The 121,896-nt window shown below is 45.1% G+C and overlaps 7 protein-coding genes across 12 annotated transcripts; 3 read left to right on the top strand and 4 right to left on the bottom strand.

Annotated features, from left to right (window-relative positions):
* Nucleotides 1-1,619: 1,619 nt before the first annotated feature.
* wdr46 (WD repeat domain 46) lies at nt 1,620-8,717 on the top strand. The gene is made up of 14 exons (XM_041855843.2): nt 1,620-1,722; nt 2,244-2,405; nt 2,509-2,589; nt 2,733-2,845; nt 2,941-3,028; nt 3,892-3,953; nt 4,125-4,229; nt 4,325-4,475; nt 4,720-4,955; nt 5,168-5,321; nt 6,873-7,020; nt 7,153-7,343; nt 7,457-7,570; nt 7,707-8,717. The coding sequence occupies exons 1-14, from the start codon at nt 1,621-1,623 to the stop codon at nt 7,824-7,826; spliced, it is 1,827 nt and encodes a 608-aa protein (XP_041711777.1). The 5' UTR covers nt 1,620; the 3' UTR covers nt 7,827-8,717.
* A 3,847-nt stretch (nt 8,718-12,564) lies between these two features.
* Nucleotides 12,565-16,802, bottom strand: b3galt4 (UDP-Gal:betaGlcNAc beta 1,3-galactosyltransferase, polypeptide 4). Of its 2 annotated transcripts, XR_005996271.1 has the most exons (3): nt 16,558-16,802; nt 15,523-15,747; nt 12,565-13,215 (listed from the first exon to the last, which is right to left on the bottom strand). XR_005996271.1 is itself a non-coding variant. In XM_041855844.1 (2 exons), the coding sequence occupies exon 2, from the start codon at nt 15,473-15,475 to the stop codon at nt 14,354-14,356; it is 1,122 nt and encodes a 373-aa protein (XP_041711778.1). In that variant the 5' UTR covers nt 15,476-15,747; nt 16,558-16,802; the 3' UTR covers nt 13,688-14,353. The 2 variants fall into 2 exon arrangements, 1 of the variants encoding a protein (XP_041711778.1); XM_041855844.1 differs by lacking the exon at nt 12,565-13,215 and having other exon boundaries at nt 13,688-15,747.
* A 4,773-nt stretch (nt 16,803-21,575) lies between these two features.
* Nucleotides 21,576-43,385, top strand: nr2c2 (nuclear receptor subfamily 2, group C, member 2). 4 transcript variants are annotated; one of them, XM_041855847.2, is made up of 15 exons: nt 21,576-21,798; nt 23,305-23,393; nt 24,132-24,230; nt 24,484-24,684; nt 24,837-24,942; nt 25,028-25,207; nt 26,681-26,828; nt 26,990-27,080; nt 27,214-27,359; nt 27,442-27,619; nt 27,761-27,882; nt 38,776-38,915; nt 39,101-39,238; nt 40,367-40,472; nt 40,616-43,385. In XM_041855847.2, exons 2-15 carry the CDS (start codon nt 23,334-23,336, stop codon nt 40,788-40,790), a joined length of 1,890 nt encoding a protein of 629 aa, XP_041711781.1. In that variant the 5' UTR covers nt 21,576-21,798; nt 23,305-23,333; the 3' UTR covers nt 40,791-43,385. The 4 variants fall into 4 exon arrangements, with proteins under 4 accessions (XP_041711781.1, XP_041711782.1, XP_041711779.1 ...); XM_041855848.2 differs by having other exon boundaries at nt 23,219-23,393; nt 40,376-40,472; XM_041855845.2 differs by having other exon boundaries at nt 21,577-21,798; nt 23,219-23,393.
* Nucleotides 43,386-45,220: 1,835 nt separating this feature from the next.
* mrps25 (mitochondrial ribosomal protein S25) lies at nt 45,221-49,511 on the top strand. The gene is made up of 4 exons (XM_041855850.2): nt 45,221-45,450; nt 47,725-47,831; nt 48,071-48,158; nt 49,105-49,511. Exons 1-4 carry the CDS (start codon nt 45,317-45,319, stop codon nt 49,292-49,294), a joined length of 519 nt encoding a protein of 172 aa, XP_041711784.1. The 5' UTR covers nt 45,221-45,316; the 3' UTR covers nt 49,295-49,511.
* Nucleotides 49,512-51,892: 2,381 nt separating this feature from the next.
* LOC121545382 (rabenosyn-5) lies at nt 51,893-59,651 on the bottom strand. Of its 2 annotated transcripts, none has more exons than XM_041855851.1 (13): nt 59,521-59,651; nt 58,483-58,781; nt 58,221-58,355; nt 57,875-57,975; nt 57,691-57,736; nt 57,365-57,526; nt 56,941-57,212; nt 56,779-56,849; nt 56,570-56,656; nt 55,247-55,349; nt 54,937-55,041; nt 54,510-54,773; nt 51,893-53,029 (listed from the first exon to the last, which is right to left on the bottom strand). In XM_041855851.1, the coding sequence occupies exons 2-13, from the start codon at nt 58,643-58,645 to the stop codon at nt 52,214-52,216; spliced, it is 2,325 nt and encodes a 774-aa protein (XP_041711785.1). In that variant the 5' UTR covers nt 58,646-58,781; nt 59,521-59,651; the 3' UTR covers nt 51,893-52,213. The 2 variants fall into 2 exon arrangements, with proteins under 2 accessions (XP_041711785.1, XP_041711786.1); XM_041855852.1 differs by having other exon boundaries at nt 57,404-57,526.
* Nucleotides 59,652-61,329: 1,678 nt separating this feature from the next.
* On the bottom strand, nt 61,330-63,440 carry LOC121545384 (ninjurin-1-like). Its single transcript, XM_041855854.1, has 3 exons — nt 63,097-63,440; nt 61,968-62,211; nt 61,330-61,829 (listed from the first exon to the last, which is right to left on the bottom strand). The coding sequence occupies exons 1-3, from the start codon at nt 63,157-63,159 to the stop codon at nt 61,633-61,635; spliced, it is 504 nt and encodes a 167-aa protein (XP_041711788.1). The 5' UTR covers nt 63,160-63,440; the 3' UTR covers nt 61,330-61,632.
* Nucleotides 63,441-67,943: 4,503 nt separating this feature from the next.
* Nucleotides 67,944-70,595, bottom strand: LOC121545383 (pro-thyrotropin-releasing hormone-A). The gene is made up of 4 exons (XM_041855853.1): nt 70,465-70,595; nt 70,007-70,203; nt 68,691-69,274; nt 67,944-68,338 (listed from the first exon to the last, which is right to left on the bottom strand). Exons 2-3 carry the CDS (start codon nt 70,191-70,193, stop codon nt 68,694-68,696), a joined length of 768 nt encoding a protein of 255 aa, XP_041711787.1. The 5' UTR covers nt 70,194-70,203; nt 70,465-70,595; the 3' UTR covers nt 67,944-68,338; nt 68,691-68,693.
* Between the last annotated feature and the right edge of the window lie 51,301 nt (nt 70,596-121,896).

The raw sequence follows: 121,896 nt of genomic DNA, 5'->3' as shown, positions 1-121,896 counted from the left end.
AGTGATAGACATTTTGCCTGAAAACAGAATTTGAAAGTAATTTCTAGAAAAGGTAAACACAGCTATCTGTATGGCTTTGTAAAAATGAACAACCATATTCTGGCCAGAGAAAGAGAACCTTTCTTTGGTGTGATCCAGGATGGTCATTAAGATCAATTTCCAAAAGATGATTTTTTTATTCCTCTTTTTAGTCAACTTTAGAACGTGTTCATACACTTATGAGCACCACTGTACAGTACACATAGTATATAAAATAAGCTAGATTACACCACTGGCCATATATAATGAGAATAATGTAATTTCAAACACAAATGCAGTCTCCTTTCATGCATACATTTTCAAATAAAGCTCTGCTTTGAGAAAGATCGAATGATATTGTTTAATCTTACCTTATGGCCTGCACACTGCTTGTGAAGCTGTCGAGGGCACGTTTGATAAAGACAGCATCGATGTCCTTCTTCTGTAGCTTCTGGTACAGAATGTCGACGTGGGGCATGATTTTGTGAAAAAGCCGCAGGAAAAAAATAAAATCTTCATCATGTAGCATCCTCACGTAGCCAGATGCCTCTCTCACAGTGGGCTGGTCAAATGAACCCAATGAACCCGTCCGAATGGCTTCAAAACATTCTATGAGGTCGTCTCGATTCTCGTAGACAGTGTTCACGACTCTGCTTAGTAGAAACCTGTTGAATTATTAAATTTGGTCTGGGAGGTCCTAATTGTTTCGTTGACAATTTATCTTGATTTGTTCGCCGACAAAAAGGAACTTCTTTCAAAGAGACAAGTTTTACTGAGTTGCACTGAAGGCTAGCCATTTTCACAGTAGTAGTGAATTGATTGATGAGGCTACCCGCTCTTTTCTTAGTTACGTTCATGGTTACGTTACGTATGACGAAAGCGCGTAAGTGCAAGCCCTCAGAAACCCATAGAGATTGTATTGAAAGCTCTGATATTTGAAAAAAATTGATTTTACATTAGAGGCTATGAGAGACTTCTGGGCGATTTTCAACCTGACTGAAATCGCCCCAAAACGGGCGGGGACATTTGAAGCACGACTTTAGCCTGATTGGACATTTAGTGGCAGATCAGACGTCTAGATTAGAACACTGATAACTACTGTTGCCGTGATATAATTGATTAGAAAAAAAATCCCTTCCTTTTCCCGTTTGGCAGTGCGTCGCCCATATCGCCCTAATGAACACACCGCCCCTGGCTATGGTGATAAATGGCACAGCCAAGATGGAGAGAAGGTCCAGGAAGATATAAATCATTATGGAAGCGGCGGAGCGGTTCCTGGTGCTGAAAGATTTCTCGCGAAGGAGTTACATGGAATATTGTCACAAGCCGTACCACCCTCTCAGGCCCTAGAGCCTAAGAAGGGAGATATGGAGAATTGAAAGAAGGAAGAAGTGGGATTTTTTAGTTTGTTGTCAATGTATAATTTTATTTGGGTGGATTAAGTTAGTTTACCTATCATGTATGGATTTTCTTTTTACCTTGTTTTGGTTTCAACCCGTCCAGTTGGTGCCGGCAATACAACTTTTGGGGTTGTAGTCCGCCATAAAACCCACAGAAGAAGAAGTTAAACCTCACCAAAGAAGAAGAAGTCAGCTGGTTCGTATGACGTACCGGTTTTCACCGGAAGTTAAAAAGTACACAATAAAGATGGCGGCGTCCAGCGAGACAACGTTGAAAAAACCACACGTGGGGAAAAAGAGAAAGGTAAAGTTATCATAACACGTTTACAAATAGATTACGTATACCCGATCAGCTAATGTAGCTATATTCTACTCGGTCCTACTTTTTTTGAGCCTACAACGGTGATTAAAGGATACACACTGATTGTAGCCCTGATCTAGCCAATTTTCTCAACGCTTTCAGTAACGTTACACTGCGAACGATTCAGTGACTGCAACATTTTCTCAAAACTCGATGCTTGCTAGCCAGTTTGTTGATACGTTTTCAGTTTTCATTTGTTTGGGATAGAGTATACTACTGAACTCCCGCTACTTTTAGCTAGCTACACTGTCTTCTTGAGGGCTAACGTTAGTAACGTAAGCGTCGATGCCGTGTCTGTCTAGCTACCACTGAAACTGTTGAAAAGGCATCTGAAAAAGTTAATTCACTGTAACATGTAACTTTTTTTTGTAATATGTATAATGGGCAGCATGCAAAAATCCAGCCTGCTCCAATTAATGTGTTGTTATTTGACTTGATGATTGATATCTCTGTTCTGCAATCAGCCTCCAAAGAGATACTGGGAGGGCACAGAGGAAGACGGGAAGAATGATGGAAAGAAACAGAAAGAAGGGGACAACAACAAACAGACTCCGCAACAGAAGAAGACCAGGACAAAGGAAGGAGGAAAGAGGGGTGGAATAGGAGAAAAGAAGGTCATATCAGGGGTAAGTGGCCAGTCAATCTGCAGCACTTTAGATTCTAGATTTTTTTTCTCACCCTATCCTTTTAAGAATGCATTTTTCGTTAATGTTTAATTAAATCCCACAGAAATCAGATCCATTCCCAGGCTCAGCACCTGTCCCTGAAGAGAAGTTGAGAAAGTTCAAGAGAGGAGACAAGGGAGAACTGGTGAGACATGTTTGAATACACATTCACCAAGACAGTCTGCCTGAATAATGTCAATTACGTAACTGTCAAAATATACCATTGTTTTGTACATGTACTGTAGCTTTAGTAAGTTGTAAGGTTTTCTCCCATCCCTCTCTCCCCAGCCCCCTCGGCCACAGTACAAGCTCAGAGCTGTGGTCGTTCGTTCAGAGGCTGCCTCAGACCTGGCCCAGAAGCAGAATGCACGATATGACCTTATGCTCCCAGAGGATGCTGGGTAATGTCAATACATTTGTAGGGCCAAGTTTAGTAGGATAAATCTCTGTCCCCCCATTGTCTCTGTGTTAACTGTCTGTTTCTCTCTGGTCTTAGGTTCCTGGAGGGAGACGAGGATGAGGACACATGCACCATCTCACAGGATGACATCGCTGATGCTGTGGATATTACCGCCGGGGCAAAGGTGAGTCACTGAAGGGACAATTGCTAGGTTTCCATCCAATTGGCGTCAGATTTTCATGCAAATATGCAAATTTTCCCACCTGTGCTGTTTCCACTAAACTGACTTGTGGATCAAAATCAGTGTGTGATGACGTAGTGCACACAAAATTTACTTTTTGGCTTATGTTTTCATGTACTGAATAAAAGTCTACATTTCAATGTGTTTCCATCGCATTTTCAACTCTACTAATAGTTTTGTCACAAAAATTTGCGTTAAATAGCAAATGTGCTTATCTGGTCTTGGCACATGCGCTCTAGCCAACAGCTCGGAGATACGGTGTGGGTAGGCTAGTCTACATGTTGAGATTATTATGGATATAGCGAGAATATTCTTATTTGTGAAACTGCAGTCAAGCATTGATCATCATGTCACCAGAATATGACCCTTGATATTTATTGGAAAGCAGCATCAAGCTCATCACCATGCACTTTCATCACCCTGTGAAGTTCATCATAATTTATTTCATCTGTAGCCTATTAAACTGCATGGTTTCCCGAGTCGTAGTGGGAGGACCACACACCAGTTTACTTCGATATGATGGCTATTATATAAATATTTGCACATAAAGCTGTTTTCAACACCATTTCTCACATAATGAATTTTACAGACGCAAAAACATCCCACCTTGTCAAACAAACAAATTATCTTTCTGCATTTTAAAAATTGTACCATCACAGCTGTCGTGATTTTTTTCTTATACGTTATGACTTTACTCACTTATGTGATTTGTGTGTCAGGTAGGGTACTGTGACAGCATATCCATGCAAATGGACCAATAAATCAAGTATTATTGTTTAACTCTGTCACACTCTCTCCCTTTACAGTACTTTAACCTGACCCTGTCTCAGTTTGGGCCTTACCGACTGGATTACAGCAAGACTGGGCGGTCAGTTTCATGTTCTGTTTGTGTTGAGTGTGTTCTGTGCAAGCAGGCCAGATATTTTGTTTGTGCTTTTATTGTTAGACCTGGATTTGCTGGGTAAATTCATTGTGATTGTGTGTTTTGGTCCTGAGAAGAAGTCTGATGTTTTGAATGTGTGTGTTCCCTCTATTCCAGCCACCTACTGCTTGGTGGCAGGAGAGGTCATGTGACCAGCCTGGACTGGCAGTCCAAACAGCTGATGTGTGAGATGAATGTGATGGAGACAGTCAACGACGTAAAGTGAGTACACACACACTCATTTACATTCACTTTTAGGCATAATTTCCTCTCCTCCCATTGAATCATCCTAATCTGTACTGTTCTGTGTCCACTAGGTGGCTCCACAGTGAGGCCTTGTTTGCAGTGGCTCAGAAGAAGTGGCTGTATATCTATGACAACAAGGGCATCGAGCTCCACTGCATCCGCAAGTTCAACGATGTTCTCCGCATGCAGTTTCTCCCCTACCACTTCCTGCTGGCTACAGCGGTGTGTGAACTTATACTAACGTTGTAATATGTGTGTTTGTGTTAGATATGTCAGGGGAATCAATTGTGTATTGAGTGCAATGTGAATTAAGACGTAGGCAAGCTCTGGGGGTTACACAAGTCTTCAGGTCTCAGGTTAATTGTCTCAGGTTACTCAACACAACAGGCGAGTGTAGTCCAGTGAACCACCACCAAGACTCACCTGTGAACTCATCCTGTTCCCCTCTACCCCCCTCCTCCTCCAGAGTGCGACAGGCTTCCTGCAGTACCTGGACGTGTCGGTGGGTAAGGAGGTGGCGGCCATCTGCACCAAGGCTGGCCGGCTGGACGTGATGGCCCATAACCCCCACAACGCCATCATCCACCTAGGCCACTCCAACGGTACTGTCACCCTCTGGACGCCAAACCAGAGAGAGCCGCTCGTCAAGATGCTCTGCCACCAGGGAGGCGTGCGTTCGGTCGCCGTTGACAAGACTGGCACGTGAGTCCCAGTCAAAAACATTATATAGTTCTGGTTTTGTTATGAGTGGTTTTGGTCTCTCAGCCATTGAAAGGTGGTTATGTTATGCAATGTAGCTGTTGTATTCAATATGATATCCACATTTGGGTCAGTGTTTTGTGACTGGTCTTTGCTGGTGTACTTCCCTAAAATGTCCAGCAGAGGGCTCTCCTGTAACACTCTTCTGTCTGCAGGTACATGGTGACCTCGGGCATGGACAAGAAGCTGAAGGTGTATGACATTAGATCATACCGGCCCCTGCAGTCCTACTTCCTACCTGCGGGAGCTTCCTGTCTGTCTCTAAGTCAGAGGGGCCTGCTGTCCGCCGCCACGGGAGACATAGTCCAGGTCATACATCCTGCTTATAATTTTGCTTATGTTTTTGTGCCATGCCTTTTGGTCTTCAAGATTAACTTGACAATGTTTCCTGACTCTGCTATTCCATAGTTCCATTCCACTAAGCCATGGTAACGCCTCAGAACTATATTGAACTATCTGGTCTACTGAATCTAGAACCAAGCATACTAATGGCATTGGCAGAACTGGAACCGGAACCCAAATACTCATTAAGAGTGAGAGAATGGATTGCTCTGGGGCAGCAACATGGCGCCCAGCTACAACGCTGTCCAAACTCTCTGTACATTTCCTGACCCCGTAATTTTTTAAAACTCAATATTCATTAAAGGAAAAATCCACCCAAAACCACTCATTACTTTACTTTATGGTGTTAAATAACACTAATATGTGAACAATATTTTTTTGTGAACAAATGTATCGTTTTGGCATTATAATAAGGTTGTTAGCAACATACATTTTAGTCATTTTAGCAGACGCTCTTATCCAGAGCGACTTACAGTTAGTGAGTGCATACATTTTTTTTTTTTTCATACTGGTCCCCCGTGGGAAACGAACCCACAACCCTGGCGTTGCAAACGCCATGCTCTACCAACTGAGCTACACGGGACTGAACATGGAAAATCATTGTGGAAATCTGAAGCTCAATTTGACTACAAAATCCACAATGAAATGCACTCTATGGGCTGGCTAGCTAGAAAACATAGCTACACACAAAATACCAAAGACAATCAGCATCAGCATGTAACGTAGCTAGTTATCAAGGAGTGAATAGGAGTCTAATGGGCGCTAGCTCAAAAACCCAACAATAGCACGAATTCTGTCAACACGAAGTACAACATTACACATATTTTCAGAGGTTTGAGATAATGAACTTGCTATCTGTAGTATCGTATAACTTTGGAATCGTGACATTACGTGCTTGTGAGGAAAATCGGAATGTTTCTCGACATATACACTGACTTTGAGAAGGGATTGCGTGACGATTAATTTAGCAACCGCGTGACGCAGCATGACAACGTGAACGCGATTGGTCGACAGTCTGATGGGTGGGTAGTTATACGTTCCAACATTCATTGGATTCGTATCTCCTTTCTATAATATCTCTGGCAACTGCACCATGGACTAGAGGCAGACAAATAGGAAACGTGTGCTAGACCCTCCGTTAAATAAAAATTTCTCGAGGTAGGAATATCGCAAAAATATGATTAATGGCTCATTCGAGAGAAGACATCCTCCCGAGCTATGATATCGGCCAGTATTGAAATCTCACATGTATGATAGACGTTTTCCCGATCTAAAAGTATAATTCCTACTTCCAGTATAGTGAGAGTGACTTTATCACAGCGCTACATCATACCGGTCGGATTTCTGCCTGCTTGAACGCCAATAACTCAGATTAACATGAAATTACCCAAGGAATTGATAGAACATCACTGAGATGCACAAAAACAATAAAACTTTCCAAATGGTTATATAATGACTGAGTCTGTGTTTCTCTGTTGATTATCTCTGTGGTCACGGTGTCTGCTTGTCTGTGTGTAGGTGTACAGAGATGTGTGGGGCACCCCAGTGACCAAGCCCTACATGGCCCACAGGGCAAAGGGCTCAGTGTGGGGGGTGCACTTCTGCCCCTTTGAGGACGTCCTAGGGGTAGGCCATGGAGAGGGCTTCACTAGCATGGTCGTACCAGGTCAGAATGATATTCTGATTCAAATTCAATCCATATTCTCCTTCCTGTGTGGCGTGTCCAATTGATCTAAATTCTGAATGACCCCAACCCTGGTGTACAGTCTCTAACTCTATGCTCTCCCTCCGCCATTAGGTGCTGGCGAGCCCAACTTTGACGGTCTGGATGCCAACCCGTACCGCAGTGCCAAGCAGAGGCAGGAGTGGGAGGTCAAAGCCCTGCTAGAGAAGATCCAGCCAGAGCTGATTGGCCTGGACCCCAGCCAGCTCAGCCAGGTGGACCACTCCACCTGGGAACAGAGACATGAGGACAGGGTCCAAGCACTGGTCAGTACCACCAAGGGATGGAAGCAGTTTATCAGAGGGATTTTGCATTTTGAGAATTAATCATGCATTGATGTGGTGAGACTGAATGTTGTGTGTGTATGGTTTGATTTCAGGGCTTCGACCCGCTGGCCAAGGAGAAGTTCACGCCAAGGTTAAAGACCAAAGGTCGGAGTTCAAGTGGAAAAGTGGAAAAGCGCAAGAAGCAAGTGGCACACGAGGACCAGAGGGTACGTTCTATTACTACTGAGATGATATGGAATTATGTCTTAATTATTTAATCTTTGGATATTTTACTAATTATGTGCATCTCCTTTGGTCTTCTTTCTGCTTCCTACCCGCTCTTGGTGGCTTTCCTCCACTCAGGATGTGATCAGGCAAACAGTGGAAGACAGGATGAAGATAGATAAAGAGAGGAAGGAGAAAAAGAAGAAAGAGGCGGCAGCAGCTGGTCAGAAGTCTGCTCTGGACAGATTCAGGAAGTAGGACAGAGGGACCAGTGTGTGTGTAGACGCCCCTGCGGCCCTCTGTGGGAATCAACGTTGACCTTTCAGATAAAGGGCACATTCTGAGTATGGGACACGTTCCTCCGAAGCCCAGCCAGCAGGCTCCAACAGCCACTGCAGACACACAGAACATGCATACCAAACTGTATGAGATGACTTGGAACTGCATCATAATCGGTGCCCTGAGCTCATTCTGTGTGACATTTATAAACTGTCAGTGTATTTCAAATCAAATTTTATTGGTCACACACATATTTAGCATATGTTATTGCGGGTGTAGAGAAATGCTGTCAGTGTGTTTATGTCTATTCTAAGTCAGTTGGAAAGTATATCACTAAAATGACAGATTTTTCAAGAAGTATTTTGACCTTCATTCTCTATTGTGACCATTATGATGGGTGTTTTCAGCACAGTTTAATACTGTTACTTGTCAAATGTTTTATATAAAAAAACGCATGTCATTTGTGAAATAAAAAAACATTTGTTCACAAAACAAGTATTTGTGGTGTACTGATCAAACTTTTTCCATCAGTGGCAAAGGATTCTATCTCTACAATAATGTTTTGTTTAACTTGAATGTAATGCTACAGACGTGGAAGTCAAAAGTAGGATGAAATGTCCTCTATCCCTGTTGCTCTCTTTCGGTCTGCTGGAAAGCAAAAACCAACATCAGTTCTATCTACACAAACATTACTACAACTTTGACTACTACCAGCATGTCATATCAGTGCGGCATACTAGCACACCTTTACCAATATGCTTTTTTTTTAGAAACGACTTGACAAAAAGCATACTTATCAATAATACGGTATTTCGATTCTTCCACAATCTTTGACAACATTGGAATAAAATGTGAACATGAGCATTCTTATTACTCTGATGGTTTTTATTTTTTACTTTTCCACACCAACTTTCTCATACGGGTTTACTAAAACATGTATGTATAAAGAGGGGGACTGAGCCCTGTCGAGTACATCATTTGGGAAGAGGCATCGTCTCAGAATGATGGGTGCTATAGTTGTGCTGGTGTTGCTGTTCTGTCTGGAGCACAGGCTCCGGGTGAGAATGAAGCTACAACAACAATCCAAGTTGACCGAATCTGGAATGAGCTGAGAGACTTGAGGCACAACCAGGGAATCACAGTGGCGGAACAGAGAGTATAGCTGAGGAACATGGAGGCCAGACTGTGGGACATGGAAGGTGGAGGAGCTGAAGAGAAACAATGCAGCACATGGAGGCCTGACAGAGTGCAAGTGAAAGCCAGGTGGTGGAGCTGAGTGCCGCTAAGACCGTACTGCAGTGCCACAAGATGGAGGAACTAGAGAGAGAATGCAGCCTTGAAGGCCAGACTGGGTGACAGTGAGAATGTGGAGGAGCTGAAGAAAGAGAAAACAGGCTTAGAGGCCAGAGTGACAGACAGTGAGAGCCAGGTGGAAGAGCTGAAGAGAGAACACAGACAGACCACACGTAGCATTCTCTGCTGGCTTGGGTGACAACGTTGTAAGCCCCTTCAACATTGAGACATCATTGGTCTGCAGCAGAGTCTTCACCGACATAGGCACAGCCTACAACCCAACTACAGGTATCGTCACAGCACCAGTGAGAGGAGTCTATTACCTCAGTTTCACCGCCTGCGATCGGCGTGCTTCTGGTGTAATGGGTGTGAGGTTGTATAAGAATGACCAGTCAATGATTTGGAATGGATCAACCATAATGGGAGTAATGAGTTTGTGTCTAATGCCATGGCTTTGGAGCTGGAGAAGGGGGATGTGGTCTACCTGCGTCTCGCTGAAGGCCAGGGGCTCACTGATAATCAAGACAACCACAACACCATTACTGTCTTCCTACTCCTCCCTATGTGCAGTGGTATAAAGTACTTAAGTAAAAACACTTTAAAGTACTACTTAAGATGTTTTTTGAGGTATCTGTACTTTACTATTTATATTTGTGAATACTTTTACTTAACTACATTCCTAAAGAAAATAATTCACTTTTTACTCCATACATAAAAAATGCCGCCATCTGGTTTGCTTAATATAAGGAATGATTTGTACTTTTACTTTTACTTTTGATAATACTTAGGTATATTTTAGCAATTGCATTTACTTTTGATAATTCAGTATATTTAAAACCACATTCTTTTAGACTTTTACTCAAGTAGTATTTTACTGTTTGACTTTCACTTTTACTTGAGTAATTTTTTATAAAGGTATCTTTACTTTTACTCAAGTATGAAAATTGGGTACTTTTTCCACCACTGCCTATGTGAGGGTAACACCACCTCTGAATAATACAATTGCAATAGAATTAAGCATGAAATGTCTGCATCTCTTTGGGGTTTTGTCAACATTTCTCAGCAGACGGGTAACAAGTGTGGTTTACCTCCCGCAATAATGTTTTTATCAATGCTCATTGACATTGGTTGATTAATTGCATGCATGTCTTGCTTCAAGACTTTAGGTGTCAACGCCTGCTTTTCAGCTGACCACTTATAATCAACAGTGTTTGTTGTCACAAATGACAGAGAATATTACTAGAACTGGTTAAGCATATAATCGGTAGAATAAGTTACCTGTCCCCTGGTTGCTAGGCAACCATGAGGGAAGGTTATACCTGAGAATGGACTTTGTTTTGCTTAATTTTCTTTCCGGCTCACTGTTTGCATTCCTCTCGTCATCGCCTATGTTCATCTTACCGCAAGCCTCTACTCACACCCAGCTGTAATTGTCCTATCCTTATCTTATTCTGATGTAAAAGTTTCAGAGGGGGCAAAGTCAGCTGTTAAAGATTGTGAGAGGGTGTGTGTGTGTGTGAGAGAGAGAGAGCGAGTTGAGTGAGTCAATGGGAAAGACAAATAGAGAGTGAGTAGGAGAGAGTGACTGTTTGTTATTGCAGTTCCAAAGATATTCAGTCTGAGAAAGGGTTTGATCGAGTGCTTTATTAGTGATCAATCCATTCTTGCACACACACATTTTCTAAGTACATTCACACATCATTCATACTAATACATCTTCACAGAATACAGTACTCAATATTCATTCTAGGTGAGGGAGGAGGAAGAACATACATGGCTACCCGGATCTGTCTTTGTTCAAACAATGCGAATTACAATGTTTCAGTTCACTTCTGACCACGTTAGTATTGAAAAGGTTATTGGAAACACTCCCCAAAAATACATCTGAAAAGAAATTCCAAGAGATGTCTCTTTGTCTACAACATACAGTGCCATCGGAAAGTATTCAGACAACCTTCACTTTTTCCACATTTTGTTAGGTTACAGTCTTATTCTAAAATTGATTTTAAAAAGATTTTGCTCATCAATCTACACACAATAATGACAAAGCAAAAACTGGTTTTTAGAAATGTTTGCTAATTTATTACAAATAAAAAACAGAAATATCACATTTACATAAGTATTCAGACCCTTTACTCAGTACTTTGTTGAAGCACCTTTGGCAGCGATTACAGCCTCAAGTCTTCTTGGATATGACGCTAGAAGCTTGGCACACCTGTATTTGGGGAGTTTCTCCCATTATTCTCTGCAGAACCTCTCAAGCTCTGTCAGGTTGGATGGGGAGCGTAGCTGCACAGCTATTTTCAGGTCTCTCCAGAGATGTTCGATTGGGTTCAAGTCCGGGCTCTGGCTGGGACACTCAAGGAAATTCAGAGACTTGTCCCGAAGCCACTCCTGCGTTGTCTTGGCTGTGTGCTTAGGGTCGTTGCCCTGTTGGAAGGTGAACCTTCACCCCAGTCTGAGGACCTGAGCGCTCTGGAGCAGGTTTTCATCAAGGATCTCTCTGTACTTTGCTCCGTTCATCTTTGCCTCGATCTTGACTAGTCTCCCAGTCCCTGCCGCTGAGAAACATCCCCACAGCATGATGCTGCCACCAACATGCTTCACCGTAGGGATGGTGCCAGGTTTCCTCCAGACGTGACGCTTGGCATTCAGGCCAAAGAGTTAAATCTTGGTTTCATCAGACTAGAGAATCTTGTTTCTCATGGTCTGAGAGTCTTTAGCTGCCTTTTGGCAAACTCCAAGCAGGCTGTCTTGTGCCTTTTACTGAGGCGTGGCTTTTGTCTGGCCACTCTACCATAAAGGCTTGATTGGTGGAATGCTGCAGAGATGGTTGTCCTTCTGGAAGGTTCTCCCATCTCCACAGAGGTACTCTGGAGCTCTGTCAGGGTGACCATCGGGTTCTTGGTCACCTCCCTGACCAAGGCTTCTCTCCTCCGATTGCTCAGTTTGACCGGGCGGCCAGCTCTAGGAAGAGTCTTGGTGGTTCCAAACTTCTTCCATTTAAGAATGATGAAGGCCACTGTGTTCTTGGGTACCTTCAATGCTGCAGAAATGTTTTTGTACCCTTCTCTAGATCTGTGCCTCGACACAAGGCCTGATTGGTGGAATGCTGCAGAGATGGTTGTCCTTCTGGAAGGTTCTCCCATCTCCACAGAGCAACTCTAGAGCTCTGTCAGAGTGAATTTACCACAGGTGGACTCCAATCAAGTTGTAGAAACATCTCAAGGATGATCAATGGAAACAGGATGAGCCTGAGCTCAATTTTGAGTCTCATAGCAAATGGTCTGAATACTTATGTAAATAAGGTATCTGTTTTTTGTATTTAATACATTTGCAAACATTTCTAAAAACCAGTTTTCGCTTTGTCATTATGGGGTATTGTGAGTTGATTGCTGAGGATAAAAAAAAAAAAAATAATTTAGAATAAGTCTGTAACGTAACAAAATGTGGAAAAGTCAAGGGGTCTGAATACTTTCCGAAGGCACTCATAAATAATTTTGTAAACTGCATTTGAATTTGTATTGGATCTCCTCGGCTACGTTTACACAGGCAGCCCAATTCTGAACTTTCTTTCTCACTAATTGTTTTTTTGACTAATCAGATCAGCTCTGAAAAAGATCTGACGTGAAAATATATGATACGTTTGGTCAAAAGACCAATTAGTGGAAAAAATATCTGAATTAGGCTGCCTGTGTCAACACAGCCCTCTTGACTACAGAAAAGCCCTCTGCAGCAGCGGACTGAATCCCTCTCTGGGTCAGACAAATCATTACCCTCCCAGTCCAGAAAAATCTATGCATGTCCTTCATTCACACTCTACTTGCTAAACATTACAGTTAGATAAGTTAATGGAGCGGGGATATAAATACTGCATCTGTGTGTTTGTGTGTGTGTGTGTTTGCCTATGGCAGTCCATCTCATCTGGTCTCCTTCATGTCTGGAGTGCTGCTGACTGACCGTAGCGGTTGAAGCACCAGGGAAGACGGGCTGACTGTGTGCTGCGGTGCTTATCAGCGTCCTCCCTTTGCCTCTGTTTCTTCCTTTGTTCCTTCCTTCAAGTTTATCTATAGAACTGCACAGATTAAAGCAAATCATCTATACAGAATTCAGTGCAGATGAAGGACAGGAGTCGAGGAGAGGAAACCAGGAGAGGAAACCACTTCAGAATATTGAGGTGTATCCCAAATCTTCTCTGGTCTACCCAAGCCTACGTCTTTATCTGTCTGCTGTCTCTGCATTATTTATTAACATTTATGTCTCATATCTTGTTTTGATTGACATTTCAGCTGAATACATAATACAGAAAGCGTTTGATACTACTGGAGTGATCTGGAGTGTGTGAGGGGTGGGGGAAGAGAGAAACTATCATTTATACCATATTATTATTATTATTATTATTATTTTGTACCTTTATTTAACTAGGCAAATCAGTTAAGAACAAATTCTTATTTACAATGACGGCCTACACCGGCCAAACCCGGACGACGCTGGGCCAATTATGCGCCGCCCTATGGGACTCCCAATCACGGCCGGTTGTGATACAGCCTGGAATCGAACCAGGGGGTCTGTAGTGACGCCTCAAGCACTAAGATGCAGTGCCTTAGACCGCTGTGCCACACTTATTAAAGTGGAAGCACGAGTTAGTTGCATTTTGGCGACTTCATGCATCTTTAGTGCTAATTTTTCCTAACTGAGGTGAAAGCAACTTGAGTCTACTTAGGCAGTTAGTAATCTTACATAGTATATAGGCTCTCTCCAGTATAGCTACGAAGTCCTTTTGCAGGTTGTTTCAGTCTTACAGTAAGCTGATTACTGTATGCTTGTCTTGAAATGTGCAATCATTAGTAGAACGTTAGTTCCATTATGCATTGATAACATTACTCTAAATTCTTACGCTAATGGCAAATATCCTGTAGGTTATGTGTTTCCTGGTCAGTAATATTTACATATCTACAGTATGTGTCTGTTCTAACAGTCGTAAATATATCTTCACACTAATTCCCTTCAACTACTGATTCTTATCCCTTCAGCTTTGACAAAATGCCAGCATTATAACATAACATAAAATACATTCAAGTATTCCTAAAAAGCTATAAAAATAAAAGCACATTTTCATAGTGCAGAGTGATTCCTTATCATAGCCAATTAAATAGAGCGCTTGTGCTATTCACAGTATTGAAATCCTGGCAGAGGCACAGCAACACCCCCCCTCACAGCCCCTGCTCCACCCCCAGAAAGGTCCCCAGCATGGCCCGGACTTTACAGACCCCCAGGGAGGCGCGCAGGCCCAGCCAGGAGCAGGGGGGAGGAGAGCGGATGTCAGCCCAAAACCGGAGCATCTCTCTGGGGGAGATGTGGTGGATGGACACCATGGCCTGGTAGCAGCAACGCCCATAGGGTACTGCGGGCCCGCCAGAGAACAGCGGGCAGTGGGAGGGCAGCACTCCAGCCGCACGGGCACACAAACCCACAAACACGTCCTCGGGGGGCAGAGGGGTGGGCAGAGGTGAGGCAGCAGCCGTCAGGGAGATCTTGAGCAGGGCGGAGCGAGAGAGGATGTAGGCAGTGCCACTGCAGTAGTCGGGGAAGACAGAGGCAGGGTACGCCCCTCTCGGGAGGTAGTGCTTACTGTCTGGGTCTCGGTCTGGAGCCACGTGGAGGTGGACCCGGCCAAGGTACAGGTCCCCATGCTCGTAGGTGTTGGTCACGGTGCTCCTGTTCAGGTAGCGCAGCAGGGCCCCGGGGTTGAACAGGACGTCATCGTCCACCTTGGCCAGGAAGTGGGCCTGGGGGCAGAAGCGTCGGGCCCAGCTCAGCATGGAGAGGGATTTCAGGGTCAGGTTGGAGTAGGAGTCCCAGAAGCGCCCTTGGATCAGGTCCCCTCGTTCCCGGGCCTCCTCTATCAGCAGCTTGGCTAGCCCGGGGTCAGAGGCCACCCCGACCATGAACAAGGTCATGACCCTATGACCCCTGACCTCCACCTCCCCACCCCACGTGTCCCGGATGGCCTGGCGGGCCCTCTGATTGGCTGGGGCGGAGGTCACCATGGCAATGAGGTAGGGCTTGGCACGCTGGCAGACGAGAGGGCTGGGCATAAGGAGATACTCCTCGGGTCTGGTTGGGGGGACACTCTGTGGGGGTATGATCCCCCCCTGCGCCTCTACCATTGTGTTCATGTTCATGGAGGTGGCCCATGACTCAATGGAGTCCACGAAGAGCAGAGCTAGCAGGGCAGCACTGACTATCAGCACACAGAGAGCAGGCACCACCCCGAACCGGCCCCCCCGCTTCCCAAAGCGGGGCTTACACACCCATAGCCCCCGCCCCACCATGACCGCCAACCTCCACACTGCCGCACTCAGGCAGCTCCACAACTCACCCCTTCTCTCTTTATCCTCCGGTCTTCTTTCACTCCAGCTCTATAACTTATCTTTCCTCGTTTTACTTCCTGCTGTCTCTAGGATGGCTTTCTCGAACCTCAGTTGGTTGGCAGCGGATAACTCTCCAGGTTGTTGGTGTGTGTTTCAGGGATGCTGTCACTTTGCAGGTGGCGCGAGTGGGCCATTCAGTGCTGCATCACTGTATCCAGAGCGGGACCGGGAAGCTGCGCGTTATAGAGGCAAATAGAATCGGGTTAACACACACTCATTGCCTGGAGCTGTCAATGGCTGTATTTCCCACAACACTGTGCATGCGTCAAAGGGTTGTCGTTATTCTCCGCGCAAATGAAACCGAAATAGAGAAAGTATTTCCTAATGGAGGACCCTGGCAAAGCTTCTGAATGAGCTGTATGCTTTGTCACTTAGACCGATCCTTTAAAAAATGTACGAGGTGTAGCAGTTGATTCTTGCCATATAAATAGCCTGATCATAAATATCACACTAACACATAGGCTACACGTATAGGCTACACATACAACTACACATCCACCACCAACCGAGACATCGTGCAGTCTGTTAATGATTTACCTAATCTTAAAAACTTCACCCAACCACTTACAGGGAAAACAATAAGACTTAGACTACAGAACTTCCCCTCCGTATAAAAATGCATTTTAACAGTATACCATGATTTGGTACTGATAGGCTACTGGATACTAGCCTCCAGTCGTCATGCGCGTTTTGGCAACAAGAGCGTTACGCACGCAACAATGAAATATACTACATTTATTTGACTGTTTTAAAATGTAAATATGAAGTTATTATTTCAAGACACCCCAATCCTGATCTTATATTAGGCTACAAAGAAATTGAGACATATCGGATGCCTATTAATTATCATCATTCTGTAGCAATCAACTGTAAGCTACAGCGAATTTGGGAATTTGAAAAGCGCTATATGAATATATATGATTGTATTATTATTATTATAAATGCTGCCCACTCTATAAAATAAAAACGCAATAACATCAAACCTTGAATCCAATGAAGACGACTGTGTCAACACATCCTGTCCATGGTTCTGTTACCCTCCGCAATATTGTGTAGCTTCAAATTTTCCCCACTGAGCATAATGCAGTAACAATGTCGTCGCGTCCGGATGCAGGCTGTACCATGCACTTAATGTTGAAGATAGACTGATAAGGTCACTTCATGCAAATGTGCGTATTTCAGATAGACTGCTTGTGGTCGTGCGTGTCTCTTTTAAATGTAGGACTATTCGTAGGCTATAGGCTTAGTTGGGAAGATATTAGAATAACATAGATTTAGAATATATTATTGCGTTTGACAATTATTCTGTTCTTGATAGTTGTATGACATCTTGTGGACATGTTTGGAAATGTAGCCTATCTTGTCAAGTATCTTTGACCCTTCTGAGCGTTATAACACAGTGAGCGTTATGTTAGGCTACTTGTATGCTTATAAATATTGCTTTTTGATTACCATCAGAAGAGACTTATGTTTGATCATAATGTAGCCTATATTTCTTCATGAGCCCTACTACACCGTTTCCCAAACTTGGTCCTCGAGACCCCAAGGGGTGCACACACGTTTTGGTTTTTACCCTAACACTACAAAGCTGATTCAAATTATCAAAGCTTGATAATTAGTTCATTATGTGAATCAGCTGTGTAGTACTTGGGCAAAAAACAAAACGTGCACCCCTTGGGGTCCCGAGATTGGGAAACCCTGCCCCGCTACATTGTAGTACTAATCAGTGCTAAAGGTGTGTATGTGACATAAGCTTTTACAAAAAGAGATGGTCTGCATCCCACATGACACCCTATAGGCCTACCTATTGGCTCGCTATATAGGGAATTGGGACTTGAATGGGGTCATTTTTTGATCTACATTGATGGGATTGATGAAGTTACAATATCCAAACCCATGTAGGCACTGTGCAATTGAACGAGTGACAGTGATATTCCAAACCCTGTGGCTGCAGGCACCTCCATGCGTCTTCTCCTAACCGCTCCCCTTCATCTGCTGGACAGGTTTAAGGGAAAGGGAAAGGGGGATACCTAGTCAGTTGTACAACTGAATACATTCCACTGAAATGTGTCTTCCGCAAGTAACCCAACCCCTCTGAATCAGAGAGGTGCAGGGGGCTACCTTAATCGACATCCACGTCATCGGCGCCCGGGGAACAGTGGGTTAACTGCCTTGCTCAGGGGCAAAACAAATGATTTTTACATTGTCAGCTCTGGGAATCGCTCCAGCAACCTTTCGGTTACTGGCCCAACCCTCCGATCCAGCAACCTTTCGGTTACTGGCCCAACCCTCTTACCTGCCAGCCAGCCACCATATTGCCTTTACCTAGCATGTGCTTTTAGATTATAGTAGGTTAATAAAACGCCTTAAATTACAGTCAGATTACACAGTTCACACAGTGTAACAGTAGAATAACAGGTATGTGTGGGCAGAGAGACCACCAACCTGTTTTTGAGAATACATATTCAGAAAACACAATAAAAACAAAGTGCCATGAATGATGTTCTGCCATATTCTTCGGACACACATTTTTATTTCAACAACAATATAAGCAATGAAGCCTGGAAAAGCAATGTAAAGCCAGCTGAAATATATATATGCACCGCACATGAACTAGGGCCTATAACAAGAACCATATAGGGTGAATTCGGAATAAGTTGGACACTTTTAGCATTTCCGTCTTCTGTAACCTCATGATACATTTCTGAAATCCTCAAGATGTTTCATAATCACCCACACACACACACAAAAAAATGATATCATATTCACAGAAGGCATGACCCACCCATTTGTTTACACTGAGTCAAAACCATATTTTCAGTTTGCATTTGGTAGACTGGGACAGCAGGTTAGATAAACTGGGACACCATTATTATAGTCCTAATTGTACCCCAATGACAATTCAATTCAATTTTGTGTGATTGGGAAACATCTGAGGATTTCAGAAATGTATCATGTTGGGCTAATATGTTGGAAAGATGTCTGAAGAGATTACAGAAGACGGAAATGCAAAAAGTGTCCCACTTTTTCTGAATTCACTCAAATAACAGTACTACAAGAAAACATTTACAGGATATAGTACAACAAGAACCAGAGCCCTGCCTAACCTAAGTACAGAGGGTCCCTAGTGTAAACTGGATCTCTTTCCTTATGGAGAAGCCTATAAGACTGTCCCACGTTAGCTACTCCATGCTGTCCTACTTTAGCTAGCTATGGTTGGTAAAGCAGAAAAAAAACACTGAATTACAAAATTGAAACATAATATTGGCAACTTTTTATGTATTTTAATGCACCAGTACATAGTATGCCCATTTACATCACAATTTGGCACAGTGCATCATTTATGACAGTTTTATAACCTTAACATCAAAACAGAAAAAAAGCTATGTCACTGATCTTACCGTGTGCTTCGCAGGGTGAGCTTCCTGTTTGAAGCTTGCTCTGCCCTACTCTATGATGTTACACCAATGAATTGATGTGATTTTGATCATGTGGTTTCTCTGCAAGGGCTTAGTAACAATAGTTTAGATTTCCTCCTGTCAGACCAATAAATAAACGCCTCAGGATTCAGAGATGGGCAGTATTTCTGTTACATGTACAGTGGGGAAAAAAAGTATTTAGTCAGCCACCAATTGTGCAAGTTCTCCCACTTAAAAAGATGAGAGAGGCCTGTAATTTTCATCATAGGTACACGTCAACTATGACAGACAAAATGAGAAAAAAATATCCAGAAAATCACATTGTAGGATTTTTAATGAATTTATTTGCAAATTATGGTGGAAAATAAGTATTTGGTCAATAACAAAAGTTTCTCAATACTTTGTTATATACCCTTTGTTGGCAATGATACAGGTCAAACGTTTTCTGTAAGTCTTCACAAGGTTTTCACACACTGTTGCTGGTATTTTGGCCCATTCCTCCATGCAGATCTCCTCTAGAGCAGTGATGTTTTGGGGCTGTCGCTGGCAACACAGACTTTCAACTCCCTCCAAAGATTTTCTATGGGGTTGAGATCTGGAGACTGGCTAGGCCACTCCAGGACCTTGAAATGCTTCTTACGAAGCCACTCCTTCGTTGCCCGGGCGGTGTGTTTGGGATCATTGTCATGCTGAAAGACCCAGCCACGTTTCATCTTCAATGCCCTTGCTGATGGAAGGAGGTTTTCACTCAAAATCTCACGAAACATGGCCCCATTCATTCTTTCCTTTACACGGATCAGTCGTCCTGGTCCCTTTGCAGAAAAACAGCCCCAAAGCATGATGTTTCCACCCCCATGCTTCACAGTAGGTATGGTGTTCTTTGGATGCAACTCAGCATTCTTTGTCCTCCAAACACGACGAGTTGAGTTTTTACCAAAAAGTTATATTTTGGTTTCATCTGACAATATGACATTCTCCCAATCCTCTTCTGGATCATCCAAATGCACTCTAGCAAACTTCAGACGGGCCTGGATATGTACTGGCTTAAGCAAGGGGACACGTCTGGCACTGCAGGATTTGAATCCCTGGCGGCGTAGTGTGTTACTGATGGTAGGCTTTGTTACTTTGGTCCCAGCTCTCTGCAGGTCATTCACTAGGTCCCCCCGTGTGGTTCTGGGATTTTTGCTCACCGTTCTTGTGATCATTTTGACCCCACGGGGTGAGATCTTGCGTGGAGCCCCAGATCGAGGGAGATTATCAGTGGTCTTGTATGTCTTCCATTTCCTAATAATTGCTCCCACAGTTGATTTCTTCAAACCAAGCTGCTTACCTATTGCAGATTCAGTCTTCCCAGCCTGGTGCAGGTCTACAATTTTGTTTCTGGTGTCCTTTGACAGCTCTTTGGTCTTGGCCATAGTGGAGTTTGGAGTGTGACTGTTTGAGGTTGTGGACAGGTGTCTTTTATACTGATAACAAGTTCAAACAGGTGCCATTAATACAGGTAACGAGTGGAGGACAGATGAGCCTCTTAAAGAAGAAGTTACAGGTCTGTGAGAGCCAGAAATCTTGCTTGTTTGTAGGTGACCAAATACTTATTTTCCACAATAATTTGCAAATAAATTCATAAAAAATTCTACAATGTGATTTTCTGGATTCTTTTTTCTCAATTTGTCTGCCATAGTTGACGTGTACCTATGATGAAAATTACAGGCCTCTCTCATCTTTTTAAGTGGGAGAACTTGCACAATTGGTGGCTGACTAAATACTTTTTCCCCCCACTGTATTTGAAATATGCATTTAAATTACTTCTGAGTGTTTTGTCATTTGTATTATACTGGGCTGAACTACACTCCAATGTATTTTGCAACAAGATACTTTCAAGAGCTGTAATTTGTATTTTCAAAAAGATGGACAATTGCAAAGCATGCTGAGTATTATTCTAATGAGCTCAGCCCCTAAAGAAGGTTTTGTCTAGAATGGATACAGCTTTTGGCAAAATTGACTTTTCATAGCAGGTTTAGGAGAACTATACAGCAGGTTAGGATAATTCATGTAGCAGGTTAGGAGAATTAGGTTAGACATGACCCCTAGACATGTTAATTTTCACACACATTTACATTTTGGTCATTTAGCACACACTCTTATCCAGAGTGACTTACAGTCAAATCAAATCAAATCAAATCAAATTTTATTGGTCACATGCGCCGAATACAACAAGTGCAGACATTACAGTGAAATGCTTACTCAACTAAAGATAAACAACTGTAGATAAACAACAACATATCACAGTCATAGCAAGTAAAACGTTTCTGTAACCATTACTGAGAATGTTGTTGATGTGGGGGCCGGCTACTTGCAAATGTATTTTATATGATGTCCCACTCTATCTGAATTCACCCTAGGTGCAATTATTAGTCTTATTACAGTCAGATTCAATAAATTGTTAGATTTACACACCATATAGGTTAGATTTACACACCATAATCACCTCTCACCTTATTCTAAGGAATATTATATTATAAAGAATGTATGCAAGGATTAGGCCTATAATATTGACAACAAAATCTACCAATCAGCTCCCCTTTGAAGAAGGCAGACAGGCTGACGTCAGCCTGTCTGGCTAGCGCCGCGCTGTGCGCTAGGAGGGAGAAAAGCGCAGGGCGCGCGAGGAGGAAGAAGAAAAAACTCAAAGCATGCTGGCAGAACGGGGTCACGAACTATGACCTTTTACAGAAGAAAAACAAAAACAAATATTTTTTTTAAAATAGAAGACCCAGACCTAAATCTGCAATCTTTGATCCGGGGGTAAGTCTTCATCCAAAATATTTAAGCGGTTTAAAGCTAGTGAAGGCACAGTCGAGACAAAAAAAAACCAGGATATTTTGTTGTAGTCTGCTGCTGTGCTGTTCGAGGGACAGCTCTAGCCGGTGGTGGGCTTGGGTCTGCATGGTTGTCAATCTTGGGCAGTGCTGTCATCTCTCATCTTATTTCAACGTTTAATGTATTACTTCTAGCAATTAAAATATCCATTCAGTGACAACGCCTTTGAAAAGCCTGTCCCCTGCGTCAAACCTTTGATATAAATGGATATATAAACGTGCCAAAATAAAGCTCTAAGGCCGAGGACAAAAGATGAGCTGTAGCTGTCAGTGCAGCCAAGTAGCTAGAATGCTAGCTAGCTAGCCGGCTAGTACAACCGCGCAGATGAACCCGACCCTTTTACCTTTGCCATCTCGAGAACAAGGAATTTTGTTTTGAGGGGTGCACGCGTAAGCATATGCGGGCGCTTCGATTTTTCATGTCAGGTTTTTGTTATTGAAATAATATGTTAAATAACGGGTATCTCATCGATATAAACATACATATTTTTACATTTAATGAATGGCTGCCTGCCGTATTGTTGGCGAATTGCCAGGTTCTCCATTTTGTCCGTTTGAATGTCGGAAGAAATTCGTTTTTGATAGACTCGTCGTTTGGCTAGTGAGCTAACGAACCCATGGCCTTCCCCCATCCTTTAGCCAATGACAGTCCTCACCGCGGTTGAAATCAAAGCCTTTTCTTCCTATAATGTGACACACACACAGAGAGCGATATAAAGAAAGAAAGATACAGACTCTCAGTCTCCCAAACACACACAATATGATTGGTAAAATCTAGAACTGGAAAGTGTGGGGTGTACTGTCTGAGGTGTAATTTCAACCTTGTGAAGTGTACACTTACACCCTTATGCCCTCCACTCCTTAATCAAATCACTGAAAAAGATGCAGTAGGTTCTCTCTCAGAGGACAGATCGGTCATGAGTGTACATCTCTGAAGGAGAGGGCTTTGCATGAGAAGAGGTTATCACATATCCCTACGAGAAAAGGGAACATGAAAATAGAATACCCGGGAAATGGGCAAGATGATACCAACGGTAGCTCTGGCAGGGCATAACCCTCGCCTGGCATATCACTGGGATACTGAGCAGCAAGGGGCCTGAAATCCACACCATGTAATCAAAGATGAGAAAGAATGAGGGAGATGGCCTTGGTGCTGAATTGCATGAAGTCAAGGGGATAATTCTATGTTAAAAGCACTTATTCGTCTTAAAGTTGCTATATTTTGTGGCTGTAGCCGCACACTCTTGTTAAGATGCAAATGTAATGTACGAAGCAAATGAAGTACTACCTGAACATGGTCAATGACAATGCTCACGTTTGTTTTCTGTTTGAAAACGTTTGCTTAGGGTTGATCTTATTGAACGTAACCCTGCCTGCTGATATAAGAGAGGTTGCACACTGCAGTTGACAGATGTCTTTGGCCTCGCTCCAGACAGGCCCCTCTAATGACCTTACATCACCATGATGACCAATGTGGAGGTGCTTGCTCAGCAGATAGTGGCCTCTGAGCAGGTGGCGGAGGTGAGTGACGTGTGTGTGTGTGTGTGTGTGTGTGTGGTTGTGTTATTATGGGAGAGGATGTGTTTGTGTACTCTACGAAGGTAAATTGTGCTTGCATGTTGGTTTTCTGTGTGTGTGTGTGGTTATTATGTTATTATGGAAGAGGATATGTTTGTGTGCTTTAAGGAGGTAAATTCTGTTTGCATGCTGGTTTTCTGTGTGTGACTGTGTCTGTACTGTGTATGTGAAAGGGCACCCTGACCCTAACCCATCCCATGCTTCCTTTTCAAAGATGATTCACTTTGTGAGACAAAGGCAATACACTGCCAGAGAGGGAAGCAAAACACCCCTGTTTTTGTCTGGTTCAATGAAAGTCATTGAACTAAGTAGACCAGACACTGCTGCTATTGCGTTTGTGTCTATGGGAGACAGACCCAGTTAAGTAGACCGGAACTGACCATTTTCAATGGTAAACGGCCTGATTGAACTATCTTAATTTATCCACCATCTTTTACGATGCTGCTCTGTGTGGCATGGCAGGTTACTTCTGTCTCCTTGGTTGCCGTGGAGACAGAGGCCACTCTTAACCTTCAGAGGAGAGGGGTCACTCTGAGGGCACAGTCAAGCCCCTCCCTCTGTCTAGCTGCTGCTGGCTGCTGGCTTCCCTGCTGCTCACACATGTATTGTGTGTTTGTGTGTGCTGTGTTGCACATAAATCTTAGGTTCTGACTGTTAATGTGTTTGTATTGTGTGTTTCAGGTGCAGACCTCTCCCGCTGACTTGTCAGTGATGAGTGGCTCTCCACAGCGTTTCCAGATCATCTCTAACGAGCCCTCAGCCACACCGCAACACATTCAGGTAACAATACCCTACATTATTGACATGCTACTGCTTGAAGTCACTGCCACCTATTGATAGCCTACACACACTGCACCCTAGTGAAAATGTATAATATACACAGATTCCAAATCCCACTAACAACAAAATATTGTTTTAAAAACTATTTGGATACAACTTAAATAATTGTAAATTCTTAAATTAAAGGGATAGCAGTTGTTTGGATGGATAGATGTGGGATTATGACCCCTCCCTCCCCCTCCCTCCCTCTCAGATTGTAACGGACCAGCAGACGGGTCAGAAGATCCAGATAGTCACGACCATGGATCCCTTCAGCGGGCCCAAGCAGCAGTTCATCCTGGCGGCGGCTGATGGCTCTGGAACGGGCAAAGTCATCCTGACCTCCCCAGAGAACCAGGGCACCAAGCAGATCATTTTCACAACCGCAGACAGCCTGGTACCCGGCAGGATACAGGTACGGAAGTAGCCATAATACCACCATTCTAAATCACAGTCAGATACAGGTACGGAATTCACCATAACACCACAAATCTAAACCACAGCATTAGATGACACACTGTGTAACCTTTGACCCCTCAGTGACCTCTACTCCTCCTGGTGTTCTAGATTGTGACAGATGCAGCGTCGGTGGAGCAGTTATTGGGGAAGGCAGGGGACGTGGGCCGGCCTCAACCTGTAGAGTATTGCGTGGTGTGTGGAGACAAGGCTTCAGGTACGCACACACACTGCACACACACACACTCACAGGCCATTGGCCCATTCATATCACTAACCCATTCTCTCTGTTCTGTGTCCAGGGCGTCACTATGGGGCTGTCAGCTGTGAAGGCTGTAAAGGCTTCTTCAAGAGGAGTGTGAGAAAGAACCTGACTTACAGTTGCCGCAGCAACCAGGACTGTGTTGTCAACAAGCACCACCGTAACCGCTGTCAGTTCTGCCGGCTGAGGAAATGCCTGGACATGGGCATGAAGATGGAGTGTGAGTCACACCAGCGAACGCACATGAAGATTGGTTGAATTTTTTTCTCCTGTCGCAGGCAGATTTTTGTCGGATAGGATGGTCGAGGGGCCAGACATAATTATAATAATTTGTACACTGCAAATTAGTGCTGAGCGATTAATCTAAAGTTAGGTTAATTTTTCGGGTTTTAAACAACTAATTGACCGACGTCTGTTCAATTATTTGAATTCCATTTCGTTAGTTTTTTTTACTGTGAGCTCGATGTGCAGTTTCTGTAGAGATAAATCAGATGAAGCCTGAACTGTGTGATGTAGTAGGGAGTTGTAGTTTCCAACAGGTCAATATTCTACATAGTTTAGTGCAGAAAACGTGGTAATAAACTACAATGACCATAATCCTTTGCGCACCCGCTTAAACTTGTCCGGTCTGTGCGGAGCAGACACAAGAGACTGAGAGAAAAGAGAATGCAATCGAAAGGGATAGAAAGCAGTTGCTTCGCGAGTCTGAAAATAAAAGATCTAAAGTGATTGATAGTTGGTATTCAGCAGTCATAAAAGTATGCCTTATTGACTTTGAAGAACTACTAAAATAGTGTTTTTGTCAGACAGCATAGGCAGCAGCTCTATAGAGATGAGATTATGACTTGGAATGAAATAGTAAAGTCATCAAATAAAACAAATATTTTATTAAAGTAATATATGATGGTTAATAATAATAATTATATACAGTTATGGGCAGTCACTACCATCATGGGACTTTTATTAATAGTTTTATTCAGTGTTGTTACAGCATTCAACAATAGTGCATTTAATGTGTAAAAAAATTACCGAAACCGAAAACCGTGAATATTTTTGTACAAATTTAACCGAAACCTAACCGACTTCAAAAAGCACTAATCGCTCGACACTACTGCAAATTGACCACAACTAAGCCCAAAAAGAGATTGTATTTGAAAAGAACAATCATTTCATACCTTGATTACATTTACATTTACATTTTAGTCATTTAGCAGACGCTCTTATCCAGAGCGACTTACAGTTAGTGCATACATTATTATTTTATTATTTTTTTCATACCCCCCCATGGGAATCGAACCCACAACCCTGGCGTTGCAAACGCCATGCTCTACCAACTGAGCTACATCCCTGCTGGCCATTCCCTCCCCTACCCTGGACAACGCTGGGCCAATTACATGCCACTGGGCACACACTGGTTGAATCAACGTTGTTACCAGGTCATTTCAATGAAATGACCTGGAACCAACATGGAATAGAAGTTGAACTGACATCTATGCCCAGTGGGATATGTCTCTTTTTATATTTGTGGGAATACTTGGTTGGGAACAGATTTTCTAAATTAAACGCAATTTTTATAGATATTTTTGTTGCTAAGAACTTTTGGGGTCCAGCAAAAAAATCACGCTGCCTGTTGCCGACCCCTGCTGTAGGATTTTAGTGTTGTTGATGGTGTTTCTGTCCTGTGTGCTCTCAGCCGTGCAGAGTGAAAGGAAGCCCATTGACCTGCCCAGAGAGAGGCCTGTTAACTGTGCTGCGTCCACAGAGAAGATCTACATCAGGAAGAACCTGATGAGCCCACTCATCGCCACGCCAACCTTCATCACTGACAGTGACGGCTCCAGGTCAGAGACTGAGATTGCTACTTTGTCTCCTTACTTGATCATGTGATTTTGAATTGTCCCGTGGGTTAGAATCTCTGCTCTGATTGGTGCTTTGGGTTAGTCTTCGGGCTCTGATTGGTCCTGTGGGTTAGACTTTGGTCTCTGACTGGTGTTGTGTGCAGATCCAGTCTGCTAGACACAGGGATGCTGGTGAACATCCAGCAGCCTCTGATCCAGGCTGACGGGACACTACTGCTGGCCACAGACACCAAGGTACAAACTCAGTTATTCCTCAACATTCTCAGTGTAATCCCTGTCCTGACATGCTGTGAGTTGGACTGGTCATTGGAATCAGAGTGTGTTGTTATTCTCATCACTGGCTCACTGGATGTGCCCCCCTCGCCAGTCTGAGTCGGGGCAGGGGGACTTGGGGACACTTGCCAGCGTGGTGACGTCTCTGGCCAACCTGACCGACTCCCTCAGTGAGTCCCTGAACAACAGTGATACCTCAGATGACCAGCAGGAGGAGCAGTCTGCTAGCGAGATAACACGGTACGCATGCAGTGGCTCTGTGAGAATAAGTCTGTGTGTGTGTGCGTGTGTAATTGCTCCTGTATTGTGTATGTGTCTTCAGTGCCTTTGACACCCTGGCCAAAGCCCTGAACCCATCCGAGTCGGGGGGGGGGCAGAACCTGGCGGAGGGAGGGGTGTGTGTGGGCGGAGCCACCATCCAAGTGATCAGCCAAGACCAGGTGACCCCCCTCATTGAGGTGGAGGGCCCGCTGCTCACAGACACACACGTCAGCTTCAAGGTGGGGGATCTAAACTTGAAACTTAAAATGTATTCACATTTTGCTGGTGTTCAACCATTTATTTTTGTATGCACGTCACCTTTGTGTTTTCAATAACCTGACATCTCTCTATTTATTTCGGTCCCTCTGTACCGCCTATAGCTGACCATGCCCAGCCCCATGCCAGAGTATCTGAATGTGCACTACATCTGTGAGTCAGCGTCCCGCCTCCTCTTCCTCTCCATGCACTGGGCAAGCTCCATCCCTGCATTCTCCGCTCTCGGGTAAGAACACTCTTATCAAAGTGTTATTACGCTTTTAGTATTGATGTGTGTGTGACTTGAACTGTCTGTGTGTGTGTGTGTGTGTGTGTGTGTGTGCATCATCATGTGTGTGTGTGTGTGCTGAGGGGTTGAAGCTACAAACCCAAGCCTATGGGTTCGTAGCTTCAACCCCGCAACACACACACACACACACACACACACACACACACACCCCCAATTGATTAATGGACTGCTGAATGTATATTTTATTATCTTGCTTTGTTTGCTCTTTTCCATATTATGTACAGTGGGGAAAAAAAGTCTTTATTCAGCCACCAATTGTGCAAGTTCTCCCACTTAAAAAGATGAGAGAGGCCTGTAATTTTCATCATAGGTACACGTCAACTATGACAGACAAAATGAGAAAAAAAATCCAGAAAATCACATTGTAGGATTTTTAATGAATTTATTTGCAAATCATGGTGGAAAATAAGTATTTGGTCAATAACAAAAGTTTCTCAATACTTTGTTATATACCCTTTGTTGGCAATGACACAGGTCAAACGTTTTCTGTAAGTCTTCACAAGGTTTTCACACACTGTTGCTGGTATTTTGGCCCATTCCTCCATGCAGATCTCCTCTAGAGCAGTGATGTTTTGGGGCTGTCGCTGGGCAACACGGACTTTCAACTCCCTCCAAAGATTTTCTATGGGGTTGAGATCTGGAGACTGGCTAGGCCACTCCAGGACCTTGAAATGCTTCTACGAAGCCACTCCTTCGTTGCCCGGGCGGTGTGTTTGGGATCATTGTCATGCTGAAAGACCCAGCCACGTTTCATCTTCAGTGCCCTTGCTGATGGAAGGAGGTTTTCACTCAAAATCTCACGATACATGGCCCCATTCATTCTTTCCTTTACACGGATCAGTCGTCCTGGTCCCTTTGCAGAAAAACAGCCCCAAAGCATGATGTTTCCACCCCCATGCTTCACAGTAGGTATGGTGTTCTTTGGATGCAACTCAGCATTCTTTGTCCTCCAAACACGACGAGTTGAGTTTTTACCAAAAAGTTCTATTTTGGTTTCATCTGACCATATGACATTCTCCCAATCCTCTTCTGGATCATCCAAATGCACTCTAGCAAACTTCAGATGGGCCTGGACATGTACTGGCTTAAGCAGGGGGACACATCTGGCACTGCAGGATTTGAGTCCCTGGCGGCGTAGTGTGTTACTGATGGTAGGCTTTGTTACTTTGATCCCAGCTCTCTGCAGGTCATTCACTAGGTCCCCCCCGTGTGGTTCTGGGATTTTTGCTCACCGTTCTTGTGATCATTTTGACCCCACGGGGTGAGATCTTGCGTGGAGCCCCAGATCGAGGGAGATTATCAGTGGTCTTGTATGTCTTCCATTTCCTAATAATTGCTCCCACAGTTGATTTCTTCAAACCAAGCTGCTTACCTATTGCAGATTAAGTCTTCCCAGCCTGGTGCAGGTCTACAATTTTGTTTCTGGTGTCCTTTGACAGCTCTTTGGTCTTGGCCATAGTGGAGTTTGGAGTGTGACTGTTTGAGGTTGTGGACAGGTGTCTTTTATACTGATAACAAGTTCAAACAGGTGCCATTAATACAGGTAACGAGTGGAGGACAGAGGAGCCTCTTAAAGAAGAAGTTACAGGTCTGTGAGAGCCAGAAATCTTGCTTGTTTGTAGGTGACCAAATACTTATTTTCCACCATAATTTGCAAATAAATTCATTAAAAATCCTACAATGTGATTTTCTGGATTTTTTTTCCTCAATTTGTCTGTCATAGTTGACGTGTACCTATGATGAAAATTACAGGCCTCTCTCATCTTTTTAAGTGGGAGAACTTGCACAATTGGTGGCTGACTAAATACTTTTTTCCCCCACTGTATATCTCTGATAACCCAGGAAATGGCTAAAAATAGCCCATATTAATAAATGTAGCCTTAGAAATAAGGTTCATGAAATCAATAACTTGCTAACGTCAGATAACATTAATATATTAGCCATTTCTGAGACTCACTTAGATCATTCATTTCATGATACAGCAGTAGCAATACAAGGATATAACATCTATAGAAGAGACAGAAATGCTTATGGGGGAGGTGTTGCTGTATACACTACCGTTCAAAAGTTTGGGGTCACTTAGAAATGTCCTTGTTTTCGAAAGAAAAGCAATTTTTTTGTCCATTAAAATAACATAAAATTGATCAAAAATACAGCGTAGACATTGTTAATGTTGTAAATGGCTATTGTAGCTGAAAACAACAGATTTTTTATGGAATATCTACATAGGCGTACAGAGGCCCATTATCAGCAACCATCAGTCCTGTGTTCCAATGGCACGTTGTGTTTGCTAATCCAAGTTTATCATTTTAAAAGGCTAATTGATCATTAGAAAACCCTTTTGCAATTATGTTAGCACAGCTCCGGGATGCTGACCTTCTAGGCAGAGTTGCAAAGAAAAAGCCATATCTCAGACCGGCCAATAAAAATAAAAGATTTAGATGGGCAGTCTGAGATATGGCTTTTTCTTTGCAACTCTGCCTAGAAGGTCAGCATCCCGGAGTCGCCTCTTCACTGTTGACATTGAGACTGGTGTTTTGCGGGTACTATTTAATGAAGCTGCCAGTTGAGGACCTGTGAGGCGCCTGTTTCTCAAACTAAACACTGTAATGTATTTGTCCTCTTGCTCTGTTGTGCACCGGGGCCTCCCACTCCTCTTTCTATTCTGGTTAGAGCCAGTTTGCGCTGTTCTGTGAAGGGAGTAGTACACAGCGTTGTACGAGATCTTCAGTTTCTTGGCAATTTCTCGCATGGAATATCCATCATTTCTCAGAATAAGAATATACTGACGAGTTTCAGAAGAAAGTTATTTATTTCTGGCCATTTTGAGCCCGTAATCGAACCCACAATTGCTAATGCTCCAGATACTCAACTAGCCTCAAGAAGGCCAGTTTTATTGCTTCTTTAATCTTCACAACAGTTTTCAGCTGTGCTAACATAATTGCAAAAGGGTTTTCTAATGATCAATTAGCTTTTTAAAATGATAAACTTGGATTAGCAAACACAACATGCCATTGGAACACAGGACTGATTGTTGCTGATAATGGGCCTCTGTACGCCTATGTAGATATTCCATTACAAATCAGCCGTTTCCAGCTACAATAGCCATTTACAACATTAACAATGTCTACACTGTATTTTTGATCAATTTGATGTTATTTTCATGGACAAAAAAAGTGCTTTTCTTTCGAAAAAACAAGGAAATGTTTAAGTGACCCCAAACTTTTGAACGGTAGTGTATATTCAGAGCTATATCCCAGTAATGCTTAGAGAGGATGTTATGTCAAGTGTTGTAGTTGTAGGTTCCCTTGGCACATCTAAAGCATTTTCTTTTGGGGTGTTGCTATAGGCCACCAAGTGCTAACAGTCAGTATCTAAATAATATGTGTGAAATGCTTGATAGTGTGTGTGATGTAAACAGAGAGGTCTACTTTCTTGGGGACCTGAATATTGACTGGTTTTTATCAAGCTGTCCACTCAAAGGAAGCTTCTCACTGTAACCAGTGCTTGTAATCTGGTTCAGGTTATTAATCATCAACCTACCAGGGTGTTTACAAACACAACAGGAACAAGATCATCCACATGTATCGATCACATTTTTACTAATACTGTAGAACTTTGTTCTAAAGCTGTATCTGTACCCATTGAATGCAGTGGTCACAATATAGTGGCTACAGTGCATTCAGAATGTATTCAGACCCCTTGACTTTTTCCACATATGTTACAGCCTTATTCTAAAATGGATTAAATAGTTTTTTTTCTTCATCAATCTACACACAATACCCCATAATGATGAAGCAAAAACAGGTTTTTAGAAAACTGAAATATCACATTTACATAAGTATTCAGACCCTTTACTCAGTACTTTGTTGAAGCACCTTTGGCAGCGATTACAGCCACGAGTCTTCTTGGGTATAACGCTACAAGCTTGGCACACCTGTATTTGAGGAGTTTCTCCCATTCTTCTCTGTAGATCGTCACAAGCTCTGTCAGGTTTGATGGGGAGCGTCGCTGCACAGCTATTTTCAGGTATCTCCAGAGATGTTTGATCGGGTTCAAGTCTGGCTCTGGCTGGGCCACTCAAGGACATTCAGAGACTTGTCCTGAACCCACTCCTGCGTTGTCTTGGCTGTGTGCTCAGTGTTGTTGTCCTGTTGGAAGTTGAACCTTCGCCCCAGTCTGAGGTCCTGAGCTATCTGGAGCAGATTTTCATCAAGGATCTCTCTGTACTTTGCTCTGTTCATCTTTCCCTCAATCCTGGCTAGTATCTCAGTCCCTGCCGCTGAAAAACATCCCCACAGCATGATGCTGCCACCACCATGCTTCACCATAGGGATGGTGCCAGGTTTCCTCCAGACGTGACACTTGGCATTCCGGCCAAAGAGTTCGATCTTGGTTTCATCAGACCAGATAATCTTGTTTCTCATGGTCAGAGTCCTTTAGGTGCCTTTTGGCAAACTCCAAGCAGGCTGTCTTGTGCCTTTTACTGAGGCGTGGCTTTCGTCTGGCCACTCTACCATAAAGGCCTGATTGGTGGAGTGCTGCAGAGATGGTTGTCCTTCTGGAATGTTCTCCCATCTCCACAGAGGAACTCTGGATCTCAGTCAGAGTTACCATTGGGTTCTTGGTCACCTCCCTGACCAAGGCACTTCTCCCCCGATTGCTCAGTTTGGCAGGGCGGCCAGCTCTAGGAATAGTCCATTTGAAAATGATGGAGGCCACTGTGTTCTTGGGGACCTTCAATGCTGCAGAAATGTTTTGGACCCCTTTCCCAGATCTGTGCCAAGACACAATTCTGTCTCGGAGCTCTACGGACAATTCCTTCAACCTCATGGCTTGGTTTTTGCGCTGACATGCACTGTCAAATGTGGGACCTTATATAGACAGGTGTGTGCCTTTCCAAATCATGTCCAATTAATTTAATTTACCACAGGTGGACTCCAATCAAGTTGTAGAAAAATCTCAAGGATGGTCAATGGAAACAGGGATGCACCTGAGCTCAATTTCGAGTCTCATAGCAAAGGGTAGGAATACTTATGTAAATATGTTATTCCTGTTTTTTATTTTTAACAAATTTGCAAACATTTTAAAAAACTTGTTTTCACTTTGTCATTATGGGGTATTGTGTGTAGATTGATGAGAAAAAAATATATTTAATCAATTTTAGAATAAGGCTGTAATGTAACAAAATGTGGAAAAAGCCAAGGGTTCTGAATACTTTCCGAATGCACTGTATATTTACATTTACATAATTTAGCAGACACTCTTATCCAGAGCGACTTACAAATTGGTGCATTCAACTTATGATAGCCAGTGGGACAACCACCTTTTTTTTATGGGGGGTGGGGGAAGAAGGATTACTTTATATTATTCCAGGTATTCCTTAAAGAGGTAGGGTTTCAAGTGTCTCCGGAAGGTGGTCAGTGACTCCGCTGTCCTGGCGTCGTGGGGGAGCTTGTTCCACCATTGGGGTGCCAGAGCAGCATATCCAGGAAAGCCAAAATTCCAAAAACTGGGCCTAAAATAGTGTATCAGAGATCATACAAAAGATTTTGCTGTGACTCTTTTGTGGATGATGTTAAAAATATTTGTTGTTCTGATGTGATTAATAAGGAGCATCCAGACGCTGCACTTGATGAATTTATGAAATTGCTTCTTCCAGTTATTTATAAACATTCACCTGTTAGGAAACTGACTGTTAGAACTGTTAAGGCTCCATGGATTGATGAGGAATTGATAAACTGTATGGTTGAAAGAGATGGGGCAAAATGAGTGGCTAATAAGTCTGGCTGCACATCTGACTGGCTGACTTACTGCAAATTGAGAAATGATATGACTAAACTCAACAAAATGAATATGAAGCCAAGATCAATGCTATAAAGAATGATGGAGTACTTTAAATGAAATTATGGGCAGAAAGACAAATTCTACTCCATCTTTCATCGAATCAGATGTCTTATTCATCATTTGATGTTGCCAATTATTTAAATGATTACTTCATTGGAAAAGTGGGCAAACTTAGGCAGGAAATGCCAACAACGAACAGTGAGCCATAGTATTCATGCATAAAAAATAAATAATGAAAGAAAAGCATTGCAAGTTTAATTTTGTAAAGTTAGTGTGGGAGAGGTGGAAAGATTATTATTATTGATCAAAAATGACAAACCTCCTGGCATTGACAACTTAGATGGAAAGCTACTGAGGATGGTAGCTGACTCTATATCCACTACTATCTGTCATATACAGTGGGTAGAACAAGTATTTGATACACTGCCGATTTTGCAGGTTTTCCTACTTACAAAGCATGTAGAGGTCTGTAATTTTTTGTCATAGGTACACTTCAACTGTGAGAGACGGAATCTAAAACAAAAATCCAGAAAATGTAATTGTATGATTTTTAAGTAATTAATTTGCATTTTATTGCATGATATAAGTATTTGATACATCAGAAAAGCAGAACTTTATATTTGGTACAGAAACCTTTGTTTGCAATTACAGAGATCATACGTTTCCTGTAGGTCTTGGCCAGGTTTGCACACACTGCAGTAGGGATTTTGGCCCACTCCTCCATACAGACCTTCTCCAGATCCTTCAGGTTTCGGGGCTGTCGCTGGGCAATACGGACTTTCAGCTCCCTCCAAAGATGTTCTATTGGGTTCAGGTCTGGAGACTGGCTAGGCCACTCCAGGACCTTGAGATGCTTCTTACGGAGCCACTCCTTAGTTGCCCTGGCTGTGTGTTTCGGGTCGTTGTCATGCTGGAAGACCCAGCCACGACCCATCTTCAATGCTCTTACTGAGGGAAGGAGGTTGTTGGCCAAGATCTCGCAATACATGGCCCCATCCATCCTCCCCTCAATACGGTGCAGTCGTCCTGTCCCCTTTGCAGAAAAGCATCCCCAAAAAATGTTTCCACCTCCATGCTTCACGGTTGGGATGGTGTTCTTGGGCTTGTACTCATCCTTCTTCTTCCTCCAAACACGGCGAGTGGAGTTTAGACCAAAAAGCTCTATTTTTGTCTCATCAGACCACATGACCTTCTCCCATTCCTCCTCTGGATCATCCAGATGGTCATTGGCAAACTTCAGACGGGCCTGGACATGCGCTGGCTTGAGCAGGGGGACATTGCGTGCGCTGCAGGATTTTAATCCATGACGGCGTAGTGTGTTACTAATGGTTTTCTTTGAGACTGTGGTCCCAGCTCTCTTCAGGTCATTGACCAGGTCCTGCCGTGTAGTTCTGGGCTGATCCCTCACCTTCCTCATGATCATTGATGCCCCACGAGGTGAGATCTTGCATGGAGCCCCAGACCGAGGGTGGTTGACCGTCATCTTGAACTTCTTCCATTTTCTAATAATTGTGCCAACAGTTGTTGCCTTCTCACCAAGCTTCTTGCCTATTGTCCTGTAGCCCATCCCAGCCTTGTGCAGGTCTACAATTTTATCCCTGATGACCTTACACAGCTCTCTGGTTTTGGCCATTGTGGAGAGGTTGGAGTCTGTTTGATTGAGTGTGTGGACAGGTGTCTTTTATACAGGTAACGAGTTCAAACAGGTGCAGTTAATACAGGTAATGAGTGGAGAACAGGAGGGCTTCTTAAAGAAAAACTAACAGGTCTGTGAGAGCCGGAATTCTTACTGGTTGGTAGGTGATCAAATACTTATGTCATGCAATAAAATGCAAATTAATTACTTAAAAATCATACAATGTGATTTTCTGGATTTTTGTTTTAGATTCCGTCTCTCACAGTTGAAGTGTACCTATGATAAAAATTACAGACCTCTACATGCTTTGTAAGTAGGAAAACCTGCAAATTCGGCAGTGTATCAAATACTTGTTCTCCCCACTGTATTTAATCTGAGCCTAGAGGAAAGTCTTTGTCCTCAGGCCTGGAGGGAAGCCAAAGTCATTCCGTTACCCAAGAGTGGTAATGCAGCCTTTACTGCTTCTAACAGCAGACCTATAAGCTTGCTGCCAGCTTTTAGCAAACTGTTGGAAAAAATGGTGTTTGACCAAATACAATGCTATTTCTCTGTAACAAATGAACAACAGACGTTCAGCATCCTTATAGAGAAGGGCACTCAACATGTACTGCACTGACACAAATGACTGATTGAAAGAAATTGATTTTGAGAAGATTGTGGGAGCTGTACTTTTAAATTTCAGTGCAGCCTTTGATATTATTGTCCATAACCTGTTGTTGAAAAAACGTATGTGTTATGGCTTTTCAACCTCTGCCATATCTTGGATTCTGAGCTATCTTATCTAATAGAACTCAAAGGGTTTTCTGTAATGGAAGCTTCTCTAATGTCAAACATGTAAAGTGTGGTGTACCGCAGGGCAGCTCTGTAGGCCCTCTACTCTTTTCTATTTTTACCAATGACCTGCCACTGGCATTAAATAAAGCATGTGTGTCCATGTACAGTGGGGAAAAAAAGTATTTAGTCAGCCACCAATTGTGCAAGTTCTCCCACTTAAAAAGATGAGAGAGGCCTGTAATTTCCATCATAGGTACACGTCAACTATGACAGACAAAATGAGAAAAAATCCAGAAAATCACATTGTAGGATTTTTAATGAATTTATTTGCTAATTATGGTGGAAAATAAGTATTTGGTCAATAACAAAAGTTTCTCAATACTTCATCATCATTGTCATGCTGAAAGACCCAGCCACGTTTCATCTTCAATGCCCTTGCTGATGGAAGGAGGTTTTCACTCAAAATCTCACGATACATGGCCCCATTCATTCTTTCCTTTACACGGATCAGTCGTCCTGGTCCCTTTGCAGAAAAACAGCCCCAAAGCATGATGTTTCCACCCCCATGCTTCACAGTAGGTATGGTGTTCTTTGGATGCAACTCAGCATTCTTTGTCTTCCAAACACGATGAGTTGAGTTTTTACCAAAAAGTTATATTTTGGTTTCATCTCACCATATGACATTCTCCCAATCCTCTTCTGGATCATCCAAATGCACTCTAGCAATCTTCAGACGGGCCTGGACATGTACTGGCTTAAGCAGGGGGACACGTCTGGCACTGCAGGATTTGAGTCCCTGGCGGCGTAGTGTGTTACTGATGGTAGGCTTTGTTACTTTGGTCCCAGCTCTCTGCAGGTCATTCACTAGGTCCCCCCGTGTGGTTCTGGGATTTTTGCTCACCGTTCTTGTGATCATTTTGACCCCACGGGGTGAGATCTTGCGTGGAGCCCCAGATCGAGGGGAGATTATCAGTGGTCTTGTATGTCTTCCATTTCCTAATAATTGCTCCCACAGTTGATTTCTTCAAACCAAGCTGCTTACCTATTGCAGATTCAGTCTTCCCAGCCTGGTGCAGGTCTACAATTTTGTTTCTGTTGTCCTTTGACAGCTCTTTGGTCTTGGCCATAGTGGAGTTTGGAGTGTGACTGTTTGAGGTTGTGGACAGGTGTCTTTTATACTGATAACAAGTTCAAACAGGTGCCATTAATACAGGTAACGAGTGGAGGACAGAGGAGCCTCTTAAAGAAGAAGTTACAGGTCTGTGAGAGCCAGAAATCTTGCTTGTTTGTAGGTGACCAAATACTTATTTTCCACCATAATTTGCAAATATATTCATTAAAAATCCTACAATGTGATTTTCTGGAGAATCTCAATCTCAATTTGTCTATCATAGTTGACGTGTACCTATGATGAACATTACAGGCCTCTCTCATCTTTTTAAGTGGGAGAACTTGCACAATTGGTGGCTGACTAAATACTTTTTTGCCCCACTGTATGCTGATGATTAAACCATATACCCATCAGCAACCACAGCTAATTAAGTCACTGAAACCCTTAACAAAGAGTTGCAGTATGTTTTGGAATGGGTGGCCAGTAATAAACTGGTCCTGAACATCTCTAAAACTAAGAGCATTGTATTTGGTACAAATCATTCCCTAAGTTCTAGACCTCAGCTGAATTTGGTAATGAATGGTGTGTCTGTTGAGCAAGTTGAGGAGACTAAATTACTTGGCGTTACCTTAGACTGTAAACTATCATGGTCAAAACATATAGATTCAATGGTTGTAAAGATGGGGAGAGGTCTGTCCGTAATAAAGAGATGCTATGCTTTTTTGACACCACACTCCAAAAAGCAAGTTCTGCAGGCTCTAGTTTTGTCTTATCTTGATTATTGTCCAGTCGTGTGGTCGAGTGCTGCAAGGAAAGACCTAGTTAAGCTGCAGCTGGCCCAGAACAGAGCGGCACGTCTTGCTCTTCATTGTAATCAGAGGGCTGATATAAATGTTATACATGCCAGTCTCTCTTGGCTAAGAGTTGAGGAGAGACTGACTGCATCACTTCTTATTTTTATAAGAAACATTAATGTGTTGAAAATCCCAAATTGTTTGCATAGTCAATTTACACAGCTCTGACACACAACCTTACCCCACCAGACATGCCACCGGGGTCTTTTCACAGTCCGCAAATCCAAAACAAATTCAAGAAAGCGTACAGTATTATATAGAGCCATTATTGCATGGAACTCCGTTCCATCTCATATTGCTCAAATAATCAGCAAACCTGGTTAAAAAAAAACAGATAAAGCAACACCTCACGGCACAACGCCTCTCCACTATTTGACCTAGATAGTTTGTGTGTATGTATTTTTTATTTTTTTTATATGTATGTAGTTTTGTCCCTGAGCTGTTCTTGTCTATTAATGTTCTGTATTATGTCATGTTTCATGTTTTGTGTGGACCCCAGGAAGAGTAGCTGCTGCTTTTGCAACAGCTAATGGGGGATCCTAATTAAATACAAAAATCTCAACCAATCTCGATTTAGTCCTGTAACTGTATGTGTGTGTGTGTCTCAGTCAGGAGAGTAACACCAGCCTGGTACGTGCCTGTTGGAATGAGCTGTTCACTCTGGGGCTGGCTCAGTGTGCTCAGATCATGAGTCTCTCCACCATCCTGGAAGCCATCATCAACCACCTCCAGAACAGCATCCAAGACGGTACACCATCAAACCTCCAGATCTCCATACAAAACAGTGAACGCACTAAATTCACAAAACGCACACCCTGATACAATCAGACACACAGATACAGAAGCTATGGATGCAAAACTCAAACTCCCCACAAACAAGTTCATTTCTAATTATTTATGTGTTGTAAAGTGTTGTTTGCTGTTCCCCTGTAGATAAGGTGTCTGTGGAGAGAGTGAAGCTGGTGATGGAACACATCTGGAAGCTGCAGGAGTTCTGTAACAGCATGGTTAAGATGGAGACAGACAACTATGAGTATGCTTACCTGAAGGCCATAGTGCTCTTCAGCCCTGGTGAGCATGGTCCCATTAACATCATACATTATGTTAGAAATACATCATAAATCACAGGCAATGACTAGAGACTCAAGATTCTCCTGGTCAGGTCACGTGGTCAAGAAATATAAATTCCCTATGAGAAACATCTGACATCAGATAAGAGTCAATTTACTCCGCTAAATTATTTTTGACATATACAGTACATGGGTCGTTCCACGAAATTAGTGCCTTTTGCGTCCCTTTGATATTTTAAGTAGAAATTGTGCACAAATATACAATTTTAAAAGCCTTTCATATTAATTGTAGTGCCCTTTTAATATAGACCACATTTTGTATGAATAAAGACTTTCTAAAGTGCCAAAATTCAGCATTTTGACATGTCCCTCTTTGCGTCCTCTGTGACTTCTAGGAAGATTTTAACCCACTTAATCCCAACATTTCTCATTTTTCACCATCATTGTAAAGCCCTAGTTATTTTTTTGCTTTGACAAAGTCATTTCTGAAGATTATTATTAATTTAATGTGATTAGTGATTCATTTTTCATTTTAAGGTCAACCCTGTTACGTGAACTGAAATCTCATTTTAATATCTGAAACTATTCCTTTAAAAAAAATTGTCAAATCATAGTGTAAAAGCAGGTGAGCGGGTTCTTCTCTTTTTGACCATTTTCTGGTGTTTTGTGGTGGAAAACTGAGCGGGTCGAGCGGGTGAAGCTTGCATTCAATTACCCCTACCTGTTGCACACAACAATCTTCCATTCCCCTATCACAAGGGGATTTATGGCTGATTTAAAATGAAGTCGTCAACCCTGTTACGGTCAACACTGTTACTTTATTTGGCACTTACTATAGTATTATTTTCTCTTTAACCTCTTGAGATGGGAAAATTTGTTTTTTTATTAAGTTGAACATGTGTTCTTTATGACAGAATATAAAAATGTGGTGAAATAAAATGTTTTCTTTTCACCAAGTTACACTAATCAAAAGGCACCTAATTGGTGGAGCAACCCACATAGGGATATATATGTACAGTATATCAACTAGAAGAGTAGATAAGCATAACATGATAATTTGATAACATTTTCTCATATTTATCTCATAGTGTATTGTTAGGAAACAGCTATTGTGTGTCTCACTAATCAGACCATCCAGGCCTGAACAGTTGCAGCCAGATAGTGAAGTTCCAGGAGAAAGCCCAGATGGAGCTGCAGGACTATGTGCAGAAGACCTATCCAGATGACACCTACAGGTATGCTGTATGCCAATCAGGACCTTGATATATCCTAAAACCCTCCCCACAGGTCCCATAAATTCATATGTGAATCTATCTCTTTCTGATTGGATCCATATATCACATGTATTAACTTGTCTCTCTCTGATTGATTCTCCCAGGTTGACTCGTATCCTGATGCGTCTCCCGGCGCTGCGTCTGATGAGCTCCAGCATCACAGAAGAGCTATTCTTCACCGGCCTGATCGGCAACGTGCCCATCGACAGCATCATCCCTTACATCCTCAAGATGGAGACCGCCGACTACAACACCCAGATCACCGGTCCCACAGCGTGACCCCCCGCCAACACCCCTATCCACCCCCAAACCTCTCTTGACTTGTACCACGTACCCCCCCCCTAAAAATGCCCTCATTCTGAAACCACCATATTTTGTCCTGCAAACATTTGTTGTTATTAAAATACTCTTCACAAGATGCAAAGTCATGGAGAAATCCCTTTCGGACCGTGTTGTTCCCAGAATGTCTGCTCATCGTTTGTGGTTATGCATCGTAACCATGAGGACCCCTGGATGAGGGTTTGATTGTTCTCTGAAAGAGATGCATGATGGGACTGTGAGTCTCTTGTCCAGATTCTGTAGTTCAGAGCACGTAACCCCCTGGAGAGGGAGGAGTCCCCGTGGCTGACACGTCACTGTCACCTCTCTACTGCTTCAGCAAAACGCCTCCAATGTACTGTAAAGTTTACCTTTTCGCTCAAGCCTTTCAATATGCTTTTAACTTATGCAAGCCTTACTGTACATTCATGCTCAACAACAAGTATATCGATCGAGTTACCGCTTGCTTCTGCCTCTAATCTCGATAACCTGTATTTAACACTTAGCCGACATAGAGTAAGAATGAGCGACGCTTGCCTGAATGTCGTTACATGAGTAAACTGAGACATGAATTGGTGTAAAGGTTGGTTTTGTTTTTGTACTTTGTACTTTTCACCAGGTATTACAATGTAAAAAAGAAACATTTAAATGTATGAATAGCCTATGTTATGATGCTGGTCCATGCCTCAAGCTCTGTCTGTCCCTGAAATGTTTTGGTTGAAAAGACGACCAATTCCTCTAAATCAGGTACAAGACTTAGTTCACAGTTTAATAGCAGCTAACCTGGATCCTTAATCTACAGAGTATATGACGATGGACAAGCCATTTGTGTACTGAGCCACTCCATTCAGGATAATATTACATGTACTCTCCACATCAGATAAAACATCAAATGTATTATTGGTTTCAAACCGAACAGGAGATCAGTTAGAATGGTTACATTTCATTTTTGGGGTGTTCATTTCACTGCAATTGTTGTGGAACTTTCCCTAAACCTGTCCATATGATGACAGCCTGTTGCTGGGGAGGGTCATCGAGCCTACAGAGAAGTAGTTTAAAACAGTCCTGTTACTATGTCTGCCTAAAGCAAATGCACATTCATTATATGGTTTAGCTTGAACCATTTAGATAATGTGTTGAAGATTTTGTTCGATCAATCACCACATGACCCCGGCTCCAGGTAAAAGTCACCCTTAACCATAGATATAGGATCAGATTATCCTGGTAGTTCTAACCTTTACCATTAGAGAGGTAAAATAAAGTCTAACACTGTACCAGTGGTTAGGGGCAACTTTATGGCCACCATTTTCTTTTGCCGTCATGATAATCAAGCCTTGTGTGACATGATGTCCTGTTCTGAGTGTCCAGTATTTCTCTTTTCTGTTTATTTATTTCAATCCAGCTGGTATTATACAGTGCACTGCATGCAGAAACACTCTGTATACTGTAGTGATCTCAGTCCACTTCCAGTCTTACTTTACAGTGACTGTTTTATTAATATGCATGTATTCACACCATAGGGAAAAAATCTATTTTGAGTTCTCAAGACAAAAATGTGTTTTCCCTCTAACATTAGCATTATTTCTCAATAGTTTCTGTATTGAATGAACATCAAGCAGGTATTTTCCTTTTGTATTCTTGCACAGTATACCGTTCTGTGATATAATAGTTTCCAAAATGTGGGTTGTTGTGAACAAATGTATTTGTTCCATGTTAAGTGTACTTAAAGTACCACACCACACCTCTATAGTACCACATGAAAATATACGGACATTGTCCAACAGCAACAAAACCAGTAACACTAATTTATAACATGTAAAGAAGTCATAAGTAGGTATGTACTCTAAAATTATAGGTGTACTGTTGTAATAGCTGGTTTTAAAACCTGCAAAGACTGTTATTTTGACTATTCTGTGAACTTAGCTCTGTACTACACGTATTATCATTCATATGAGTGCATGTCCTTTTTTAATCAGAGTTTTATAATATTGCAACTTGCCAGTATTTGCCCTGAAGAAAAGGAGCATTGTTATTGGTTTTGTATAGTGCATTGCTCTGCATGCAATTGCTTATGCATTTTAGTAAATGCTGTACGAAAAATGTGGAGTTTTAATGTTGTGGCTTACAAATGTTATCAGCCTGAGCAATTTCAATGCATTAACTACTAAATGCAACAAAAACTGTTTTCTATTGTTTACATATGACCAGGGGGGATATGGACAGTGTTGTTTTTGGTTTGTAAAAGCCTTTGTTTCAAGTCTTTTAAATACAGTACATATAAAAGTGTCAATTTGTATTAATACTAAACATGAGTGTCTTTTCCTGTCGAATGTGAGATTGTATTTGGAGAAAAAAAAAGAAACTAATTCCATGGCCCAAGGAACTTCACCATTCACATACTAACCAATGAGCCTAGTAACGTTATGTTTTCTGAAGGTTATTGTAGGACTACATATATTCTACCTCTTAACTTGACAGTGTAGACAAACAATTTGATTCCTGTATCACATCATTCCCTCTCAGGCCACTGGAACTGCAGTTATCAGTGTAATAAACATATCTTCATATATTTAAAAGGTATGTGCTTTTAATTGTTAAAAAAAAATCTATGGACACTACTCCTATTGTGTAAAAGGACTTTCAGTGCCTCCCTTTGCCCTAATAATACTAATGATGCATACTGACACACTCCCCCCACTGCAAAAGGAAGAATGGACCTCTGTACAAAAGAACGGGAAAATAAGCAAAGTTGGGATGAGAAAGAAGACACCTAGTGTCATGTTCGTTTAAAGAAGGGTCGGACCAAGGCGCAGCGTGATATGCGTACATGTTTATTAACGATAAACACACGACAAAGGAAACGAAACGTGAAGTCCAAAGGTACAACACAACAAACCTTACACGGAACAAGAACCCACAACTAGACAGTGCCAAAAGGCTGCCTAAGTATGATTCCCAATCAGAGACAACGAGCGACAGCTGCCTCTGATTGGGAACCACACCGGCCAACATAGAAATACAAATCCAGAATATTCACACCCTGACCAAACTAGCTAGAGTTCTGTAGGCCAGGGCGTGACACCTAGTGTTGAGAATACCTTATCATATCTGGTGGGAGGCGGGTTTCTGGGAGAATTGGAGCCTGAATTGTCAAATCCGTTGGAAGTATCCAAGATGGTGGAGAGAGGTGTGGGTAAAGTGGAGTCGGTGAGGGTCACGAGGAGTGGGCTGGTCTTGATTTTTTTGTGTTTTTGCTAGAAGTGTGTGTTGTTTATCAGGTGAATTGATGACCATGCTGTGTCATGCTTTGAGCTAAGGGAAAAGCACCTGTCAAGGGAGTAATTGCTGGAATCTCAGAGGAAGTGGGCATCGAGGAGCTGAAGAGTATTCCTGGAGTGGTTGATGCACGGAGGATGAATCGTTGGGTCAATGGCAAGAAAGGGAAGAGCTTGTCTATTCTTTTTTTTTTTTTTATGTGGAGTCCCCCTGTAAGAGCTTTTATTTCCAGGCCGTTGCAGTGTAAACGGTGTAGAATGGTTGGACATGTAGAGTGTCTGCAGGCGGAAGAATCCAAGATGTGGAAGTTGTGGAGAAGAAGCTGTGAAGTGTTGCAACTGTGGTGGAAAGCATATAGCTACATCTTTGGAATGCCTGATGGGGGCGAAAGAGAATGAGGTTGCCAAAGTCAGGACCGTCCAGAGAATTCCACATGCAGAGGCTGTCAAAAGGGTGGAAGGAACGAAAGGTACTCCTATGGACTCCATGGTGTTGGATAGGCCTTCAATGCAGGCTGCATAGTTGGCTTCCCACCAGCAGTATCCAGCGATGTTAAGTGTAAAGAAGGTGGACTTTGTAGATTTTTTTGGCAATGGTGATCAATGGCACGGCTAAAGTGTAGGGAAAGGGATGGACATTATTGTGGATGCGGCAGAGCAGATCCTGGGAGTAAAATATTTCTCAGGGTAGGAGTTACATGAGGCGCTGTCACTAGCAGTGATACCCTCTCAGGCAACAGAGCCCGGGGAGGGAGCTATGGAAGATTGAAAAAATGAGGGATTGGGATATAGCTCACCATATTGAGTTTCCTTTTTAACCCCCGTACAGTTGGTGGCGATAATGCACCATAAACATTGGATGCCAATTGCCGTTAAACACCACTGAAGAAGAAGACAGTAAACGTTGGTTTCCACTAGTTATCACAGCCACAAAGTCAAAATTGGCTATATCGTCAGAATTCATTAAAACAAACATTAGCTTTTGGTCTTAATTTAAGGTCAGGGTTAGGCATAAGTTTAGCAGTGTGTTTAGGGTTAAGGTTAGGTTTAAAATCAAAGTTTAGAAATAGGCGGGGATTATGACTTTGTGGCTGTGGTAACGAGTAACGACCTTAAACTTTACGCAAATATTTTACGTCATCAAGGAGCGCCTCACTGGAGCGCTGCGCGTCCTTTCAATTTCCAAACGAAACGTGGAAATAAAGACTAAAAATGCCTATGAAAGGAAGATTCCCCATTAGACGAACGCTGGAGTATCTCCAGAAAGGAGAAGTAGTATTGAAAAACAGAGTAAAGATTTTGACAGTAAATTACAACACACATGGACAGCTCAGCGACGGAGCAAGGTCAGTTTGATGGACTAGCTAGCTAACCTAGCTGTTGTTGGATAAGCCTTTCAATGCAGAGAGCAATGATATTTCAAAATCACAAGTTTTCTGTGGCATTGTTATAATTATACAGATATGCAATAGAAATTTAACCAGTAGTTGCCGAGTTAACAGTGCGTTCAAGACAACTGGGAACACGGGGAAAAAACGAGCTCCAACTGGGAAAATCGTTTTGAATGGTCATCCCAACTCTGAATTCCAAGTCGGAAACTCGGGCATCTTTCTAGAACTCAGACTTTCCGATATGGAGCGAGATAGTTGCCAAAAGGTTGAACGTACGTATCGTCAGGATCGTAAGAAAAGCCATATGTGAAACATGAAACGTTAACGTTAAATTAGATCTGTAAAAGTACAAGCCTTATATTACGAACATGAATGAACATCTACCCGTTCAAGTCTTACTTTACTCGATTACAGATATTTTTTATACATACAAACTTTTGCCAGTAATGTGGCATCTGCAAAGGACATGAACCGAACATAGCTAGTCTAAGTTAGCTAGTCAATCAAGCAACTCTAGCCCAGAAGTTAGTTGGCGCAGCGGTCTAAGGCACTGCATCACTACAGACCCTGGTTCAATTCCAGGCTGTATCACAATCCGGCCATGATTGGGGCCATGATTGGGAGTTCCATAGGGCGGCGCACAATTTTAGCCCAGCATCGTCCGGGTTTGGCCGGGGTAGGCCGTCATTGTAAATAAGAATTAGTTCTTAACTGACTTGCCTAGTTAAATAAAAAATAAAAGTTGCTTTGCAGCTTCCGGTTTCATTTCCAAAATAAGTCTAGAGCTTGTTTTAGAACTGCATTCAATAACGACGTTATACCAGTAGATGGCGTAGTATAGGCTTGGCCTTCATCAAATGACTTGTGTGAGAATGATAAAGACACATATATACAATAACATCCTGAGCTAAAATTATTGCAAGACAGCAGTACCCAAAATGATAGCCTAAATTGCAATGCCTGCAAGTTGAAGGCCTATTTTTTTTTATTTGGATAGGCCTAAATTAAACATTGAATTATTTAAGTGGTAGGCTAAAGAACTTTGGAGAATTTCAATAAACAAATGGATAACATTTTACATTTACACTTTAGTCATTTAGCAGACGCTCTTATCCAGAGCAACTTACAGTTAGTGAATGCATACTTTTATTTATTTTTTATACTGGCCCCCCGTGGGAAACGAACCCACATCCCCGCCGGCCAAACCCTCCCCTACCTTGGACGACGCTGGACCAATTGTGCGCCGCCCATGGGTCTCCCGGTTGCGGCCGGCTGCGACAGAGCCTGGACTCGAACCAGGATCTCTAGTGGCACTGCTAGCACAACGATGCAGTGCCTTAGACCACTGCGCCACTCGGGGAGATAAGACTGTTGTATTCTCTTTGAGAATAGTTCCTATTGCAACTCAGACAAATGACTAAATGGATGACATACTGACTGACTGAACTGAATGAAGGATTAATTAAATGTTCAAATATGTTGGAATGACGAGTTGCACGCATCATGAATGCTTTACACTTTATTTGGCTAGTAGGCAAATAGGCCTACATTAGGATATAATGACTATGGCTGCATGCCTCTAGAAGGGCATTTTCTGAGGCTGAGGGGTGCTTTTCCAAAGGCGCGTGGTGCTGCATTGAGATCACAAGCTCTTCAACTGGGCAGCAGTGTCGCGATGGAGGGAATAGCCTATATGGAGACTACCTAAGACCACTGCAACAGAGTTATTGTAAAGTGTGGGAATAAGCTTATGCCAGACTTAGCCTACGTTTAACCTCTCCCTTGTTCATTTCAAAGTCCATATGTTGATGACCCGATTCCTATAAATCATGTCAAATTATTTTAAATTCCTATTAACCCCTCCTACAGAGTATGCTTTGGCAAGATTTTGAGTGATGAAATAAATATCTAAAATGTTAGTCCGTAATCGTAACATGCCGTTTGTATGTTAACGGATTACATTTCACGCATGGCTTTTCTTATGATCCTAATGATACGTACGTTCCATATTCCGACCAGAATATCACTGACATCATGATTTGACCTAGTTTCTTTTCGAATTCCCAGTTGTCCTGAAAGCACCAAAACTGTCCATCGAGCGACGAGTTGCTTAGCATTAGCTCGACGCACGTAACGCCCTGGATCAGAGATATAACCCAGTGATCATGATCTATGAGTGAGTTGGTACAGCCTGGTTGGCCATCATGCATCTTTTCTATTTTTCTGCAGAAAATTTGTGTTCTTCAATGTTCCACAAATTCAGTACAAAAATCCTTGGGTTCAAATTATGATGTTCAAGAACATGACCCCATCGCCATTCCTCAAGTTCTACCTAGGTGAGTCCAATTCTGTACTTACTATGATTGATAGAACCTTTATCTATGCCTCTCTATTTGACATGTTTGTGCATCTGTCATTACTGCATAAATACTGTGGTTGTGATTTTATCAAGTCTATTAGGCCTATGTTTTTTTGTTTTGAAGTCTGACATGGTATATCCATAGAATTAGGAATTAGAATACAATAATATAATTAGTAATTTAATAGGATCTATGTGTATATCTCTTCTATATAGATGATGGAGAGCAGGTGTTGGTGGATGTGGAGGGGAAGGACCATAAACAGATCACCCAACATGTCAAGACTATTCTCGGCAAGACCGAGTAAGTACTCGTAGTACCCTAACCTCCGATACCCATTCTCATCACAGCCCACTGCTTGATTTGGTTCTATAACAGGGATTTATTCGTTAGTCGAATTCCGTTGCAAAACGTTTGGTCTGTCGCAAAACGTTTTGCAACGAAACCGTTTACTCTAGGAAGCGAACAGAACGAAAAGGGGAGGGACCTACCTGCATTTGTCCAATAGAAACTCTCGTTTTCATGCAAGACGTTTTCCGTTTGGAGTAAATGTTTTTAATTTGCAAAACATTTTGCAACAGAATCCGACTAATGAATACATCCCAGAAGTGTAGATGTGTAGGCCTCCCTGGGTTGCAGCAGTCTGTTTGGCATGACAACGACAAAGGATTTGGCTAAGCTAAAGCAGAAACAGACTGGTCCTCAGGCTAGATGCCAGTGAATAAGCCATGAGTTAATAAGTCTCTGGTCCTCTGTAGCTCAATTGGTAGAGCATGGCGCTTGTAACGCCAGGGTAGTGGGTTCGATCCCCGGGACCACCCATACGTAAAAATGTATGCACGCATGACTGTAAGTCGCTTTGGATAAAAGCGTCTGCTAAATGGCATATCATATTACAGTAGACTAATGTCAAGAGGAATGTTTCAAGGTCCAATGCAGACATTTTTATCTCAATATCAAATCATTGCTGGGTAACTGAAACTCTATCCCACCGAAACGGGCTGAAATTTCAGGCGATCTTGTCAAACAGCTCTTACACTAAAAGGGCATTATCATAATTTTCACAATTTCACAGAATTATTCCAACCTCAGTGTGGAAATGTATATACAACACAGGAAACTCATGTTTTTGACTGCACTGGCCCTTTAAGGTTAGGTGTTACTCTTGTCTAAGTGTATAATACAATATACTGTTGTTACTGGTTAATTTTGTCTTCCTCTCATCATTGTCTATTCTCTCCCCTTACAGTGAGGTCCTTCAGGCTGAGGCTCTAGCCAGGATGGAGGCTGCTAACCCAGCCAACTTTGGGCCCAAGAAGTACTGTCTGAAGGAGTGTATCTGTGAGGTGGAGGGCCAGGTTCCCTGCCCGGGCACCACGCCGCTGCCTAAGGAGTTGACAGGGAAATACCGTGCGCAGATGGCAGCCGCACAGGACTGAGACTGGACAGCAGGGAGAAGGGATCATGGACTGAACTGTAATATTACTATATCAAATACATTTCACTGGAAATACTGTGGATTTGTTTTTGTACATTCAAAAAGGAAACCAGACAATATTTTGATTTTCGATGTCAGCTGTTGTAAATAATGATAATTTGGAGATTGATGAACTAGAATGTGCTTCTCAGATTAATTAAATCAAGTGTTTGTGTGGAGTTTATGCATAATATTTGCAACACACACACCTTGTAGTGTGGATGAATGAAAATGCCACCATTCCCATTGTTCACATAGGTCATGTCTTTAATTAGTGTTGAGTGATGGAGCCTCAATGGCTGTTTAGATAGGCAGCCCAATTCTGATCTTTTTTTCCACTAATTGGTCTTTTGACCAATCAGATCAGCTCTGAAAAATATCTGTTGTGAAAAGATCTGATGTGATTTGTCAAAAGACCAATTAGTGGGGGGGGGGGGATCAGAATTGAGCTGCCTGTGTAAACACAGCCAGTGACAACTAAAGGTGAACAGTTAATTCACATTTGTCACAAATAAATTATTCATGTCATTCATGTTTCAAAATGTTCTGTTGTGTTTAGCTGCAACACTGTTGAGCATTAGTGGTGCATGATCGATTACAGCAAACACACTACTGCTTTAGTTCAACAAAATAACAAGTACTGTTGTATACTCTGAGGCAAGGGAACCAGTACTTGGATACAACATCAAAGTACTTCAACAGGAAACAGGAGTTTGCCCACAGTATGTGATAATACTAGGTAGCGTTGAATCGGTTTAGTGTTTTATTTCATTACCTCTGAGAAATTAAGAATCCAAAGAAGATAAAATACTTAATCTTACATCTAAAGTTTTGCCAAGACCTTATGGATACAGAGAAGAAGGCTGATGCTGTGACAACTGAGATAGGTTCATTTACCCAGAATGCTCTATTATTCTGTGCCTCAGACCTAAACATTTCCATTGCAACAACGGTGTTGTGTGTTAATGGTAAGTGCTGCTAAGAGAGACTTGGCTGAATCAGTTGCATAATAAATACACTGTAAATACAGGCTGAAGTTAAGTTGGCATATGAGAAAGTAAACTGGATGTTTGCAGGGTGTAGGAGTTGTTCAGAGCAGGACAGATTCTGACCCTGCATCATTAGTGCACTAAAAGAGAAAACAGAGGGTGAGAGAACTAGTGTCCACTGTTGGGAGGAGAAAATAGCACAAGGAGAGACTAGGACAAAATCAGCATTGAAAGACTAGCCTACTTTGGACCACTGCAGAAGTGTCTGTGATATCACACACACATGAATCATGCACACTCACTGACCGCTAATGCATCTATCCTGCGCTTCAACTGAGTCACTCAACGGACATAACCAGCTAACGGCAACAGAAGGAGTCCCTGAAAGCAAAGTAGGATTTTAAAAACCGTTTTCGTTGGTATCGCTCACTATGGCTTAATGTTTTGTTCATCAACATTCTCTTTCTAGCGGTAACTGGACCCCCAGGGATGACAGAGAAAATATGTCTTAGTGGCAATGGGGTTCCACTCCCATACAAACTCAAACATGCATGTGAAGATCTGACAGACAAAATGTAGCAGTAACAGGTTAGTCATGCTTAGTGTCAGGGCTGCATTCAAGTGCCAACGACACACAATTTCATGACACGCTTACTTACAGCTGTCATTGTAAACTGTTCAGAGTGAACGTTTTCGTTCAAGTAGACCATAACATTTCCAAAAACGTTGCGACCTTCAATACAACCCTGTTTCTACATAAGGTATTGAATGGCAGGACTACAGATGATGTCAGGCCTCTGTTACCCAAATATGACCCCTTGGATCCTCTCTCCTGTGGCTGACTGCACAACGGTCGAAGTGATGACTTACTTTACATACTCTGCCCTTGTGCTTCTTCTTACCATACAAATATAATTTAAAAAACAACGGCTCCTAAATGAGACCTTCATAGAGCGTGAGTGTTATTAGTAGGTACGAGAGTGTAAAAATGAATGTAAATGCATCTCGTGGTCGACATCCTTTTAGTGATAGGCTGCATAACCCAGAGCAGGGTCTCAATAGTCTGGTTTTGCTTTCTCTCCTTGTCTCCTCTCCTTGACCCCGCACTTGGTAGGGTGATCAGGATCGGCAAATAAATAATGCTAGGTGCCTTCACCTGTGCAGTTCATTCACATCAGTGCAGATGAAGGAAAGGAGAGGAAGTATAGACTATTGAGATGCGGCCCTGAGTCTAGAGGGCTACTACCCAAGGGGAATGGCGGGGGTGGTTCCTTCACAAAAGTTTTAACCCACCAGGCACTGACCTTACCCAACCCAGAATCAATGAGATCATTGGCCATTTAAAGCTGGAATCCTTAGCAGTGAAACTGCCACGTCCGTTTGCGATATTACAACAAAGACGTTACTTCAAACAACAAACACTCTTTTTTTTTTCTCCTCTGACATCATTGCACATGCGATAGATCCAGTGGAGGCTGGTGGGAGGAGTTATAGGAGGATGGGCTCATTGTAATTGCCGGAATGGAATAAATGGAACGTTATCAAACACATAGAACATATGAAAACCACGTTTGACTCCGTTCTAAATCATTCCATTCCAATGAGCCCATCCTCCTATAGCTACTCCCACCAGCCTCCTCTGGATATAACAGCAGAGTATGTACTTCAAATTGTTTTTATCATGATGATGGATGCTCATCTCCTACATTTGAAAAACAAAAACAATAACAAATGCACCTGGGGCGACCAGTGGCACTCTTTCACCTTTTGCAGATCCCAGCTTTAAAGGGAACTACTGTAGAGTCTCAGGACTGGCCTTCTAGCCCTGGGTGGGAAGCCCTGTTGTAAGTATCAGGTGATGGCATGGAGAATGGGAGGAGGTGGTGTCTCTGTCAGTGTGTCTTACTCTTCTGTTCCTGCAGGGTGCGCTGCAGCTCTCTCAGGTTCTCTGACAGGAGCTCTACCTCGTCCAGCCTCCCGTTGAGCTTGGCATCGAAGATGTACGCCCGAATGTTATCAATCTGCTGCAGCAGCAACTCCTCCTCGATCAGGTCAACATCTGGCATCGCCACCTCATCCTCCCCCTCGAAGGGATTGGTCGAGGCTCCCGGCGGGGTACTCCCAGAAGCCTCTTTAAAAGTGTTACCTTCATCGTTCTCCTCCTCTTCGAAAGGGTTGCCTGTGGCGCCCTCAGCCTGCCCTTGCTCCCCGCCCTCCACTTCCTCCTCAAACGGGTTGTACTCCTTCTTCCCATTAGCCACCTCCTTGTGCTCCGCCTGGATCTCTTCGGAGAACGGGTTGGACGGATCCTCCTCCACAGGGGTGGAGTCTTCCTCCTCAAAGGGGTTGAGGGAGGCGCTGTTCTGTCCCTCTACATCTTCCCCCAGCCTCCTCAGCCGCGGGGGCGACTCCTCAACCTGGTCCGTTAGGGCAGGGAAGGCCCTCATGGACAGGGGGCTCCTCTCTGCTTTAGGGGTCAACTCTTCATCCTCGTCCTCTCCCTCCCTATGGAGGCTCCCTGTATCAGTTAAGTTCAGTGAGCCCTGCCAGGTGTATGTGGCCTGGGTGGATCCTGGGGCTTCGCTCTGAGCCCTGTGCTTTATCTTCCCCCTCTCCCTGTCCTCCAGGCGCTGCAGCTCCTCCTGTTGTAGGCTCTCCTCCTGGGACAGAGCGATGGCCAGGTGGGTCTGCTGCTGGTCGTACTCATCCTGGAGAACACACAGTTCAACAAATCACACCCTAGTCCCTACACAGAGCTCTATTTCGGACCAGAGCCCTGTTAAGGTCCATTGCATTGTAATCGCAGTACATGCAGTGCATTCGGAAAGTATTCAGACCCCTTCCCTTTATCTACATTTTGTTACATTACAGCCTTATTCTAAAATTTATTAAATTGTTTATTTTCCTCATCAAATCTACACACAATACCCCATAATGACAAAGCAAAAACAGGTTTTTAGATTTCTGTGATAAAAAAAAAAAAAATGGAAATATCACATTTACATAAGTATTCAGACCCTTTGCTATGAGACTCGAAATTGAGCTCAGGTGCATTCTGTTTCCATTGATCATCCTTGAGATGTTTCTACAACTTGATTTGGAAAGGCACACACCTGTCTATATAAGGTCCCACAGTTGACAGTGCATGTCAGAGCAAAAACCAAGCCATGAGGTCAAAGGAATTGTCCGTAGAGCCCCGAGACAGGAAAGTGTCGAGGCACAGATCTGGGGAAGGGTCCCAAAACATTTCTGCAGCATTGAAGGTCCCCAAGAACACAGTGGCCTCCATCATTCTTAAATGGAAGAAGTTTGGAACCACCAAGACTCTTCCTAGAGCTGGCCGCCCGGCCAAACTGAACAATCGGGGGAGAAGGGCCTTGGTCAGGGAGGTGACCAAGAACCTGATGGTCACTCTGACAGAGTTCCTCTGTGGAGATGGGAGAACCTTCCAGAAGGACAACCATTTCTGCAGCACTCCACCAATCAGGCCTTTATGGTAGTGGCCAGACGGGGGATGTTTTTCAGCGGCAGGGACTGGGAGACTAGTCAGGATCGAGGGAAAGATGAACAGAGCAAAGTACAGAGGATCATTGATGAAAACCTGCTCCAGAGCGCTCAGGACCTCAGACTTGGGCGAAGGTTCACCTTCCAACAGGACAACGACTCTAAACACACAGCCAAGACAACACAGGAGTGGCTTCTGGACAAGCCTCTGAATGTCCTTGAGTGGCCAAGCCAGAGCCCGGACTTGAACCTGATCGAACATCTCTGGAGAGACCTGAAAAAAGCTGTGCAGCGATGCTCCCCATCCAACCTGACAGGTGTGCCACACTTGTAGTGTCATACCCAAGAAGACTCGAGGCTGTAATCGCTGCCAAAGGTGCTTCAACAAAGTACTGAGTAAAGGGTCTGAATACTTATGTAAATGTGATTTCATTTTTTCATTTGTATAATTTTTTGCAAAGATTTCTAAAACCTGTTTTTGCTTTGTCATTATGGGGTATTGTGTGTAGATTGATGAGGGAAAAAACTAATTAATCAATTTTAGAATAAGGCTGTAACGTAACAAAATGTGGAAAAAGTCAAGGGGTCTGAATAATTTCCGACTGCACTTTATAGCAGAATAAATACTATAAATCAACGCAAATTCTCATGCAACATTTTGTAACATTTTGTAGGTTTCCCCACCTGCAGCTGCCTGAGGTTGTCCTCCAGCATGGCCACCTCGTCATGCCTCTGGGCGGCCTTGGCCTGCCGCAGGAACGACTGGATATTGTCTATCTGCTGCAGCATGGGGTCCTCCAGCTCTCTGCGGGTGTGGAGGGTGTCTGAGGAGGGCAGCCAGCCCCCAGCTTTGGTCATGCGGGCGGCTCTGGGGGCCTGGGAAGGCTCCCCGTTTGTGCTGGCGGCCGGGCGGTTCTTCTCCGATTCCTGCCTTCTCTTCTGGGCCTCCTGGGCAGCATGATAGGAAGGTACGCTTTTAGAGACAGCTTTACTATATAATACACTACTTATGAAAGCAGTTGCTTTTAGCTTTTCTGGTATCAGACATATCAGATCCTTTTTGGAGTATCATTATTGGGTCTTTAGTTTAAATAATAAGCAGCCTCCTCACCAGTCTCTCCTGGGCGAGCCTCTTCTCCTGCTCCTGCTTCCTCTTCTCCTTCAGCTCCTCATACTTGTCCTTAGTGGGCAGAGACATCAGACCCAGCAACTTCTCCTGCAGGAGGGAGGAGGAAGGGCGAGAGAGAGATGGAGAGAAACAGAGAGAAAAGGGTTGAGAAAGAGACAGAGGGAGGTGTTTGAATGTGTTGTGTAATGTGCTATTATTCTGGGGAAAATGACTAATCGTTCACTCTTCACCACACCATTCAGCTTATCCATAGTTGCTCTTTATGTACAGTAGTGTACTCTCTGTGTCTCACCTGGACGAACAGTGTGGCTGTGTATCTGACCATCCTCTGCAGCTGGAGATTCTTTGGATGGGGCTGTGGCTCCTCCTTCATTCCCAGTGTTAAGATCCTCTTACTGACAGGAATACATAGAGAATGTTATAATAATATGATTATTTACCAGAGACTCTTATTCAAAGTACAGTTGGGCCAAAATACACTATATATACAAAAGTATGTCGACACCCCTTCAAATTAGTGGATTCGGCTATTTCAGCCACACCCTTTGCTGACAGGTGTATAAAATCGAGCACACAGCCATGCAATCGCCATAGACAAACATTGGCAGTAGAATGGCCTTACTGAAGAGCTCAGTGACTTTCAACGTGGCACCGTCATAGGATGCCACCTTTCCAACAAGTCAGTTTGTCAAATTTCTGCCCTGCTAGAGCTGCCCCGGTCAACTGTAAGTGCTGTTATTGTGAAGTGGGAACATCTAGGCGCAACAACAGTTCAGCCGCGAAGTGGTAGGCCACACAAACTCACAGAACGGGACCACCGATTACTGAAGCGTGTAGCGCGTAAAAATAATCTGTCCTCGGTTGCAACACTCACTACCGAGTTCCAAACTGTCTCTGGAAGCAACATCATTCAGCATGACAATGCCCCCGTGCACAAAGCGAGGTCCATAAAGAAATGGTTTGTCGAGATCGGTGTGGAAGAACTTGACTGGCCTGCAAAGAGCCCTAAACTCAACCCCATCGAACACCTTTGGGATCAATTGGAACGCCAACTGCGAGCCAGGCCTAATCGCCCAACATCCACGCCCAACCTCATTAATGCTCTTGTGGCTGAATGGAAGCAAGTCCCTGCAACAATGTTCCAACATCTAGTGGAAAGCCTTCCCAGAAGAGTGGAGGCTGTTATAGCAGCAATGGGGGGACCAACTCCATATTAATGCCCATGATTTTGGAAGGAGATGTTCGACGAGCAGGTGTCCACATACTTTCGGTCATGTAGTGTATGATGAAATTGAATATCGTGATATTTGACTGACGATATATTGTGATGTGCAAGACCATACTCTATTTGAACTTTGCAAATCAAAACTGTGTTTTATCAGTTAGGCTGTCTCAATATGTTGAAAATGAAGTCTAAATGAATGAACTAAGCCTTATTTTTTCCCCATACTAAGATTATTTAATGAGAATATTGTAAATAAGCAAAACAAATTGCACCGTCTGGAATTATCTAATCATTAATGGCGCAGAGCGATTATATAGGATATTGCGATATTTAGAGTAGCATATCACCCAACCCTCCATACAGGTAACACACTCTGTATATAGTATGTACCTCAGTGCATCGATCAGTTCGTAGTATTTCTGGACTTCCATTCTCAGTCCACCAGCCGTGTCCAGGTTATAGGTGGTCTCTCCAGCACTGTGAGAAGTTAAAGTTTGACCATGAAGATAAACAACAGAACCACAGCCACATATCGCTCTGGTCAAATGTAGTATCCTATTTAGGGAATGAGGTGTCATTTGAGACAGACTATGTCTTACTTAAGAGACTCAGCCATTCTGATGTACTCTGGAGCCCTCTCGTCCACCTTATCCATGCACAGCCTCAGCCTCTGGGAGGAAGACAGGAGGATGGATGGTGAATGACCGCAAGCTCACTAGACAGTGAACAACAGGGACGTACACAAAATAACAGTGTGTTACCTCGTAGAGCTTGACAATGTCAGGCACGTGGTCCTTCTCCTTCAGTTTCTGCTGTCTCCTCATCAGAGTGTCCATGCAGTGGCAGCAGCAGCGGATCCTCTCATCGTCCTTCTCTTCCAGCATGGAAGTGACACTGCTCAGGCTGCTGATGCTGCCCCTCCTGGAGCCCATCCCGCTGACGCTGCCCCCGCCACCCCCTGTTGGAGGGGACTGGGACTGGCCCGGGCTGCCTGGAACACTCAGGGCCTCCCGTGTCCCACTGGTCAGCTTGTCTGGAGAGGAGAGAACAGGTTGGTGAGTCACTAAGCAGGATCAATGCATTAGCTAACTAATTCTGAGAAACACTGATGTCACTGTTGATTTTCTGGTTAAATATGGGTGGAATATCGCTGTAATATTACTGTATGTGTGTAAGTGTACTCACAAGCCAAAGGCAGGGGCACAAACTCCATGCACTTCTTACACATGATGGAGCCACAGAGACGGCAGTGGTGTCGCCTGTTCCGGAGGTTGAACTTGTTCCCGCAGTCGGGACAGAACGGGACATCAGAGTCGCTCACCCACGACACAACAGACTTCTCAATCGCTAGAGAGAGAGAGGGAGAGAAGCGGCTTTTCAGGATTCACACACAGAAAATGACATTCAAATTCACACAGGGAGGAGCTGTACTCAATAAGAACAAATGTGGGTCCTGTATAATGTGATGGTGAAAAACAAAATATACTGCAATATGACCCCTCTCAACTCACCTCTAATCTTGCCTGCATCTATGTTTAACCTGTCAAAGGATGTCAGCTGAAACACAAGAGAGGATACATGGTGAGTTATGTCCTAACAGTAAGGGTGTGTAACTGCTACTGTATGTGTCAAACCCACATTGACAAACCAAAGGGCAAATGACTTGTGATTGTCTGCAGTAGTTTGTGTGCTCACTTTCTCCAGCCTGATAATGAGCTTGTTGACCTCAATGACGTAGTGGTCGATCCTGGCAGCTCTGTGCTTCTTGAAGAAGTCCAGATGACTTCTGGTGGCACCTACGGGGGAGAAGAGGGGACACCATCAGACTGGATGGAAGCAGTCTCTAAAACTAGAGACCATAACAATGCAACACTCTTAGTTTCAATTCAGGTGAGATGACTCCGTAGCATGCAATGACCAGACCAATACATCTCTTGTGAACTGTGGATTTCTTGTTTGAGCAGCGGATGCGAAGCCCTCTACCACCCCACCACATCTCTCTTCTCCCAGTTTCCCCCCTGCATACTGCTCCCAGTCTCACCCAGCTCCTGAGGCTCCCACATGTAGGGGTCCACTCCGCCATAGTAGAAGGACTCATAGCTGCCTGTCTCTGACTTGTCCTCTCCATCCCTCTTCAGCAGCTTGTCTTTGGCTTTCATAGCCTTTTGGACTAGACCTGCAGCCAACAGGAAGACAGTAGTGATTACTTCAAGGAAGGGTGGAAGGCTACCAGGCTACAACATACTCACTCTTGGGTCATTATTAGCTGACCTAAATGGAAAGACAAGCATTAACAGACTCACTCTTGAGCTGTCCCCTGACATGTCTGTCGTCCCCGGAGTGTTCCTCCTCATAGTGCTCCTGGAGCTGGTAGAATGACTGCAGGTCCTTCAGGCAAAGCGGGCACAGGAAGCCCTCCTTCACCTCCCCTGTGCCCTCGAAGGGGTGCAGGTAGCTGGAGGCCATGTTGATGGGGTTGGGGTGGGGTGGAGGGGGTTGCAGGATGGTAGCTGTGACACCCGGATGTGTCCCCGTCTCATGCCACGCCCAACTGGGTGTGACGCCCACCCCTCATCCGCTCCATTATACGCCAGGAGAAAGCCTGAGACAGAAACTGACAGCTTGAAGGGTTCTGACAATAACATACAGGGGCATATTCATTACGCAGATTATGTTGTAAAACGTTTCTTAAACGGAAGCAAATGGAACGAAATGGGGGAGGGACCTACCTGAATTTGTCCAATAGAAACTCTCGTTTAAGTTGCACTGTTTGGACTAATGATTACACCCTAGCTAAGAAGTTCAGACTGTTGTTTATGGAAGTCATGGCTTACTGAATGACAACCCTAAAAACCTCCAGCAAGACTAGTTAGGTGACATGGACATAACGGTCTTTGATCACTGAACGCTTACTACTCACGTAAATCCTATGCATGGCAAAATGGATACCGTGTTAGAACGAATAAAGTTAGCTAGCTAACAACGAGAGCAGTAGGCTGTGTTTACATCTCTCACCACAAGCCAGTGATGGCTGTACTGGCGACTGGATAGCGACATTACAGTAGCTAGCTTATCTAACGTTACTATGATGGTGATCATCTGTCATACCTTGTACCTGATTGAGGGACAAATTGGCAATCGGGAGGGACATCATTTGAGTAGAACTAGCCAGTCAGATATAGCCAGCCAGCTGGCTCCTGAACAATTCACACAAAAAGCTAGCTAGCTGACTAAGTTAGCAAAAGGCTAACGAGCTAGCTATAGTGCTGACGTCTCGCCAGTACCAAGCGCACACCGTTTCCAATGACACAAACAATCCAAAGACACATTTATGTACTTACAGAACGCAATGTAAGCCTGTTAACCGTGTAGTTTATGAATGAATATTTTGACAGCTCGTTACTAAACTCCAGCTGCAACACTCTCTCCACGGGTGAAAAGTTAGCAGCCCTGTCTAGTCCACTGAGCTATAATAAGAAGGTCTAGTCACATACTGTACTGCGATACCGTCTTTGGTCTAATCATGTGATTAGCATACAGCGGAGACGGGAGGTGAGAATGGACAAAAAGCACGTTGAAGCCAACAGGCACTCTGACCACCTAGGTCTGCGACCGTGCTAATCAAATCAAATAATTGTATTTGCCAAATACAACAGGAGTAGGCATTACAGTGAAATGCTTACTTACAAGCCCTTAACCAACAATGCAGTTTTTAAGAAAAGACAAAAAAAAGTGTTAAGTAAAAAATAAAAAATAGCAAATAATTAAAGAGCAGCAGTAAAATAAGATAACAGTAGGGAGGCTATATTAAGGGGGTACCGGTACAGAGTCTATGTGCGGGGGCACCGGTTAGTCCAGGTAATTGAGGTAATATGTACATGTGGGTAGAGTTAAAGTGACTATGCATAAATAATAAACAGAGTAGCAGCAGCGTAAAGGGGGGGGGGGCATTGCAAATAGTCCGGGTAGCCATGATTAGCTTATGGCTTGGGGATAGAAGCTGTAAAGAAGCCTTTTGGACCTAGACTTGGCGCACCGGTACCGCTTGCCGTGTGGTAGCAGAGAGAACAGTCTATGACTAGGGTGGCTGGAGTCTTTGATCATTTTTAGGGCCTTCCTCTGACACCACCTGGTATAGAGGTCCTGGACGGCAGGAAGCTTGGCCCCAGTGATGTACTGGGCCGTACGCATTACCCTCTGTAGTGCCTTGCGGTCGGAGCCTGAGCAGTTGCCATACCAGGTGGTGATGCAACCAGTAGGATGCTCTCGATGGTGCAGCTGTATAACTTTTTGAGGATCTGAGGACCCATGCTAAATCTTTTCAGTCTCCTGAGGGGGAATAGGCTTTGTCGTGCCCTCTTCACGACTGTCTTGGTGTGTTTCGACCATGATAGTTTGTTGGTGATGTGGACACCAAGGAACTTGAAGCTCTCAACCTGTTCCACTACAGCCCTGTCGATGAGAATGGGGGCTCTTTTTTTTTCCTGTAGTCCACAATCATCTTCTTTGTCTTGATCACGTTGAGGGAGAGGTTGTTATCCTGGCACCACACGGCCAGGTCTCTTCCCGCTCTTCCAGTCCATCATGAATATCTATCCTCACCACTCAGTGTGTGTGTGTGTGTGTGTCTGTCTGTGTGAAGTGAGAATGTCCACCCTGGAGAAGATCTGTGAGGCCTTCAGCCTAGAGACCTGCCACCCATACTTCAGACTGTCGCTCAGCAGCTACCCCTCGCACAAGGTATGGTGCAGTAGGCCTAGACTGTGTCCAGCCTGGTGAACCAGTGTAGAATTGGCACCATACATTACTGTGCATTTGTAGCCATTTTCCCTGTGTGAGTTCCCAGTGGCCCTCCTGCAGAATGGGGTGAAGATGAACATACAAGCCGCCCACAGGTCTCAACCTTCAACCTTTTGCAGTCATACCTGTCAGACCCCATCTGAGACCAGGACTTCTTCAATGCCCGCACAGACAAAGAACTGGTGAGTGGTCGTGACATGGTACACACACACTGCCTTTTCATTCTCACTCCGGCTCTGACCAAGGGAGAGTAGTGTATTCAGTCACAAATAGTTGTTTATTTGGTAACAGCAGTTGTGTTCAGTTGAGAAACAGAATACATATCCCAAACAACGGAACAACAACAACAACACATTTATAAAGGCATATTTACAGGATATAAAAATTAGAAACACAGTGTATAAAATGTCTAAATTCTGCACAGGATTTGGTAACAAAATAACTCTTAAATTCTTACTTTTGAAAGAAATGTGACTGCCGTTATACACTGAGTATACCAGAAATTAGGAACACCTTTCTAATTTTGAGTTGCGTTCAGGTTATGGTCAGGTTGTACAATCCTCTGGTTAGATTGAGGCCAGGTTGTGCTAAGCTTGTGCTCTACAAGCTGCCAGTTGTCTGAAGATGGTCTGAGGTTGGGGTCAGGTTGTGGTCTATAGGCCTCTGGTCTGGTTCTCTTCAGTGGTCAGAAGGAAGGATTGTGGTTCTGGAAGTCCTATTACAGCCCCCTCAAAGCCTAGCGCAGTGATGAAGATGTTGATGACGACTGTGAAGAAAACAAATACTGTTGCTGTGTTGTTCATCATGTTCAGCTTTGAGTGTTTCCTCACATCATTCAGATCATACTTCACTGTAAAGAGAGAGAGAGAGAGTTATTCAACATGTTCACCTTCCTGTTTACAGTTTGCCATTAGTGTGTGTGCGTGCGTGCATGCGTGTTTATGTGTTAGTATGTGTGAATGAGTGACAGAGCAAGTGTAATACTAACCTATAAAGACCAGCAGTAGTCCCACGACAACTTGTAGCGTAATAGACACGGACAGCAGTACTATGAGAGGTTTGTAGAATCTGTACTGTGGCCCCACGTATAGAACAGTCTTTATCTGGGATGAGTTAGCCATGAGTAGAGCCACATCCAGCATACTTTGAGCTACACTCTTCTTAGTGGCATAATGGTTCATGTTAATCATCCGGTACACGTTTCCAGAGGGGTCAAGGCGGTCAAGGTTCGCCTGTGGGTTATAGGGTAGACCATCAGGCTATGAGTCACACTCGTCACTCTTGCACACACGCTCACACACACACACAGATGCAGTGGATGAACTACAGGCAATGCCAGGTGTTATATAACTGCAATACAGATGGGTGCCCATATCTTCTCACAGGGGTGGGGTTGGGAATTGTCAAGTACGGGTAAAGGTAAATACGAGATGTCAGAAGTGGGTGCGACACTCAGAAACACAAAGGGCATTGTCTGCTCTTCGCGGAGGCGAGACATATGGCGAGTAGCCAGACAGTGAAAATATTTCTGTTGTCAAAAAGTTTGAAAGCTTAATGTCTCCACTATAGGCTATGAATGCTCTTTAATAAAGCGAGTAGACTACGAGCAGTAAATTATATTGGATTGTAGATCCGTTATTTTATCAATGACTTGGGGGAATACTTTGTGAATTTTCCATACCAGTAGGAGTTATACAGTTCCGACTGGGCACTGACGTCAGTTCAGCATCTAGTTTTGATTTGTCAACTTACGTGAATTCAACGTGAAATCAACAAAAAAATTCAACATGTCATTGGATTTAGGTGAAAAGTTGGGTGAAAAAAAAGACAGAATACCCTTACATTTATGATTTTTTTTCAAATCCAATCAGTTTTCCACGTTGATTCAACGTCATCACATTGGTTGGACTCCGGGGTAGATAGTAAACATAAATCCGGGACAACCAGTTTTTTGCCCAGAGGGTCATAACTGCAACTGATCTCCTTGTAGCCCAATTCCAGATTTTCAGTCAAAATGTACAACGTCCTATTTAGTTGCTTATGACACAGTTAATAACGCGCTAGGACCCCCCCCCCTCACTGTAACCTGAGGTTTGAGGTTATAATGTTTAACTTACTTCAATGTCGTCTAGTTTGTTGAGAGTAATGTCCTCCCCATTCGCCCTTGCTTCACTGTCCATGCTGGCCGAGACAACTGTGGTTACCGATGAAACCTACACAGGAAAACTAGTTTAGAATAGTTACACACAGTACGATACCGTGCATCTTGCAAGTATCCTAAAGATCAGCTGTCATCTTCGGTTTGCCGTAGCCTTTCTTGTCACTGGTTTCAGGCAGCCAAACTCTTAAAACGTTGAGTGTATTTTCTAGGGTTGTGAGTTTTGCTTATTCAAAACTACCCCTCCCACTGTCTAATCTTACAAACACAGTATACTCAATTTCTCTCTCTCTCGCTCTCTTTCTCTCTCTTAAACACAGACAAACACACACACACACACACACACACACACAGCTCTCGAGTGGGAGGGGTTTTCCCCTCAATGAAGAACATAATACTTGCTCCTCTGGTTTCATTATTTCCATATGCTCTCTCTTTTAGATGGATGACAAACAGGAATGAACAAGATGTCATTTTAGTGATCATTAAACAACATTACCATCAAGCATTTAGTGTGGTGTTAGACAAACAAAAGTAGGATATCAAAACAAAATTCTGATCATGTTTGACATGTGTGTGCACACACGGATGTACACACGCACGGACGGACGTGCGCGCGCACACACACGTCCAGATATCCAGTGAGACAGACATGATGAGTGGTGATGAGAGTTGGGCACAGCTGCTGTGTTGTTAATCACTCCTGTCACTACAGTAGTGAGATGGAGAGTTAGTAATGAAGTACTCAATGGGGGATCCCTCTCTGAGCATGTCACAACAACCAGCAGAGAAATGTGTGTGGAGTTGAATACACTTCCCTTGTGTGATGGATAACGGATGCTATGTAGACCATCCCTCATTCTGAACAGTGCAAGACTAATCTCACGAGAGGTCATTTACAACCATTTTTTTATATATTACTTCAGCCATGTCTGTGAACTGAGACTGCTCTTCTCTGAGTCACGGAGGCTCTAGACCTATCTGCTGCCTTTGATACTGTGAACCATCAGATCCTCCTCTCCACCCTCTCCGAGTTGGGCATCTCCGGTGCGGCTCACTCTTGGATTGCGTCCTACCTGACAAGTCGCTCCTACCAGGTGGCGTGGCGAGAATCTGTCTCCGCACCACGTGCTCTCACCACTGGTGTCCCCCAGGGCTCAGTTCTAGGCCCTCTCCTATTCTCGCTATACACCAAGTCACTTGGCTCTGTCATATCCTCACATGGCCTCTCCTATCATTGCTACGCAGATGACACACAATTAATCTTCTCCTTTCCCCCTTCTGATAACCAGGTGGCGAATCGCATCTCTGCATGTCTGGCAGACATATCAGTGTGGATGACGGATCACCACCTCAAGCTGAACCTCGGCAAGATGGAGCTGCTCTTCCTCCCGGGGAAGGACTGCCCGTTCCATGATCTCGCCATCACGGTTGACAACTCCGTTGTGTCCTCCTTCCAGAGTGCAAAGAGCCTTGACGTGACCCTGGACAACACCCTGTCGTTCTCCGCTAATATCAAGGCGGTGACCCGATCCTGTAGGTTAATGCTCTACAACATTCGGAGAGTACGACCCTGCCTTACACAGGAAGCGGCACAGGTCCTAATCCAGGCAATTGTCATCTCCCGTCTGGATTACTGCAACTCGCTGTTGGCTGGGCTCCCTGCCTGTGCCATTAAACCCCTACAACTCATCCAGAATGCCGCAGCCCGTCTGGTGTTCAACCTTCCCAAGTTCTCTCACGTCACCCTGCTCCTCCGCACACTCCACTGGCTTCCAGTTGAAGCTTGCATCTGCTACAAGAACATGGTGCTTGCATACGGAGAGATGAGGGGAACGGCACCTCCTTACCTTCAGGCTCTGATCAGTCCCTACACCCAAACGAGGGCATTGCGTTCATCCACCTCTGGCCTGCTGGCCCCCCTACCTCTGCGGAAGCACAGTTCCCGCTCAGCCCAGTCAAAACTGTTCGCTGCTCTGGCACCCCAATGGTGGAACAAGCTCACTCACGACGCCAGGACAGCGGAGTCACTCACCACCTTCCGGAGACACTTGAAACCCCACCTCTTTAAGGAATACCTGGGATAGGATAAAGTAATCCTTCTACCCCCCCTTACCCCACAACCCCCCCCAAAAAACAAACAAAAAAACAACATATTGTAAAGTGGTTATCCCACTGGCTATAAGGTGAATGCACAAATTTGGATAAGAGTGTCTGCTAAATGAAGTAAATGTAAAATGTAAATGTATAAATGTGATTGAAAATCTGTTGGAGGAGTTGTGTATTATGTGTCATCACTGTTGCTTTATGGTGATCGGTTGTCTAATTCAGCTAGTTGGAGTGCTTTTAGAGTAACAACATGAGACAAAAAAAGTTAGCTCATGGACGGATTGAGATTGATGTGTGAGAGAGAGAGAGAGAGAGAGAGAGAGAGAGAGAGAGAGAGAGAGAGAGAGAGAGAGAGAGAGAGAGAGAGAGAGAGAGAGAGAGAGAGAGAGAGAGAGAGAGAGAGAGAGAGAGAGAGAGAGAGAGAGAGAGAGAGAGAGAGAGAGAGAGAGAGAGAGAGCGAGAGAGAGAGAGAGAGAGAGAGAGAGAGAGAGAGAGAGAGAATCACTCAATATTTAGCCACACTGTTAAAAGAGAGGGTTTTAAAAACAACAAACAAGTGGCAGCTCCATCATGTAAGGTATTATTGCCCTGGAAATGTCTTTGTAAGCAAACCCCATCTCTCTCCCACACAACATGACCTTATCTCCATTAGTCTTCAAGGCATTTCAGGGAGAATAGAGGATATGAGGAAGGGAAACAGTGACACATAAACTGTTCAGTGTATAGGGAAGAAGACAGCTATAAAGCAACTCCTTTCACTTCCTCTTACCGCCCAGACACCAACAACCTAGGCTACTTTCACAGTTATTCTCTCTTTCCCGCTTTGTAAACCTCTCTCTCCCTCTTTCTCTCTCATTCAGTAGGCCTATTTCTGTCAGTTAACAGATGGCATCTGTTGCTCAGCAGCCTGACTGTTCAAAGTCAAAGTGACTTGATATAGCAACTAGCTCTGGGGTAATCTGACTGGAGTGGGAAATATGTGTGGGTCGTGATGAGTTGTTCACTACATAACCAAACATATGTGGATATCTGCTCGTCGAACATGTCATTCCAAAATCGTGAGCATTCATATGGAGTTGGTCCTCCCTTTGCTGCAATAACAGCCTCCACTCTTCTGGGAAGGCTTTCCACTAGATGTTGGAACATTGCTGTGGGGACTTGCTTCCATTCAGCCATGAGCATTAATGAGGTCGGGCACTGATGTTGGGCGATTAGGACTGGCTCGCAGTCGGCGTTCCAATTCATCCCAAAGGTGCTCGATGGGTTGAGGTCAGGGCTCTGTGCATGCCAGTCAAGTTCTTCCACACCGATCTTGACAAACCATTTCTGTATGGACCTAGCTTTGTGCACAGGGAAATTGTCATGCTGAAACAAGAAATGACCTTCCCCAAACTGTTGACACAAAGTTGGAAGCAAAGAATCGTCTAGAATGACATTGTATGCTGTAGCGTTAAGATTTCCCTTCACTGGTACTAAGGGGCCTAGCCCGAACCATGAAAAACAGCCCCAGACCATTATTCCTCCTCCACCAAACTTTACAGTTGACACTATGCATTTGGGCAGGTAGTGTTCTCCTGGCATCCACCAAACCTAGATTAGTCCGTCGGACTGCCAGATGGTGATCACTCCAGAAAATGCGTTACCACTGCTCCAGAGTCCAATGGCGGCGAGCTTTACACCACTCCAGCCGGCATTGTGCATGGTGATCGTAGGCTTGTTTGGGGCTGCTCGGCCATGCAAAACCATTTCATGAAGCTCCCTCTGATGCTTCCAGAGGCAGTTTGGAACTCAGTAGTGAGTGTTGCAACCGAAGACAGGTGATTTTTACGCGCTAACGCTTCAGCACTCGGCAGTCCTGTTCTGTGAGCTTGTGTGGCCTACCACTTCGCAGCTGAGCCATTGTTGCTCCTAGATGTTTCCACTTCACAATAGCAGCACTTACAGTTGACCGGGGCAGCTCTAGCAGGGCAGAAATTTGACTAACTGACTTGTTGGAAAGGTGGCTTCCCATGATGGTGCCACCTTGAAAGTCACTGAGCTCTTCAGTAAGGCCATTCTATTACCAATGTTTGTCTATGGAGATTGCATGGCTGTGTGCTCGATTTTATACACCTGTCAGCAAGGGGTGTGGCTGAAATAGACGAATCCACTCATTTGAAGGTGTGCCACATACTTTTGTATATACAGTGTATCTATTGATTTTAAGTTGTCTGTCAGCATTTGCCTGTAGTTCTGGCCAGGGTCAATTGGTCAATACACAGGTAGTTTCAATAAACAGACATATAAGCCTACCCTATTCTTAGTGCGTTTCCCAATGATTGTGCTTGGCAAAACGTACATGCACCATTGATCTAACAGCATGCGGGTAAAGGTGTTGGTAAGGTATTGATGGAATGAGGCCAATTAAATGGGAGGACAGCATAACTGGCACGCAGACGGTCTGCTATCAATTGACTTTCATTAATTAGTGCGCAGAACGATTGCGCTGTAATTGCTTTGTTAGTGCAACCACATTGGTCTCCATATTTTCGCGGAAGGCTAGCTCACTACATCTGAAAACCCTCGGGGAGGGTTAAAATATTTAATTAACCTATTTCATGTCAATTGATAGGCTAAGGATAGAAGCTTTCTCTGAATTTCAAACGAAAAGCATACTGTAGTAGACCAAAGCTCAGTCATCTGTACCAATGCGTTTTATTGTATAACAGAGTTGTATATTCATAATAAGCTTTAAGGCAAAAGTAACAGAAAATGCACAACAATTAATCAGTTGTTATACCATGCAAGAATATTCAAGTAGAAAAATAATCAAGAGACCCACTATATTATTTTGCAGGGGTATATCCACTTGTATTTTACATCTGCAACGCATTAGGCCTAAATCATAAAACAAACTACAGGTCAATTTGTCCTATATAACACATTTGTTTTATATAACTCTGAAACTTACACTTAGCCTATTCAATTCAAGGTCAGACAGAAGAGAGCAGATTCCGAGCCTGCGTCCTCAGTTGGATACAGACAGACTGCCTGCAGAGCCAAAAGCTAATCCCGTCGCTTTAGTCTTTATTTCTTCCCCACATGGGCTTCATCTGGAAAATAATACATGTTTGAGCATCTCATTACAAGAATATAGGGCCAGCAACCAACACAGCTGTTCATTAACTTAAAATCCCTTTGAGTGTTACTAATTCTGACAATCAGCGTGCGTAATTACCAACAAGCTTCCCCAAAACATAATATCTAATTTAAACGTTTCGATCATGATGCTTTCTGAGCATGTTTTCTGAATATTCGTCATAAAAGTAGCTTTCCAAAGACACAGTAGGCTACCCGTGATAGAGGGGTCCATATTATATTCATAATAAATCATGATAAATTATAAATTATATAAATATAAACATTTTATTCTTCACATCATAGTAATTCACACACAGCACCCACTTGTCACTCCTGTTCCGTCAAATCCTCGACAGGTGCGGATCTTTTGCCTGGGTGCTGTCTCTTCTCCGCGCGACTCTTGTTCACGTTGTCTAATAGCTCGAGCAACAGGTTGGCCTTACTGCAGCTAGGGTCCAGCAAGTCACAGGGACTGTTGGCGCCCAAATCCGGGCTCGTGTCATCCAAGTAGCGTTTGCCGGGGTGTTGGCGCTTCTCCAACTCCTTGAGGTCCCCTGCGTCTGACTCGTCGTCCACCTCTCGCCTGCCGGGATGCTGGCGCTTGCTGTACATCATGTATCGCTTGCCCGGGTGCTGACGTTTGGAGAGTTCACTTAGAAATGCGGGGTTCTCTGTAATCTGCTCCAGCATTAAGCGCTTGCCTGGATGTTGTCTTCTCTGGAGCTCCACAAAAGAGTCAATTTTGTCTTCGCGTTTTCCCGGGTGCTGTCTTTTCTGGACCTCGCCATAGTCTTCGTCCTCGTCCTCCTCTCGCTTCCCAGGGTGTTGCCTTTTCTCCAGCTCCACCTGGTACCTCTTACCGGGATGCTGCCGCTTCACCAGCCACTCTGGCTGAGAGGTCAATCCCTCTGTAAAAACAAATAATACATTATTAGTTTAGGGACAGCGGAAAATATCAATCTACCGCCAATTGTTATGCCATGCGTACATGTATTTCCAATTGAACACACAACGTTTTAATGGCATTTACTTGTGAAAGTTATGTTATCTAAAATATATATTTTCTATGTAAAACTTTTTTTCTGTGCATATGTTTTCTGTTTTCATTCTTCCACCATTAAACTGTGTGCTTTGGTGCCAGGATAAACTGTGAGAAAATATTGCAGATTGCCCTCTCCAAATTGATTTTCATCCGAACAAATAACAAAATCTATTAATTTATTCACGTTAATCTTGTACAAAACATTAATAAAACATCTTGGAAATGGTGGGTTATTTCTTTATAAATACCATGCAATCGAAATAATGTAGTTTATCTGTCTTTGTGAAACTATACAATGGAAATAATTTTTCTTCGCGCAAAGTTACTATAAAACAGGCATAAAAAGGCATGACTTGAATGTGTGTGTTCAGTGGGCGGCAGGTAGCCTAGCGGTTAGAGCGTGGTTGGGCAAGAAATCGAAAGGTCGGCCGACCTTGTAAAACAACACATTTCACTGCACCATTTGGTGTATGTGACAATAAAACATATTGTGTTCAATTCTTTGCTCTGCAATTCATTGTAAAGCACCACAGCTCTCTTGTCAAACGCAGCCACTTTGCCAAAACATGAAATCGATCCAAAAGCAGCTATTAAGCACCGTTCCCGCCATCCTCAATCTTTTTGAGAATGGACCGGAGCAGTAGTCTCTCCGCTCTCTGTAGGATGATATCGTCTATAGTCTGCCGGTCCCCGGTCTCCTCCCCGGCGGGGATGCCCTGTCCTCGAGCCAACGTCAGGTTGCAGACCGCTAGAGATGCCAGAGTGATCAGGCAGGCGGACTTCATGGTGACTTGGCTATTCATTCGAAAACAAGAGAATATATCATTATTAGTGGACATATACTACTTTCAAAGCATGCAGGCTGCATAATAATTCATTGACTTGGCGCTGCATAACTAATTTTGAGTTTTCTATCTGTTTTACGCACATAATACGTTTCAATATTGGTGCATAAAACTGGAAAATTATTTTTGGAATAGATATTTACAACAACAACAAAAAACAATTGGAGCACGTCCATGTACAAAAAGACGAATTGAAGTGACCCAAACTTACCTTAGATTTGTTTTCTGGCTAGTGTCACTCACAGCACCTCCAATAACCTTAATTTGCAGCAAACCAACACGAAAGGTTGTTCTTTGCCTCTTGCAGCGCTTGGTGACCCGTTGAGGCCAAGTTTAGAGGTATGTGCAGATACAACGCGTCCAGCCATTTATAGTCAGCGGTTACCATCGTCACGCCAACCATGCTGTAGTAATTTCATAGGATTCCTTTCATAGGATTCCAGTGATGTCACAAATTCGTGCGCAATTGGATTAAAGTCAGTTCTAACCTCTAGAGGACGATGTCGGGTTATTCTCTTGGGCGCTAGCTGGGCCGACCACCCGAATCTGAGGGAGTGAAATGGCACTTGATGATGATGACTGCGAGAGAGGATTAATTCATAAATCTTCTAATCATATTTGAGTGTGGTAATTTGGCAGAACACCGATTTAAATTCATTCACTTATTTAGATAGTGTGGCTTTCCTTACTAGTCGTTTGTTAAGATTATAGGCCTACACTAAATATCAATGATGAAAATGTTTGGATTCATTCATAAGCCTACTAGCTACAGCCCCTATATCTGTATTTTCTTTCCAATCATAGACATTCATTTGTGCGTCATTGTTGGAAATGGCGTTGTTGTGCGCCATCTCCATGTCATTATTTTCCTAAATTCTCATCGTATTTAAACCTTTGATAATATAGCTCCTGTGAGTCAATAAGAAGAAAAGCGCATTAAGAATAGATGGCCCAGAAGGCTCTATATCAGCCCCTCGCGGTCACAGGTGTGAGACATGGTGTCTCTCATGCGCCAAGTGAGCCCACCACGAGGGACAGGCCTCAAGCGCGCATTTATTAATGGTCTCGTGGTCCCGCCCGCACCTGATGGAATCATTGAGGAGCGCAAACAATATTATCCTAATTTGCGAAGCGGCTGGACTGGGATCATTATGCACTGTCTGTTCAAACAGCTAACACACAGCTCAGATACCCATACAGTGCCTTCAGAAAGTATTCATACCCCTTGACTTATTCCACATTTTGTTGTGTTACAGCATGTAATCAAAATAGATTAAACTGAGTTTTTCTCAACCATCTACACACAATACCCCATAATGACAAAGTGAAGACATGTTTTTCGAAATATTAGCAAATTTATTGAAAATGAAATACAGAAATATCTCATTTACAAATGTATTCACACCCCTGACTCAATACTGTGAAGAAGCACCTTTGGCAGCGATTACAGCTGTGACTCTTTCTGGGTAAGTCTCATAGAGCTTTCCACACCTGCAATATTTGCCCATTATTCTTTTCAAAATTCTTCAAGCTCTGTCAAATTGGTTGTTGATCATTGCTAGACAACCATTTTCAGGTCTTGCCTTAGATTTTCAAGTAAATTTAAGCTAAAACTGTAACTCGGCTACTCATGAACATTCACTGTCTTCTTGGTAAACAACACCAGAATATATTTGGCCTTGTGTTTTAGGTTATTGTCCTGCTGAAAGGTGAATTCATCTCCCAGTATCTGGTGGAAAGCAGACTGAACCAGGTTTTCCTCTGTGCTTAGCTCCATTCCATTTCTTTTTTATCCTAAAAAACTCTCCAGTCCTTAACAATTACAAGCATATCCATAACATGATGCAGCCCCCGCTATGCTTGAAAATATGGAAAGTGGTACTCAGTATTGTGTTGTATTGGATTTGCCCCAAATATAACACTTTGTATTCAGGACAAAAAGTTAATATACTGTAAATCAGTATATTGCCACTCACTTCTTTCCTGCTGGAATAGTGATATTATCCCCACGGTGTAGGCGACTGTGGGTAGGAGTTTTGGTTTATGTAGTAATCCATATTCTGTTTGACCTTTATCCATGACAGTATCTATAATGTTGAGCAGACATTCAGACACACTCCCTCATGATTCACAGGTCAGACAGACATCCGGTAAATGTCCAGCCAAACTGCTATGTGATAAACTACAACAGGGTGTGTTAGATGAAAATGATCCAGTTAAATGAGCATTCTGTAGCTTTTCTTTCCTTTGAAACTAAATTTAAACCTATCAGGACGCTGTTCGTCCTTGTTCTCTTCTTCCTCTTTTATTTTCCAGGCCCTACTTGCAAAGACACACTGTTGGCCGGATATTAGGGTCGGACAGTATCCAGAGTTTCATATTGTCATACCGTCCTTCTCTCATCTGGGATTTACGGTATTACCGACTTAGTACACAAGAAGGAATTGTCCAACAGGTTTTTAATTGTAAGCTTATTTACTTGATTAGCGTTGCATTTTTGTTGTATTCTGATGAAAATGAAGCTATTTTCTGCCGAATGTTGCACTGATGTATTTTCTGTGAAGGAAAACTATAGTTGCACGTCCCTGATCACCTATTGAAGCAAAAAACACTGTTGACTTTCAATATAAAACGCATCCCCTGTCAATACATACGCCCAAACCTAACGGAAATATAAGCTATGAAGTGCACTTTCAATGCATAGAACAAGATCTTGCTGATTTCTAGCCAAACCTACACACCTTACGTAAGAGATATACTGTAGCTCATCTAGTTAAATCACACCAGGGACATTCTGCAGAATTGAAGTCAGGTCCTTCTGTAAAACATCACTCGGGGCCGGGACCGGGGTCTAACCACCCCCCACTTGATTCAGAGAACAGACATTTAAAGCGGGTGTCCAGACTGGGGGTGATTACTTGCTAAAGTACTCTTCTGTGGAGGGACACGGCTAGAGACACGAGCACAATTAACACCAGAGAATGTTTGACCTGTGAGGCCTCCGCTTCTGCAGTCGTCTCCACACCTCAAACTGTAATCACAGTGTGTAAAGACATAGGCCTACATGCTGCACGGGGACCAATTAATTATGCACCCAGCACAGCAGATGAGAAACCGTGTGTTTGTTGGTTTTTCTAGCCTACGGATGGCCAGTGCTCGCTAACGCTGTAAGACGTTGAAAGTGGAGTTGTGATTTGATTCATTCTGTGCCCATTTGAAGCCTGTGTAAAAGCAGATGAGGGAGAGCTTCTAATGAGTAACATACTGTACATGGAGAGGACGTGTTCTAATAGGATAGAATTAGAATCTAGAAAACTCTGTGTCGCATCTGACCCACCTGTGGAGTAGGATAAGAATATGCACTTGTCTTTTCCTATACTTTGCAGATAACTACTTTGTTGAGGGAAAATGTACTTGTTACGATTGTGATATGTTGTCTCACCTAGCTATCTTAAGATGAATGCATTAATGTAAGTCGCTCTGGATAAGAGCGTCTGCTAAATGACTAAAATGTAGTTATAGCACTCTTTCTGTCTATCAATTCTATGATTCAGATATTTAAATGTATGCATTGAAAAAAATACTCAAGAACTCACTGATAGGGGACACATGTTCCCCTGATGTTACTATAGGTCTAGTCTGCTCTTCCCTCATGTTACGTGCACTTGCTGGGAGTTAAAGTTGTGGGTAGTTCACATTTTAAACAGCCATACCTTTTGGCAGTTGCAGTTTCTTTCATGACACTGTTCTGGAGGCGCTCTGTCCCTAATGGAGTTCCCTTGTGCAATGCTTATAGGCACTAGACTATAATTAAGGCAAGCGCTTCCTTCCTTCACCTCTCGTCAATAAGACCAAATATAAAGGAGGCTGGAGGAGGGTTATTAAAAGTGGGGAATCATAACAATTAGAGAGCAGGTCTATGGTATTTGCTGGTGAAGAGGACATCTTAAATATACCCTTTGCAATGATGCTTGTCTAACTCAACATCCACTGTTTACTTTCCACTGTCCTTGTTATTAATTTTTTTCAGTCGTGAGGAAGTTTATAAAGTTTTGGTTTCCACTTGCAGATCTGATAAGCATTCATCTAGATGAAGTAGGAAGTTGGACACAATCAAGGGAAATAATTGTACTTAATTAATCCTTGAGGCTGCATCCTACAGCCCCCAGACTGCTAACAGCTTCAGTAATGGCTAGAGTTTGTGCTTGTTTTTGAGCGTTTTCTCCCATGGAGAACGAGAAACAGAAATAGAATGGCACCAGTGGTTGTTTGGAATTTTCTCTCAACACTCAGGAGGAGAAGGAGAAGTTTTGCGAAAGTGAACCCAACAGAGCAAGGGAAACACATCAAAAGATAGGTGAGTCAGAAAGAGAGGCGGCAAGTGTCCCCAAAGTTCCCGAAGCCTAACTTGTGGGTGTAAGTGAGAGAACAGTGACGCAGAGGTGGAATCCAAGTAAGAGGGAGAGTGCGAGAGCAAGAGGGAAAGAGAGAGAAAGAGAGAGAAATAGAGGGGAAATAACACAGAAGCCTAACTGAAGCAGTCAGAGGAAAGAAATACTGACCAGACAGCTGCCAGGGACAGAAGGCTACTAGCTGCTGAGAGACAGACAGGATGGAAGCAGACAGATTCAAATAGAAAGTAAAATAAATAAACAAACAAACAAACAGAAGAGCTGGTGTGTGGATGGAGTGACAATGTGACAACCACCTCTAACCTGGCATTGACACTGCCCTGACAGGGGTCACTGTGGCTGGGTGTGAGTGACAGGTACAGGCCCTGGTCATGGAGGTGGCTGGGTGGTTGGGGGACTGGTGATTAGGCAGTATCTGGACACTGAAGTCAGATGGGGTCTGGAAGGCTGGTTGTTCTCTGTTGCTCTTCAGGCTCGGAGTCAAACCCAAGACACCCACTGCATACTAACTATGGACTGATGGGCTAATAGAGGGTAATGGCCATTAACTGTTAAAGCCAAAGGTTGTGAGAAATACCTTATTATATCCCTATTTTGCTTTTATAAGCGGCGAAATGTTGTGTTTTAATTACAGGTTTTGTATTTTACATTGCGATGGGGTTGAACAGATCTTAGAAAAAAGGGTTCCAAAGGGTTCTTCAGCTGTCCCCATAGGAAAACCCTTTTTGGTTCCAGGTAGACCCCTTTTTGGTTCCAGGTAGAACCCTTGATGGAAAGGGTTCTTCATAGAACCCAAAAGGGGTCTACCTGGAAACAAAAGGATTCTACCTGGAACCAAAAAGGGTTCTTCAAAGGGTTCTCATATGGGGAAAGCCGAATAACCCTTTTAGGTTCTAGATAGCACCTTTTCTTCTAAGAGTGTACTCAATCTACTGCCCGTGTTTCATTATTATATAGTTAATAATGCAATATGATTGTTTAATGTAATATCTATGTTTTAAAAGGAAATGCTAATTGGGGGTAGGGTATTAAAGTATAACTCTCTCAGGTGCATGTAGTGCCTCGTGAAGCCTAAGTGAGTTACAATGAGCACATGTTCAGCCTCATTGACTTCCTCTCACTAGTCAATGCAGCCCACAGATCCATCCATCAGCTGCAGGCAGCTCACTCCTGTCTAATGCAATGGGGGCTGGACACACGAGAGACCAGTTCTACCCCACTCCAAGAAATGTTACATGTACCAAAATACATGTAAATGAATTAGTCTTATACACTGAACAAAAATATAAATGCAACATGTAAAGTGTTTCATGAGCTGAAATAAAAGATCCCAGAAATGTTCAATACGTAAAAAATGTTTATTTCTCTCAAATTTTGTGCACAAATTTGTTTACATCCCTGTTAGTGAGCATTTCTACTTTGCCAATATAATCCATCCACCTGAGACGTGTGGCATATCAAGAAGCTGATTAAACAGCATGATCATTACACAGGTGCACCTTGTGCTGGGGACAATAAAAGGCCACTCTAAAATGTGCAGTTTTGTCACACAACACAATGCCACAGATGTCTCAAGTTTTGATGGAGTGTGCAATTGGCATGCTGACTGCAGGAAAGTCCACCAGAGCTGTTGGCAGATAATGTAATGTTCATTCCTTTATCATAAGCCGCCTCCAACGTCGTTTTAGAGATTTGGCAGAACACCAAACCGGCCTCACAACCTCAGACCACGCCAGCCCAGGACCTCCACATCCTGCTTCTTCACCTGCAGGAACGTCTGAGACCAGCCACCCGGACAGCTGATGAAACTGAGGTGTATTTATGTCTGTAATAAAGCCCTTTTGTGGGGAAAAACTCATTCTGATTGGCTGGGCCTGGCTCCCCAGTGGGTGGGCCTATGCCCAGTCATGTGAAATCCATATATTAGGGCCTAATGAATTTATTTCAATTGACTGATTTCCTTATAAGAACTGTAACTCAGTAAAATCGTTGAAATTGTTGCATGTTGCGTTTATATTTTTGTTCAGTATACATTACCTTCTTACACTAGATGGCTCACCTTCATCATGTAGAGAAGCTCTGAGATGATAGATCTCTGAGAGGACCTCATAGGGCTGGGCTTGTCTGTCAAAGGCAGTAACTGGTGTGTCTCTCTCCTGCAGGGCGAGAGGACAGGCGTGCGTCACAAAGTACGGGCTCTGGGACAGGACGCATGGGGAGAACTGTGAGGGAATCAGCGGGGTATCCCTAGGCTGTGCTCCTAAACTTCCTCACTGGAACAAGGTGTTTATTTCACAAAGATGTTTTATCCTGATCTTTAAAAAATCTTAGCCCTATATTTAGGTGCTACTTTGGGGAATTGTGTTTTGTGCCCACATGTTAGGCTCTTCGCCAGGTTGTTGCTGGGAGGCCAAAGTCACTACTCTGACGTCTTTCGCTGTTTTTCTCTCTCCAGTAGAATTCATCTCTTTTAGTAAACTGATGGAGAGAATTGTGTTTGACCAAATACAATGCTATTTTTCAGAGAACAAGTTAACTACTGACTTTCAGCATGCATACAGTGGGGAAAAAAAGTATTTAGTCAGCCACCAATTGTGCAAGTTCTCCCACTTAAAAAGATGGGAGAGGCCTGTAATTTTCATCATAGGTACACGTCAACTATGACAGACAAATTGAGAAAAGAAAATCCAGAAAATCACATTGTAGGATTTTTAATGAATTTATTTGCAAATTATGGTGGAAAATAAGTATTTGGTCAATAACAAAAGTTTCTCAATACTTTGTTATATACCCTTTGTTGGCAATGACACAGGTCAAATGTTTTCTGTAAGTCTTCACAAGGTTTTCACACACTGTTGCTGGTATTTTGGCCCATTCCTCCATGCAGATCTCCTCTAGAGCAGTGATGTTTTGGGGCTGTCGCTGGGCAACACAGACTTTCAACTCCCCTCCAAAGATTTTCTATGGGGTTGAGATCTGGAGACTGGCTAGGCCACTCCAGGACCTTGAAATGCTTCTTACGAAGCCACTCCTTCGTTGCCCGGGCAGTGTGTTTGGGATCATTGTCATGCTGAAAGACCCAGCCACGTTTCATCTTCAATGCCCTTGCTGATGGAAGGAGGTTTTCACTCAAAATCTCACGATACATGGCCCCATTCATTCTTTCCTTTACACGGATCAGTCGTCCTGGTCCCTTTGCAGAAAAACAGCAAACAGATGTTTCCACCCCCATGCTTCACAGTAGGTATGGTGTTCTTTGGATGCAACTCAGCATTCTTTGTCCTCCAAACACGACGAGTTGAGTTTTTACCAAAAAGTTCTATTTTGGTTTCATCTGACCATATGACATTCTCCCAATCCTCTTCTGGATCATCCAAATGCACTCTAGCAAACTTCAGACGGGCCTGGACATGTACTGGCTTGAGCAGGGGGACACGTCTTGCACTGCAGGATTTGAGTCCCTGGCGGCGTAGTGTGTTACTGATGGTAGGCTTTGTTACTTTGGTCCCAGCTCTCTGCAGGTCATTCACTAGGTCCCCCCCGTGTGGTTCTGGGATTTTTGCTCACCGTTCTTGTGATCATTTTGACCCCACGGGGTGAGATCTTGCGTGGAGCCCCAGATCGAGGGAGATTATCAGTGGTCTTGTATGTCTTCCATTTCCTAATAATTGCTCCCACAGTTGATTTCTTCAAACCAAGCTGCTTACCTATTGCAGATTCAGTCTTCCCAGCCTGGTACAGGTCTACAATTTTGTTTCTGGTGTCCTTTGACAGCTCTTTGGTCTTGGCCATAGTGGAGTTTGGAGTGTGACTGTTTGAGGTTGTGGACAGGTGTCTTTTATACTGATAATACGTTCAAACAGGTGCCATTAATACAGGTAACGAGTGGAGGACAGAGGAGCCTCTTAAAGAAGAAGTTACAGGTCTGTGAGAGCCAGAAATCTTGCTTGTTTGTAGGTGACCAAATACTTATTTTCCACCATAATTTGCAAATAAATTCATTAAAAATCCTACAATGTGATTTTCTGGAGAAAAAAAATCTCAATTTGTCTGTCATAGTTGACGTGTACCTATGATGAAAATTACAGGCCTCTCTCATCTTTTTAAGTGGGAGAACTTGCACAATTGGTGGCTGACTAAATACTTTATTCCCCCACTGTATATAGAAGGGCACTCAACTTGTACTGCACTGACTCAGATGACAGATGATTGGTTAAAATAAATAGATAATAAGATGATAGTTGGAGCTGTATTGTTAGATTTCAGTGCAGTCTTTGATGTTATTGATCATAAATTGTTATTGAAGAAACTCACTTGCTATGGCTTTACATCACCTGCCATCTTGTGGTTGGATAGTTATTTATCCAATAGAACCCAAAGTGTGTTCTTCAGTGGAAGCTTCTCTAACATCAGATATGTACAGTGAGGTGTTGCCTTGGGCCGTTACTCTTCTCTATTTTTACAAAGCTAGAATGACTATGTACAGTGGGGAAAAAAAGTATTTAGTCAGCCACCAATTGTGCAAGTTCTCCCACTTAAAAAGATGAGAGAGGCCTGTAATTTTCATCATAGGTACACGTCAACTATGACAGACAAATTGAGAAAAAGAAATCCAGAAAATCACATTGTATGATTTTTAATGAATTTCTTTGCAAATTATGGTGGAAAATAAGTATTTGGTCACCTACAAACAAGCAAGATTTCTGGCTCTCACAGACCTGTAACTTCTTCTTTAAGAGGCTCCTCTGTCCTCCACTCGTTACCTGTATTAATGGCACCTGTTTGAACTTGTTATCAGTATAAAAGACACCTGTCCACAACCTCAAACAGTCACACTCCAAACTCCACTATGGCCAAGACCAAAGAGCTGTCAAAGGACACCAGAAACAAAATTGTAGACCTGCACCAGGCTGGGAAGACTGAATCTGCAATAGGTAAGCAGCTTGGTTTGAAGAAATCAACTGTGGGAGCAATTATTAGGAAATGGAAGACATACAAGACCACTGATAATCTCCCTCGATCTGGGGCTCCACGCAAGATCTCACCCCCGTGGGGTCAAAATGATCACAAGAACGGTGAGCAAAAATCCCAGAACCACACGGGGGACCTAGTGAATGACCTGCAGAGAGCTGGGACCAAAGTAACAAAGCCTACCATCAGTAACACACTACGCCGCCAGGGACTCAAATCCTGCAGTGCCAGAAGTGTTCCCCTGCTTAAGCCAGTACATGTCCAGGCCCGTCTGAAGTTTGCTAGAGTGCATTTGGATGATCCAGAAGAGGATTGGGAGAATGTCATATGGTCAGATGAAACCAAAATAGAACTTTTTGGTAAAAACTCAACTCGTCGTGTTTGGAGGACAAAGAATGCTGAGTTGCATCCAAAGAACACCATACCTACTGTGAAGCATGGGGGTGGAAACATCATGCTTTGGGGCTGTTTTTCTGCAAAGGGACCAGGACGACTGATCCGTGTAAAGGAAAGAATGAATGGGGCCATGTATCGTGAGATTTTGAGTGAAAACCTCCTTCCATCAGCAAGGGCATTGAAGATGAAACGTGGCTGGGTCTTTCAGCATGACAATGATCCCAAATACACCGCCCGGGCAACGAAGGAGTGGCTTCGTAAGAAGCATTTCAAGGTCCTGGAGTGGCCTAGCCAGTCTCCAGATCTCAACCCCATAGAAAATCTTTGGAGGGAGTTGAAAGTCCGTGTTGCCCAGCGACAGCCCCAAAACATCACTGCTCTAGAGGAGATCTGCATGGAGGAATGGGCCAAAATACCAGCAACAGTGTGTGAAAACCTTGTGAAGACTTACAGAAAACGTTTGACCTGTGTCATTGCCAACAAAGGGTATTTTTACAAAGTATTGAGAAACTTTTGTTATTGACCAAATACTTATTTTCCACCATAATTTGCAAATAAATTCATTAAAAATCCTACAATGTGATTTTCTTGATTTTTTTTTTCTCATTTTGTCTGTCATAGTTGACGTGTACCTATGATGAAAATTACAGGCCTCTCTCATCTTTTTAAGTGGGAGAACTTGCACAATTGGTGGCTGACTAAATACTTTTTTTCCCCACTGTATGTGGATGATTCCACACTCTACATGTCAGCACCCAAAGCCAGTGATCTCACTGACATTCTAAATTAGGAGTTACAGTCAGTATCAGAATGGGTGATTAATAATAAACTGGTCTTAAATACATCTACAACTAAAAGCATTGTATTTAGTTCAAAACATTCTGTAAAACCTAAACCTCAACTGGAGTGACCATTGAGCAAGTTGAGGAAGCTAAACTCCTAGGTATAACATTGGATGGTCAATTATCATGATCAAGTCATATTGACAAAGTTGTTGTGAAGATGGGGAGGGGTATGTCTGTTATAAAAATGTTCTGTGTTTTTGACACAAAAGTCAACTGTACTAGTTGCTAAGGCTCTGGTCTCATATTGATTACTGTCCGGTAATATGGTCAAGTGCAGCAAAGAAAGACCTAGCCAAGCTGCAGCTGGCTCAAAACAGAGCAGCACGCCTTGCCCTTAACTGCACATACAGAACTAACATCAACAACATGCATGGCAGTCTTTCCTGGTTGAGGGTTGATGAGAGATTAATTGCTTCTCTTATAGTTTTTATGAGAAATATTACTGTGATGAAAATTCCAGATTGTCTGCATAATGAAATAACATACAGCTCTGACACCCATACATACCCCACAATATATGCCACCAGGGGTCTCTTCACATTCCCCAAGTCCAAAACGAATTCACAGAGCCATGATCGCATGGAACTTTCTTCCAAGCAAAATTACCTTTAGAAAACGGATTAAACAATATCTCATGGAACAGCAGGGACTGTGAGGGGATACAAACACACGCACACAGACACACTAACACACACATTATTTTTTAGTTGTATTGTTTGTATATCGTTGTATTTTAAATTTGTGTGACTGTCCTTGTCTATCAGTGTATCAGTGTTACTTTTTTGTGGACCCCAGGAAGAGTAGCTGCTTCTTCTGCTAAAGCTAATGGGGATCTTTCACCACACCCAAGGGTGCACTGGAATCCCAACACACAGACAGAGAGAGACAAAACAAAGTTAGTATTATTTCTCTTCAGATTGAATCTCTGTCTTAAGCTGTGTGGTGTGACTCTGAAAATCTCATTATCTCTCAATAACCTGAGAGGCGGCTGTGTGTTCCTCCAGACGGAGACCATGATTAGCACTCCGCTACCACATGCTACAGCGCACTCATCATCTCTCTCGTCTTTCTCTCTCTCCTTCCCTCCATCTCTGCCCCCCTCCATCTCTCCCTCCCTCTGTCACAGTCAGGTAATGTCTGAGACCATGTGTAATAGAGGAAGATTGAGCTGATATTTCCCTCTCAACGCCTGAGTCAAATGCAGATGTAAGATTCAGATATTAGATTTTGGTGAATTTCGTGTGGCTGCTTAACTTGCTTGGAGAATAAATTATAAAGTTTTTGGGGTTTTGTACTGAGGTCAGACACAGTGATGTGGAATGTCTAATACTGTACTGTAGGTAGGTATTGGGTAACTGGGTTCTTCTGAGTGCTGGGATTCTAGGAATAAAAGCTTGTCTTGCAGCAACACATGGGTACACACAAAGCCATGACATCAGTCATAGCCATGACCCTGTGACCCTTTGACCTGTCAGTTGTCAAGGAGATTACCTTATCTCAAACAGAGAGGTCCCCCACATAAAAAAATACTACATTTTACTATACAATACTATAGTGCTTACTATAGAATTTATATAATTCTGTAATACACTGTAGTATACTGTAGAATTCTATACTCCACACTGTAGTATCCCTCGATCATGTAGTGCTTACTTTAGAATGATGTAGTATACTGTAGAATACTATACTACACACTGTAGTATCCCTCGGTTGTGTAGTGCAGGGGTGTCAAACTCATTCCACGGAGGGCCTAGTGTGTCACGATCGTCACATAGTGTCTGCGGGTTTTGGTTTTTCCTTTCAATTAAGACCTAGACAACCAGGTGAGGGGAGTTCTTTACTAATTAGTGACCTTAATTTATCATTCAAGTACAAGGGAGGAGCGAAAACCCGCAGAAACTCGGCCCTCCATGGAATGAGTTCGACACCTGTAATGTAGTGCTGACTTTAGAATGTTGTAGTATACTGTAGAATACTATACTCCACACTGTACAGTCATGGTCAAAAGTTTTGAGAATGACACAAGTATTGGTCTTCACAAAGTTTGCTGCTTCAGTGTTTTTAGATATTTTTGTCAGATGTTACTATGGTATACTGAAGTATAATTACAAGCATTCCATAAGTGTCAAAGGCTTTTATTTAAAATTAAATTAAGTTTATACAAAGAGTCAATATTTGCAGTGTTGACCCTTCTTTTTCAAGACCTCTGCAATCCGCCCTGGCATGCTGCCAATTAACTTCTGGGCCACATCCTGACTGATGGCAGCCCATTCTTGCATAATCAATGCTTGGAGTTTGTCAGAATTTGTGGGTTTTTGTTTGTCCACCCGCCTCTTGAGGATTGACCACAAGTTCTCAATGGGATTAAGGTCTGGGGAGTTTCCTGGCCATGGACCCAAAATGTCGATGTTTTGTTCCCCGAGCCACTTAGTTATCACTTTTGCCTTATGGCAAGATGCTCCATCATGCTGGAAAATGCATTGTTCATCACCAAACTGTTCTTGGATGGTTGGGAGAAGTTGCTCTCGGAGGATGTGTTGGTACCATTCTTTATTCATGGCTGTGTTCTTAGGCAAAATTGTGAGTGAGCCCACTCCCTTGGCTGAGAAGCAACCCCACACATGAATGGTCTCAGGATGCTTTACTGTTGGCATGACACAGGACTGATGGTAGCGCTCACCTTGTCTTCTCCGGACAAGCTTTTTTCCGGATGCCCCAAACAATCTGAAAGGGGATTCATCTGAGAAAATGACTTTACCCCAGTCCTCAGCAGTCCAATCCCTGTACCTTTTGCAGAATATCAGTCTGTCCCTGATGTTTTTCCTGGAGAGAAGTGGCTTCCTCGCTGCCCTTCTTGACACCAGGCCATCCTCCAAAAGTCTTTGCCTCACTGTGCGTGCAGATGCACTCACACCTGCCTGCTGCCATTCCTGAGCAAGCTCTGCACTGGTGGTGCTCCGATCCCGCAGCTGAATCAACTTTAGGAGACGGTCCTGGCACTTGCTGGACTTTCTTGGGCGCCCTGAAGCCTTCTTCACAACAATTGAACCTCTCTCCTTGAAGTTCTTGATGATCAGATAAATGGTTGATTTAGGTGCAATCTTACTAGCAGCAATATCCTTGCCTGTGAAGCCCTTTTTGTGCAAAGCAATGATGACGGCACGTGTTTCATTGCAGGTAACCATGGTTAACAGAGGAAGAACAATGATTTCAAGCACCACCCTCCTTTTAAAGCTTCCAGTCTGTTATTCTAACTCAATCAGCATGACAGAGTGATCTCCAGCCTTGTCCTCATCAACACTCTCACCTGTGTTAACGAGATAATCACTGACATGATATCAGCTGGTCCTTTTGTGGCAGGGCTGAAATGCAGTGGACATTTCATTGGGGGATTAAGTTCATTTTCATGGCAAAGAGGGACTTTGCAATTAATTGCAATTCATCTGATCACTCTTCATAACATTCTGGAGTATATGCAAATTTCCATCATAAAAACTGAGGCAGCAGACTTTGTGAAAATTAATATTTGTGTCATTCTCAAAACTTTTGACGACGACTGTAGTATCCCTTGATTGATTGATTGATTTTATTTGACTATTTAAAAACATGATGGTAGCGCTCACCTTGACCACAAATGTGGATACAATGCATTTACAAATTTGACGAGAATTACAACATGATTTCCATTGTGGTCCTAGTTACATAATTTTTTTTTTTACACATTTACAGCTAACCCACGTTAAAAAAAATTCTGTAGTATACTATGTTCTAAATGAGGGATCATCAAGTAGATTCAGCCGAGGGCTGATTTTTTTCTTGAGCGGATGGTCAGGGAGCCGGAAAATTGACTGCCCAAACAAATATAACATTTGACTAAAAACAACAATTTCAAACCTTTCTTACATTTGTATTCGATCACATACAGTATATCACTCTTATGCGTGGGAATATTTTGAAACAGATTTCCAAATTTGAAAATCCCGTAGAGCTGATTTGGTGGTGTTTTTACAGTCTTTAATGTCCAACAATAAAAATTAAATATACGTTTTCTTTGGTTCAGAAATCTTGGGGGGAGCAAAATAAAATCACCAGCGGGCCGCCATTTGGGGAACCTTGGTCTAAATACGGTAGTAGTACTATATTCAGATCCCTTGACTTTTACCACATTTTGTTACATTACAGCCTTATTCTAAAATGGATTAAATAAATAAAAATCCTCAGCAATCTACACACAGTACCCCAAAATGACAAAGCGAAAACAGGTTTTTAGAGATATTAGCAAATTTATTACAAATAAAAAACAGAAATACCTTATTTACATAAGTATTCAGACCCTTTGCAATGAACTCGAAATTGAGCTCAGGTGCATCCTGTTTCCATTGATCATCCTTGAGATGTTTCTACAACTTGATTGGAGTCTACCTGTGGTAAATTCAATTGATTGGACAAGATCTGGAAAGGCATAAACCTGTCTATATAAGGTCCCACAGTTGACAGTGCATGTCAGAACAAAAACCATGAGGTCAAAGGAATTGTCCGTAGAGCTCCGAGACAGGATTGTGTCGAGGCACAGATCTGGGGAAGGGTACCAAAACATTTCTGCAGCATTGAAGGTCCCCAAGAACACAGTGGCCTCCATCATTCTTAAATGGAAGATGTTTGGAACCACCAAGACTCTTCCTAGAGCTGGCCGCCCGGCCAAACTGAGCAGTCGTTGGAGAAGGGCCTTGGTCAGGGAGGTGACCAAGAACCTGATGGTCAGTCTGACAGAGCTGTAGAGTTCCTCTGAGGAGATGGGAGAACCTTACAGAAGGACAATCATCTCAGCAGCTCTCCATCAATCAGGCCTTTATGGTAGATTGGCCAGACGGAAGCCACTCCTCAGTAAAAGGCAAATGACAGCCCGCTTGGAGTTTGCCAAAAGGCACCTAAAGACTCTCAGACCATGAGAAACAAGATTCTCTGGTCTGATGAAACCAAAATTGAACCCTTTGGCCTGAATGCCAAGCATCACGTCTGGAGGAAACCTGGCACCATCCCTATAGTGAAGCAGGGTGGTGGCAGAATCATGCTGTGGGGATAGTTTTCAGCGGCAGGGACTGGGAGACTGGTCAGGATCGAGGCAAAGATGAACGGAGAGATTTACATAGAGATCCTTGATGAAAACCTGCTCCAGAGCGCTCAGGACCTCAGACTGGGGCGAAGGTTCACCTTCCAACAGGACAACGACCCTAAGCACACAGCCAAGACAACACAGGAGTGGCTTCGGGACAAGTCTCTGAATATCCTTGAGTGGCCCAGCCAGAGCCTGGACTTGAACCCGATCTAACATCTCTGGAGAGACCTCAAAATAGCTGTGCAGCTACGCTCCCCATCCAACCTGACAGAGCTTGAGAGGATCTGCAGAGAGGAATGGGAGAAACTCCCCAAATACAGGTGTGCCAAGCTTGTAACGTCTTACCCAAGAAGAATTGATGCTGTAATCACTGCCAAAGGTGATTCAACAAAGTACTGAGTAAAGGGTCTGAATACTTATGTAAATGTGATATTTCAGTTTTGTATTTTTTATTAATTTGCAAAAATGTCTAAAAACCTGTTTTGCTTTGTCATTATGGGGTATTGTGTGTAGATTGATGAGGGAAAAAATGATTGTATCAATTTTAGAATAAGGCTGTAATGTAACAAAATATGGAAAAAGTCAAGGGTTCTGAATACTTTCCAAAGATACCATATATACTATAGTATTCACTGTAGTGTTTCTGCAGACATGACTGTAGTATACTGTACTATTTACTGTAGTTGTCACGCTCTGGCTCCGGGACTCTGTATGTTGAGCCAGGGTGTGTTCGTTTCTTTGTGTTCTGTTTCTTGGTTGGGTTGTTCTAGGTTGTTGTGTTTCTTTGTTTGAGTGACTCCCAATCAGAGGTAACGAGTGTCAGCTGTTGGCTCGTTGTCTCTGATTGGGAGCCATATTTAAACTGTCTGTTTTCACCTTGTGTTTGTGGGTTTTTGTTCCTTGTCAGTCATTGTCACTGTGGACTTCACAAATCGTTATTTGTTTTGTTGTTTCGTGTTTCGCTTTAATTAAATAAAGCATCATGTTCGTGCAACACGCTGCGCTTTGGTCTACTCCTTTCCAAGACGATCGTGACAGAAAAACCCACCATACAACGACCAAGCAGCGTGTCCAGACGGAGGCAGACTGGACATGGGAGGAAGCGCCGGGAAAGGAGATGGAGAGGCTGGCGATGGCCCAGGTGGGCAAAGTGTGGTCCTGGGAGGACATGCTCGGGGGCAAGGGACCTTGGGGTAGGATCAAGGCCCTGGCGAGAGAGGAGCAGCGGCGTCAGCAGTGCCATCGTCGGACGGACGAGAGGCACCCCCAATAATTTTTTAGGGGGGGGCACAGGGCATGGACGACGGGGCTGACGGAGGCAGAGAAGGGGCGTATTCAAAAGGCCACCAGGTTACGGGGGCCACTGGTCAAAGTAGGGAAAGGAGGTTTAGAGGCACGGCGAGAGGTACTGGGGTGTGTTACCAGTCCGGTCCGGCCCGTTCCAGTTCCCGGAGTAGAGCCAGTGGTGTGTGTCCCCAGTACGGTCCGGCCTGTTACGGCCCTCGCACCAAATGGACGGTGCGCGTCTCCAGCCCGGTCCGGCCTGTTCCTGCCTCTCGCACCAAGCCTACGGTGTGCGTCGCCAGTCCTGCCCGGCCTGTTCCTGCTCCACGCACCAAACCTACGGTGTGCGTCGACAGCCCTGCCCGGCCTGTTCCTGCTCCACGCACCAAGTCTACGGTGTGCGTCGACAGCCCTGCCCGGCCTGTTCCTGCTCCACGCACCAAACCTACGGTGTGCGTCGACAGCCCTGCCCGGCCTGTTCCTGCTCCACGCACCAAGCCTACGGTGTGCGTCGACAGCCCTGCCCGGCCTGTTCCTGCTCCACGCACCAAGTCTACGGTGTGCGTCGCCAGCCCTGCCCGGCCTGTTCCTGCTCCACGCGCCAAACCTACGGTGTGCGTCGCCAGCCCAGCCCGGCCTGTTCCTGCTCCACGCGCCAAACCTACGGTGTGCGTCGCCAGCCCAGCCCGGCCTGTTCCTGCTCCACGTACCAAGTCTACGGTGTGCGTCGCCAGCCCTGCCCGGCCTGTTCCTGCTCCACGCACCAAGTCTACGGTGTGCGTCGACAGCCCTGCCCGGCCTGTTCCTGCTCCACGCACCAAGTCTACGGTGTGCGTCGCCAGCCCTGCCCGGCCTGTTCCTGCTCCACGCGCCAAACCTACGGTATGCGTCGTCAGCCCAGCCCGGCCTGTCCCTGCTCCACGCACCAAGCCTACGGCGTGCGTCGCCAGCCCTGTCCGGCCTGTCCCTGCTCCACGCACCAGGTCTACGGTGTGCGTCGTCAGCCCAGCCCGGCCTGTCCCTGCTCCACGCACCAAGCCTACGGGGTGCGTCGTCAGCCTGGTCCAGCCCGTTCCTGCCACTCGCACCAAGCCAGGGGTGCGAGTCGTCAGCCTGGTCCAGCCCGTTCCTGCCACTCGCACCAAGCCAGGGGTGCGAGTCGTCAGCCTGGTTCAGCCCGTTCCTGCTACTCGCACCAAGCCCGGGGTGCGAGTCGTCAGCCTGGTAAGACCGGTCAGCTGCTCCACAACGGAGCGTAAGCAATCCGCTCCGTCATTGTCCAGTCCAGATCCAGCCAGCGGGGTCAGACCGGACCAGGGGCGCTATGGGGGGTTGTTTGGAGGGTGGTGGGCAAGGTCGGGGCCAGAACCGCCGCCGAGGAGGTATGCCTGCCCAGCCCTCCCTTGTTTAGCCCTTATTGAGGCGCGGTCGCAGTCCGCCTTTAGGGGGGGGTACTGTCACGCTCTGGCTCCGGGACTCTGTATGTTGAGCCAGGGTGTGTTCGTTTCTTTGTGTTCTGTTTCTTGGTTGGGTTGTTCTAGGTTGTTGTGTTTCTTTGTTTGAGTGACTCCCAATCAGAGGTAACGAGTGTCAGCTGTTGGCTCGTTGTCTCTGATTGGGAGCCATATTTAAACTGTCTGTTTTCACCTTGTGTTTGTGGGTTTTTGTTCCTTGTCAGTCATTGTCACTGTGGACTTCACGAATCGTTATTTGTTTTGTTGTTTCGTGTTTCGCTTTAATTAAATAAAGCATCATGTTCGTGCAACACGCTGCGCTTTGGTCTACTCCTTTCCAAGACGATCGTGACAGTAGTGTTTTTGCGGACATACAGTACCAGTCAAAAGTTTGGACACACCTACTCATTCCAGGGTTTTTCTTGTTTTTGACTGTTTTCTACATTGTAGAATAATAGGGATGATATCAAAAGTATGAAATAACACATATGGAATCATGTAGTAACCAAAAAAGTGTTAAACAAATCAAAATATATTTTATATTTGGGATTCTTCAAAGTAGCCACCCTTTGCCTTGATGACAGCTTTGCACACTCTTGGCATTCTCTCAACAAGCTTCATGAGGTAGTCACCTGGAATGCATTTCAATTAGCAGGTGTGCCTTGTTAAAAGTCAATTTGTGGAATTTCTTTCCTTCTTAATGCGTTTGAGCCAATCAGTTGTGTTGTGACAAGGTAGGGGGGTATACAGAAGATAGCCCTATTTGGTAAAAGACCAAGTCCATATTATGGCAAGAACAGCTAAAATAAGCAAAGAAAAACGACAGTCCATCATTACTTTAAGAAATGAAGGTCAGTCAATCCGGAAAATTTCAAGACCTTTCTTTAGGTGCAGTCGCAAAAACCATCAAGCACTATGATGAAACTGGCTCTCATGAGGACCGCCACAGGAAAGGAAGACCCAAAGTTACCTCTGCTGCAGAGGATAAGTTCATTAGAGTTAACTCCACCTCAGACTGCAGCCCAAGAAATGCTTCGCAGAGTTCAAGTAACAGACACATCTCAACATGAACTGTTCAGAGAAGACCGCGTGAATCAGGCCTTCATGGTTGAATTGCTGCAAAGAAACCACTACTAAAGGACACCAATAAGAAGAAGAGACTTGCTTGGGCCAAGAAACACGAGCAATGGACATTAGAACGGTGTAAATCCAAATGTGAGATTTTTGGTTCCAACCGCTGTGTCTTTGTGAGACGCAGAGTAGGTGAACGGATGATCTCTGCATATGTGGTTCCCACCGTGAAGCATTGAGGAGGTGTGATGGTGCTTTGTTGGTGACACGGTCTGTGATTTATTTAGAATTCAAGGCACACTTAACCAGCATGGCTACCCTAGCATTCTGTAGCGATACACCATCCCATCAGGTTTGTGCTTAGTGGGACTATCATTTGTTTTTCAACAGGACAATGACCCAAAACACACCTCCAGGCTGTGTAAGGGCTATTTGACCAAGGAGAGTGATGGAGTGCTGCATCAGATGACCTGACCTCCACAATCCCCCGACCTCAACCCAATTGAGATGGTTTGGGATGAGTTGGACCACAGAGTGAAGGAAAAGCAGCCAACAAGTGCTCAGCATATGTGGGAACTCCTTCAAGACTGTTGGAAAAGCATTTCTCATGAACCTGGTTGAAAGAATGCCAGGAGTGTGCAATGCTGTCATCAAGGCAAAGGGTGGCTACTTTGAAGAATCTAAAATATATTTTTGATTTGTTTAACACTTTTTGGGTTACTACATGATTCCACATGTGTTATTTCATAGTTTTGATGTCTTCACTATTATTCTACAATGTAGAAAATAGTAAAAAAAATAAAGAAAAACCCTGGAATGAGTAGGTGTGTCCAAAGAACAATTAACCACTGCATTTACATAAACAATAGATATTCTACTTAAAGACGTCACCTTATTGGAGGGCACTGCCAATAAACTGCCTGGACCTCAAATCAGCAAAGCCTCTCCAAACAAACCAACTGAAAACAAAAGGACATTATTGCAGTGGCTTAAACATATTGAACATCTTGAATATTGTCACACATGAGTCAACTCACAGATGGTCAATCGACCACACACCAAACATTTCCTCAAGACAGCATGGTCACGAAAGGGTTGCTCAGAAATAATCCAAGAAATAAACCAATCGCAACGACGCCATACAGCGCACGCGCGCACACACACACACACACACACACACACACACACACACACACACACACACACACACACACACACACAGACACACACAGACACAGACACAGACACAGACACACACAAAGGACCTTCCAGGTACAAAGCTCTCACCTGAACTTGACCAAGGGATGCTTTTATACATTTCCTGCATTTCCTCCCCTAATAAAGGTCCCCAGGGAAACACTGACCAAAACATTGGTTCTTAGTCTGTCATACATTATTCTTAAATTACAAGATTGTAACTGACTGTGTAATCTACTGTGAGACTCCAGTTAAAGAGCAGGCGGAGGCAGAGATGCAGTTCAGTTTAAGAGTCTTTATAGATTCAGGTAATGAGATGATACATGGCAGGGAATGATTGACAGTTCTTGACATGAGACTCTTGTCTTGAACTGAGACATGGTTGGCTTTGTATGGAGTATGGTTTATCTAAAAGGAGACACAGAAAGGTGCAAATAATAGCGGGCAATAACAGCAATTAACATACATAATTATTGTTTGGTTATTGTTTGTTTTCTTAAATAGTATAGTCATGTCCTCAAAAACACTACAGTGAATACTATAGTATACTAAAGTAATGTCTGCAAAAACACTACAGTGAATACTACAGTAATGTCTGGCACCTATTGCCATCGATTCTTCTTGTGTCTGTGGACTTATGAATAATAAAAAAACGTGTTTGCATCAGAGAACCAAAGGGCATTTTTAGCAGGAGTTCACCTTTATCTCACCCCATCCAGGTGATTATAATCCTCTGAATATTTCACCAATTTATTTAAAAGGTCAGTTATTCTAAAAAAAAATGATTCAGTACCTTCTGCTGTTGGTAATCCTTCATGCCTTAGTGTAAATAAGTGACGTGAGAGACTAGTGCTGAGGGATTCATTACACATCTGCATACAAAGAGAGTTTGTGTGTCTGTCTGTGTGTGGTTGTGTGTGTGCGTGCGTGCGTGTGTGAATGCAAGGAGAGAGAGGGGTATGGCCGGAGGCTGAGACACATCGATCTCCTCCTTGGTTGGATCCTGAGGGGTTCCCACTAACTGAGCTACTCTCCCCCAGCCTCTGTCTCTTTACGTCGTCATGCCCAGCGGCTGAGAGAGTTCACTGGGGAGGAAGGAGAGACTGGAGATACCATGCCCTCAGGCCATTTACCACAGCATGGAAATATCATCCTCTTACTCTTCTTCCTTCTACCCTTTCTCTCAGGAAATCTATTGGGCCCACATGCAACAATAGAGAAAATATTATGTGTTGTTAGTCACATTGCGCCATGCTTGACTCATGAACTTATGAACTTTAACCCATTTATCTCTTTAATGCTGATTGTTAAGGCTCTGACTCGCCACAGGCTGTCCCGCAATTACAAAGCAGATGTGTCCAGAGTTTTATTCTCTTAGTCACGACCACACAGTTGCACCCACACACTTACATCAGAAGTGATCATGTGGTTCTAGAAGGAAAGGAAATGTATGTACATATTAACAGCAATAATGAAGCTATACAATTGGAACTGTAGGCTACATAACCTAGATAGAATATCATTGCAAACATATTTTCACACAACTACAAATAAGACGGCAACATCTTAGCGGAGAGAGGCTAATTACTGCTGCCAGTCACGATTTATGACCTTCTCTCTCCAGCCAGCTAGAGATCTTATCTAATAGGCCATCAATCAAGTGCGCATGCGAGAGCGCACCAGGCCATCCAGAATATTCTACTAACTTAGATTAAACATAACACACTTTCTTCACGTAATAGTAACATGCACCTCATACTCATAATAATAAATACAACCATACAATAGTCACATTACCTGTCAATTCTGTACTTAGACAATATGCATTAGTGAAACAGGTAAACAATGCTACCAGCTGACGAGAGAAGACATAAGTTACAAATGTAACATGATAACCAACACTAGCCAGGTTTCAATAGCATGCAGTAATCATCATAAACAATCCCCAACAATATAAAACCCAAACTTACATTGCGGATGCACACACAACACTTCTAAAATAAACACAGAAAAAAACTTGGTCGCCAGCCAAGCTTGCGTCTTCTTCTGTAGAAGACTAAAGAGTTAGAGTCCAAATGTCCATTCAAACCCACTGATTGGCTGAAAGGAAGGGCCTTTTTTACAGCCGGCCATGGATTTCTTATGGAAATCCACACATCTTAAAATGCCTCAATGGGGAGCTCAGTCCTTAAAGCGCTCAGTCCTATCTGGCAGGACAGGCAGTGCAGAGGGGCAGAGCAGTGAAGGGACCAGACAGGATCAAGTCCTACAGTGCGTCCGGCCGAACTAGAAGGGCAGCTGATTACTACTGTCACTTTAGAGGACCATGGGGGACAGGAGGGTGCCGGCTCAAGTGCATTCAAGGGGCTTAGGGGCCGCCCCATGAGGGAGGTACACAGAGGTTCAGAAACAGTCCTGGGCTGCCCCATGGAATGCCATGGGTGTGGCGGAGGATCCTCCAACTTGGCTGTGGCAGGGCTGCTGAGGCACATCCGTTGGCGCTGAGTACGATGCCGGAAACTGGCCACGGCTGGAGGCAGTGGCTCGCCTGCTGCGGCGGAGGATTGTAGCACACCAGCCACAACTGTCGTTAGCAGCCCACTGGCTGCGGCTGGTGACTCTTTCACCACTGCTGAAAGCGATTGCTCCCCTGGTGGAGCAGGTGGGTACCACTGGGCGAGGCTCATCAGGAATCTGGAGGCAGGGGCCAGCTGGGCCCCAGAGATGAGGTCAGGTGGTTCCCCAGGTGCAAGGGCCAGAGGGTCTTCCAGTGCAGGAGGTGGGCGGCCCCCCAGAACTGGAGACAGCAGACCCCCCCTGGTCAGGGAATGGTGGGTCCCCCAGGTCAGGGGCCTGAGGGCCTAGCAGGACAGGAAACTCAGGGCCTGACAGGGCAGGGGACTTGGAACCTACTACTAAGACTGAGGACTGCAAGCCAGGTATGGTGGGAGGCTGTAAACGTAGCTGAGTAGGGAACTTATAGCTTAGCGCTAGGACAGGCGTCTGGGCACCGGCTGAGGCTGGGGGCTGCGAACTTGCTATGGGCAGGGACTGCACACCTAGAGGAGCAGATATCTCAGAGCCTAGCGGGATGGGAGACCCAGAGCCTAGAAAGGCAGGAGGTTTGGCGTGTAGCACTAAGGGAGCTGACTGCTTGCAGACTGAGGCTGGGGGCTGCAGACCAACAGAGGGCAGAGAACCTGAAGCCTGGTGGAGCGGTGGACTGTGGGCCGACTAGGGCTGGAGACAGCGTAACTAGAATTAGTCTGGGAGCCTAGTGCTGATAACTTTGGGCCTGACAGTGAAAGTGACTCTGAACCTGAGAGGGAGAACAACTTTGGACCTGACAGGTAAACTGACTCTGGACCTGAAAGGGAAACTGACTCTGGACCTGACAGGGAAACTGACTCTGGACCTGACAGGGAAACTGACTCTGGACCTGACAGGGAAACTGACTCTGGACCTGACAGGGAAACTAACTCTGGACCTGACAGGGAAACTAACTCTGGACCTGACAGGGAAACTGACTCTGGACCTTACAGGGAAACTGACTCTGGACCTGACAGGGAAACTAACTCTGGACCTGACAGGGAAACTGACTCTGAACGACTCTGGAACTGACAGGGAAAATGAGCTCTGGGCCTACTAGAGGAACTGATAACTCTGAGCCTAGCCGGGCATGAGCTTGATGACCCACCTGGGCTAGGTACTGAGGGCCGACTAGTGCTGGAGACAGCAGACCTAGAATGGCTGGAGACTGATGACATAGTGCTTAGAACTGAGGGCAGAAGAGGGCTGAGGACTGAGAACCTAGCATAGGTAACTTGTGGGGTAACAGGGCAGGAGGCTGAAAACCTGGTGGGCTGCAGGCTGACTGTCTGAAGACAGAGTGCCTAGTGCAGTGAACTCTGGGCCTAGTATGGAAGGGGGCCCTAAACCTGGCAGGCTAGGCAACTGCCTACCAGCTAAGACAGGGGGCTGCGAAGGACCATGTAAAAATGGCTACCTGGAGCTCGTCTGAACGGTCGGCTGTGAATGCCCTTACCCGCTAGTACTTAATGTTGATTGTTACGTTTTTGACTTACTACAGGCTGTCCGGTAAGAACAAGGCAGATGTGTCCATACACAGAGTTTTATTCTCTTAGTCACCACCACACAGTTGCACACACACACTTACATAAAAAATAAAATGTTATTTGTCACATGCTTCATAAACAACAAGTGTAGACTATCAGTGAAATACTTCCGAACAATGCAGAACAAATAGAAAAATAATAACACATGGAATAAATACACAATGAGCAATGATAACTTGGCTTTATACACAGGGTACCAGTACCAAGTCGATGTGCAGGGGTACGGGGTAATTGAGATAGATAAAGTGACTAGGCAACAGGATAGATAATAAATAGAAACAGCAGCGTATGTGATGAGTCAAAAGAGTTAGTGCAAAATGGGTCAATGCAGATAGTTAAATAGCTAACCAATAGCTACCCGGACTAACTATTTAGCAGTCTTATGGCTTGGGGGTAGAAGATGTTCTGGGTCCTGTTGGTCCCAGACTTTGGTGCTCCGGTACCACTATCCGTGCGATAGCAGAGAGAACAGTCTTTGACTTGGGTAGCTGGAGTCTTGACAATTTTTAGGGGCTTCCTCTGACACCGCCTGGTACAGAGGTCCTGGATGGCAGGGAGCTTGGGCCACAGTGATGTACTGGACCGTACGCACTACCCTCTGTAGCGCCTTGCGGTCGGATGCCAAGCAGTTTCCATACCAAGTGGTGATGCAGCTAGTTAAGATGCTCTCAATGGTGCAGCTGTATAACGTTTTGAGGATCTGAGGGCCCATGCCAAATCTTTTCAACCTCCTGAGGGGGAAGAGGCGTTGTTGTGCCTTCTTCACACCTGTGTTGGTGTGTGTGAACCATGATCATTCCTTAGTGATGTGGACACTGAGGAACTTGAAGCTCTCGACCTGCTCCACTACAGCCCGATCAGAATAGATATTGTGGTTCTAGAAGGAAAGGAGAATGTATGTTCATATTAACAGCAATAATGCAGTGATACAATTGGAACTGTATTCTACATAGCCTAGATAGAATACCATTGCAGACACATTCACACAACTACAGATAAGATGTCAACATCTTGGCTGAGAGAGAGAGAGGCTAATTACTGCTGCCAATCACAATTAATGACCTCTCTCCAGCCAGCTAGAGATCTTATCTAATAGGCCATAAATCAAGTGCACATGCGAGCAAGCACCATGCCGTCTAGAATCTTCTACTAACTTACTTGAAACATAACACACTTTCTTGCCATAATAGTAACATGCACGTCATACTCATAATAATAAATAAACCATGCAATAATAATATAATATAATATGCCATTTAGCAGACGCTTTTATCCAAAGTGACTTACAGTCATGCGTGCATACATTTGTACGTAGTCACATTAACTGGCAATTCTGTACTTAGACAATATGCATTAGTTAAACAGGTAAACAATGCTACCAGCTGGCGAGAGAAAAAATAAGTTACATATGTAACAAGATAACCAACACTAGCCAGGTTTCAATAGCATGCAGTAATCATCATAAACAATCCCTAACAATATAAATCCCCAACATTGCGGATGCACGCATAAAACTTCTAAACTAAATACTGAAAACTTGGTCGCCAGCCACACGTGTGTCTTCTTCTTCGATGAGGTTTAACAGCGGTTGGCATCCAATAAATATTGCATTACTGCCACCTACTAGACTGGAGTATAAAACCCTTATACTTTGCTTGAAAAATAAATAAATACCCTACCAATTCAATTTCAATTTAAGGGGCTTTATTGGCATGGGGAAAATATGTTTACATTGCCAAAGCAAGTGAAACAGATAATAAACAAAAGTGAAATAAACAAAAATTAACAGTAAACATTACACTCACAAAAGTTCCAAAAGAATAAAGACATTTCAAATGTCATGTTATGTCTATATACAGTGTTGTAATGATGTGCAAATAGTTCAAGTACAAAAGAGAAAATAAATAAACATAAATATAGGTTGTATTTACAATGCTGTTTGTTTTTCACTGGGTGCCCTTTTCTTATTGCAACAGGTCACAAATCTTGCTGCTGTGATGGCACACTGTGGTATTTCACCCAATAGATATGGGAGTTTATCAAGATTGGATTTGTTTTCGAATTCTTTGTGGGTCTGTATAATCTGGGGGAAATATGTGTCTCTAATATGGTCAAACATTTGGGAGGAGGTTAGGAAGTGCAGCTCAGTTTCCACCTCGTTTTGTGGGCAGTGTGCACATAGCCTGTCTTCTCTTGAGAGCCAGGTCTGCCTTTGGCGGCCTTTCTCAATAGCAAGGCTATTCTCACTGAGTCTGTACATAGTCAAAGATTTCCTTAATTTTGGGTCAGTCACAATGGTCAGGTATTCTACCACTGTGTACTCTGTTCAGGGCCAAATAGCATTCTAGTTTGCTCAGTTTGTTTGTAAATTCTATCCAATGTGTCAAGTAATTCTCTTTTTGTTTTTTCTCATGATTTGGTTGGGTCTAATTGTGTTGCTGTCCGGGGGCTCTGTGGGGTCTGTTTGTGTTTGTGAACAGAGCCCCAGGACCAGCTTGATTAGGGGGCTCTTCTCCAGGTTCATTACTCTATAGGTGATGGCTTGTTATGGAAGGTTTGGGAATTGCTTCCTTTAAGGTGGTTGTAGAATTTAATGGCTCTTTTCTGGATTTTGATAATTAGCGGGTATTGGCCTAATTCTGCTCTGCATGAATTATTTGATGTTTGACATTGTACACGGTGGATATTTTTGCAGAATTCTGCATGCATAGTCTCAATTTGGTGTTTGTCCCATTTTGTGAATTCTTGGTTGGTGAGCGGACCAAAGACCTCACAACCATAAAGGGCAATGGGTTCTATAACTGATTCAAGTATTTTTTGCCAGATCCTAACTGCTATGTCAAATTTGATGTTCCTTTTGAAGGCCCTTCTTGCCTTGTCTCTCAGATTGTTCACAGCTTTGTGGAAGTTACCTGTGGCGCTGATGTTTAGGCCGAGGTATGTATAGTTTTTTGTGTGCTCTAGGGCAATGGTGTCGAGATGGAATTTGTATTCGTGGTCCTGGCAATTGGACCTTTTTCAGAAACACCATTATTTTTGTCTTACTGAGATTTACTGTCAGGGCCCAGGTCTGACAGGATCTGTGCAGAAGATCTAGGTGCTGCTGTAGGCCCTCCTTGGTTGGGGACAGAAGCACCAGATCATCAGCAAACAGTAGATATTTGACTTCAGATTCTAGTAGGGTGAAGCCGGGGGCTGCAGACAGTTCTAGTGCCCTCGCCAATTCGTTGATATATATGTTGAAGAGGGTGGGGCTTAAGCTGCATCCCTGTCTCACCCCCCGGCCCTGTGGAAAGAAATGTGTGTGTTTTTTGCCAATTTTGTTTGAGTACATGGATTTTATAATGTCGTATGTTTTCCCCCCAACACCACTTTCCATCAATTTGTATAGCAGACCCTCATGCCAAATTGAGTCAAAAGCTTTTTTGAAATCAACAAAGCATGAGAAGATTTGCCTTTGTTTTGGATTGTTTGTTTGTCAATTAGGGTGTGCAGGGTGGATACATCGTCTGTCGTACGGTAATTTGGTAAAAAGCCAATTTGACATTTGCTCAGTACATTGTTTTCACTGAGGAAATGTACGTGTCTGTGGTTAATGATAATGCAGAGGATTTTCCCAAGGTTGATGTCGATGCCTATCCCATGGTAGTTATTGGGGTCAAATTTGTCTCCACTTTTGTGGATTGGGGTGATCAGTCCTTGGTTCCAAATATTGGGGAAGATGCCAGAGCTGAGGATGAGGTGAAAGAGTTTAAGTATAGCCAATTGGAATTTGTGGTCTGTATATTTTATCATTTGATTTAGGATACCATCAACCCCACAGGCCTTTTTGGTTTAGAGGGTTTGTATTTTGTCCTGTAGTTCATTCAGTGTAATTGGAGAATAATATTGTCCTGCTGTCATGTTGAGGTCCTTGCCACAGGGGTGGGGGGCATGGGGTGGGCAGAAGGGCCATAGGTCTGATATGGGGGTGCCTATATAGGGTGTGGCCAAGGTTTGCTTGGGGTGGTCTTAGCTGGTTGGGGTGTGGCTGGTGATGCTGTGGTCTGGGTGTAGGTCCTCTTGGCGTGGGTTCTCTCAGTGCAGGTGCTTCGGGATGCGGTCTTGCAGGTCTGGGAGGGTGTCTCGCTGGTCTGGGTGGGGTGTCCGTTGCTCTTTTGCTCTTGTGTGAGGTGCTGGGGCTACGGTTGAGGGTGACGTCCTTCAGGGTCCTGGCAAAAATTGGGATTGATGCCTTGTAGAGGTGGACCTGGTCGAAAAGGCAGTTCAAGTCCAGGCTGGAGTGGTGGGCCAGGTAAACATTTGGTTTTGAGGCACATTCCTAGGAAATGCTTGCATTCACCCGCTGTATGGTGGCAGGGTGAAAGTATTTTCATGGTAGCAGGGTGGAGATAACCACTTGTGCGTTGGGGAAAGTGGAAGAAGCTTTTTCAAACACTCCCTTGAGTGCTGTGGCCACCCTTTCCTGCTCAGGTCATTTGTGCCCGTGTGAATTATGATGTGGCTGGGTACACTAGTCTGTCCTCTGACAACAGCTCCAGGTCATGCCTAGTGTTTGGGCACCAGAGTTTAGCCACTTTGTGTTTGGGAAAAAGTTTACCCTCTTTAATGTATTTGCCATTTGAGTCAATGAGGAGCACAATCTCTGGCTTTTGTGTGTCGTCAGTGGATGGGGGGGTCCTGTATTGTCTGTCCCATTGTGGTGTTGAGGTTGTAGTCTGGGTCTGAGGTGGGCTGTTCTGCAGGCTTCTCTGGGGGAGTGGCCTGCTCTCTTTCACACCTCAGCTTTCTCACCTCTGCCTTCAGTGCCATGTGTTCCTCTTTAAGTTCTCTCACTTCAGTCCGTAGAGCAGCAAGCTCTCTCAGACAGCCGTCCATCTCCACCTTCTGCCCTCCAGGTCTTGTTGGGGGGGCGTTGTTGTGCTGGACTGTTTTGTGAGTTTGTTCTGTCTGGATTGAGTGGACTAGCTCTCTGAGCTCCACCATGTCTCTCTCCAGTTTATTAGCAATTTATCCCTCTCAATGATAGAGGAGCATTGCAGTTGTGGGACCTGGGTGTGTTCAGTGCTGGGGGGGTGCCTATCCTCATCTGCAGGACAGTTTGAAGAGGTGTGATCAGATTCACTCAGGATGGGGGAGTCGTCACAGAGAGAGTGCTTTTCCTGCTGTGCTCTCTCTTTGATCCTGTAAAAGTCCTGCTGGAACTGCATGAGGATGCCCTGCACCTTTACTGTCCCAGACTTGTACACGTTGGCAGAGGTTGTTTCAACTTCCTCAATGTCTAGTATTCTGAGTTTCCACCCTGGGCCAATACCCTCTCTCTTGACATAGGGTTAGTGTGCTTTTATAGCACTGTGCCATGCCAGGGGATGGTCTGTGTGGAAAATTAAGTTGATTACTTTCCCTTCTTTGTAGCAGTCAGCAAATAGTGTCTCTGGATTGTCCTTGAGGAGCTTTTTTTGTACTTATTTTTGTTTTAATATCCATGGGGTACTGTATTGTAATGACCTCTGCACAGGGATAAGCCACGGGGGCTTCAAAGGCCTCTGCATTTGCTGTGAAACTCTCCTGCCATTGTTGGGCTCAAGAGTTTTCACACATCTGACTTCAGTGTTAATTGAAGTTGCAGACAGGTCTGTTGTGTCCTAGCAGCTTAGTAGCTTAGTATACTTACTTACTTAGCTTTATATAACAAAATTACCTAGAGATTATTGTCTTTTAGTTTTTGGCTTCAGAAGTAGCTTCAGACTTAATATTACTCAGATTTGTGTTGGATGGTATTTCCAGGTTCCGCTGTGTTTCTTGTGCAGGTTTTGGTTTGTTAGAAGTTTTTTCTTGATAGTCATTGGTGGTAATAGTCCATTCAGGTAATTTTGTCCAAAATCAAGGTTTTAGGTATGGAATTTTGATTTGGATTGAAGGTTTTGATGTTGAGGTTGGTATCCTGTATAAGTCGTTTATCTACATTTATCCAACTCTAATTGTATATTTTTGCAGAAGAACTCAGGAGCCCATGAGCTCTCTCTCTTTATCTCTCTCTCTCTCTACCATCTAATACTACACACACACACACACACAACATACTGAAAGGATGGGACACCACCACTTAACATACCCTGTAACTCTTCTGACGTCAAATCTCGCACACCCAAATACCTCTCTGCAGCTGCCACCACAACCTCTATTTTCTGCGATTTATATTCCATCCCTGCAGTACAGTTGATAACCATTGCTATAAATGCCAAAAATCCAATCTTACTGAAACATATATCACTTGTTGGTATATCCCTCTGTACTGGTACAGATCTACTACTCACACCACTCCTCTCAGGATCCTTCCCCCTTCACCCATCTTCCTCTACTTTCTTCACTGTCTCAGCATATGACCACTTCTGCACTACTCTAACCCTGGAAACCTCAACCTGCCTCTCTCGCACGGGACATTTCTGATCCCCAGCCCCATGGGCACCCCTACAATTAACACATACCACTACTTTCCCCAATGCTACACATTCCTTTGTCTCATGCCCTTCTGCACACTTCTCACACCTAGGAACCTCCCTCCTACACACTGCTGCCACATGCCCATAAGCTTGACACCTGTAACAACGTAATGTATTCGGCACAAAAGCTCGTACAGGATAAGTTATATATTCTAACATCACTTTGTCGGCAAAGATTCAGCATCAAAACTCAAAAGAACAGACAATGACTCTGTTTCACCACTCACGCCACCCTGTCTGCGTCGCACCAAACGATGAGCATCACAAACACCGGGAATCTTCCCCTTCAGTTGGTCAGCTTTCACATTTACCACTACCCCAGTAATCACTCCTTTCAATGGCACCCTGTTCTTGAGAGCAAAACAATTCACATCTCTTGCCCCCATTTGTTTAACATGGAGCACCTGCTCCCTCTGACCAGCAGAAACACAAACAATTATCACAAGACCACTTCTGGCTACCCTCACCGATTCCACAGCACCCAACTCTGTTTTCACCCACCCTGAAACCACAAATGGATCAGCCAAAAACTTCACTCCTATTGTCACAGACTAATCTTTATCCTGACCATCAGTGCAAGCCTCGGGCTCCGAGAACTTCACCAAACCTACCACCTCCGATACTTCGCCCTCATTCACTTCAATTTCTCCTGCTGTCTTCAACTCACTCTGCTTACACATGTTTTTCAAAAACATTGTTGTATTTTTTTATTGTGGTAGTTTTTACCCCTTTTTCTCACCAATATGTAGTTAGAGTCTTGTCCCATCACTGCAACTTCCGTACGGACTCGGGAGAGGCGAAGATCGAGAGCCATGTGTCCTCCGAAACACGGCCCCGCCAAGCCGCACTGCTGCTTGACACACTGCCCGCTTAACCCGTAAGCCAGCCTCACCAATGTGTCGGAGGAAACACCGTACAGCTGGTGACCGAAGTCAGCGTGCATGCTCCCGGCCGCCACAAGGAGTCGCTAGAGCGCGATGGGACAAGGACATCCCAGCTGGCCAAACCCTCCCCTAACCCGGACAACGCTGGGCCAATTGTGCGCCGCCTCATGGGTCTCCCAGTCGCGGCCGGCAACGATACAGCCCGGGATCGAACCCGGATCTGTAGTGACTCTGTTTTCACCCACCCTGAAACCACAAATGGATCAGCCAAAAATGTCACTCCTATTGTCACAGACTAATCTTTATCCTGACCCTCAGTGCAAGCCTCGGGCTCTGAGAACTTCACCAAACCTACCACCTCTGATACTTCGCCCTCATTCACTTCAATTTCTCCTGCTGTCAACTCACTCTGCTTACACATTTTTCAAAAACATTTTTTTATTTTTTTATTGTGGTGCAGCGATGGGACAAGACTGCTGCGCCACTTGGGAGGCCCCTGCTTACACTTTCTACCATTCTTCTTTAACAAACCATTTTTAAACGACTCAAGCTCACCCTCTTCCTCCCTCTCTCTCTTAGACCTCCTCTGCTTCTCTTTTTCCCTCCATTCCTCCTCCGTATTCCAAGTATAAGTCTCCTTATGATAATACTGCACTTCTCCTGACATACAGTACCAGTCAAAAGTTTGGACACACCTACTCATTCAAGGGTTTTTCTTTATTTTTACTATTTTCTACATTGTAGAATAATAGTGAAGACATCAAACTATGAAATAACACATATGGAATCATGTAGTGAAACAGAGTCATTGTCTGTTCTTTTGAGTTTTGATGCTGAATCTTTGCCCGACAAAGTGATGTTAGAATATATAACTTATCCTGTACGAGCTTTTGTGCCGAATACATTACGTTGTTACAGGTGTCAAGCTTATGGGCATGTGGCAGCAGTGTGTAGGAGGGAGGTTCCTAGGTGTGAGAAGTGTGCAAATTTGGACTCATCAGACCAAAGGACATATTTCCACTGGTCTAATGTCCATTGCTCGTGTTTCTTGGTCCAAGCAAGTCTCTTCTTCTTAATGGTGTCCTTTAGTAGTGGTTTCTTTGCAGCAATTCGACCATAAAGGCCTGATTCACGCAGTCTGTTTAGATGTATCTGTTACTGTGGAGCATTTATTTGGGCTGCAATTTCTGAGGCTGGTAACTCTAATTAACTTATCCTCTGCAGCAGAGGTAACTCTGGGTCTTCCTTTCCTGTGATGGTCTTCATGAGAGACAGTTTCATCATAGTGCTTGATGGTTTTTGCTACTGCACTTGAAGAAACATTCAAAGTCTTGACATTTTCCGGATTTACTGACCTTCGTGTCTTAAAGTAATGATGGACTGTAATTTCTCTTTGCTTATTTGAGCTGTTCTTGCCATAGTATGGACTTGGTATTGTACCAAATAGGGCTATCTTCTGTATACCCCCCCTACCTTGTCACAACAAAACTGATTGGCTCAAACACATTAAGAAGGAAAGACGTTCCACAAATTCCACAAATTAACTTTTAACAAGGCACACCTGTTAATTGAAATGCATTCCAGGTGACTACCTCATGAAGCTGGTTGAGAGAATGCCAAGAGTGTGCATAGCTGTCATCAAGGCAAAGGGTGGCTACTTTGAAGAATCTCAAATATAAAATATATTTTGATTTGTTTAAAAAACAAAATTGGTTACTACATGATTCCATATGTGTTATTTCATAGTTTTGATGTCTTCACTATTATTACGCAATGTAGAAAATAGTAAAAATAAAGAAAAACCCTTGAATGAGTAGGTGCGTCCAAACTTTTGACTGGTATTGTACATTTTGCCTTGTCAAAGGACGCCATTCAACCGGCTGTCACAATCTCAATACAATCAGCACGAAACCTTTGGGATATAGCGCTCAACAGGTCATCCCACTTGTAAAGCAGCTGCTTCGTTATCAACAGCTGTCACGCCCTGACTTATGGGACTCTAGTATGTTGAGTCAGGGTGTGGAGTTCTAGGTTGTTATTTCTATGTTTACATTCTAGGTGTTGTATGTCTATGTTTGGCCGGGTGTGATTCCCAATCAGAGACAGCTGTCGCTCGTTGTCTCTGATTGGGGATCATACTTAGGCAGCCTATTGGTAATCATTAGTTGTGGGATCTTGTTCCGTGTTAGAGGCTTGTATTGTGTTTAGCCTTAGGACTTCACGTTTCGTTGGTTTGTTGTTTTGTTCATGTGTTTATCGTTGAAATAAACATGTATGCATTTCACGCTGCGCCTTGGTCTGACCCGTCCTTAAACGAACATGACAGAAGATCCCACCAAACACGGACCAAGCAGCGTGCCCAGGAGCAGCAGACACCCTGGACACAGGTAGTGGAGCAGAGATCATGGACTTGGGGGGAGATAAGAGAGGATCTGGCCAAGCAGATGGAGGCCCTGAAAGGGATGAGGGTGGAGAAGGAGAGAGTAGCCGATAGCGGACCCTGGGCGAAGGAGGAAGCCCAGGCAGGAGAGGAACAACGGCGACTCAAGAGGACGCGGTCACGACGAAATCCCGAGAAGCAGCCCCAAGAAAATTGGGGGGGGGGGCTCACGGGTTGGTTGGCGGAGCCTGGGTTCAGAGCAGAGCCAACTCCCCGTACTCACGCTAGGAAGCGTGTGTCCGTGCAGGCTCCGTGTTATGCGGAGCTACGCACTGTGTCGCCAGTGCGCCGGCACAGTCCTGTACGTCCTGTGCTAGCACCACGCACGTGCCGTGCGAAAATGGGCATCCAGCCAAGACGGGGTGTGCCGGCTCAACGCTCCTGGTCTCCAGTACGCCTCCTTGGTTCAGCATATCCTGTGCCAGTTCTACGTACTGTATCGCCAGTGCGCGTGCACAGCCCAGTGCGTCCTGTGCTAATGCCACACATGTACTGTGCGGAAGTAGGCATCCAGCCAGGACAGGTTGTGCCAGCTCTCTGCTGCAGACCTTCAGTCCGCCTCCACAGTCTGGCCCGGCCCGTTCTTGTTCCTCGCACCAAGCCAGTGGTGCGTGTTCCCAGTCCGGCCCGGCCCGTTCCTGCTCCTCGCACCAAGCCAGTGGTGCGTGTGCCCAGTCCGGTACGGCCCGTGCCTGCTCCCCGCACCAAGCCAGTGGTACGTGTCGCCAGTCCGGCCCGACCCGTTCCTGCACCTCGCACCAAGCCAGTGCTGCGGGTTCCTATTCCGGTCCGGCCCGTGCCTGTTCCTCGCACCAGACCAGTGGTGTGTGTGTCCAGTCCGGCACGGCCCGTGCCCGTTCCACCGGTGCCTGGTCCGGCACCAGTCAGCTGCTCCACTCCGGAGCCAGAGCAGTCCGCTCCACCGGGGTCCAATCCAGCTCCGGTCAGCTGCTCCACTCCGGAGCCAGAGCAGTCCGCTCCACCGGGGTCCAATCCAGCTCCGGTCAGCTGCTCCACTCCGGAGCCAGAGCAGTCCGCTCCACCAGGGTTCAGTTCAGCTCCGGTCAGCAGCTCCACTCCAGAGCCAGAGCAGTCCGCTCCACCGGTGCACAGTCCAGCTCCGGTCAGCAGCTCCACTCCGGAGCCAGAGCAGTCCGCTCCACCGGTGCCCAGTACAGCTCCGGTCAGCGGCTCCAGTCCAGACACAGAAGCAGCGCGCCGAGGTCCAGACCAGACCAGGGGCGCAACGGGGAGGCTGAGAGAATGTGGTCGTCACGCCCGGAGACGGATCCACCCTGTTATGTCAGGTTTGTGCGGTCGGAGTCCGCACCTTTGTGGGGGGGTACTGTCACGCCCTGACTTATGGGACTCTAGTATGTTGAGTCAGGGTGTGGAGTTCTAGGTTGTTATTTCTATGTTTACGTTCTAGGTGTTGTATGTCTATGTTTGGCCGGGTGTGATTCCCAATCAGAGACAGCTGTCGCTCGTTGTCTCTGATTGGGGATCATACTTAGGCAGCCTATTGGTAATCATTAGCTGTGGGATCTTGTTCCGTGTTAGAGGCTTGTATTTTTGTTTAGCCTTAGGACTTCACGTTTCGTTGGTTTGTTGTTTTGTTCGTGTGTTTATCGTTGAAATAAACATGTATGCATTTCACGCTGGGCCTTGGTCTGACCTGTCCTTAAACGAACATGACAACAGCTACCGCTACGCTTTTCCATTTCAAACAAGCGCGCTCTCTTTCTACCGGATTCCTCGATTCACTTCCCCAAACATGTCTTCTTCTGTCAATGACTAAAAACATTCTGTGTTAGAGTGGGCGGAGCCAGAGTCCAAATGTCCAACTAAACTTGCTGATTGGCTGAAAGGAAGGGCCTTCTTTTTCAAATTAAAAGGTAGGGTCACATAGCTGTTTCTCATTTAGTGGAGAGAGGGAGATTCACTCAATCACTTGCACAAAGATAGATAGCCTATTCGATTGCCATTATTGCTATTTGCCGAATGACATCCTGAGTACAGAAAATATTGTATTTTGTTAGCAATGTCTAGCGACAGTGACATTTTTTACATTGACATTTTAGTCATTTAGCAGACGCTCCTATCCAGAGCGAATTACATTTGTGTGTGCCTACATGTGCTTTTTTGGACTGTGACCACTTCCTGATGGTATTGATCCTAATGTAAATAATGAGATAAGCTTGTGAGAGGCTCTACTCACCCATATGGCATCAAACCAATATACAAACCAAGGGAATACTAAAATAACACATCCTAGATCTGAATGAATGAAATAATCTTATTAAATACTTTTAATTGTTGAATGTGCTGACAACAAAATCACACAAAAATTATCAAAGGAAATCAAACGTATCAACCCATGGAGGTCTGGATTTGGAGTCACCCTCAAAATTAAAGTGGAAAACCACACTACAGGCTGATCCAACTTTGATGTAATGTCCTTAAAACAAGTCAAAATTAGGCTCAGTAGTGTGTGTGGCCTCCACGTGCCTGTATGACCTCCCTACAACGCCTGGGCATGCTCCTGATGAGCTGGCGGATGGTCTCCTGAGGGATCTCCTCCCAGACCTGGACTAAAGCATCCGCCAACTCCTGGACAGTCTGTGGTGCAACGTGGCGTTGGTGGATGGAGCGAGACATGATGTCCCAGATGTGCTCAATTGGATTCAGGTCTGGGGAACGGGCGGGCCAGTCCATAGCATCAATGCCTTCCTCTTGCAGGAACTGCTGACACACTCCAGCCACATGAGGTCTAGCATTGTCTTGCATTAGGAGGAACCCAGGGCCAACTGCACCAGCATAAGGTCTCACAAGGGGTCTGAGGATCTCATCTCGGTACCTAATGGCAGTCAGGCTACCTCTGGCGAGCACATGGAGGGCTGTGCGGCCCCCCAAAGAAATGCCACCCCACACCATGACTGACCCACCGCCAAACCGGTCATGCTGGAGGATGTTGCAGGCAGCAGAACGTTCTCCACGGCGTCTCCAGACTCTGTCACGTCTGTCACGTGCTCAGTGTGAACCTGCTTTCATCTGTGAAGAGCACAGGGCGCCAGTGGCGAATTTGCCAATCTTGGTGTTCTCTGGCAAATGCCAAACGTCCTGCACAGTGTTGGGCTGTAAGCACAACCCCCACCTGTGGACGTCGGGCCTCATACCACCCTCATGGAGTCTGTTTCTGACCGTTTGAGAAGACACATGCACATTTGTGGCCTGCTGGAGGTCATTTTGCAGGGCTCTGGCAGTGCTCCTCCTGCTCCTCCTTGCACAAAGGCAGAGGTAGCAGTCCTGCTGCTGGGTTGTTGCCCTCCTACGGCCTCCTCCACGTCTCCTGATGTACTGGCCTGTCTCCTGGTAGCGCCTCCATGCTCTGGACACTACGCTGACAGACACAGCAAACCTTCTTGCCACAGCTCGCATTGATGTGCCATCCTGGATGAGCTGCACTACCTGAGCCACTTGTGTGGGTTGTAGACTCCGTCTCATGCTACCACTAGAGTGAAAGCACCGCCAGCATTCAAAAGTGACCAAAACATCAGCCAGGAAGCATAGGAACTGAGAAGTGGTCTGTGGTCACCACCTGCAAAACCAGTCCTTTATTGGGGGTGTCTTGCTAATTGCCTATAATTTCCACCTGTTGTCTATTCCATTTGCACAACAGCATGTGACATTTATTGTCAATCAGTGTTGCTTCCTAAGTGGACAGTTTGATTTCACAGAAGTGTGATTGACTTGGAGTTACATTGTATTGTTTAAGTGTTCCCTTAATTTTTTTGAGCTGTGACGATCCCGGCTGTCTGAGTCGGGTCCTGTCTGGTGACTAGTGTTCCTGCTCGTATTCTCCAGTTTCCCGAGGGTTCGGGAACGCTCCGGGGAGCGCTCTGGTTTTCCGCACCTGCATCCCATCAGCAATCTGCACACCTGGTCCTGATCATCACCCTTCTTAGGCTCTGGGCCAACATCCAGTTCCTGCCGGATCGTTAGCCATGAACAGTATGTTTGTCAGCGTATCAGCCTTTGAGTTCTAGCGTTAGTTTTGTTGTTTTGCACCTTGTTGATTTGCTGTGTACTCACCTCCGTTTTGTTCTGTCTGCAGTCTCTCACCCGGAACCTTCACCCAACCTCTGCCTGATGGTCGGCGGCTGCCGAGCCAGTACCGGACCAACCACTGCACCTTCAACAACCCATCCACGCCACCCACTCTGTTCCCTGGATTATTCAGCTTCACTCGGACTCTATAAATAAACACTCACCTTTGTCTCACGTACCGTGTCCTGGTCTGCTTCTGGGTTCTGGCTTAGTTAACCGTGACAGAACGATCCGGCCAGTAATGAACCCAGCGGACCTGGACTCTGTTCGCCATGCTATTACCCAGCAGGAGAAGATGTTGGGCTATCATAGCACGGTACTACAGGAGATCGCGTTGTCAGTTCGGAACCTTTCTACCGGTCTGACGGAGGTCCAGAACCAACGCAAGTGTCCGGTGGAGGATCCACTACCGGTTTCACCCATCTCGCCTGCCGCTTCTGAAGCTGTGTCCATCCGTGAGCCCAAGGTTCCGACGCCGGATAAGTATGAGGGAGAGCTGGGAAGATGCCGTTCCTTCCTTATGCAGTGTGGACTAGTGTTCGATCTACAGCCCTACTCTTATGCCACAGACAAGGCTAGGATAGCCTTTGTGATTGAGTTGCTGCGTGGTCGAGCGCTGGAGTGGGCTTCAGCCGTTTGGGAACGACAGGATCCCTGCATGGCTTCATACCAGGGGTTCGCGGCCGAGATGAGGAAGCTCTTCGACCATTCCGTCCGAGGAAGGGACGCAGCTAGGCGCCTGTTTTCGCTTCGCCAAGGAACTTCGCAGCGTGGCCGACTTCGTGATCGAGTTCAAGACGTTGGCTGTGGAGAGTGGGTGGAACGAGGAGTCTCTGCAAGCGGCCTTTACCAGGGTCTGTCGGAGCAGCTCAAGGATGAGTTGATCTCCTATCCGGAGCCTAGTGACCTGGACAGCTTGGTAGCTTTGTCTATTCGGGTGGATAATCGAGTCCGAGAGCGAAGGAGGGAGAAGCAATGGGTTCCGTCCAACCGATCAGCTTCTCAGTTCCCAGTCGGGTCGGGTGGTGGACCAGAACACGTCGATCATTCTCCTCCACAATGGATTAGTGGAGAGGTCCTCTCTCCCGATTCTGAACCCATGCAAGTGGGGCGGCACGGGTTAACCAAGGAGGAGCGTCAACAGAGACGTCAGACCAACTGCTGCCTCTACTGTGGTAGCTCGGGACATTACATCTCCACCTGTTCCCGGCGGTCGTCAAACTGCCCGGCTCGCTAAAGTTGGGAGGACTTTTTAGCGAGCCAGTTTCCAACCTCTCAGTACCTCTGTCAGACCCCGTTTCCCGGCTACCCTTGTGAACAGGAATCAGAGCTTAGCGCTTAACGCTTTTATCGATTCAGGTGCCGATGGAAGCTTTCTTGATGCCGAAAGTTGGTGGAACAGCTGGGGCTTTCCAAGGAGCAATTGCCGGAAGCCATTAGGCGACCACTCTGAACGGCAGTAGTCTGGCACGTATCACGATGAGGACTGAACCGGTTAAGATGCGGTTGTCGGGAATCATTCTGAGATGATTTCATTCTTCATTCTGCCGTCTTCCCATGTTCCTCTGGTCCTTGGATACCCCTGGCTGAAGGAACACAATCCCACGTTCGATTGGGTGACGGGCAAGGTAACGAAGTTGGAGCCTTGATTGTCATGCTAACTGTCTCAAGACTGCCTGCCCCCATTCGGTTCCCAGTCAGGTGATTGAGGCTAAACCCCCCAGATTTGTCCCTGGTTCCCGAGACATATCACGATTTGGGGGAAGTTTTCAGTAAGCAGAAGGCTCTGTCACTCCCTCCCCACCCGACCCTATGATTGTGCCATCAACCTGGTCCCTGGAGCTGTCTACCCCAAGGGAAGGTTATACAGTATCTCCCGACCTGAACGTGAGGCGTTGGAGACCTACATCAAGGAGTCCCTAGCTGCTGGTCTCGTTCGCCCCTCGTCATCACCCCTGGGGGCAGGATTCTTCTTTGTGGGTAAGAAGGATGGCTCTCTTCGACCGTGTATTGATTATCGGGGGTTGAATGACATCACGATCAAGAACAAGTATCCCCTGCCCTTGATGAGTTCTGCCTTCGACTCCTTACAGGGTGCTACGGTGTTCACCAAGCTAGACCTACGCAATGCGTATCACCTGGTCCGGATCAGAGAGGGGGACGAGTGGTTGACGGGGTTTCAATACACCGATGGGTCACTCGAGTATCAGGTGATGCCGTTTGGACTGACCAATGCTCCAGCGGTATTCCAGAGTATGGTGAACGACGTCCTGAGAGATATGATCGGTCTCTTTGTGTTTGTTTACCTGGATGACATTCTGATCTTCTCGAAGGAACCTTCCGACCACGTCCAGCATGTCCGGCAGGTGCTGCAGCGATTGTTGGAGAATCGCCTGTTCGTGAAGGCCGAGAAGTGCGAGTTTCACGCCCACACGACATCCTTTCTCGGGTACATCATCTCCAGGGGAGAGATTAGGATGGACCAGGAGAAGGTTAGAGCGGTTCTGGAATGGGCCCAGCCCGGTACGAGATTGCAGCTCCAGAGATTTTTGGGGTTTGCGAATTTCTACCGCAGATTCATCCGGGATTACAGCCGTGTGGCCGCTCCGTTAACTGCCTTGACTTCCAGCATCAGGACCTTCAAGTGGAATCCGGAGGCGGATCGAGCGTTTCTGGATTTGAAGAGGCGATTCACCAACGCACCGATTCTCTCTCAACCGGACACGGCCCGTCAGTTCGTCGTTGAAGTGGACGCGTCTGATGTGGGAGTTGGCGCCATCCTGTCGCAGCGATGCTCCACGGACAGTAAACTCCATCCCTGCGCCTACTACTCTCGTCGCCTTTCGCCTGCGGAGAGGAATTACGATGTGGGTAACCGGGAGCTTCTCGCGGTGAAACTTGCCTTGGAGGAGTGGCGCCACTGGTTGGAGGGGGCGGAGCAACCGTTTATTGTCTGGACGGACCACAAGAATCTTGCTTACGTGCAATCGGCTAAACGTCTCAACTCCCGTCCAGGCCAGGTGGGCGTTGTTTTTCGGACGATTCAAGTTTGCCCTGACGTTCCGACCTGGATCTAAGAACGGCAAGGCGGACGCCTTGTCCCGGATGTTCTCCAAGACGGAGGAGAGTGGGTCCAAGACCGAGACAATCCTCCCCCGGAACTGCGTCGTGGGAGCAGTTATGTGGAAGATTGAGGAGGAGGTGCTGGCGGCCCTTCGGACTCAGCCCGGTCCCGGTAACGGTCCACCCGGTCGGTTGTTTGTGCCTGAGTCGGTTCGTCCTGCTGTCCTCAAATGGTCCCACGCAAGCAAGATGGCTTGTCACCCTGGCGTGGCTCGGACTATGGCGTTTCTTCGCAGACGTTTTTGGTGGCCTGCCATGGCCGAGGATACTCGGGGTTTTGTTGCTGCCTGTCCAGTGTGTGCGCAGAATAAGAGTACCAATCGGCCCAGCTCTGGACTACTTCACCCCCTTCCTATTCCCCGCCGACCATGGTCGCATCTGGCCCTGGACTTCGTCACGGGGTTGCCCGCCTCTGAGGGGAACACGGTCGTTCTGACTATCGTGGACAGATTCAGCAAGTTCGCCCACTTTGTGCCAATTGCCAAGCTTCCCTCTGCCTCGGAGACGTCCGAGATCCTGGTTAGGGAGGTTTTCAGGGTCCACGGTTTGCCCAGTGATATCGTTTCCGACCGTGGCCCTCAGTTTACCTCTGCTGTCTGGAAGTCCTTCTGTTTGGCCATTGGAGCTACGGTCAGTCTCACATCTGGTTTTCACCCCCAATCCAATGGTCAGGCGGAGAGAGCCAACCAGAAGATGGAATCAACGCTACGCTGTCTGGTCTCTTCCAACCCCCACCTCCTGGGTTTCTCAGTTGCCTTGGGTTGAGTATGCCCACAATACTCTTCCTACATCTGCCACTGGGATGTCTCCCCTTCCAGTGCCTGTATGGCTACCAACCTCCCCTGTTTCCTTCTCAGGAGAAGGAGCTCTCAGTGCCTTCTGTTCAGGCCCATATTCGGCGTTGCCACCGGACCTGGCATCGGGCCAGAAAGGCACTCCTTAGAGTTTCGGACCGGTATCAGCTCCAGGCGAATCGTCGCCGGATTCCCGCTCCCACCTATACCATCGGAGATAGGGTTTGGTTGGCCACACGGGATCTTCCGTTACGGACTGAGTCTAGGAAGTTGTTACCGAAGTTCATTGGTCCGTTTGTGGTGGAGAAGGTGATCAATCCAGTGGCAGTTCGACTCAAACTACCGAGGACGCTCAGAGTCCATCCCACCTTTCATGTCTCCTGCCTCAAGCCTGTCTTCCTCAGTCCTCTGTTGCCTCCTCCGCCTCCTCCTCCTCCTCCTCGGATGATCGGAGGTGGTCCTGCCTACACGGTGCGTCGCATCATGGATTCCAGACGGCGGGGCCGGGGTTTCCAGTATCTCGTGGACTGGGAGGGGTATGGCCCTGAGGAGAGGAGTTGGATTCCGCGGCGACAGGTCCTAGACGCAGACCTCATCAGTGACTTCTACCGCCTCCATCCTGGCGCTCCGGGAAGTCCGCCCGGTGGCGTTCGTCGGAGGGGGGGTACTGTGACGATCCCGGCTGTCTGAGTCGGGTCCTGTCTGGTGACTAGTGTTCCTGCTCGTATTCTCCAGTTTCCCGAGGGTTCGGGAACGCTCCGGGGAGCGCTCTGGTTTTCCGCACCTGCATCCCATCAGCAATCTGCACACCTGGTCCTGATCATCACCCTTCTTAGGCTCTGGGCCAACATCCAGTTCCTGCCGGATCGTTAGCCATGAACAGTATGTTTGTCAGCGTATCAGCCTTTGAGTTCTAGCGTTAGTTTTGTTGTTTTGCACCTTGTTGATTTGCTGTGTACTCACCTCCGTTTTGTTCTGTCTGCAGTCTCTCACCCGGAACCTTCACCCAACCTCTGCCTGATGGTCGGCGGCTGCCGAGCCAGTACCGGACCAACCACTGCACCTTCAACAACCCATCCACGCCACCCGCTCTGTTCCCTGGATTATTCAGCTTCACTCGGACTCTATAAATAAACACTCACCTTTGTCTCACGTACCGTGTCCTGGTCTGCTTCTGGGTTCTGGCTTAGTTAACCGTGACATGAGCAGTGTATTTAACTTGGTGTTGTGGCTAAATTATGTTGCATTGCTGTTGTGTCTGTATTGAATGACTCAACGATAGATCAGACTGTGTCAATACAGAGATATATTGAAATATACTTGAGTGAGGAGAAAAAGACGTATGTGCATTTTTCACAGACTTAAATGGTATAGAGGTCAGTAGTACACACAACTCAGGGACAGATATAGAGGTCAGTCTTCTTTTCTTCTTTCTTGTTCTTTTTCTTTTTCTCCTTCTCAGCTAGAGGTCAGAGGTCAGTTGAGAACGATTCAGGGAAAAGAGAAAAAGAAAAGACATAAAATGAAGACAGTGTTAGGGAATCATTAATTCATTTAGACTGATGAGAGAGAGAAAGAGATGAATTGAGAGACAGTAATCAGGGTGATAAAGAGAGAAGAGACAGAGGGAGAACAAGAGAAGAGAGAGAGGGGGGATAGAGAGAGGAGACAGGGGAACCAAGTGACAGGGAGCATGAGGTAAATGGCGGGAGGTAAGCCAGACACCCATCCCCATTTGGTTATCTCCAAATAAAGATTCACAGTGAGTCACTCCAGAGGGTTCAGAACTATGCTGTGGCAGAGGCCTCCTCCACAGGATCCCTGTATGTCTGTCTTTCTGTCCCTTGTAATCTGATCACAAACACACACAGACAGACAACAGACCAAACTGCTTATTACTACCTATCAAACCTCCAGAACAGCCTGGGATAAACACTATACCGTAGAACAAATGACACTGTGACGATACCAGTATCGCAATATTCTTTCTGAAGGCGAAGATGAAGACACAAAGCAGACCATACCTTTGGTCCTGTAAAAACCTGCTGTATGTAAAATATTGTGTGCTATAGCTTGGAAAATGAATAAATGTGACTCTGGATGACAACATAATGATGTTTGTTTCCAACATTAGGGCTGTTTTCCTAAAGAAGTTACATCTGCTTTGTTTCCTTGCCAACATACTAACGAGTATCACGATACTGGTATCCTCCCGGCCCTATCAACCCCCAGAACAGCCTGGGATTAACAATATACCATAGAACAAATGACACCCTACATTATTTAAGGGGTTCTTTATCAGAGATGAGGGTTATATGTTTAACCATTTTCACCAAATGGTTATTTGCATATCAGTAAGTGTTCTTTACTGCTGTGATGGTTGTGAGGAACCATCCCATTCTTCCACTCTCCACCATGTTTTCCTCTATGCCATGAAATGCTGCTCATTAGTGTCACGGTTTCGGCCGAGGCTGCTCCTCCTCCTGGTTCGGGCAGGCTTCGGCGGTCGTCGTCCCCGGAGTACTAGCTGCCACCGATCTATGTTTCATGTTCGTTTGGTTTTGTCTTGATGTTGTACACCTGTGTCTTGTTAGTCCTCGTTAGTGTCCTATTTAGTTCTCGTTGTGTGTGTTTGTCTTTGTGTGTGATTGCTCTTCTGTTTTGTGTTGGAGCTACGTACTTCCCTCCAGTGTTTTGGAGAGGTTTTTCGCACATGTTAGTGCGCCGTTTGTTTGACGCCTGTGTGCGCCGTTATTTTGCCTTCGGGCTTATTGTGCTTATTTTCTATGTGAATATTGCACTAAAGTATTTTGGACTGAGCTTCTGCGTCCTGCGCTTGATTCATGCACCACACCCACCTCCAGCACCCCTTGACAGAATCACACACCAAAATGGAATCAGCAGGATCTGCAGTTACGCCTGAGTCGCTCGAGGAGCATGTTCGCGGCCAAGATGACCAGATACGACAACTGTGGACCGCTCTACAGGACGTCATCAACACCCTGCACCGATGGGAGGCCAGCGGGGTACCCACACCTCCACCTACCCTGCCAACCCCATCGGCCGGTCCACCAGTCCCAGGTCCGGAACCCAGGGGGATTCGGCTCTCGCTCCCGAGGGCGTATGACGGAACAGCTGCCGGGTGTCAGGGGTTCCTCCTGCAGGTGGAGCTCTACCTGGCCACTGTACACCCGGTGCCCTCGGGACACGAGAGCGTTTCCGCCCTCATCTCCTGTCTCTCGGGCAAGGCGTTGGAGTGGGCTAACGCCGAGTGGAGGAAGATGGACGCCAACACCATCTCCTACGCCGAGTTCTCCCGCCGCTTCAAGGCCGTGTTCGACCATCCACCTGAGGGCAAAGCGGCGGGGGAGCGTCTAGTCCACCTAAGACAGGGGAGGAGGAGCGCACAGGCGTTTGCTCTAGAGTTCCGGACTCTAGCGGCGGACGCAGGGTGGAATGAACGGGCCCTCATCGACCATTTTCGATGTAGCCTACGGGAGGACGTTCAACGTGAGTTGGCCTGCAGGGATACCCATCTCACGTTCGACCAGTTGGTCGATATGTCCATCCATCTGGACACCCTGCTGGCCACCCGTGGACGTCCCGAGGGGGGTCCGTCCATTCCGCCCTCCGGCACCTCCGAGCCGAGCCCTATGGAGCTCGGGGGTGCCGGCGCTAGAGAAAGGAGGAGGAGGAGCCCGAGGGGGCCTGTCTCCTGCACCAAGTGCGGTCGTGGAGGGCACACTGCGGCCAGGTGCTGGGGAGGGTTCTACGGGGGAGAAGACAACAGGCCACGCACTGGGGGGGCTTCCCAGGTGAGTAGACGTCCCACTTACCCAGAGCTTTCTGTTGCGCACTTTTGTATACCTGTGTGTTTTCCACAGGTTGCACCTCATTCCCAGCATAAGGCGCTAGTAGATTCAGGCGCAGCTGGGAATTTTGTTGATCGAAAGTTTTGTTTAGATTTAGGGATCCCTCTCCTACCTGTTGACAAACCTTTTCCCGTTCATGCCTTAGATAGCCGCCCGTTGGGGTCGGGGTTGATTAGGGAGATCACAGCACCACTTAGGATGTGTGTGCGCAGGGGGTCATGAAGAGACTATACAGCTGTATCTGATCGACTCTCCTGCGTACCCAGTGGTGCTGGGAATTCCCTGGTTAAGCACCCATAACCCTGCTATTTCGTGGCAACAGAGGGCTCTCGATGGGTGGTCTGCTCAGTGCGAGGGGCGATGTCTGGGTGTTTCCGTGGGGCGACTTCGGTGGAAAGTCCAAACCAAGTGCCCGCACTGCACATTCCGCCTGAATATGGGGATTTAGCTCTCGTGTTTAGTAAAACTAGGGCGACGCAGTTGCCTCCTCATAGACAGGGGGATTGTGCGATTGATCTCCAGGCAGGAGCAGCGCTCCCACGGAGCCACGTGTATCCTTTGTCTCAAGAGGAGAGAAAAGCTATGGAGACTTACATAGCCGAATCTTTGAGACAGGGATACATTCGGCCCTCCACTTCTCCCGCCTCCTCGAGTTTCTTTTTTGTGAAGAAGAAAGATGGAGGGTTGCGCCCGTGCATTGATTACCGTGGTCTCAATCAGATTACTGTGAAATACAGTTATCCACTCCCTCTGATTGCGACCATGACAGAGTCATTGCATGGAGCGCGGTTTTTCACAAAATTGGATCTCAGGAGCGCGTATAACTTGCTGCGCATTAGGGAGGGCGACGAATGGAAGACAGCGTTTAGTACCACGTCAGGTCATTTCGAATATCTCGTCATGCCATATGGGTTAATGAATGCTCCATCAGTCTTCCAATCCTTCGTAGATGACATTTTCCGGGATATGCAGGGACAAGGGGTGGTCGTGTACATTGATGACATTCTGGTGTACTCGTCTACCCGACCCGAGCATATAACCCTGGTGCGTCGTGTATTGAGGAGGCTGTTGGAGCACGACCTATATGTCAAGGCAGAGAAATGTCTGTTTTTCCAGGAGTCGGTCTCCTTTTTGGGTTATCGGTTGTCCGCGTCAGGGGTGAGAATGGAGGTGGATTGTGTGTCCGCTGTGCGTAATTGGCAAACTCCAACCACTGTAAAAGAGGTGCAGCAGTTCTTGGGCTTTGCGAATTACTACCGGAGGTTTATCCGGGGTTTTGGGCAGGTGGCAGCTCCCATCACGTCCCTTCTGAAAGGGGGTCCGGTGCGCCTGCAGTGGTCAGCTGATGCGGACAGGGCCTTTAGGAGACTGAAGGACCTGTTTGCGTCGGCTCCGGTGCTGGCGCATCCGGATCCCGCATTACCCTTTCAGGTTGAGGTAGACACGTCTGAGGCTGGTATAGGGGCCGTTCTCTCTCAACGGTCCGGCACGCCACCTAAACTCCGCCCCTGTGCTTTTTACTCAAAAAGCTCAGCCCGGCGGAGCGTAACTATGACGTTGGGGACAGGGAGCTGTTAGCTGTAGTTCAAGCCCTTAAGGTGTGGAGGCATTGGCTTGAGGGGGCTCAACACCCTTTCCTCATTTTGACTGACCATCGGAACCTGGAGTACATCCGGGCAGCGAGGAGACTGAACCCTCGCCAGGCTCGATGGAGTATGTTTCTCACCAGGTTCGTATTTAAAATCACGTACATCCCTGGGTCCCAGAATGGTAAGGCAGATGCGCTGTCCCGGCGGTATGACACGGAGGAGAGGTCCATTGAGCCTACTCCCATACTACCGGAGTCTTGCCTTGTGGCACCGGTGGTGTGGGAGTTCGATGCCGAAATCGAGCGAGCGTTGCGTACCGACCCCAGCCCTCCACAGTGTCCTGAGGGTCGGAAGTAGCTCAGCTGGTAGAGCACGGCGCTTGTAACGCCAAGGTAGTGGGTTCGATCCCCGGGACCACCCATACACAAAAATGTATGCACGCATGACTGTAAGTCGCTTTGGATAAAAGCGTCTGCTAAATGGCATATTATTATTATTTTTATTTAAGTACGTTCCGCTCGAGATTCGGGATCGACTCATTTACTGGGCTCACACGTCACCCTCCTCTGGACATCCGGGTATTGGCCGGACAGTGCACTGCCTTAGCACTAAATACTGGTGGCCCACTTTGGCTAGGGATGTGAGGGTTTATGTCTCCTCCTGCTCGGTGTGCGCCCAGTGTAAGGCGCCCCAACATCTGCCCAGGGGTAAGTTACAACCCCTGCCCGTTCCACAATGACCATGGTCCCACCTCTCGGTGGATTTTATGACAGACCTTCCCCTCTCTCAGGGGAATACCACCATCCTGGTCGTTGTGGACCGGTTCTCTAAGGCCTGTCGTCTTCTCCCTATGTCGGGTCTTCCTACTGCCCTACAGACCGCTGAGGCCCTATTTACCCACGTCTTCCGGCATTACGGGGTACCCGAGGATATAGTGTCTGATCGAGGCCCCCAGTTTACCTCCCGTGTTTGGAGAGCGTTCATGGAGCGTTTGGGGGTCTCGGTTAGCCTTACCTCAGGGTACCACCCGGAGAGTAACGGGCAGGTAGAACGTGTCAACCAGGATGTGGGTAGGTTTCTGAGGTCGTATTGCCAGGGCCGGCCGGAGGAGTGGGCACGGTACATTCCCTGGGCCGAGATGGCCCAGAACTCTCTCCGCCACTCCTCTACCAACCTAACCCCCCTTCCAATGTGTGTTAGGTTACCAGCCGGTTCTGGCACCTTGGCAGCAGAGCCAGATCGAGGCCCCCTGCGGTGGATGATTGGATGAGGCGCTCGGAAGAGACGTGGAACGCTGCCCACGTCCACCTGCAGCGGGCCGTCCTTCGTCACAAGGCGAGCGCCGATTTCCACCGCAGTGAGGGGCCGGTGTACGCACCCGGAGATCGAGTCTGGCTCTCTACCAGAAACCTACCCCTCCGCCTGCCCTGCCGGAAGCTGGGTCGGCGGTTTGTGGGGCCCCTTTAAAGTCCTGAGAAGATTGAACGAGGTGTGTTATAGGTTACATCTACCTGTTGAGTATAAGAATATTAACCCCTCGTTCCATGTCTCTTCTCAGGCCGGTGGTAGCTGGTCCAGTCCAGGACAATGAGATAGGGAGACTCCTCCGCCCCCACTGGACATCGAGGGGCTCCGGCGTACACCGTTCGGTCCATCTTGGACTCAAGACGCCGGATGGGGGTCTCCAGTATCTCGTGGAGTGGGAGGGGTACGGCCCGGAGGAGCGGTGCTGGGTGCCGCGGAGGGACATCCTAGACCCATCTCTCCTGTCGGAGTTCCACCGGGACCATCCCGCGCGCCCTGCTCCGCGTCCTCCTGGTCGTCCCCCGAGGCCGGGGTCGGCGCACGGCTGGAGCCGCGCGTCAAGGGGGGTACTGTCACGGTTTCGGCCGAGGCTGCTCCTCCTCCTGGTTCGGGCAGGCTTCGCGGTCGTCGTCCCCCGAGTACTAGCTGCCACCGATCTATGTTTCATGTTCGTTTGGTTTTGTCTTGATGTTGTACACCTGTGTCTTGTTAGTCCTCGTTAGTGTCCTATTTAGTTCTCGTTGTGTGTGTTTGTCTTTGTGTGTGATTGCTCTTCTGTTTTGTGTTGGAGCTACGTACTTCCCTCCAGTGTTTTGGAGAGGTTTTTCGCACATGTTAGTGCGCCGTTTGTTTGACGCCTGTGTGCGCCGTTATTTCGCCTTCGGGCTTATTGTGCTTATTTTCTACGTGAATATTGCACTAAAGTCTTTTGGACTGAGCTTCTGCGTCCTGCGCTTGATTCATGCACCACACCCACCTTCAGCACCCCTTGACAATTAGGCCTGTTTCCTCCTATTTTATAGACTAACCTATTTGAACTACTCTCCATATGGTGTCCATTACAGACCTATTGATTAGATTATTTTATTTCACAATTAAATATAAATGTATGCATTGGCAGAATATACACTACCGTTCAAAAGTGTGGGGTCACTTAGAAATGTACTTGTTTTCGAAAGAAAAACAATTTTTATGTCCATCAGAAATACAGTGTAGACATTGTTAATGTTGTAAATGGCTATTGTAGCTGGAAACTGCTGATTTTTTTATGGAATATCTACATAGGCGTACAGAGGCCCATTATCAGCAACCATCAGTCCTGTGTTCCAACGGCACGTTGTGTTTGCTAATCCAAGTTTATCATTTTAAAAGGCTAACTGATCATTAGAAAACCCTTTTGCAATTATGTTAGCACAGCTGAAAACTGTTGTGCTGATTAAAGAAGCCATAAAACTGGCCTTCTTGAGACTAGTTGAGTATCTGGAGCATCAGCAATTGTGGGTTCGATTACAGGCTCAAAATGGCCAGAAACAAATAACTTTCTTCTGAAACTCGTCAGTCTATTCTGAGAAATGAAGGCTATTCCATGCGAGAAATTGCCAAGAAACTGAAGATCTCGTACAACGCTGTGTACTACTCCCTTCACAGAACAGCGTAAAATGTCTCTAACCAGAATAGAAAGAGTAGTGGGAGGCCCCGGTGCACAACTGAGCAAGAGGACAAATACATTAGTGTCTAGTTTGAATAACAGGCGCCTCACAGGTCCTCAACTGGCAGCTTCATTAAATAGCACCCGCAAAACACCAGTCTCAACGTTAACAGTGAAGAGGCGACTCTGGGATGCTGACCTTCTAGGCAGAGTTGCAAAGAAAAAGCCATATCTCAGACTGCCCATCTTAATCTTGTCTTTTTATTGGCAAGTCTGAGATATGGCTTTTTCTTTGCAACTCTGCCTAGAAGGTCAGCATCCCAGAGTCGCCTCTTCACTGTTGACGTTGATACTGGTGTTTTGGAGATAATGGAGATAATGAATATGAGGTTGAAAAAGTTTAACATTTCCCTATTAAGTTACAAATGGAATAATAGTCTGGTTACTTAAGACAAAATAAAAAGTAGGGAGGCTGGTCAGGGAGGATGGGTGGACG

This window comes from Coregonus clupeaformis, chromosome 30, assembly GCF_020615455.1.
Source record: "Coregonus clupeaformis isolate EN_2021a chromosome 30, ASM2061545v1, whole genome shotgun sequence".
Taxonomy (NCBI): Eukaryota; Metazoa; Chordata; class Actinopteri; order Salmoniformes; family Salmonidae; genus Coregonus; species Coregonus clupeaformis.
This window is presented reverse-complemented; position numbering and strand designations above follow the sequence as displayed.

What these genes read in the sequence shown, in the direction of transcription:
- wdr46 (XM_041855843.2), top strand. Translation starts at nt 1,621, where the DNA reads ATGACGTACCGGTTTTCACCGGAAGTTAAAAAGTACACAATAAAGATG. An exon ending in ATATTACCGCCGGGGCAAAG is followed by an intron (nt 3,029 to 3,891) that starts GTGAGTCACTGA and finishes CTCCCTTTACAG; the next exon opens with TACTTTAACCTGACCCTGTC. An exon ending in AGGACAGGGTCCAAGCACTG is followed by an intron (nt 7,344 to 7,456) that starts GTCAGTACCACC and finishes GTTTGATTTCAG; the next exon opens with GGCTTCGACCCGCTGGCCAA.
- b3galt4 (XM_041855844.1), bottom strand. Translation starts at nt 15,475, where the DNA reads ATGGTGGGGCGGGGGCTATGGGTGTGTAAGCCCCGCTTTGGGAAGCGG.
- nr2c2 (XM_041855847.2), top strand. Translation starts at nt 23,334, where the DNA reads ATGATGACCAATGTGGAGGTGCTTGCTCAGCAGATAGTGGCCTCTGAG. An exon ending in TGGTACCCGGCAGGATACAG is followed by an intron (nt 24,685 to 24,836) that starts GTACGGAAGTAG and finishes CTGGTGTTCTAG; the next exon opens with ATTGTGACAGATGCAGCGTC. An exon ending in TATCCAGATGACACCTACAG is followed by an intron (nt 40,473 to 40,615) that starts GTATGCTGTATG and finishes TGATTCTCCCAG; the next exon opens with GTTGACTCGTATCCTGATGC.
- mrps25 (XM_041855850.2), top strand. Translation starts at nt 45,317, where the DNA reads ATGCCTATGAAAGGAAGATTCCCCATTAGACGAACGCTGGAGTATCTC. An exon ending in CAGCTCAGCGACGGAGCAAG is followed by an intron (nt 45,451 to 47,724) that starts GTCAGTTTGATG and finishes ATTTTTCTGCAG; the next exon opens with AAAATTTGTGTTCTTCAATG. An exon ending in ACTATTCTCGGCAAGACCGA is followed by an intron (nt 48,159 to 49,104) that starts GTAAGTACTCGT and finishes CTCCCCTTACAG; the next exon opens with TGAGGTCCTTCAGGCTGAGG.
- LOC121545382 (XM_041855851.1), bottom strand. Translation starts at nt 58,645, where the DNA reads ATGGCCTCCAGCTACCTGCACCCCTTCGAGGGCACAGGGGAGGTGAAG. An exon ending in TGTCAGGGGACAGCTCAAGA is followed by an intron (nt 58,356 to 58,482) that starts GTGAGTCTGTTA and finishes TGTTGGCTGCAG; the next exon opens with GTCTAGTCCAAAAGGCTATG. An exon ending in AGATGCAGGCAAGATTAGAG is followed by an intron (nt 57,527 to 57,690) that starts GTGAGTTGAGAG and finishes CTCTCTCTCTAG; the next exon opens with CGATTGAGAAGTCTGTTGTG.
- LOC121545384 (XM_041855854.1), bottom strand. Translation starts at nt 63,159, where the DNA reads ATGGACAGTGAAGCAAGGGCGAATGGGGAGGACATTACTCTCAACAAA. An exon ending in ACAAACTAGACGACATTGAA is followed by an intron (nt 62,212 to 63,096) that starts GTAAGTTAAACA and finishes TATAACCCACAG; the next exon opens with GCGAACCTTGACCGCCTTGA. An exon ending in ACTACTGCTGGTCTTTATAG is followed by an intron (nt 61,830 to 61,967) that starts GTTAGTATTACA and finishes CTCTCTTTACAG; the next exon opens with TGAAGTATGATCTGAATGAT.
- LOC121545383 (XM_041855853.1), bottom strand. Translation starts at nt 70,193, where the DNA reads ATGAAGTCCGCCTGCCTGATCACTCTGGCATCTCTAGCGGTCTGCAAC. An exon ending in GATTGAGGATGGCGGGAACG is followed by an intron (nt 69,275 to 70,006) that starts GTGCTTAATAGC and finishes TTGTTTTTACAG; the next exon opens with AGGGATTGACCTCTCAGCCA.